At 41.0% G+C, this 131976-nt stretch overlaps 1 protein-coding gene across 1 annotated transcript; it reads right to left on the minus strand.

Moving 5' to 3' along the window:
- Window positions 1-66305: 66305 nt before the first annotated feature.
- On the minus strand, window positions 66306-119785 carry SLC28A2 (solute carrier family 28 member 2; the record flags this gene model as incomplete). Its single annotated transcript, XM_079700016.1, has 19 exons — window positions 119776-119785; window positions 113401-113485; window positions 112139-112230; window positions 111916-112004; window positions 94882-94973; window positions 93370-93553; window positions 91072-91213; window positions 90332-90445; window positions 89906-89983; window positions 89372-89452; window positions 88851-88931; window positions 87345-87470; window positions 87132-87262; window positions 86532-86700; window positions 86156-86353; window positions 85482-85563; window positions 83711-83809; window positions 83433-83544; window positions 66306-66423 (listed from the first exon to the last, which is right to left on the minus strand). Exons 3-19 carry the CDS (start codon window positions 112217-112219, stop codon window positions 66306-66308), a joined length of 1977 nt encoding a protein of 658 aa, XP_079556142.1. The 5' UTR covers window positions 112220-112230; window positions 113401-113485; window positions 119776-119785.
- Window positions 119786-131976: the final 12191 nt, after the last annotated feature.

Raw genomic sequence — 131976 nt, forward strand, 5'->3', positions numbered from 1 at the left:
CTTCGATTTTAAGACCTTCAACTGATTAGATGAGGCTTACTTACATCATGGAAGGTAAACTGCTTTATTCAAAGTCTACTGATTTAATGTTAATCATATCTAAAAATACCTTCACAGCAACATCTAGACCGGTGTTTGACCAAACAACTGGGCCAGGTTGACACACACAGTTAACCATCACAGAGGTAGTCAGGAAGGCGTGTTCTCCCTCCAGTTCTTCTTCAGCTGAGGAAGGAAACAGCTCTGAGTACTCAGGGATGTGGTGCACTGGGCAAAGTCACCTAAGCTTGTTCAAGACTAGCAGACACCAGCCTAAAGCTTAAGTTAAAGCCTCAGCGGAAGAAGTAAGAGGTTTTGGTAGTTGACAAAGCTGCTGAAGGTCCCAGAACTGTGACTAGGGCCCTTGGAAGACCAAATTCAAGAAGAGTTCAGGGTGAGTTTGAAAATTCTATTCTTCTTAAGGCTTAGATAAAATGAAGTAAGCAAGATAATACTAGAATAAGCAATAATCGATAACATTGAAATTAGTATGGGATAAAATTAATTATACCTAGGTATTTTTTGAAACTGCTTCCAACTGTGTATAATGCTTTACACTTAAGGAGAATTCTAGGAATTATTTATGTCTAGGTCCTTTATGAGAGTACTATTTCTTTTAAAAAATCAAAAGCACATCAGTCTTTGACCCTCTTAACCACTGTCTGTGAGAATGGCACCTAGTGGTGGCTTAATTAATACCTAAGTAGAAATAAAACAAATTCTGGAATGCTAGCTTTGCAAACCTAAGCCAAAACCTATCATGTGAGAGCAAAAGTCCAAACTGTTGCTTTAAAATATTCCTTCTAAACATCTAACTCTTGACTCTTCCTCCCTTATTGCTCTTCTTTGAATTTCAGCGAAGAACAACACGCATTCTTAAGAAACATCCTTTTATTATGCCTTCCATTACTAATCTTGTGTTCATCTACTTAGCAAGGGCATAGGGAATTGACACCATTTCTATTCTCCTGGTTCCTGATCATTTTAATAAATTCAGTATTCATGCTTTACATTGTATAGAAACAAATCTTCCACCAGGGCCTTCACTTTGGCCCTAATGAAATATACCCATTTCTAAAATTGTCTGTAATATTCCAGAGGTTTAATAGGAGGAAAAGGAAGTGGGGAGTTCCTATTGTACTCACTCAAGTTTTCTCACATGATCCCTACCGGGGCCCAGGTTGGCAAATCCACAAAGAACAAGCTCTTTCCTAAGAAAGAGAAAGTAGATGTGAGAAGTTCTGTTTCTCCTGCCTAAAGGCTTTCCATCATCCCAATTGTATGAAAAAAAACTTAAGAAAAACACAGATTAAGGGACGGAAAACTGTCAGAGATTAGAATAGTGACTCTATCCTTTATTGACAGGCTAGGGAAGCTGCCTTTACACTATGGATTTGAAAACTATTATATGATATTGTTGGGTCCAGTGATATGGCTAACTCTCTGGGAATGGGGTGGATTAACTAGGAAAGGAATGTATTATCAATTCTAAAGGGCTGGCTATTAAGTCTGTGGCTCTTCCTTTTTTCTTTCTCTTTGCCCTCTAGTTATTTACAGAACTTTTAGTGCTCATTAGCACCTTCAGCCTGGGCTGAAACATGGAAAATAATTAAAATTCAAATTATCATTTCCCATAGATCGGTCTTCATTTCTAGGCACCAACCCTGCGTTGGTTTCCATACTACATTGGAGGGGATTAAATTGTTCTCTTCCACATTTTATTGTTAACACAAGCTGGTATGGATGTGACTGTATACATCTGTGGGTAGGCTACGTATAGAAATGTACCGTTATTCATTTCCTGCCCATTCTTCTATTCCAGAGAGACATTTATTCTTATGCTGGAACAACTATTGACAGGTCATAAACTTATTCAGAGAAATTTAATCCATAGCATCTCAGCGGCTACAGGATAGGGCTGATGCTCCACTGGTAGCAGCTGCCAAGAGGGTCTGTGCCTCCCTGTTGTGTTAGAAATTATTTTTATGGTACATTTTCTGAAAACTGTTAAGATTTTATGGGCCTATAAACAACTCAGCCAGAGAAAACTGCTATGCCCTACACAAGGAAATTTGGGGGAAAAGCAGTAGAATTCAGGGCCAAGTGGCTGTCCATAGTGTCTGACAAGAAAGATTATTCTAGAAATAATGAGAGAGTAAACTCTGCCCAAAGATGAGTATGGTAAAATATCAGAGAGGCTGTGTTAAGAAAGAGTATTTTTATTATAGTGGGATATCAGTGTTCAGTGGAATGTAGAAGCTACTCATTTTCTTCCTCTACCATTTGTCTACTTTTTATCCTGGATTTGGACTCTTCCACTGCCAGACAGATCAGTTTCAATGTGGCAAAGCCTCTGGGGGCAGCCATTTCAGAGGCAGCAAGCAGATGAAGAGTCAGTTTGCAAGGTCAGTGTAACAGAGACTGCTTTCTTATCCTGAAATTCCTGGTTGATGGGAATGCTCTGCCACCCACTACTGGATGGCATCTAGGATGATTTCTGATTCTTCCAAGGAACTCAGTTTAGAGAATGAGTTAACACCCCCGTCTTTCCTTCACTCTCTAGAAGGCTTGCTGTAGACTAATAATTTCCTGTCATAGTTATAGAGCAAAGAGGCTTGGCTTTCATTACAATAGGGGCATAAAAATACTAATTTAGGAAAAAAGTGAATTCAGCTACTATGGTTGGATAAAAAGCCAATATGATGAGATTTGTTAAGTTCATAAATGACCTCAGGGCAGTAATCTGCAAATGGGAAACTGAGTCAACTCTGTGTGTTAATAGCAATGAAGCAGTTTCTCCTGTGCTGGTTCAAGTAGCCATCCCTACACTGGGGAACCTTAGGAAGAACCTGGCAAGTATTGGGTTGGCCAAAAAGTTTGTTTGGGTTTTTCCATAACCTCTTATGGAAAAACCCAAAAGAAATTTTTGGCCAACCCAATATACTCCATATAAAGTAAATTCCAGGGGCATTCACTGAAGCCAAAGCAAAACTAGTGTCCAGACCAGAAAAATGACCCATATTATACCAGTATTTAGTTCTGAGGATTAATGGAAGTAGGAAGGAGAATACATTTTTATTGTTTACTTTGCCATCTTGTTTGCAGACTGCCTTGGTTAATGTAGGTTACCTTGGGCATAGCAGCCACAGAAACTCTGAGTGCAGCGGGAAACAATTCTTGTGGGTATGGTAAGTAGCATATATCTTTTTCATTAGGTAATCTCAGATATTTTTATAAACACATCTCAGAGTCCCCAGAGCTCTGCTGGGTATAGAAGGTTTTTCAATAACTTTTTTTGTAGGAACTTTCCACAATGATAGAAACTCATCCCTGTCGTTCAGTTAACTTGAGGTTTTTCCTAATGGTTGACTACTTAATTCTCCGAATTCAGGTTCCCACAGTAAAATAACTTGCTCCTTCTACTTCTGGGATTGTTTCGTGAGCAGAGTAGCTGGTGTTCTTTCATCTGTGGCTGCCCACATCCAATTCTGATTATCGTTCTAGTTTGCATACAGCGGCACTTCTAATGTGTCCGTGTATTGCAGGCTATTGCTCTCCGAAATCCATGCCTTGATGACTGGTGACTTTGCTACCACTGCAAGGAGTGTGATGGATGTCTACATGTCTTTTGCTAAGCTTCTGGCAAAAGCCAGAGCACCAGACACTGAGGAATGTAAGCTTCTAATATAGCATATCAGGCATGTAATATGGTTATTCAACTGCCCCTTCTAGAGTACTGGATCCTGAACATGTATGTAGGCATTTCCTTACTGGTTTTAATGAGTGCTTTGGTTCTTTAGGAAAGACAAAGGTAAAAGAATGAGGACCCCAGGGGAATTTTCCACTCAATTCCTAGAACACAAGTACCCTAAATGCAGTATTCTTTGGTCTAGTCTAATTTATCCCTAGGAACACTGTCTGAATGTCAACAACTATTTTCAAGGTAGCCTAACTTTCCAGTAGTGTGCTCCAGAAGCCACTATCATAAGGAATCCCTTTGGTGTACTTGTCCTGCATCCAGTCATGAACGTGTGGGGAGACTGGGGATTTCTAGTTTGTCTACAAACTGTAGGGTGGCTAAGGGACCTCTTACCTTCAGGGTAGACCCAGAAGATAAGCCTTTGGGGAAGAGGTTTTGTTTAGTCTTGTGTCAGCTGTTAAGGAGAATTCCAATGGGAGAGGTCTGCTCATCTGAGCATTTCTTTTCCCTTTGAAGAATTCCAGGGCATTCCAGTTTGGCTCAGAATATGTGGCGAATTGAAGTAAAAGCAGACCTTTCTTGGAGTAGCTGTGAGCTACAATAGTTTCACATCATCGCCACCCAGGAATGATATGACAGAACTGTGTGGTTGTAGGAAATACTTCAAGAAAATATATTGAAATAATATCTTTTAAAGTTTATGAATTTCTTTCTCCTCTAGTATTTATTGAGCTCAATCTCAGCTTATACTCAGACATTCTGATTAATTATCTAGGATGGGACCAGGGATCCTGATGATCTGAATATGCAGCCTGCATTGAGAGCCACCAACTACCTAACCCCCTGATTCTACAGATGAGGAAATTGGGGGATTAATTAAAATGGCACCAATACAGCATATTTAAGTAAAAAATTTTTTCATCAATATGTAGTTAATAATTTTTAAAACCTGAAACTTTTTGACTAAGGGAGACAACTGTCTGGACAATTGTTTACCATTTCCACTTTTTTGGGGGGGTGGGGGAGGACTAAAGGTCTCCTTATCTCTGATATTAATTCCGTGAACATGGATTAACCTTTCTAACCTTTCTTTGAAAGAATTACCAGCCAAATATTTACCCACAGGAGCTGACACAAGCAAGTTTAAAAAGAAAAAAGAGGGACTTCCCTGCTGGTTCAGTGGTTAAGACTCTGTGCTCCCAATGCAGGGGGCACGGGTTCAATCCTTGGTTGGGTAACTATTCCACATGCTGCATGGCACGGCCTAAAAACAAAATAAACAAAGAAAAGAAAAAAGGAATAAAACTTGAAATAACATAGTTGACTCTCACTTTTTAACTTTCTCTAACAGAACTTTAGTATACAAATAGAAGAGCTATTTTAAATAGCTTACAAAATTAAAAACCAAACAAGGATTAAAATCTGAGAGGCAAACAGGTGCCATGGTGATTTTTTAAAATGGCTGTACCTTCTTTGACACCCCACCCCTCCAAGAGTGGGGTTTTGTTTCCTCCCCTTGACACACAATAGCTAGTGACTGCTTTAACCAATAGGGCAGGGCTCAGCAAACCTTTTCTGTAAAGGACCAGCTAGTAAATATTTTAGGCTTTGCAGACCATATGGTCTCTGTTGCAACTACTCAACTCTGCATCAGAGCATGAAAGCAGTCACAGAAGATACATAAATGAACGGACATGGCTATGTTCCAATAACACTTTCTTTACAGAGTCAGGTGGCAGGATGGATTAGGCCATCAGGCCACTGTTTGCTGACCCCTGCAACAGCATGTGGAAGAAGTGATGCTCTGTAACTGCTGAGGTGAGGTCATAAAAGGCCACAGAATTCCTGTCTGGGTCTCCTGGAACACTCATGCTCAGGAAGGTTCCTATTGGAACTTGGCCACCATCCTGGGAGAAGCCCACATGAGAGAGAGGCCCCACATAGGTGCTCTTCTCAACAGTCCCGGCCCAGCCCAGCCTTCATGTCATCCCAACCCAGGTGCCAGCATGGGAGTGAGGAAGCCTCCACGTGATTCCAGTTTCCAGCCTTTCAAATCACCCCTCAGCCTTTGAGTCTTCCCCGCTGAGGCCCTGGACATCGTGGAGCAGAGATAAAACATCCCCACCATGCCCTATCTGAATTCCATTAGGATAATAAAACTTTTGTTTTTGTGTTGCTAGGTTTGGAAGTGGTTTGGTGTGCAGCAATAAACAATTAGAACAGACATTGAATGAACAAAATGCAAGAGCACATGTGGAAGGCTAAAAATCTCAGGAAAGAGAGTTTCTGTATGTGTAGAACATTAAATGCTTGACATTGCTGTGGTTTCAGATACTTTGTAGGTAATACTAAAACAAAATTTATGATGCTAGTCTATACTAGAAAAGCTTTCAAACTTTAAGTAGTATGAACTATGCTAGCAGTCACATTTAAATTACAATGAACTAACTTCATCAGAACAAGCAAGAGAGAATGCAAGCATGACCAAGTCAGTCTTTTGTAACCTAATCTTGGAAGTGATATCCATCATTTTTGCCTTGTTCTATTTATTAGAAGCAAACCATTAGGTCCAGCCCACACACAGAGGCAAAATCATTGGGGGGCAGTTTAGAAGCGTGCCTACCCCAGAATGCAAGAGAAGTACATTTTGGGGGGAATGTTTGCATACCTAAAATAGTCTTTTTCTACTCTCATATTTAATTGATAGCTTGGGCATAGAATTCTAGGTTGGCAGAGTTAGGCTGGTTCTCCTCCCCAACCTTGCCTGACGGTGGGATGCCCTGAGGAGATAGGAAGGGGGAAGCAAGACTTGGGAGATGAGGATGCTTAACTCCTTCACAGACCCCACTGCACAAGGAAGAGTCAGAGCTGGTCTTTAGGTTCCCTGGAGGACCTGGCCAGATGCAGAGCAGGTGAAGAAGCATAGCAAAGCAGACTTAAGAATATAAAACTTAGGGGGCTTCCCTGGTGGCGCAGTGGTTGGGAGTCCGCCTGCCGATGCAGGGGAGACGGGTTCGTGCCCCGGTCCAGGAAGATCCTACATGCTGCAGAGCAGCTGGGCCCGTGAGCCATGGCCGCTGAGCCTGCGCATCCGGAGCCTGTGCTCTGCAATGGGAGAGGCCACGACAGTGAGAGGCCCGCGTACCACAAAAAAAAAAAAAAAAAAAAAAAGAATATAAAACTTAGAAGATAAAACATTATTGGTGATGTGGCAAACTCTTTGAGACCTCTATGATCTGTAGAAATAGTCATTATAGTACACTTTTTTTTATCTCACCAGTCATCTGAACAATTTGCCTAATAGACAGAAAACAAAAGAATTGAGTGAAGGTGAAATCATGACACTGAAACATAAAAACCAAAACCAAAATCAACAAAACTTCTGAACAGGAACAAAAATATAAGGATACAAAGTGATGTTCAGACCCCCGGTGCAGAAGAAGGAGGTGAAGAACCGGATGGAGACATCTTATCTTTAACTCTTGAAGAGAATGGAAACAATACCTAAAAACCTTTATTTGACATTTCCTTAAAATAACTTTTTTTTTTTAGATTTTAGTTGATTTACAATATTATATTAGTTTCAGGTGTACAATATAGTGGTTCAATACTTTAGAGTATACTCCATTTAAAGTTATAACATAATGGCTATACATCCCTGTGCTGTACAGTATGTCCTTGTTTACTATTTATTTTATACATAGTAATTTGTATTGAAATTTCAATTCTTATGTAAAACAAAACCTACCTCTGGATGGACATGAGGCTGATGAACTCCCATAAATTCTCTTGACTTCTGATAACTCTCAAGCACTTCAGAAGTGCAAGACAAATTCTGGTGAAGAGGTCCTGAGAAGGCACTTCGAGACAACACCAGTTAACATACTCTGTTGGCAAACAGCAGAATCCGCTGCTAGAGATCCGTGAGAGCCTCATTCAGGAAGAAACCCTCAGGGAAGTGAGGGACTCATGATCATGACGATGTGTGAACATAGCTGGGGAAGAACACCAGACCGTCCTGGTGAGGTTTGCTGATGAATTTCATACTCAAGAGAAGAATTTGTAGGCTTCCTTCCTCATCAAGTTGATACAGAAATTCTGGTTGTATAATTTCACACTGGGATAACTGAGAAGTAGGGACTAAATATGGAGCACTGTCATGGCCAGGCAGACGTTGCATCCAGTAGATGTTCTTCAAAAATGAAAGTTGTTGCTTTAAGACCCGTAGGGAAGTATCCCTAAGCTGTCTACACACTCTGTTCTTCCTGTGCCTTACATATGTGGCTGGCAAAATCAGTGCCTGTTAGGGGCGTACCTGTTGCATTGGGAACAACTGAGGAAGGTTGTTCTTTTATCCATCAATTACCATGACTCTTTTAGAACTTGACAATGTAATTTCTGTCTCTTCTCAGAATATAAAGAAAAGGGTAATGAATGACCTGAAGGAAATTGATCATTCTCAGTGGACAGACAAGAATGATGCTTTTGAAATTTAAATAGATCTCCTGCAAGCACTTACTTTATGTTTAGATGGAATAACCATCTAGCTGGCTGAGCATTTGTCCTCTGCAGTGTATCAACAGATTTTTATTTCATTTTTGTCACTGTTGTCCTTTAAAGTGTCCTATCTTAACCTCTTTAAAAGGTCCTATCTTTTTCAAGAGTCTTTGGAGAAAATCTCCAGGGGGCAAATCTTTGACGTTTTCTTTGTAGTCAGTAGAATGATTGCAGTGTTGCATTCACTAATGAGGTGATGGAAAATATTAAAACTTACCATGGATTTTGGTTTGAGGAAGCCATAAGTTTGATAACCAAACCTGATATTCAAATGAAACTCCTTGGGAAATTCCACAGAGTTCAGCAAGGTAACCTGGAATCTCAATTAACCTCTGAGACTTACTCTGAAGAATCCCTAAGTGTTCCAACAGTGGAGCACATTACTCGGGAACTTAAAGATACAGCTGACCCCTGAACAACACAGGTGTGAACTGCACAGGCCCACTTATACAGGATTTTTGCAATAATAAATGCCACAGTACTACGTGATCCACAGTTGGGCAAATCCATGGATAGGGAGGAACTGTGGTTAGGGAGAGCTGACTGTAAGTTACATGCAGATCGACTGCAGGCAATGTTGGTGCCCCTAACCCCCAAGTTGTTCAAGTATCAACTGTATATACTCAGAACAACACCCCAAAGCCTGTAAATCCTTATCTCTGGTACCATCGGCCACAGGACAGCTCAAATTCAACACATCAGAGGAACAGCATGCTGACGTGTACACAAGTGACTTAGCGAACCCTGACACACTCTCAGCCCAGCTCCACAATTGGAGAATCAAGCAGAAACACAGAAGGACAGAGGTAGAGCTTCCATCCACCCCTTATGAAGCTCTCCACCTGCCTGGCCTCAAGTTTTTTCCTAATGTTTATGCATTGCTGAAGGGCCTTTGCATTCTTCCTGTGATGGAGGTTGAGAATGAGCCCCATGAAAATGGAGGAAAGCATCTCAAAGCACACCTGAGGAACACTTGAACAGACCTAAGCTCAAGTAACTTGGTTTTGCTTAAAATGAATTTTTATATAAAACATGACCTGGATTTCACGGTAGACACATATATCAAACTATACAACTATGCTTCCTACAGATAATTCATAAACTATCAAAATACCTAAAAGAATGTTTAAAAATAGGTTTTCTCCTATATTTAATATTTGAAGGAAAAGCTGTAAGGTGCACGTAGGCACCTTAATCTTTGAATATTTTTGCCTACAGGGCTCTGACTGAATACATTAACCATTGACAATCTACCTGTTTAAACAACCACTGTTTTAACGCTCACACTTTGAAAATTTATCTGGTCTTCCAGAAGATAGTACTGAAAGCGCCACATTTCATTTCTGCATGATCTCTGGTACCGGCACTCTGGAATTGTTCAAAGTCATTTCAAACATAGCATTTGTTATCACTGTGGACCCAACTGTATTGAGTTATCAGTTCTTTGAAGGAATAAATTTTGGAGAGGTGTGGGAGGAAGGAATACATTTTATAAAATATTACAACGAATCTCACAACTGACCTTTGACTAGTTGAAGGTTTAAGTATATTGTTAAACATTTGTAATGTACAGTGAAGGGAATTACCAGGGAGAGAAAGAGAGAGAGAGAGAAACTGTGAGCTGGTTAAACAGTGTAGTTTTGTCTTTATCAAGTGAACCTAAAGGAACAAGTTACAACTGAGGTTCAAATGAAGAGCCTACCACTGTTGTTCCACATCTGGTTGCTGCTATTTATGTTACTTTGTGGAGCCTACACCTTCTTTTATTATAACCTTTTTATCAGGTATATGTTAAATACTTCTGCATCATGCTCAAGACAGAATTAGAGGCAATGGATACAACTGATTTACTGTTTTCTTCTGCTTTTTCTCTGACTACACTTACTTCATCTTGAGCTGCAAAACTTGCAAAAATAAATATTTTGTGGTTCATTTAGGAATAAAACAGTATATATGGCTATTGTCTTTAGTGAGGAAAGTAAATTTTATTTTAATCTAAATGAATTTTTATTTCATCTTATTTCAATGAAATAAGCTTATTTCAATATAAATAAAATATGGATTTGGCTTTTCAATAAATTTGTTTTAAAATTTCATTTTGAAAACATTGTGCCTAGATGAGTTTGCTGGTGAATTCTTCCAAACTTTTAATACGGAAAAAATTACACCAATTCTCTATAATTTCTTTCAGAAGACAGGAGCAGAGGAAATACTTCCTAACTGATTTTATGAGGCCAGAATTACCATGATATCAAAACTAGACAAAGACATTACAAGAAAAGGAAACAACAGACTGATCTCTCTCATGAACATAAATGCAAAAATATTTAGCAAAATATTAGCAAACCAAATCCAATAATGTATAAAAAGTATTATACACCATGACCAAGTGGGATTTACCCCAGGTATGCAAGATTGGTTTAACATTCAAAAATCAACTAATGTAATCCATCACATCAACAGGCTAGAGAAAATCACATGATCATATCAATAAATGCAGGAAAAACATTTGACAAAATCCAACACCCATTCCTAATAAAATCTATCAGAAAACTAGGAATAGAGGGAAATATCCTCAATTTCATAAAGAACATCTACAGAATACAGCTAAAATACTTAATGGTGAGAAGGTAACTGTCTGTGTAGAAAATATGAAAGAATCAACCAAAAAAATCCTGGAACTAATAAGCAATTATAGCAAGTTTGCAGGATACAAAGTTAATATACAAAAGCCAATCATTTTCTTATGTACCAGCAATGAAGAAGTGGAATCTAAAATGAAAAACACACTACCATTTACATTAGCACTTAAAAAAATCTAATACTGAGGTATAAATCTAACAAAATATATGCAAGGTCTATATGAGGAAAAATACAGAACTCTGATGAACAAAATCAGAGAAGAGCTAAATAAATGGAGAGATATTCCATGTTCACAGACAGGAAGACTCAATATTGTCAAGATATCAGTTCTTCCCAACTTGCTCTATAGATTCAACACAATCACAATAAAAATCCCAGAAAGTTATTTTTGTAGATGTTGACAAACTGATTCTAAAGTTTCTATGAAGAGGCCAAAGACGCAGAATAGCCAACACAACATTGAAAAGAAGAACAAAATTGGAAGACTGATACCACCAGACTTCAGGATTTACTATAAAGCTACAGTAATCAAAACAGAGTGGTATTGGAATAAGAATAAAGAAATAGATCAAGGTGGGCTTCCCTGGTGGCGCAGTGGTTGAGAGTCCGCCTGCCGATGCAGGGGACACGGGTTCGTGCCCCGGTCTGGGAAGATCCCACATGCCGCGGAGCGGCTGGGCCCGTGAGCCATGGCCGCTGGGCCTGTGCGTCCGGAGCCTGTGCTCCGCAACGGGAGAGGCCACAACAGTGAGAGGCCCACATAACGCAAAAAAAAAAAAAAAAAAAAAAAAAAAGAAATAGATCAAGGGAACAGAGTACAGAGCCCAGAAACTGACCCACATAAATACGGTCAACTGATCTTCAATGAAGGAGCAAAGGTAATATAATAGAGCAAAGACAGTCTTCTCAACAAATGGTACTGGAACAACTGGATATACACATGCAAAAAAAAAAAAAAAAAAGGAATCTAGACACAGGCCTTATACCTTTCACCAAAACTAAATCAAAATGGATCACAGGCCTAAATATAAAACTCCTAGAAGATAACATAGGCGAAAATCCTAGGTGAACTTAGATATAGGGGTAACTTTTTAGATACACCAAAGGCATGATCCATGAAAGAGGTAATTGATAACCTAGACTTCATTAAGATTAAAAACTTCTGCTCTGTGGAAGACAATGTCAAGAGAATGAGAAGACAAGCCACAGACAGACATATCTGCAAAAGACACATCTGATAAAGGACTATTGTCCAAAATATACAAAGAACTCTTAAAACGCAACAATAAGAAAACAAATAAGCCAACTGAAAAATGGGCCAAAGACCTTAACAGACACCTCATCAAAAAAGATGTACAGAAGGTAAATAAGCATATGAAAAGATGCCATCACATTATACGTCTTCAGGGATATGCAAATTAAAACAACAGTGAGATTGTCACAACTACCAGAATGGCCGAAATCCAGAACACTGACAACACTAAATCCTGGCAAATACGGAGAGCAACAGGAACTCTCATACATTGCAAAATGGTACAGCTGCTTTGGAAGACAGTTTGACAGTTACTTACAAAACTTAAAAGAAAAAATACTTTAAAAAATCAGCTTTATATTGGAGTATAATTGACATATAAAATTGTACCATACTTAAAGTATACACTGTGGTGATCTGATACACGTATACTTTGTGAAAGGATTCCCCATCTAGTGAATTAACACATCCTCTAACCGTATAATCCAGCAATCACACTCCCTGATACTTACTCAAAAGAGTTTAAACACTTATGTGTATATAAAAACATGCACACAGATGTTTATAGCAGCTTTATTCATAGCTGCCAAAAGTTGGAGCAACCAAATGTCCTTCAGCAGGCAAATCAATAAACTATGGTACATTTTAGTTATTTATTTTTGGCCACACCACATGGCATGTGGGATCTTTGTTCCCTGACCAGGGATTGAACCCACACCCCCTTCATTGGAAGCGTGGAGTCTTAACCACTGGGCTGCCAGGGAAGTCCCAATCTGTGGTACATTCAGACAATGGAATATTATTCAGTGTTAAAAAGAAATGAGCTATGAAAAGACACAGAGGAAACTTAAGTACATGTTACTAAGTAAAAGAAGCCAATCTGTAAAAGCTACATACTCTATGATTCCAACAACATGACATTCTGGAAAAGGCAAAACTATGGAGATAGTAAAAAGATCAGTGATTGCCAGGGGTTAGGGTGGAAGGAGGGACCAAGAGGTGGAGTACAAAAGACTTAGTGCAGTGACAATACTCCATATGCTATAATGCTGGATACACGTCATTATACATTTGTCAAACCCATAGAACGTACAACACTAAAAGGGAAAGCTAATGCACGCTGTGGACTCTGGGTGATTATTATACGTCAATGACGTTCAATGATTGTAACAAATGTACCACTCTGGTGGGGGGATGTTGATAGTGGAGGAGGCTGTGGGTGGGCAGGAAGGAAGAATATGGTAAATCTTGCCTTTTCTGCTCAATTTTGCTGTGAATCTGAAACTGCTCTAAAAAAATAAAGTCTATTTTTAAAAAATTTAACTAATTCACAGAGTGATTTTTTTTTAAATATTTATTTATTTATTTAGCTGAGCTGGGTCTTAGTTGCCTCACAATCTTCGTTGCCACGTGTGGGGTCTTTTAGTTGCAGCATGTGAACTCTTAGTTGCAGCACGTGGGATCTAGTTCCCTGACCAGGGATCAAACCCGGGCCCCCTGCATTGGGAGCACAGAGTCTTAGCCACTGGACCACCAGGGAAGTCCCTCACAGAGTGATTTTAACAGAGTTTATGTGATGAATAAAGAGCACTCCAAATATCTAAGCACATTTTTTTTCTCTTTTGTAAAACTTCTCAGTGGCCTCACCGAAGGCAGAGAAACTAGTTATGAGTCTATTAGAAATGATCATACCTTAAAAGCAGATTTCTTCAATCAGTATGTCTACAAAGACAAATCTAGAATCAACTATGGTACTCTTCAGGAAAATCTTGGGGGTGGGGGAGGGAAGAGCTATAGTTAATACACAATCTCTCTAACCTCTAGATGAGGGTTCTCAACAGGGGACCATGGACTTCTGTGACATCCATAGATCAAGGCAGTCCTTGAACTCTACGAAACTTTGTAACATTTTCATGTATGTGCATTTTCATGTTTTTTCAAAAATCAAATTCTAAAAGGATTCCATGACACAAAAAATGTTAAGAACTACTAGCTAAATTATGTTCTTTTTACCCACGTTTAATCTGCTTTTTAAAAAGTAGACCTGGGCCTCCCTGGTGGCGCAGTGGTTGAGAGTCCGCCTGCCGATGCAGGGGATACGGGTTCGTGCCCTGGTCCGGGAGGATCCCATATGCCGCGGAGCGGCTGGGCCCGTGAGCCATGGCTGCTGAGCCTGCGCATCCAGAGCCTGTGCTCCGCAACGGGAGAGGCCACAACAGTGAGAGGCCCGCGTACCGCAAAAATAAAATAAAATAAAATAAAAAAATAAAAAGTAGACCTAAGTAACTCTGGAGAATGAAAAAAACTACCACAACAGGAATATTGGGCACCCGAAATTGTGGAAAAACTGCTAGGTACAGCATGTTTAATTGGATAAACCTAAGAATCATGCGGGAAATCAAAAAATCTGGTCCTACTCAACTAGATGCTGACGACAGGAAAAAAACTCAAAACTTTTCTTTTTTTTTTCTCTTTATGCCTTTTGTCATCCTGTAAGGATCATGGGACCTTCCTTAGCAGAGGAATATCTCCTACATCAAATCAGAACTATTGGGACTTCCCTGGTGGCACAGTGGTTAGGAATCCGCCTGCCAATGCAGGGGACACGGGTTCGAGCCCTGGCCCGGGCAGATCCCATGTGCTGCAGAGCAACTAAGCCCGTGTGCCACAACTACTGAGCCTGCACTCTAGAGCCCACGAGCCACAACTACTGAGCCTGCGTGCCACAACTACTGAAGCCCGCATGCTGAGAGCCCGTGCTCCACAACAAGAGAAGCCACTGCAATGAGAAGCCTGCACACTGCAACAAAGAGTAGCCCCCGCTTGCTACAACTAGAGAAAGCCCGCGCACAGCAATGAAGACCCAACGCAGCCAAATGAATGAATGAATGAATTTTTTAAAAAATCAGAACCATTATCTGGTAATGTTGGTATTTGGATTAAATGAATACATTGGCTCAAGGTCTGGAAATATTAGGGATGGATAAGCCAGCAGCTGATGGGTGTGACAATATCATGCCATATTGATATGGCCTACTCATAATTCCATAAATGCCTCACTCTGAACCCTTCAGCATTAGAACATATAATTCTCCTTTGTGTTGAATGGGAAGACTATGCTTTTACCATGAAGTTCAAGTCATTTTTAGGATATCATCTTCCACACCACAACTCTTGCCTAATATCATTTCCTTTAAAGTGTGACTGAAGTATTTTTTGTACAGAGTTCACTAAAATCCTGATGCAGTTAACTTTTGTTAATTTATTAGCATAATCCATAGTAATTTATGCCTTTCTGTTATATAAAACCATATCTACCCTGAACGATTCATTTGTAATTTGACATGAATTATATTATTTTTCACTTTCCAAACATCTTGCTTAGGCCAATATTAAAGTAGCTTAAAGGCCCAAAGCATACAGCAAAATGGGAATATGACCCTGAAGAACTTTAAATACCAAGATGAAACTAAATTAGAATAATGGGCTGTGGGTTATAATACATTATTACATTATAATAATGTAATATTAGTAAATATAATCATAGTAAGCTTAGGAGAAGGAATTTTATTTATTGACCTTCATAGCCTCTACAGAACTTAGCACAGTGTCTAGAACAAAGTAGATTCCAGAAGAGTCTGATAAATAATCTCTTAAAAATTTATTTTCTTTGCTTGCCTGTATTTATGTTAATAGAAAAACTCTGAAATGTTGGGCCCCAAATTCAGTTGAAGTATTGCTAGTTTAGTCCTATATTTTCTTTTCCTTTTTTTTTTTTTTTTTTTTGCGGTACGCAGAGGCCACTGCTGTGGCCTCTCCCGCCGCGGAGTATAGGCTCAGGATGCGCAGGCTCAGCGGCCATGGCTCACAGGCCCAGCCTCTCCGCAGCATGTGGGATCTTCCCGGAACGGGGCACGAACCCGTGTCCCCTGCATCGGGAGGCAGACTCTAAACCACTGCGCCACCAGGGAAGCCCCCATGCCTTACTTTTTTAATGCCAATTGGTTATCTGGGTAGTGGGCCATTTTGTGGGTAATGGGTCATTTCGTGCTTTCCTGTATTTAAAAAAAAAAAACCCGGGGCTTCCCTGGTGGCGCAGTGGTTGAGAATCTGCCTGCTAATGCAGGGGACACGGGTTCGAGCCCTGGTCTGGGAGGATCCCACATGCCACGGAGCAACTAGGCCCGTGAGCCACAACTACTGAGCCTGCGCGTCTGGATCCTGTGCTCCGCAACAAGAGGCCGCGATAGTGAGAGGCCCGCGCACCGCGATGAAGAGTGGCCCCCGCTTGCCACAACTAGAGAAAGCCCTCGCACAGAAACGAAGATGCAACACAGCAAAAATAAATTAATTAATTAATAAAAACTCCTACCCCCAACATCTTCTTAAAAAAAAAAAAAAAACCCTATATTTAAATTTTTTTAGAAAATTAATGTTATGGGAAATTCTAGCCAAAGTCTCTAACACTATGATGTATATATTTTTTTCATTTTTCTTCTGGAAAGAAGATGAAGTTACCAAATTATAATCAGGAAGTAATTTTTACCAGGATTTGTGTGACCTTTCCAAGAAAGTAAATACATATATATCATCAATAGGAAAAAGTACATGCAGTTTTACAGAATGTCCATGAGAAGTCATACATCTTTCTTTGTTAATGCTTACTTGCTATTTAATGTTTCTATTAGAAAGTTGAGAGAGACTTGCCCCTTAGTACTTTGAATGAGGCTATAAAGTTGTGTGAATGTCAATGTTGAAACTGCCTCAAGTGAGGAATAAGAGTTAAGTACACACTGTCACCAAGCGCCCACAGTGTTTGCTTGATGGAGGTATTAAAGGGATCAGAACCCATTGCCCTCTTCCTTGAAGCTGTCACTCAATACCACCTGGGAAGTTGGGCTGTAGGTTGTCCAGCAAACGCTGTCCAGCTCTAGGACCACGCAAGCCATGTCAGCTTGCGTGGCCCTGGACTGCACAAATATTTGAGTTAGTCTCACCTTTGGCAGGAGACTAAATGCAATGCAAATAACACAAAAATTTTGCTTAGAAATGTCTTAGAGAATAAAGGAAAATTTTTTTAAATGTATGAATGTTTTTTGCTTTTTTGTATCCTAAAATTTCCATTTCATTTCATTTAAAAGCCTTGTCCAGAGACAGGAGATCATCTTTATTTTTGGCAAGGTTCTAAATGGCTAGGCAACTATCCTAACATAATTTATTTACTAATTAATCTTTTCCACATTGATTTGAAATAATGCCTGTATCATTTACAAAATTCCCATATACACATTCTATTTTTAGACTCCCAATACTATTCCACTGAAGTGTAGATTTCTTGGCGTAACATACCAAATTGTTTCAAGCATTATAGCTTCATGATTAAATATCCAATTGGGTCAGTGTATTAGTTATCTATTGCTGCATAACAAGTAACCCCTGAAATTCAGCATCATAAAACAACATTACCTCACACAATTGTAAGGAATCTGGGGGCAGCTTAGCTGCGTGGTTCTGCCTCAGAGTCTCACAAAGTGGCTATCCAGGTGTAGGATAGGGCTGAAGTCATCTCAAGGCTTGACTGGGCTGAAGGAGCCACTTCTAAGCTCACCCATATTGTTGTTGTTGACAGGGATTGGTTCCTCGCTTGATGCTGGCCAGAGGTTTTAGTTCCTTGCCACATAGGTCTTTCCACAGGGCTGCTCACAATATGGCAGCTTGCATCCTCCAGGGTGAGAGACCAGGGGATGGGGGGATGTCCAAGGCAGAAGCCTGTCTTTTATAACCTAATCTTGAAGCTGACATATCCTTACCTCTGTCACATGTTATGGGTCACACAGACCAATTAATTTGTAAATTAATAGTGCTCCAGATTTAACAAAGTATAGCATTCTCAGTTAAATATAATTTTCAGATAAACATCAAAATTTAGTATATCGCAATAAAGTGAGTCATGAATTTTTTGGTTTCCTAGTGCACGTGTAAGTTATGTTTACACTATAATGTAGTCTAGTAAGTGTGCAATAGCGTTATGTCTGAAAAAACAATGCACATACCTTAATTAAAAAATACTTTATCACTAAAATATGTTACCCACCATCTGAGCCTTCGGTGAGTTTTAAGTTTCTTTGCTGGTGAGGGTCCTGCCTCGGTGTTGATGGCTACTGACTGATCAGGGTACTGGTTGCTGAAGGCTGGGGTGGCTATGGCAGTTTCTTAGAATAAGACAACCACGAAGCTTGACATATCGACTCACTCGTCCTTTCACGAATTACTCCTCTGTAGCCTGCAATGCTGTTGGATAGCATTTTACCCACAGAACTGCTTTCAAAATTGGAGTCAATCCTCTTAAACCCTGGCACTGCTTTATCAACTAAGTTTATGTAATACAGTAAGTCCCCTACATACAAATGAGTTCTGTTCCGAGAGTGCGTTCGTAAGTCCAATTTGTTCGTTAAGTCCAACAAAGTTAGCCTAGATACCCAACTAACACAATTGGCTATACAGTACTGGACTGTAATAGGTTTATAATACTTTTCACGCAAATAATACATAAAAAACAAACACGAAAAATAAAGAAAACTTTTTTTTTTTTTTTTTTTTTTTTTTTTGCAGTATGCAGGCCTCTCACTGCTGTGGCCTCTCCCGTTGAACCCGTGTCCCCTACATCGGCAGGCAGACTCTCAACCACTGCGCCACCAGGGAAGCCCAAAGAAAACATTTTTAATCTTACAGTACAGTACCTTGAAAAGTACAGTAGTATAGTACAACAGCTGGCATACAGGGGCTGGCATCAAGTGAACAGGCGAGAAGAGTTACCGACTGGAGGAGGGAGAGGTGGTGGGATCACAAGCAATAGGAGATGGAGGGCAAGCTGTAATTTCACTCACGCCTGACACTGTCAGCACAGATTCTGGTTCCTTGCTAGATTCAATTCTATCTATCCTCTTGAAAAAACGATCCAGTGATGTCTGAGTAGTAGCTCTTTTTTTCTTGTCAGAAATGACACGGTAGCCCTGGATTGCATTCTGAACGGCTGCTGCAACCTTCATGTAGCATTCTACATTCGGGTCCTGTGCCTCAAAAACTAACAGTGCCTCCTCAAATAAAGAAAATCCCCTTGCCACTTCCTGCGTCATGAATCTCTTCGGTTCTTCAATTACTTCTTCTTCCTCTTGTCTCTCTTCGTCCTTTCTCTGGGCCTCCAATTCCATCAGATCTTCACTAGTATGCTCTTCGTGTTGCACAGCCAGGAGTTCAATGAAGTCGTCCTCTTGCAGATCTAGCTCCACCTTCTCTCTGAGGGTCACTAAGTTGCTGAAGAGCTCTTTGGACTCCTCATCCACCTTCTCAAATACACGAAAATCATGAACACAGGTTCTTCCAAACCCCATTCATGGTGACGGCCATAACCTCACACCAAGCAAAATCAATGGTTTTTATGGCCTTGCAGATGTTATAGTCCTTCCAAAATTGTTGCAAGGTTGTTTCTGATTCGTCACTTGCCTTTACTGCCTGACGAAAAGTATGATGTAAATAATATTTCCTGAAAGTCACTATAACTCCCTGGTCCACAGGTTGGATGAATGACATAGTATTCGATGGCAGATGCACTACTTTGACATTGGGATGAAAGTCATCCATGAATGGGGGTAGCCCAGAGCACTGTTGAGCAGCAAAAGAATGTTGAATGGGACATCTTTCTCCAAGCCATATTCCTCTACCCCTGGGATAAAGTGGTGGAAAAACCAGTGCTGGAAAATGGCCTGTGTAACCCAGGCTTTGGGGTTACTCTTCCACACAACAGGAAGAGAGCCCTTGACTATGTTTTTAAGGGCTCTTGGGTTCTCTGAATGATAAACTAAGAGAGGCTTCAGCAATGCCACCAAACAACAGAGTTAGCCTATCCTTTGCTGCTTTATAGCCTGGCAACCACTTTTCCTCCTTACTGATATAATTTTGGTCTGGCATCCTCTTCCAGTACAGCCCTGTCTCATCCACACTGAAAACCTGTGTCTTCATCAATAATTTCTCAAAGTGTTTCAGGAAATTCCTGGGCAGTTACCATACCAGCATTTGCTACTTCACCACATACTTTTTTTTTTATTATTGGAGTAAAATTGCTTTACAATGTTGTGTTAGTTTCTGCTGCATAATGAAGTGAATCAGCTATATGTATACACATATCCCATCCCTCTTGGACCTCCCTCCAATCCCCCCCTCCCATCCCACCCAGCTAGGTCATCACAGAACACCAAACTGAGCTCCCTGTGCTTTATAGCAGGTTCCCATGAGCTATCTATTTTACACACAGTAGTGTATTTATGTCAAACCTAATCTCCCAATTCATCCCACCCTCCCCTTCCCGCCCTGTGTCCACATGTCCTTTCTCTACATCTGCATCTCTATTCCTGCCCTAGAAATAGGTTCATGTGTACTATGTTTCTAGATCCCACATATATGCGGTAATATACGATATTTTTCTCTTTCTGACTTACTTCACTCTGTATGACAGATTCTAGGTCCATCCACATCTCTACAAATGACCCAATTTCGTTCCTTTTTATGGCTGAGTAATAGTCCATTGTATATACGTGCCACTTCTTCTCTATCCATTCATCTGTCGATGGGCATTTAGGTTGCTTCCATGACCTGGCTATTGTAAATAGTGCTGCAATGAACACTGGGGTGCATGTGTCTTTTTGAATTATGGTGTTCTCTGGGTATATGCCCAGTAGTGGAATTGCTGAGTCATATGGTAATTCTATTTTTAGTTTTTTAAGGAACGTCCATACTGTTCTCCATAGTGGCTGTATCAATTTACATTCCCACCAACAGTGCAAGAGGGTTCCCTTTTCTCCACACCCTCTCCAGCATTTACTGTTGGTAGATTTTTGATGATGGCCATTCTGACCAGTGTGAGGTGATGCCTCATTGTAGTTTTGATTTGCATTTCTCTAATAATTAGTGATGTTGAGCAGCTTTTCATGTGCTTCCTGGCCATCTGTATGTCTTCTTTGGAGAAATGTCTATTTAGTTCTTCTGCCCAGTTTTGGATTGGGTTGTTGGTTTTTTTTGATATTGAACTGCATGAGCTGATAATATATTTTGGAGATAAATCCTTTGTCCATTGATTTGTTTGCAAATATTTTCTCCCATTCTGAGCGTTGTCTTTTCATCTTGTTTATAGTTTCCTTTGCTGTGCAAAAGGTTTTAAGTTTCATTCGGTCCCATTTGTTTATTTTTGTTTTTATTTCCATTACTCTAGGGGGTGGTTCTAAAAGGATCTTGCTGTTATTTATGTCAAAGAGTGTTCTTCCTCTGTTTTCCTCTAAGAGTTTTATAGTGTCCGGTCTTACATTTACGTCTTTAACCCATTTTGAGTTTATTTTTGTGTATGGTGTTAGGGAGTGTTCTAATTTCATTCTTTTACATGTAGCTGTCCAGTTTTCCCAGCACCACTTACTGAAGAGGCTGTCTTTTCTCCATTGTATATCCTTGCCTCCTTTGTCATAGATTAGTTGACCATAGGTGCATGGGTTTATCTCTGGGCTTTCTATCCTGTTCCATTGATCTATATTTCTGTTTTTGTGCCAGTACCATGTTGTCTTGATTACTGTAGCTTTGTAGTATAGTCTGAAGTCCAGGAGCCTGATTCCTCCAGCTCCATTATTTTCCCTCAAGACCGCTTTGGCTGTTCGGGGTCTTTTGTGTCCCCATACAAATTTTATGATTTTTTGTTCTAGTTCTGTAAAAAAATGCCCTTGGCAATTTGATAGGGATTGCATTGAATCTGTAGATTGCTTTGGGTATGGAATATCTTTTTCCTTCTCCTCACTTTCAGTCTGTATGTGTCCCTAGGTCTGAAGTGGGTCTCTTGTAGACAGTATATATATGGGTCTTGTTTTTGTATCCATTCAGCCAGTCTGTGTCTTTTGGTTGGAGCATTCAATCCATTTACATTCAAGGTGATTATTGATATGTATGTTCCTATTACCATTTTCTTGTTTTGGGTTTGTTTTTGTGGGTCTTTTTTTTAATATTATCTATCTATCTATCTATATATTTATTTTATTTATCTGGCTGCATTGGGTCTTCAGTTGCAGCACGCAGGCTCTTCGTTGCAGTGTGCAGGCTTCTCTCTAGTTGTGGTGCACAGGCTCCAGAGCACGTTGGCTTAGTTGCTCTGCAGCATGTGGGATCTTAGTTTCCCAGCCAGGGCCCAAACCTGCATCCCCTGCATTGGAAGGCAGTTTCTTAACAACTGGACTACCAGGGAAGTCCCTGCCTTTTTCTTCTCTTGTGTTTCCTGCTTAGAGAAGTTCCTTTAGCATTTGCTACAAAGCTGGTTTGGTGGTGCTGAATTCTCTTAGCTTTTGCTTGTCTCTAAAGCTTTGACTTCTCCATCGAATCTGAATGAGATCCTTGCTGGGTAGAATAATCTTGGTTGTAGGTTTTTCCCTTTCATCACTTTAAATATATCCTGTCACTCCCTTCTGCCCTGCAGAGTTTGGACTCGGCCCTCCCACCACAGGAGCTCAGGCCCAACCCCCAGTCTGGGAGCCAAGATCCTGCAAGCTGCTTGGCTTGACCAAAACAAAAAGTGGGGGGGCAGAACAATAACAAAGAATAAAAAATAAAATAAAATTAGAAAAATAAAAAAATGTATTAGAAAAAATAAAAATATAAGTGAAACAACAGCAAGGTAAAACAGAACCACAACAGCAAAAAAAAAAAAAAAAAAAAGCCACAAAATGCCTTGGCCATGGGGGGCAGGGCTTTGGCGGGGAGCAGGGCTTTGGCATGGTGTGCGGCCAGAGGGGGCCTCAGAGCGCAGAATATCAGGACCTCAGCAGGCTCCCTGGGGCCCAAATAGGTGGGGGAAATGCTGGCCCATTCCCTCCTATCCCTCAGGGGTCTGTTTCCATTTCCACTGATCTCACTGTGGGTGGGCCCCTCTCGAGCATGGGAACCCCTCCCCTCCCCCAGCCGCCCCTCAGGGGCACAGGTCCTGTCCCGCCTCCACTTCTCCTCCCCAATTCTCCCCGCCCACATCCTACCCGGTCGCTCGGGGGTTCCTCCCGTCCCCTTAGGTGTCCAAGGTCCCCCACCAGCACCTGGTAGGTGCCCTACTTGTGAGGAGACGCAAACTCCATGTCCTCCTACTCCTCCATCTTGACCTCCCCAGTTTCTCGCCATTTACCTTTACATTGTGAAGGTTGGCTCTAGCCTTGAACCAATGAAACCTGCCACAGCTGGCATGAAAAGATGTGCCCTCTGATTATTTGCTGTGCTTCTTATTCAAGTCTTCATACAGGCTTTTAGCTTTCTCTTGAATCAGCATTAAGCTGAGCAGGACTCGAGGCTGATGCTGATCCTGCATCCACACACTGAGAAGCTTCTCCATCTCCTCCGTCACTTGTCCACACTTCTTGAATATTATTGTCAACATCATCGGCACAGCAGACTTCACATGTTCCATGATCTTGTCCTTGTTCTTTAGAATTGTGCTAATGGTGGAACGATTCATGTTATAATAATGAGTGACAGCTACCATCTTTTTGCCTCTCTCCACTCTCTCAATTATTTTCAGTTTGTTTACATCATTATCGCTTGATGCTTCTTAGCAGTACCAGCTACATCACCACTGCTTTTACGCTTGTTTCCGGACATCCTGGGCTTGAAATAAAGATACTGTACTACTGTACTCTATACAGTACTGTAAAGTACACAAAAGCACAACCACTTGTAGAGGATGCATGCACGTGACAATGTACGCCAGACACGTGAACTTACTTACATGATTGGACATGCAAATTCATGTTCGCATCTTTGAAAGTTCACAACTTGAAGGTTTGTACTTGGGGGACTTACTGTATTCTAAATCCTCTGTGGTCATTTCAACAATCTTCACAGCACCTTCACCAGGAGTAGATTTCATCTCAAGAAATCACTCTCTTTGTTCATCCATAAGAAACAACTCTTCATCCATTCAAGTTTTATCATGAGATGGCAGCAATTCAGTCACATCTTCAGGCTCCACTTCTAATTCTAGTTCTCTTGCTATTTCTTGCTACCACATCTACTGAAGCCTTTAACTCCTCAAAGTCATCCATGAGGGTTGGAATCAACTTCTTCCAAACTCCTATGGATACTGATATATTGACCTCTTCCCATGAATCATGAAAGTTCTTTTTTTTTTTTTTTTTCCTTTCAGGAGGAGGAAAGATTGATTTATTACTTGCAGCTAGTAAGGAGAACACCTAGGGATCTTTCCCAAAGCAGTGTCTCCACAAATGTTCTTAATGGCATCTAGAATGGTGAATCCTTTCCAGAAAGCTTTCTATTTAGTTTACCCAGATCCATCAGAGGAATCACTGTCTATGGCAGCTATAAACTTACAAAATATGTTTCTTAAATAATAAGACTCTAAACTGTTAATTACTCCTTGACCCATGGGCAGCAGAATGGATGTTATGCTAGCAGGCATGAAAACAACACAAGGGACTTCCCTCGTGGTCCAGTGGTTAAGACTAAGAGCTCCCAATACAGAGGGCATGGGTTTGATCCCTGGTCAGGGAACTAAGATCCCACATGCCACTCGGCGCAGCCAAAACAAAAAACAAAAAAAACACATGAATCTCGTTGTACATCTCCATCAGAGCTCTTGGGTGACTGGATCCATTGTCAATAAGAGTAATATTTTGAAATGAATCTTTTTTTCTGAGCAGTAGCTCTCAACAGTGGGCTCAAAATATTCAGTAAACCATGTGGTCAACTGATGTGATGTCATCCAGGCTTTGTTGTTCCATTTACACAGCACAGGCAGAGTAGATTTAGCACAATTCTTAAGGGCCCTAGGATTTTCAGAATGGTAAATGAGTATTGGCTTTAACTTAAAGTCACCAGCTGCGTTAGCCCCTAACAAGAGAAGCAGCTTGTCCTTTGAATATTTGAAGCCAGATATTGACTTCTCCTCTCTAGCTATGAAAGTCATAGAGGGCACCTTCTTCCAATATAAAGCTGTTTCATCTACACTGAACTCTGTTGCTTAGTGTAGCCACCTTCATTAATTATCTTAGCTAGATCTTCTGGATAACTTGCTGCAGCTTCTACAACAGCCCTTGCTGCTTCACCTTGCACTTTTATGTTATGGAGACAGCTTTCCTTAAACCTCATGAACCAACCTTGACTGGCTTCAAACTTTTCTTTTGTAGCTTCCTCACTCTCCTAGCCTTCACAGAATTGAACAGCGTTAGGGCCTTGCTCTGGATTAGGCTTTGGCTGAAGGGAATGTTGTGCTGGTTTGATCTTCTATCCAGACCAATAAAACTTTCTCCCTATCATCAGTTAGGCTGTTTTGCTTTCTTATCATTTGTGTATTCACTATAGTAACACTTTTAATTTCCTTCAAGAACTTTTCCTTTGCATTCATAACTTAGTTAACTGTTTGGTGCAAGAGGGCTAGCTTTCAAGTCTATCTGGGCTTTTGACTGCCTTCCTCACTAAGCTCAATCATTTCCAGCCTTTGATTTAAAGTGAGAGATGTGCAACTCTTCCTTTCACTTGAACACTCAGGCCATTGTAGGGTTATCAATTGGCCTAATTTCAATATTGTTGTGTCTCAAGGAATAGGGAGGCCCAAGGAGACAGAGAGAGAGATGGGGGAACAGCTGCTGAGTAGAGCAGTCAGAACACACACATTTATCACTAAGTTTGCCATCTTTTATAAGTGCAGCTTGTGGTGCCCCAAAACAATTATAATAGTAATATCAAAGATCACTGATCACAGATCACCGTAACAGGTATAATAAAAATGAAAAAGTTTGAAATACTATGAGAATTACCAAAATGTGACACAGAGACACAATATGAGCAAATACTCTTGGAAAAATGGCACCAACAGGACTGCTCAACACAGGGTTATCACAAACCTTTAATTTGTAAAAAACACAGTACCTCTGAACTACAATAAAGCAAAGCACAATAAAATACAGTATGCCTATGTAAGTATGCCCTGTGCAACATTTTAAAATTATGCATTGTTTGTCTGAAGTTCAAATTTAACTGAGAATTCTATATTTTATCTGGCAGCCCTACCCTGGTACAATATAGGAGGGGACTACACAAGGGTGTGAAAGACAAGAGGCAGACAGTGATCACTGGGGTCTGTCTTACAGCTTGGCTACCAGAGCTAAGTCTTCCCATACAACACTTTTTTTTTTTGGCTGATCAATTTCACCGTCACTCTTTCAGTGAAACTGAAAATCAAGTCACGTTCCAAAAAGAGAAATCAATTATAGTTTTTGTTGAGATTTCGTTAAATCTACAGATTAATGCAAGGGAAATGGATATATTTATAGTATGGAGTGTTCTCAGCAAGCCTTTTTATATCCTCTATTAAGTTTTATATTTTTCTTCATCTAGGTCATGCATACTTCCTGTTAGGAGTTTGCTGTTATTATAGGTCTGATTTGTGATTATAATTTTACCTATGATAGTTTTGAGCTGGTTTTGGTTGGAATATAAGACTATTATTGATTTTTATACATTTATTTTGTAATGGCTACCTTATTGAATGTCCCTATTATTTCTAGCAACTTTTAAGTTGATTTCCTTAGGTTTGCCAGCTACATTATAATGTCATCTGCAACTAATGATAATTTTGCCACCTCCTTTTCAATATTTAAACCTCTCATTTTGTTTTTTTGACTGATTATACTGTCTATCAAGCAGTTATCATTTTTATGAGAAAAACTTGAGCCTCAGAATAGTCTTCTGAATTGGGAGAAAATAATATATAGGAAAACTACTTTACACATTTTATTATTTAGATTGAGGTGTAACTGTAAGTATGATGTTTCCAGACTACCCTCCCCAAATCTGCTACACAAAAAGCTTCCCAAAATTTCACTTTGTTTAAATGTCCCACATCTGCGTTGCTTTGAAAGAACTTATAACGAAGTCTGCCTTCCAGAAACAGCGGAACTTTTTCCTTACCATTTCAGGCAGACATTCAAGGGGAATTTTCACAGGACTTTAGACATGTCACTTCCCCCAAAAGTGTATTACATAAAAAGCTTTGGATCAGGAAAACAAGAATCACACACATACAGATAAATAAGGACTCCTGAAAATCCAGAAAACAGTCTACAGCACAAAAACAACATAATCTAATGAGAGAGGGAGAAGAAAAGCCCAGAGAGAGAGACAGCTCACAGGAGAATGCTCTGCCAGGCATTGGCTCCCTCTCTTAAACAACAGCTGTTAATAAATCTCTTGAGCAGTGCGAGTGTCAGATTTTTAGCTGGGAAACAGGGGTAGCTATCTGGCTGGAAGGGAAGACTGGAGGACTTGTCTTAACTGAGTGCTGCTTCTCGGTAGTTAGCACACCATTTTTACTTCGAATGCATATTACACAACAATAAAAATAATGTGTTTTCTAAAGATGCTCTTATTTATAATTTACAAACTTTTTTCTTCTTACATATGAATTCTGATTCTGGAGGGCAGTTGTGGGTTTTATGCAAATCGGTGGGGGAAGCTAAAGCTCTCCTAAGCCACTCCTTCACACCCACAGGTCTACAAAGCACTGTTCTAAATTGTATGAAAGCATAAAGTTTAAAAAGATGCGATTCTACCCATATGGGAATAGAATCTAGAAAAGAGTGGATAGATGTATAACTGATTCACTTTGCCATACAGCAGAAACTAACACAACATTGTAAATCAACTACACTCCATAAAAATTAATTAAAAAATAAAAATATAAAAATAAAATACACAATTCTTACCCTCAGAAAAGCACAATCCAAAGGTGTAAAGAGTATGCAAGGAGGGAATCAAAGAAGGTGACTGAGGTAACTAACTGTTGACTATGGGCACAGTACAGAACTACTCAACCTCCAGGTTACAAATGATAACACAGATGCTCAGGGCTAAGTTGATTTTAAAATTCTGTCTTAACACTGTGTTGATGATAGCAAAATATTCCCATGGAGGGGGGTTATAGGAACAAGGAAGAAGGTGTGTCTTTTCCTAACACACCGGGTGATGTGGTCCTAAGCCATGATGAGTCTGGAGAGGCACCTCCTCCCATGTAACAGCTTTTTGGGAAACAGGTAATATGAGCTATTTCGAGTCCTAAGGAGAGATTAACTTGGGCCTGGAGGCTTGGAAAAAAATGCAGATGGAGTGGCTTCAATTCAATACATATTTATTGAGTACATTTGTATCAGGTACTACGTTGGGGACAAAATAAGACAAAGGTCTCTATCCTCAGAGTCAATGGAAGATGTTTTCATCTCTGACATCTCAGAATCACACTCAGGATCTTACCTGTAAATACGAACGCAAGGATCCACCAACACAACTGGTCTTGCATTTTCTAGAAGTTTCTTGTCTTTGAGATTGTGTGCCATTTCTGAACAGAGTACAAAAAAAAATGTAAAAGGTGCTCTGGCATGCTCTTTAACTCTCAAATGCAGACCTCAGGGAAAAAAACACTGCAAATTTCAGCTGATTTTGCTCTTGCTCCGTGGGAGACTGAGTTAAAGCAATTTTTAACTTAATGAACGCTAACTGTGAGCCAATTTAAAACAAATATGCCAGACCAAGCCATCCTGTTTGGGCAGTAGTCAAAGCAAACCTCATCTTAGCCTGGATCAGTGACATCTACCAGAACCTAATGCCTGGGGAGAAAGACTAACTTAATTAATATTCCTCACTGAATTCTTGATTCTAACCACCATCCCCTACTCCAAAACCTCTTTCTCTCCATGCTTTCTGCACCTGAGAAAATGGCAACCCATCCACCCAGCCACTTGCTCTATCTGGACATGTTAACACATCTGCTCTAGACAATGACCGAGTCCAGACCATGACCAAGTCCTGTCAACTCTACCCTCTAATACATCTATTTTTTTTTTTTTTGGCGTTACGCGGGCCTCTCGCTGTTGTGGCCTCTCCCATTGTGGAGCACAGGCTCCATATGTGCAGGCTCAGCAGCCATGGCTCACGGGCCCAGCCGCTCCGCGGCGGAGCGGCGTGTGGGATCTTCCCAGACCGGGGCACGAACCCATGTCCCCTGCATCGGCAGGCGGACTCTCAACCACTGCGCCACCAGGGAAGCCCCCTCCAATACATCTTGAATTTGCTTACTTCTCTCTCCCCTACCAGTACTGTAACCCAAGTCATGCATATCTCCCACCCGGACAACTGCATTAGCTTCCAAGCTGGTGTGCTTGCTTCTACCCTGACTCTATCAAATTCCTCAGATACATATGTGATTTAACTTGTTTATTGGATATTTCTCCCCTCAATGTAAGCTCCGTGAAGACAAAGATCCTTTCTGATTTTTTTTTTTTTACTGGGGTATTCCTGGTGCCTAGCACAGTACCTGGCATACGGTAGGCATCAATAAGACTTGAGAGAATAAATGAATGATAGAAGTCCTCCTGTCCACACAGACAAGTAAGGCTCAGAGTCCATTCTCTTAAGAGTCTTTTTTCCCTCAGAGCCACATGAGCCATTCCTCAAAGAGAACTGTCTTTTTACTTCCTTCCTTCATTGTACGGTGACCTTTTAGCAGAGTCTTTTAGGAAAAAATCAGAGCGAGCTCTGAAAGAATCCAGACAGAGCCTGCCTCTTTCTAATGCTTTGGAAAGAGATGACATTTTATGAAGAAAACAAAACAAAGCAAAACAAAACAATCTTAGACCTTTTGAGGCATTACTGCCATCTGGGGGCAATAATATTAACCTGCAGGCAACCAAGAACTTTTCCCTCTGCCTACTAATTGTCTCAATTTTTCTGAAATTTAACAATGATTTTAACCTTGGTATGAGTCTCCTTTTATCCATCATGCCTTCTATTCTGGAAATATGTCCTTCAGTTCTAGGGCATTTTCTTGAATTATTTCATTGATATTTTTCTCCCCATTTTCTCTTTTGGGAATTCTTATAATTTGGATGTTAGATCTCCTGAATTGGCTTTTAACTTTCTTATCCTTTTTCTCCCATGTTCCTCCTCTCTTTTTTTGTACTAATTTTTTAGAGGTGATATTTCTGGCTCCACCAAAATATCTCCAAAACAACCTTTGGCAAAACAAAGCTGAGGTACTTCCTGGTGGCACAGTGCTTAAGAATCCGCCTGCCAATGCAAGAGACACAGGTTTGAGCCGTGGTCCAGGAAGATCCCACATGTCATGGAGCAACTAAGCCCGTGCGCCACAACTACTGAGCCTGCACTCTAGAGCCCGCGAGCCATAACTACTGAGTCCACGTGCCACAACTATTGAAGCCCATGTGACTAGAGCCTGTGTTCCTCAACGAGAAGCCACCGCAATGAGAAGCCTGCGCACCGCAACGAAGAGTAGCCCCCGCTCGACGGAACTAGAGAAAGCCTGTGCACAGCAACGAAGACCCAACGCAGCCAAAAATAAAAAAATTAAAATAAAAATTTTTTTTTAAAAAGCTGAGTTTATTCTTACTGAAGGAAGGGACAGCACTAACTTGACGGAGTCTTAGCCTCTTGGAGCGGGGAGGGCAAAGCTTAGTTATTTCTGAGGTTTTGCAACCTGGTTTAGGGCAGGTCTTTCAATGCTAGGGCTTGACTAGGATTGGACAAGAATAATAGTTTAGTGTTGGTGGTCCCAGCAAGGAAGGATTTTGAGACGCAGATTCAAAGAGTCTAGGGGAGTAAACTGTTCCTTGATGCTATCTATTGGTAAGCTCAGCATTTAAATGGGTTTGGGGGAAGGACAGTCCCAGAATAAACAAAATTATTTACATCTGTCATTGCCTTGTGAAAAAGTTCCCTGTAATAATAAAGTTATACTTGAGATGAGTGGAATAGTAAGTCTTGTAAATGCAAACAATAAGCTGTGTGGGTACAGATGGTTTCAGTTCTCAGGGGTCTCCTCACCTTAGTTTCCTTCCTTTCTGTTGAATTTTTCACTTCTACTATAGTATCTTCAATTTATGAGTCTTTTTTCTTCTGAAAGCTCCTTTTTAAAGCCTTCTTTCTTTGGGGGGACAAGGATATCAACAAGGACAGAAAATAGAATTTTTTAAAAGAAGTTTCCCTGCCAGCTTCATTGCCTCAATGTCCTCTGAGTTCCTTTTGGTGTCTGTCTTTCATGCTGGGCCTTTCTTGGATTGTCTGAGGGTGAGCCTTGGCTGTCCATGAAGAGCAATGAGACCAACAGCAGGGATGAGGCAGGGTAGGAGGCCGGGCTGGTCAGTGCAGGATGATCGTATTAGGACTGCAGGGTTTTGCCCCTCTTGGGCTGGAAAGTTTTCCCACTGAGGAATTATCCAATTGCCTGTGGGTCAAGGAGGGCATGGAGCAAGCCTGGTTGCCAGCGTTCTCAGAGCTGAGTTACAGAAGGGGGCTGAGATATCACCATCCAATACTGAGGTTCACTTAATTCGAATTTTCATTACAGTATCTCTGTCCTCAGCTATGCCTCTTATTTTTTCGTCTCACTCACACTCCCCCTTTCAGAGACATCTAGTACCTCCACCACCTAATCTTTCCTGGGGGTCCTAAAAATTGGCTTGTTATGGCTTCCCCACTAATAGCTTAGTGAATTACTACTCTGCTAAGTCAGTTTCCACTCTTCCAAAATGTGGCTGCTGTCATCTGCTCACCCACGTTCTTTGTCTTGTGGGTTTATGCATTTTGAACTTATTCCTTTTAGAAGACTTTGGATAGGTAGCAGAGATAAATGAAGGTGTTCATTCAACCACATTTAACTAGGAGTCTGCATTACATTCCTAAGGTTCCCTCCAACACTAAATACTGTGATTTTAAGTGCATTTTTGTTAAAGCAAGAGTGAACATAGTTGGGAATGATACTGGAGCAAGTACAACTTAGGAATCTCATGTCCAAATGCATTAGGAGAAGAGAGGTAATTAGCTTCCCCCCTCCCCAATAATCAGTCTGGGAAGGCTTTATGGAAAAAGCAAAATTTGAGGAACTATTTATATGATAAGAAATACTCATTTTGACATAGAGTAGATGAAAAAATATTTTAATAACTAAACCTGAGGACTTATTTATTTATACATTTTAAAAAGCAGCAGGACTGAAATAAAAAAGAAGTTGAGGGAGCCTACAGCAAACTTATTCTTGATCCAGAATGCAACAGGGACCTACCATCAGGCTTTAGGTAGTGAAATGGTATCAGAAAAGCGTGAAAAGAAAGATAACGTAGGAAACTTTGGGATCAATTATAAGGATAAATTGAGGGAGGAAGAGACAGTACTAAAAAAAGAAGAAGAAGAAGAAGTTTTTTAAAGAAATGGAAAAGCCAATCTTCTAAAATTCATAGCGAAATGCAAAGGACCTTGATCAGCCAAAACAATACTGAGAAAGAAGAACAAAGCTGGAGGACTCCCTCTCCAATTTCCAAACTTACTATATGGCTATGGTAACCTAGAACAGTGTGTACTGGCATAAGGATAGACATACAGACCAATGGAATATAACAGAGTCCAGAAATAAACCCATACATCTATGACCAATTGATTTTCAAAAAGCATGCCAAGACTATTCGACAAGGAAAGAATAGTCTCTTCCATAAATGGTGCTGGGACAACTGGATACCCACACTCTTATTTCATATGATATATCAAAATTAACTCAAAATGGATCAACAGCCTAAATATAAGAGCTAAAACTATAAAACTCTTAGAAGGATACATATGGGTAAATCTTCAGACCCTGGATTCAGAATGGATTCTTAGATATGACACAAAAAGCACAAGCAACAAAAGAAAAATGGATAAATTAGACTTTATCAAGATTGAAAACTTTTGTTCATCAAAGGACATTACCAGGAAAATGAGAAAGACAACCCATAGAATAGGAGAAAATATTTGCAAATCACATGACTAATATAGAGTCTTGGGACTTCCCTGGTGGCACAGTGGTTAAGACTCCACACTCCCAACACAGGGGGCCCGGGTTCGATCCCTGGTCAGGGAACTAGATCCCACATGCATGCCACAAATAAGAGTTCTCATGCCACAACTAAGGAGCCCGCATGCTGCAACTAAGGAGTCCTTGAGCCTCGACTAAGGAGTCCACCTGCTGCAACTAAGACCCGGCACAAATAAATATTAAAAAAAAAAAGAGTCTAGTATTCAGAATGTATAAAGAACTCTTACAACTCAACAACAAAAAGATAAACAACCCGAAGTAAAAATGGGCAAATAACTTGAATAGACATGTTTTCAAACAAATTATACTGGGACTTCCCTGGTGATGCAGTGGTTAAGAATCTGCCTGCTAATGCAGGGGACACGGGTTCGAGCCCTGGTCCGGGAAGATCCCACATGCTGCGGAGCAACTAAGCCCGCGTGGCACAACTACTAAGCCTGCGCTCTAGAGCCTGCGAGCCACAACTACCGAGTCCGTGTACCACAGCTACTGAAGCCCGCACGCCTAGAGCCCATGCTCCTCAACAAAGACAAGCCACCCCAATGAGAAGCCCACACACCCCAACGAAGAGTAGCCCCTACTGGCTGCAACTAGAGAAAGCCCGCACGCAGCAATGAAGATCCAACGCAGCCAAAAATAAATAAATAAATTAATTAAAAAAAATTAACCAATGGCCAACAGGCACATGAAAAGGTGCTCAGTATCATTAATCATTAAGGAAATGCAAATCAAAACCACGAGATAACACTCTAAGTCCATTAGGATGACTATTTTTGAAAAGTGGAAAATAAGTGTTGGAAAGGATTGGAGAAATTGGAACCTTTGTGTGTTGCTGATGGAATTGTAAAATGGTGCACCTGCCGCAAAAAACAATTTGGTGGTTCCTCAAAAAGTTAAACATAGGATTACCATACGACCCAGCTATTCTACCCCTAGGTATACCGTATACAGAGGAATTGAAAACAGGGACTCAAGCAAGTACACGTACATGAATGTTCACAGCAGTATTATTCACAAAGCTGAACGGTGGAAACAGTCCAAATGTCCGTCAACAGATGAATGGATAAACAAGTTATGGTACACACATACTCACAATGGAATTTTATTCAGCCATAAAGAGAAATGAAGCACTGATACATGATACAATGTGGAGGAACCTTGAAAACACTATGCTTAGTTTAAGCCAGACAAAAAAGATCACATGATTTTACTTCTGTGAAATACCCAGAATAAGTAAATCCATAGAGATAGAAAACAGTCTGGAGTTGTCAGGAACTTGGAGGAAGAAAGAGTGAAGAATGACTGCTTAACGCGTATGGGGTTATCTTTTTGGGGTGGGTTAATGAAAATGTTTTGGAACTTGATAGAAGTGGTGACTAAATGATATTGTGAATGTTCTAAACGTCACTGATCTGTATACTTTAAACTGGTTAATTTTATTATGTGAATTTCACCTCAATAAAAAAAAAGGGGGGAGATGCTGAAAGACGCACCAAAAAGGCCTTAGGAGTAAGACAGAAAAAAGCACAGTGACACAAATACAAAGAAAATCAAAACAAGGAATTATAAAACTGAGAATTTCACCCTGGAAACAATGATGGATATGAACATTCTTAGCTCAAAAAAAGGGAGCAGAGTGTACATAATCACCAAAAAAGCAAATGCAAGGATTTTCTCATTGGCAGAGCTCTGGGAATGCTGGTGGAATAGGTGAGACGAGTGATTATCATAAGACTCACTAAGATACTGAAGGGCAAGAAACCTAGAGGGAACAGAGATAGAGAAGAACCCTGCATTTCTGAGAACAAGGGGATTTGACAGAGATATCTCAGAATGGTTTAAAAGTGGATACAGGGAAGATTAGAAAAGAAAAACTATTACCCTGAGGATCAGGACCTACAGTCAGGATATCATAATAAAAGATAGGAAGACACTGAATACCTAACAGAGACTATTCAAGCTTTAAAACCTACATCTATCTAAGTAATTTGTGAGGAAACCTTGATTATATTACAACTACACATTGTGTATATACTGTACAGTAATATACACATACTACAGTACATGTGCATTGGAGCTCTATGAGTTGAACTACAGTGGACAAACTGAAAGATGTGAGGATTCACAAAGCAGTAATCTAACATTTTAATTCTCCGAAAATAGTGTTGAAAGGTTAACCTAATGAGTGTATAAAGGTATGCATACAAAGGTTTATTGCAGCGCTGATTCTTTTAGCAAAAGAAAAAAATTGAATCAAGTGAATATCTACCAGAATGGAAAAGGATAATTTATGGTACCTCCATACAATGAGATATTATGAAGACATTTAAAAGGGTGAGGTAGATTTTTACATATTGGCTTAGAAAGAGGTCCAAAACATAACTAAGTGGGAAAAAAGCATAATGTAGAACAATATATGCACAAGAGTTTCCATTTTTTGTAAAACCAAAGCAAACAAAAAGTCCCAAGGAACAAGTTCTATAAATGCATATGTTTGTGTTAGCCTAGAATAAAGCCTAGAAGACCACACACACAACTGTCAACAGCAGTCACCTCAGGTGGTAATGACTGACAGACTGTGCTTAAGTTAACATGCCTGCAGAATAGTGCCTGGCACATAGTTAATGCTCATTACACGTTAACCACTATCATTTTCACTTTATATACTTTGACACTGAATTATTATAAAAATTACTTCTGTAATTTAAAAAAACAATGCTTGCAGAATGAGAAAAACATATGGAAAGATGCTTAATCTCATTAAGAATCAAGAAAATACAAATTAAAACAACAACATCATTTCTACCCATTAGATTGGCAAAAAATAAAACATTTATGATATCCATTTTGTTAGAAGTTTGACTGAAGCAGCATTATCATGCACAACTGGTGAAACATCAATTTTATTTATAAAGGTTTAAACATGTATATCCTTTGATCCAGCAATTCCACTTCTAGAAATTAATCCTAAAGATATAGTTGCCATATACACAAAGTGATGTGTATAAGAATGCTCACCCAGCAGTGAAAAACTGAAAATAACCCAAATATCTATCAAGGAATGAAATTAAGTCACATGGAATATTATGTAATCATTAAAAAGAATAAGATAGAGCTGTATATATCAAATGGAGAATTCTCTAAGATGTTAAGTGAAAAAAAGTAAGTTGTGAATCTGTGCCAGGTAGTTTACTGCTCCTTAGCTCCGAATCTACCCTTCTTTGCCTGTTTTGTGATCTGGACGTTGTAAGCATTTTTCCTTTGCCCTCTGATATGATTTTAACCTCTACCAGTAGAGGGCGCCGGAGGAACTCTGATGAGGAACGGGTAGGCTTCTCCGTGCCTGGGTGCTTGCCTACCATCAAGTTTCAACAGCACCCCTGTGGGTGTCTTCCCACTGAGTTCCCTCAGCATCCCTGTGAGCAGCTTCCCAGAATCGTAGTGGCTTCCTGGCGAGTTTCATCAGCCCTCCAACTCGGCATTCCAGCACATCCAGTTTCCTGCATGCCAGCCCTTCAGTGGGCAGCAACTCAGCAAACTTTGTCATCCAGGGACATAAACCATCACATACTCTCCCATATAGTCCAATTATCAGTCTTGGAGGAAAAGAGGGCCTCTTCCAAATTCTTTCCTTCCTTGAATGCTTTGCCTCAAACCTGGAGGTAGTGGCTTCTCCCTATATTGGCTATCGAATTCTTTTAGAGTTCTCTTCACCCCTTAGTAGTTAATTCCCTATTACTAGTTAATAATTCTCCATGTCAAACTTACTCTATTTGATGTATGGTTTCTGTCTCCTGACTGAGACCCTAGATGGATACAGTGTCTCATTTATGTTTTTAAAAACCTGTGTGTGTATGTGTATGCACATACCCACCCCCCCACAGCTATGTAAATGTACAGACGATATGGAATACACCAAATTATTAACAGTGATTATTTCAGGAAAATAAGTGGGATACAAGGATAGGGTAAAAAAAAAAAAAAAGGATTTTCTCATTTACTCTATATACATCTCGTTTTAATTTTTTACAATAAACATTAATTCAGGTATTATATAATTAAAACACATCTATAATATTTAAATATATAATATTAATATATTTTAATATATAATATTAATATATTTTAAAATATGGTATATATGGTAATTACGTATAAAATGCCAATTTCTGGGACTTAAATTATATAATTTAAAACAAATATATATATTTAATATATAGAGAGAAGGTATATATTTTTTATCTATATGGCATATATATGGACATATATATATATATATATATATATATATATATATATCATGTCAATTTCTGGGAATTAAAATGGTAGATGGCTGTTTCATGACTGATGTTTGCTCCTGAAAAAATAAGCTATTTAATTATAAAGAGAAAAAAGAATAAATTATAAAAAGGCAATGAATAGTATGAAAAGGACAAATTCTAGGTAATGAGGATTTGAGATTATTGCATGATATCAAGAGATGCCAGAAATCATGGCACTGCTCATTACGTCAAGAGTTGCACATGCAGAAAAAATGGTAACAGGAAGATGGACAACTCCAGCTTCATGATATTCAATTTAAATAGAAGTTAGTAGCTACAGTATAAGAGGACACTTATACATTTAAAGCCTGCCTAAGCCACTCCTAAAATCTGGGGGCCTTGAGTAGAAGGGAACCTAATAGATTAAACCCTTAAGTGCCAGCAATTGTCATTCCAATAATTTCCATCTTTATTTCTCAACTTTCACCCTTGCCTAATTGCCTATTCTACAGTAGCCATAGCAAAATCTACTGCTACAGTCAGAACTGTAAAGTCAGCATTCCCTAACTCCTAATTTAGCAAGGAAGCCTAAGATATAAAATTTTCTTGAAACTAAAGTGTTTTATGACCAAATGGAGGAACTGAACTTGCAGTAGCGAAGTAGATACATGCGCCATTTATATACAGTATAGATAACTGAACTTGTAATAAGTATAAAGAGCCTTAGACTTAAGACATGGAAACTTTGGTGTGGTTAAAAAAAAAAAAATCATGGCCCTGCCACTATCTAGTAATTCTTTTTTTTTTGTACTTAATCAGTTAGGCAGGCAGGTTTTAGAGTCAGATCTCCTGGGATCAAATCCCAGCTGTACCACATATTAGAAAGTTAATCACTCAGCCTGTTTCCTTATTTGTAAAAAGGGAACAATAGTGCCTACAGCCCAGGTTTTTGAAGAATCATATAAGACATACACAGCACCTGGTGCTTACTAAGGTCGCAATACATGTCACGTTCACCTTTCCGAGTCTCTTGTTATTTTTGTTTTTTTGGGTTTTTGTTTTTGTTTTGTTTTGTTTTTTTCCCAAACCTGCCTTACCAGTGTGTAAGTCTACACGATCAGGATGGGTTTCTTAGGCGGCGGCGGGCTGGGAGGATGTAGAGAAAACAGTCTAACATAAAAGTCAGCGAAAGAAAAGTTTTCAGAAAGGTGGCAGATAAATCAGTAGAAACTGTCTTCTGTCTTCGGGGAGTATACGTTAGAGAATGTGTCGGAGGAGTCAAAGTGTCAGGTATCCTGTAAAGGAAGAGGTAAGAAAAGATGCTCCTTTCTCAAAACTACAGGATGTGAGGGGTAATCCTGCAGTGACTTTGAGGTCGAATCTGTTGATCTGTTAGTCCAGTGCTTTGAGTAGAATGGCAGTCCCAGTCAAAGGAGCCTAGGAAAAGTCCCATTATCAGCCTCGTCTTAAAGGGCCAGACAGCACTTCTGCACTCACCGGGTAATTTGCATGCCGAGTGAGGCAGAAAGTGTGGCTAGGTTGGTGATCATATGACAGCTCTCTTCCAGGCTTTGCTTTACTGCCTCACTCGGAATGAACTCCTAGGGCATCCTGTAAGGTGGGTTATCCTACTCTTCCCATTCCCCTTTCAACGCCCCGTCTGCACTCTCCCTTCCCCGTCCATTTGGTCTCACCACGCCGCCCGGTCCCCATCCCTCCCTCACTCCCTCCCTCTCCCCATTTCTCCGGACCCTCCCAAACTCCCACCCTCTCTTTCTTTCCCATCGTTTCCTATTTCCCATTTTCTACAGTCGTAGCCCCCCCATCTTTCCTTTACCACCCCGTACGCGCTGCTTTCCCGCGCTCACCTTGCTCCTCCAGCCGACCGCGGCTTGCCGACCCACGCAGGATTGAAGGCAGAAATGCGAGCGCCCCAGAGGCCCCGCGCAACGCGCGTGGACGTCCCGATTCTCCCGCCCCCTGAAGGCGCAGCCCGAGAGCGATTGGTCCCCAGTGTGCGCCTCCCAGGACTGGCAGCTCTTTCCACCCAACCGACGTGTCCAGCCTGCCAAGGTCCGGACAAGCCTCGTTTTTCCTCTTCCAACCTTTCAGTCTGTTTTGTGGGGGATGGTTTTACCACGGTCTTGTTTCCTTGCGAGGAGAGCTGCACCCAGATTTCCTTTACATAGGAGACGAGTCAGAATTAGAAAGCCTGCCCTTCCTCTCCAAATTGTCTCCATGTTCATGTGTGTTGGCCCAACTTTTAAAGAAGTCCAACAAACTGATTCATAGCCATGGACTGAGCTCCATGATGATAATAGTAGCTAACACTCCAAACTTACTGTGCCACAGACACTATTATAGACGCTTTATAAGAATTAGCTAATTTCTCTGTAAGGTAGATGCATATTATCTCCATTTTACAAATGAGGAAACTAAGTTACAGGGAGGTTAAGTATCTTGCCCATGATCAGCTTAATAAGTGAACTAAAACTAGAACACAGGTGGTCGGATTTCCAGCTTTATTTCTCAACTTTCACCCTTGCCTATTCCACAGTAGCCATAGCAAAATCTACTGCTACAGTCAGAACTGTAAAGTCAGCATTCCCTAACTCCTAATTTAGCAGGGAAGCCTAAAATAGAAAATTTTCTTGAAACTAAAGTGTTTTATGACCAAATGGAGGAACTGAACTTGCGGTAGCCAAGTAGATACATGCGCCATTTATACACAGTATAGATAACTGAACTGTTATAAGTATAAAGAGCCTTAGACTTAAGACATGGAAACTTTGGTGTGGTTAAAAAAAAAAAATCATGGCCCTGCCACTATCTAGTAATTCTTTTTTTTGTACTTAATCAGTTAGGCAGGCAGGTTTTAGAGTCAGATCTCCTGGGATCAAATCCCAGCTGTACCACATATTAGAAAGTTAATCACTCAGCCTGTTTCCTTATTTGTAAAAGGGGAACAATAGTACCTACAGCCCAGGTTTTTGAAGAATACATATAAGACATGCACAGCACCTGGTGTTTACTAAGGTTGCAATACATGTCATATTCACCATGATTCCATTACTCATCATAACACATGTATACCACATTACATCATATAATTTATAGACTGACTACCAGGAACAAAAATGTTAAGAATTTATTTGATTGAATTTATTACCATATTATGGTAATATTTATTATTTCAAATCTAAGTTCAGGTAAGGTCCATGGTCAATTTCTAATATTGTTCAGTAAGTTTTCATTTTTAGGATATAGTGAACAGACTAAATTTAAGATTTTCTATTAAAGATCTTGGTAAGTTGATTGTAGAGCAGGAACTCAACTAACTTTGCCAACAAAAAGGTAATTTGAATAAGGAATAGTAAAGAGATTAACCAGTCTCATAGTGGCCTATTTAAACCCTAAACTCTTTTTCACTTAGGGACTGGAAAGTGATGGTCCCTTCAGGGAAGTGGTGACATGAAAAGGCAAAGGAATACATAGTGGTTCAGATTAATACAGAGCAATGAGACTGTATCAATATGTTATGCTAAGTAGCTGGAGGTGAGGACTTCAGCAGTGAATAAGTGAATAAAAAATGTATTCTCTTTCATACTTCAAATTATACCAGAAAGGAACTCTACAGGATGTGTTAGGAGACCTAGTTCCTTCCTTTCTTCTCCCATGCTTCATACTTAACTCTGCCCCTGTTGGGAAACTCACTTCCCAACCTTTGTTGCAACTTAGGTCATGCTTTACCAAGTAATTTCTTTGGTGGGCCTCCATCCTAAAAGTTGAGTTAGGTATCCTCAGGGCTCTCTACTTCTGAGGCAGAGAGGATAGAAATTCAGGCTTAATGTCTAGTATAACTGATTGGGTAAAAATTGTCCTTCCTTTCAGATTCTGGATGCTAATGGCCTTCATTATGGGGCTTTAGCAAACAGTCAATTCTGGCTCTGAAAGAAGAGAGTAAGAAACAACTCTTGTATTTTTTTCATTTTGGCATAATATATATGAGTGATGTGACTATGACTCGTGAACAAAAGTTGGTTATTTTTATAATATTCTTTACTACATTTGGCCTTAATGATGACACAGAGCCACAATAGGAACAAAAGAATTTAAAAAACAAAAAAAAGACCAGGTCCAGATTGTACACCTCAGAATTCTCACAATGGACCAAAAGGACTAAATTGGAGAACTAGATTGCCTTCCCTGATGTTAACCTACAGATTCAACAGGAGAGCATCTTGTAACTTTCCCTGCATGGAGCCAGGATTGAGAACATAATACCTCTATTGTGACTGTCACTTATTTGCTGTTGGTTCCAAATCTATGTCTCCAACTCTGATTTCCTATCCTGAACTTTAAACTCCAGCTGCCTTCTTCATCTCTACCTGGATGCCCGGGGTATCCCACAGCATCTCCAACCCAGAGTGTCCAAAATGAGGGAATTCCCTAGTGGTCCAGTGGTTAGGACTCTGTGCTTCTGGGGGTGCAGGGGGTGCAGATGGAACTAAGATCCCACATGCTGTATAGCGCGATCAAAAAAAAAAAAAAAACCACAAAACGGAATTAGCCTATCTCCTCCCTTACCCCCACCCCAGAACTATTTCAGTAAATGAATAGCAGCCCCCGCTTAGACTCAAGCCAGATTTAGAGAACATTCCAGATCCCTTCCTCTACTCATCTTCCCTTCTCACTCCTCTAATTAGTAGTAGCCAATCTCTTGTATCCACCCCGTGGGGGCATCGTAACTTCCTGGGCGAGGTGGCCAATTCTCTGGAGAAAGAGGCAGCTGTGAGCCATGAGCATCCACAGTCACTACCGGGGCTGGGGGCTCCAGCCCGGTGCAAGGAGATCTGGGCAGGACACCCCAGTGTCTACCACACCAGCCCTCATCACCACTTGAACTACTGCAGTAGCCTTCTCGTTAGAAACTCTACCTCTAGATTCAACCATCTCTTCTTATTCAGGATCCACATGGCAACCAAGAATGATCTTTCCAAAAAGAAACTGATCATGCAACTATTCAAAATTATAGAGAAAAAAGCTAAACTCCTTAACTTTTCACATCAACTCTTCATGATAAGACCTTACACCACCTTCCTAGCCTTATTTCCAAGAAATCTGTTCACCCACCTACACTTCATGATGATCTCACACATACACACGTGCAAGTTTCACACTGACCTCTGCTCTAGCAATATCAAATGCAAACCCTTCAAACTCTCTCATGTTGCCATGCTTTTACACTGCTGCTCAATCTGCCTACAATGTCTTTCTTACTCCCTGTTCCCACTTATCTACCTGAGAAATTCCTGTTCCTTCAACTGTAAGTGCAGCATCACCTATAAAGCCTTCCCTGGTTTCTTTAGACCTACTCAACACTCTCATGGTACCAAATGACAGCACATGGCACATTGCCATTGTAATTGTGTACTTAAGCACATGTCTCTCCAATTAAACACTAAGCTACTCATTTAGTCTCCTGGAACCAGCGTGGAGTTAATGCTCAATAAATGTCAGCTGTTGATCTTCCAGCTTTATCACCTGTGGAATAACAGGTTCCACTAGTTTACCACTCACCGTTTCATATGATCCTCTCTTACATGCCCCCAAAATGCCTTTTTGAAGCTCCACGACATATTCCCTTCCTTTAATATTGTAGAACTTGTTAAACAAGTCCATGTTCACTTGTGATTTTATTAACTTCAGCATTATTCCTCCTGAGTCTTCTGCAGTTCTAATTAATATGATAATTTATATTTGAGCTGAGTAAGCTTTAAAAGCTGAGCAAGATTTCTATAAATGAGGAATGAGACAGTGTCCTTCCAGACTTAGGAAATAGCAATGGATGTTGGTGGAAGAGTGAAAGCACCAGTGAGCCAGAGCACTAACCAGCAGTCTCAGGAGGACAGAGGGATGTGGTAGGAGAAGAGACAGGAGACCAGTGAATGTGGAACCTTGAAGGCCTCGCTGATTGAGATGGAGGGCACACCTGTGGAGTTAGAGTGTGTGTAAGTCCTGGCTCTACCACATCCCAGCTGGGTGATCTTAGGTAAGCATCTTAACCTCTCTGAGCACCATTTTCTTCATTTGTAAAATGAGAATGCTATGAAACTTAAAAAAAGAAAGAAAAAAAAAGACCCCTTAAAATGTGCTGACTGGATGCTAGTGGGGAGATGGCTGGCAGAACGGAAAGGGAAGAAAACCATTTCTAAGGAAGGGGGAGGCCCGGATGGGGTCTGGGAGGACTCCCGTCCCAGACCTTGGTGGCCCAGCATATGCAGATGGAAAAAGAAAGATGGAAGTGACTTCCTGGTCAGACTGAAACATCCCAGAACGACTCAGAAGGCACAGTAGACAGGCTCGGCTATTGCCCAAGCCAGTTAACTTCCTGGGAGAGGTTGCCCAAGTGGTCTGAGAAATAGGAAAATAGTAGGTCTTCCCAGGGTGAGAATTGGGCTGGGGGAGACCACCAAGTGGTTCTGACTCCACACCTGGCACAGAGTCGCTTGCCTGAGAGTTGACAACACATGCAGATAGAAGAGAAGCAACACCAGCTGCAAGAGCATTCACACCCGTGCTGAGATCAACACACTTGGTCTCAGTGGGTGGTGGGACTGGAGCAGAGGAATTTCTGGGCAGCTGCAGGGTTTATGCCCCCCAAAGTAATCGAGGAGCCCATGGGGCAACCCACCAACACCTGAAAAACAGGAGGCTCCTCAAAACAAGGCTGTTGAGGAATAACACTTATGTTCAATCTTTGTGTTTCCAAGTAGAGAGACATCAGCTAAATGAGGTTCCCTCCCTCACTCCTCCTTGGGTATTTGTGTTTGGGATGTGCTGGGAGGAGACTTGTATGAGTGGTGAGTTTGGGAGAAGGGACACAGCATATGAGGTTCAGCCTCTCACTTCCTCCTCTTTGGGACCCAGCCTAATCTTGGGATGCAGGTATTTTAGTCTGTATAGCAAAGAGACTGTTCCTGCAGAGTGAGGCCTGAGGTTGTCCTTGGCCATTTGTCCTGGGTGGAAAAGGGCTGTACGTTCTTCAACTTAGCTTTCGTCAGTCAAAAAAGAAAAAGAAAAAAAGCTGACACTCTCTTTTAATTAATTTAAAGATTTTTTTTGAAATTGATAAATTACTAACTTTATTTTATTTATCAAAAATAAATTTAGGGCTTCCCTGGTGGCACAGTGGTTGGGAGTCCACCTGCCGATGCAGGGGACACGGGTTCGTGCCCTGGTCCGGGAAGATCCCACATGCCGCGGAGCGGCTGGGCCCGTGAGCCATGGCCGCTGAGCCTGCGCGTCCGGAGCCTGTGCTCCGCAACGGGAGAGGCCACAACAGTGAGAGGCCCGCGTACCGCAAAAAAAAAAAAAAATTTAATTTATTTTCAAACTTTCAGAAAAATTGCAAGTACAGTACAAAGAATATCCACATCCCCCTCACCCAGTGGGTGTTACATTTGATCACATTTGCTCCTTCTGCATGTGTATTGTATGTATATATATAATTGTTTTCTCAGCCTTTTGAGAACAAGTTACATCCATGATACCCCACCACCCCTAAATACTTCAGTGTGTATTTTCCCAAATTAAGGACCCTTTGCTACTCAACTACCATAAAACCCTCCCAGTTAGGAAATCAACATTGATACAACACCATCATTTAGTTCACAGACTCCCACCCCCATCCTGTCCCAACTCACATTTCCCCAACTCTCTCAACAATGCCTCTTCCTCCTTTCTGGCAACTAACCCTCAAAGGAACACACGCTGCCATTGGGGTCATGTCACTTCCGTCTCCTCTGGCCAGAACCTGTCCTCCCTTTTTCCCTGCCTTTCACACCCTCAACAGTTTTACCTCATGTCTGTGACACTTTTAAGGAATACAGACCTTACACTCTGGAGAAATGATCCTAAATCTAAGTTTGGTGTTTCCTCTTGACCACGCTGGAGTTGTGCTTTCTTGTCAGGGGTTCCTCAGAAATGATGCTGGACACTTTCTAGGGTAGAGATGGGGCCTGTGTTGTCAATCCTTCCCACCGCTGGTGATGTTAACCTTAGTCACCTGGTGGTGTTGACGTCTGCAGTTTTCTCTCCTGTAAGGTCCCCATTCACCTTTGTAAACGTTGATTAGTACTTCCTGGAGATGTGCTGCCAAATTAATGCCATCAACCTCCAGTTACAGCCCTAGCCTTCACTGGCAACTTTACCTCAATAAACCACTACTATGAACGTTGCCAAATGGTGATTTTCTACTTCCAGCATTCCTGCTACGTTTAGTACTTGATATTCTACTGTAAAGAAGGTCTTTCCCTCCTCCCTATTTATTTACTCTTTCATTTATTTATTTATTTATATTAGTATGGACTCATGAATTCCTATTCATTTATTCATTCATTATCGTAAGTTACTATCATTATTTTCATGCTTAAATTGATCCAGGTTTGGCCAACAGGAGTTCCATCAAGGGGCTTCTAAGATCTTTTGACATGTCCCCATCATTCTGTAAATATTTTCTTGTTTTCTGGAACAAGATATTCCAGGATCACCTTGTATGTTCCCTGCCCCAGCCCTGGAATCAGCCATTTTTCCAAGGAGTTCTAGCATTTTAGAGAAGGGTGGTATTTGGAAACCAAGATCTGGCTACGTTAGATGTGCTCACTGCTTCCAGAGTGTCATTGCTTCCAGACTTTTTTCAGTGGACAGAGCTAGGAGGTCTATGTACATAAGTAGGCATGTATGTAGACACATATCCATGAATTTATACCATGACTTCTAAAACCACTACAACACCTCTGGGTTCTTTTGAACTTTGCCTCTTTCCATGTTTCCCTTCTCCAATGGTGAGAAACCTGGCTCTCTAATCCCAAATATATTTAATTATTTGCTCAATGAATTTTCTTATTTGCTGAGTGTAAGCAGCCTCCCAGCCCTGCTGTTTGTCTCCTCACCTCGCTCTTGGGCACCAGTGGGCACAACACCAACATGCTCTGCACAGGGCCTTCCTTTTCCCTTCAGTGTGTGTGTCCCGGGGTGCAGGTGGGCAGCTGCTGCACCACCTCATGCAGCTCACCCCTGCCCCCAGCTCACTGCCTTCGTGCCCAGGAGGAAAGAAAATGAACGGGAAGACAAGACTGGGGCGGGGAGGGGGGGACAGGGAATGGGATTTAAAAAGAATGGCAGATGTTCTCTCATTTAAAAAATATCCAGCTAACCAACTCCTTTGTCTTTCAGTTGATCCTGAACTTGGGCAGGTAAGGAAGGTGTTTTTTTGTTTGTTTGTTTTTACTGCCAGTTTTCCTTCACTGCATGCAGAACTTCAACAATAGAATTTTATTTCCTGGGAGGCAAAGATTTATTTCTTTTATATTTGGCTATCCCCCCCAGAGAGACCTGTTACATTTTCACAAACTGTTTGAAATTCAAACAGTGTAAAATTTCTTTGTTCTGCTGCTGGCTGTAGTTCACTTCCTCATCTTGGAAAGCACTATCTATCCTTATCAAACTACTAGCCAGATGGTGTCCTAATGACCTGGGAGAGCCCTTGGGGAAATATCTTGAAGTGAGAAAACTGTTGAAATTACTTTGCTGTGGCATCATACTCCTCTGAGGGATATTCTTTTGAGCCCAGATTGTATCAAAGAGTTTGGTGTTCTACCTCCTGAGAAGAGTATAAAGGAGGAGGGCATTTAAAAATCAGCCCAGGGGGCTTCCCTGGTGGCGCAGTGGTTGAGAGTCCGCCTGCCGATGCAGGGGACACGGGTTCGTGCCCCAGTTCGGGAAGATCCCACATGCTGCGGAGTGGCTGGGCCCGTGAGCCATGGCCGCTGAGCCTGCGCGTCCGGAGCCTGTGCTCCGCAAAGGGAGAGGCCACAACAGTGAGAGGCCCGCGTACCACACACACACAAAAAAGAAAAAATCAGCCCAGGGACTTCCCTTGTGGTGCAGTGGTTAAGAATCCGCCTGCCAATGCAGGGGACACGGGTTTGAGCCCTGGTCCAGGAAGATCCCACATGCTGTGGAGCAACTAAGTCCGTGTGCCACAACTACTGAGCCTGCGCTCTAGAGCCCGTGAGCCACAACTACTGAGCCCACGTGCCACAGCTACTGAGCCCACATGCCACAACTACTGAGCCCATGTGCTACAGCTACTGAAGCCTGGGCACCTAGGGCCCGAGCTCCGCAACAAGAGAAGCCACTGTGATGAGAAGCCTGTGCACCCCAACCTGGGTAGCCCCCGCTCGCTGCAACTGGAGAAAGCCCGTGCGCAGCAACAAAGACCCAGCACAGCCAAAAATAAATAAATTAATTAAAAAAAAATCAGTCCATAGTGCTGCCTCTTTAGCCATACATTTTTTAAAGTGCTTGAGCTGAAGTGCCACCCCTTACAGAAAGGATTGGGTTGGTCCAAAGGCCAAATGGGAGTTGGGAAACAAGAGAAGGCAGGGGAGAGGCGTAGAGGGTGGGCGTGGGCAAACAGCAGATGGTCTGGGACTGAATCTGGAGGCGAGGCTGGGCGCAACTGGAGGTAATGAGTACTGAGGTCACCAGCCAAGGCTGTGAGTGAGGAGGAAGCCTAAGTCACAGGGCCATTATGCCCTGTAAAAGGACCCCCAGATCTCTACACACACAGCATTCAGTCTCTGTTTACTGCTTGCAAGCCAGTCCTTGCAAGCTAGCAGTGGAGTACAGTGTCAGAGGTCCACAGAGGCCAGAGGTGCTCCTGGTGCTGGGCCTCTCAACAGCACCCCCCACCCCGATCTGCCTCACATCCTCTCTGCCAGAACAGCGCTGCCCTTGCCTCTCCAAGTCAGCGGGTGACGGTGGAGGCAGCCAGGGAGTCTTAGATGAGTCATCCTCCCTCGTGAAGGAGGGTGGCTCTCAGCCCTCACTGGCTTTTTTTTTTTTTTTTTTTTTGGCTGCGTTGGGTCTTTGTTGCTGCGCGCGGGCTTTCTCTAGTTGCGGTTAGCGGGGGCTACTCTTCGTTGCGGTGCACGGGCTTCTCATTGCAGTGGCTTCTCTTATTGCGGAGCTCGGGCTCTAGGTGCCCAGGCTTCAGTAGCTGTAGCACGCGGTCTCAGCAGTTGTGGCACGAAGGCTCAATAGTTGTGGTTTGCCGGCTCTAGAGCACAGGCTCAGTAGTTGTGGCACACGGGCTTAGTTGCCCCACGGCATGTGGGATCTTCCCGGACCAGGGCTCGAACCCATATCCCCTGTATTAGCAGGCAGATTCTTAACCACTGCACCACCAGGGAAGTCCTCACTGGCTCTTTTTAATCCGAGCCCATCATTATTGCTAGAAGAAATGCCTCCAGATTTTTAGTTTATAGATGATTCCAACCTTAGTTTTCAGTAGTGATAAATTATTTCCTCCCGTCTCCCTGCTCTATTGATTATTTCAGTGGACTTGGGGGAGGCAGATGCTAGGCTTCCATACTCTACCATCCTGCTCGGAAGAGTCATACATAAGGAGCAGGCAGAAGAGACTTAGAAGGAGCCATCGGAGAAGTAGGAGGAGAACCAGAAGAGGTCAATACCACAGAGGTCACAGGAAGATGAATGGTCAGCAGTTCCAAATACAGGAGTAAAGAATAGACCAAATTTGGCAATCAGGAGGTGACTGGAGAGGGCTGAAAGCACTGTTTCAAAGGAGTTACTGGGGTGTCAACTGAGCTTCATATGTAGAAATGGAAAACAACAAGTGTGAGAACCTTTAAAATACGTCGGGGGCTTCCCTGGTGGCGCAGTGGTTGAGAGTCCGCCTGCCAATGCAGGGGACACGGGTTCGTGCCCCGGTCTGGGAGGATCCCACATGCCGTGGAGCGGCTGGGCCCGTGAGCCATGGCCGCTGAGCCTGCGTGTCCAGAGCCTGTGCTCCGCAACGGGAGAGGCCACAACAGTGAGAGGCCTGCGTACTGCAAAAAAAAAAAAAGACGTTCAGCAATAAACAGACAAGGAGAGTGACAGGATACAGGTTGAGAGGGAGTAAGGTGAGGAGAGAAGGTTTTGTGGGGTAGAGGAACCTTGGCGCAGGGGAGGTGAGTGGCTCCCTGTCCCCAGGTCCCCCCTGCTGCACAGCTTGCTTCATTCCCACTGCTGGGCTCAGAGTATGACGTGGGAAGGCAAGTGTGCCCGGGAGAGATCACCCTGACATCCACTCCAGCCTCTGTAACTTCCAAATGTGACCTAGACCACACTGCTTCTTGCAAATCATGGCCAGCAGTACAACTGAGGACCTGAAGAGCTGACTAAGTTCTGCTCTTACAGAAATCCTAGCAACAGCAACAATGAACTAACACGCTGAATACATACATAGACCCCATGATTCCAGGTTTTACATAGCTCGTCTGATCCTCACAATCACTCCCTCATGTGTCAATATTAGGGCTCATATTTTGTAATGAGAAATCTGAGGTTCGGGAGGTTAAATTAGTTGCCAAAGTCATAGGGTTGGTAAGTAAGAAAGCAGAGGTTCAAAATCAGATCTTTCTGATTCTCCTTGGGCACCTGAGGCCAAAATACAAGCCATGATCAACATGAGACCTGAGGACAGACCACAGGTAGCCTAGGTTCATGGAGAGTATTGAGTTATAGGACCAAAGAGAGAAAAGTTAGGACCAAGTGGGTTTGCCTGATAAAATACAGGATGCCCAGTTAAATTTGAATTTCAGATGAACAGCAAAAAATTTACTAGCATAAGTACATCCCAAATATTGCATGTGACATACTTTTACCAAAAAAAATTGGTTGTTTATCTACAATTCAAAATTAACTGGGCTCCATGTATTTTTATTTGCTAAATCTGGCAACCATATGGCCAGATTATGGAAGGTTTTCATATATACTAAGGAACTGAGACTTTATTCCATAGCTAATAAGGATCCATGGAAGATTTTGGCACAAAGGAGTGACACTGGTGAAGTGGTATCTGAGACCAGCCAGAAGACAATGGCAATTGTCCAGGTAGGGAATTCTGAAGTATAAGACAAGGATGCTAGAAGAAGGAAAGAAAAAGGGCAGGATCTTGTGGCTGGTTAAAAATAGGCAGATAAAGAATGAGGAGAAATCCAGTATGACAGGTTTTCAGCCTGGCTGGCTGGAAGAATGACAGAGCTACTAATGAAAAGACAGGTCTGGGGGAGTAATTGCTTTGGAAAGAAAAATAGACTTTGAGATGACACTTGTATTTCTAAGTGAATTTTAAAACAGGAAAAATAAGTTACCTCTTCTTCAGCACCTCCTCCCAGGTTCTGCACAGATGGGATGTTACTCATCCTCACAGCCACCCTGCCTGTACGTATTATTACCGCAGTTTTCTAATGAGCAAAATCGACGTCACCAGTAGGTGGCAGAGCCAGGTTTTAAAGTCCCAGGCTACCTGACTAAAGTCTGGTCTTATTTCCTCTACTCCACACTGCCTGGGATTAGAGAAATAGAAGCAGAACTTCAGAGTCGTTGTGTCTTGAGTTCTCTTGCTCCATCTACCTTGTTTAGAGACTTGGCTATCTAATGCCTCTATTGATGCATGAGGCTTACCAAAGTGGTCCTGTAAACTGCCAACTTCTGAATACATTCGGAGGTCAGTTAAGACACCCGTCTATAGAATGATGGAATTAATGAAATGTTACAGGTTTAAACACAGTTTAGGTGGGGATTCACTCTTGGTTTATTTTCCTACAACCTTCATTTTCCACTCCCAGTGCCCTCTGTGAGAATGTCCTTCCTCTAGATGCAGTAGCCACTGAAGGTAATTACTTAGACTTGTGATGATGGTCTTCTGGAGCCTTTGGGGTGCCAAGGCTATACAGAGGCAGAGGGGGAAAGGAAAGAAAGAATGACATGTTCTCCAGCTCTATGGCTACATTTCCCCCCGAGCTTTGGAATATAGTGAATAATCCCAGAGTCTCTTAAAGTTTTTCATGAATATGGAGCTTTTTCTCTTTCTAAAACTAAACCTTTCTAAAGAAGCTCAAAACTAGATCATTGGTTCTAGCTGATAACATACACTCCATCTATTGCCTCGTTATCTCATTTTTCTCTTACTCTCCATCCCTGCCACACCTGCCCCAAACTCCTACCAAAACAGTGAAAGTTCTCATGCATATCAGTTGATGCATGAGGCTTACCAAAGTGGTCCTGTAAACTGCCAATTTCTGAATACATTCAGAGGTCAGTTAAGACACCCGTCTATAGAATGATGGAATTAATGAAATGTTACAGGTTTAAACACAGTTTAGGTGGGGATTCACTCCTGAGTTATTTTCCTACAACCTTCATTTTCCAAGAGAAAATGACATCAGAGATTATCTTGATCTTTTATTCTACCTAGAACTAAAGTCTTTTCAAATTTGGCTCTGCATGACGTTTGTCAAGTTCCTTCCTATATTATTCTGATCCTCACATATTCTCAGGTCCTATAATTCTTTTAGAATGTAGGCGAATTCCTTCTGGAGCAGGACCTGTACTTCCCTGGTTAGGGTGTGCAGAGCTCTGACACTGGTTATCAGACTGGAAGCAAATAAGGGCAATGGAGGAAAACAAGAGTCATCTTGCAATGAATCTATTAATATTTCATTCATGTACAGTCTCCAGGTAAAGGGAGACTGTTTTCTTCAGTCAAGAGGAAATGGACTGCTTCTTCAGGCCCAGAAGATTTAGGGACAATTGGGAGGTCAAGGTTCTGAGGATCCATCCACCCAAATATTTCTTGTCCAGGTCTTAAGGTCTCACATTTTTGCTATCTGGAAAAGTCTTTGATCTGTTGAAGCTATGCATTCAATCTCTTTTGCAGCTCTGCCACTCTGGATCTTGAACTGAATTTTCTACAGTGCTTCACTTGCTCTGCAAGAGATCAGAGTCTCCTTTATGGCTGCCAGAGAAGTCCTCTGGCTTCCACAGTGTTCCTACATCGGCAATTAGCTGCTTCAAACTATTGTTTTCTTTTTGCAAGGCTTCCAGTGCTGTCAAAAGCAGCCAGTCTCAGGAGTTTGGGGTTGGTAGATGCAAACTATTACATTTAGAATGGATAAACAACAAGGTCCTACTGTATAGCACAGGGAACTATATCCAATCTCCTGGGATAAACCATAGTGGAAAAGAGTATATATATATATATAAAAAGAATGTCTCTATGTGTATAACTGAGTCACTTTGCTGTACAGCAGAGACTGGCACAACGTGGTAAATCAACTATACTTCAAAAAAAAAGGAGCCAATCTCTTCCCCAATCCTTATCATTATCGTTTCTCCCATACCAGTCAAGTACAGCATCCACTTGGTTTCCCAGTGCTTTATCTTCCACCTGCACCTCATCCCATTTAGCTACAGATGAAAGATTTAGTAACTGTGATGCCATGCTACTTCATAGCAGGAATTATTATCCTACTTACTATCAGGAAAACCATTCCTATTGCCTTCAGATAGGCGGGCTATTCAACTCCAAAATCTCATTTTGACGGTCTGTTCTTAAAGACCACTCCTGGTACCAGTGCTTTTTTTTTTTTTTTTTTTTTTTTTTTTGTGGTACGTGGGCCTCTCACTGTTGTGGCCTCTCCCGTTGAGGAGCACAGGCTCTGGACGCACAGGCTCAGTGGCCATGGCTCACGGGCCCAGCCGCTCCGCGGCATGTGGGATCTTCCTGGACCGGGGCACGAACCCGTGTCCCCTGCATCGGCAGGCGGACTCTCAACCACTGTGCCACCAGGGAAGCCGTACCAGTGCTTTTTAATAGAGTCTAAGAAAACAAAACTTGAAGCAGAAGATAATGTACTAATGCTTTGTTGATGGGTGAAATTCCAGGGAAGAAAGTGTGAGAGAAAAAGGAAGTGAGGTAGGGAAAAAGTAAAAACAAACATAATGGATGTGCTACCAAGATGGCCATAGCTTAATTGCAAACAAAGCTGGCTGCTTGATCATCCAGGGCATCTCCAGGAAGTACTTATGAAGCTACTACTTCTCAGAACCGCCCTTCACACAGGAGAAAGAGTGAGCAATGCTGGCTTCTTTCTGTCTCCTGTCTCTCATGGGTTAAGTTTTATCTACCCCCAGACATAACTCTGCTACACTTCTGGATTGTTTTACCCAGCCCTACCCCTCCCCACCCAGGTAGCTTCTTGGGAAGCTAAAGCCTCAGCAGTTCATTCTGGCCAATTTTCAGGTGCTTCAGTTCTTCCTCCCAGTCAGTACTACCTGTGGAGGACCCTCAGTTGTGGGGGCCAGATAGCACCAGGGGCTATAACTTCACGACTATAGGATACCTCATAGTGTTTTTGTGAGGACTCGGTCAAGTAATACCCAGTGCCTGGCATTTAGTATGCACTCAGCAAATGTTAGCTATTATTATTAATAGTAATTAAGTGAAAATTTTGTGTGTGATTGTTATGTGATATGACTGTTATGAGCATCCTCCTCCCCCCTCCCCCACCAAGCCTTTGTTAGGCACCACTGGACCCAATCATCACTCTGATACAGAGCCAGACTCGTCTGAGTGGTTCAGCAATGCCATAGGCAGTGGTCCACAACAGCGGGGGATAGCCAAGCAGCCAAACGGATTTGCAACAAATTCACAAGAGTGGTGGCCACTGGCCAGGCAGCATACAGCTGTGCGATGGAGCTGAGTATCTTCCCTTTATAAAATATGACTAGTGATACTGCCTTTCATTGTTTAGCCACCTTAAAAAATTCTTTTAAACATTTAACTTGTCTCTGAAATCCACTAAGGAAGTAAATTGGTATTGTTTTTTGTTCTATAAATCATAGCCATGTAGCTGAAGGATAATTTGCCCTTTCACAGAGTCATAGATTTGCTTCTGAAACCATGAACACAGGAGCCAAATACCTGAGGGATAATATTTTCTTTGGGAAATTTCCTACATCATCCTCTGAGTTTGGTTAATCACAAATAAGTATCCTTCACTTAATGAATAATTCAAACCTTAGTCTTGTCACCATGGAAAAGAGGGCTCCCTCCTCCATTTTTTTCTGTATGAGACACTCAGTGCCACAGACATAATGTGTACTTCCCTTGAGGGAACAACAGCTCTTGACAAGTGGAAATATGGTTTCAGCAAAGAAATTGCTGCTCTATGTGTTAAAAATGGCTTCAATATTCTGTTTTGATTCTTGCTTAAAATATACAGAAAGGATTTTTATAGTCAAGGTAAATCTATGTGATAAATGTGATAGACATGAGCCTTGAAACTGAAAAGTGCATTTGGGGTTTTCAAAAAATATGCTTTTCTTTTCTGGATATAAGAGTTGAGTTTTTAAAAATAAAAACTGGTAAAAGTTATTATCTAATGAAAAATGTAAGCTGTTAACAGGGGTGGTTTCTAATAAATTTCCTAAATCATGCTTTTCTTGTTGATGACAAGTGTTTGTCATGAGTATCTGGTATTTGTTTGAAACCCTTTGATGACCTAGTCGCCCCTGTTTCCAGATCTACATCACCTCCATTCCCTGAGAAAAGATTTGGCTCCATCAAGTCTGATCTTTGGTCTTGTGACTTAAACGTGGCATGGGGTTCTTGTTGGAGTGCCTCAGGCCACCCTCAGCAACTACCAGCCAGACCTAACCCAGCCCTTTGCCCCATCTTTCTGAGACTACCTTTGGCCCCAGGGGAGGAGTTGGGACATGCACAGGACATGAAGCCAGGTGCCATCGAAGTTGCAGAGAAATATAAGAAATATTTGGTAGAGTTATGCAGAAAGTATTGAACTTTAAGTTGAAAGATATGAAAAAGAAAGCAAGCCAAAGAATCAAGGAGAGAACATTCCTTAAGCATTTCTGTGTTCCAAGAACTTTAGAGTTAAAAAATTTAACCTCCACAACAACCCTTTAATGAAGCCATTATTATCTTCATTAGTATAACTGTGAGAATAGAGGCTCTCGGAGGTTAGGTACTTTTTCAAAGTCACTGAGGTGTAGATTCCTTAGGGAAAGTCGGTAGATCTCTGTGGTGATTGTGTACATGGATGGGTAGCATGAGATAGTGGTAAGAAAGAGACTGGATGAACTACTACTCAGCTATAAAAAAAAAAAAAGAATGAAATTTTGCCATGTGCAACAATATGGCTGGACCTGGAGGGTATCATGCTTAGTGAAATAAGTCAGACACAGAAAGACAAATACTGTATATTATCACTTACATATGGAATCTAAAAAATAAAACAAACTAGTGAATATAACAAGAAGAAAAAGACTCACAGATACAGAGAATAAACTTGTGGGGAGAGAGAGGGGGAGAGGCAAGATAGGGATAGGGGATTAGGAGGTACAAACTATTATGTATAAAGTGAATAAGCTACAAGGATGTATTGTACAGCACAAGGAATATAGCCAATATTTTATAATAACTATAAATGGAGTATAAAGTATAAAAATTTTGAATCATTATGTTGTACACTTGAAACTAATATAATATTGTAAATCAACTATATCTCAATTTTTAAAAAAGGAGAAGAAAAAATAAAAGAAAGAGATTGGAAAGCTAGATTTCACCCATATAGTGAAAAGCCTTATTAAACTATATCCTTTTCACTATACCATGCTGGCTTAGGTCCTTGCTAGCTTTGTAACCAAGGGCAGGTGTACTTAAACTCTCTGTGCATGAATTGCCTTGTTTTTAAAACAGAGGGGAGAAAAGTGATGACATCATACATACCACAAATGGTTTTGTTAGTTTCAATGAACTCATGTAAAAAAAAAGAAATTCATACATAGAAAAATGCCATACAAACTCAACTCATTTCTCATCATTTCAAGTTGCAAAATTTTACAATCCAGCTGGGAGGACATGACATAAACATAACTTACAGAGAATAACCACAGCAGTGTAACTCAAGGTTTAGCTGTCTTGATATCTCAAAAGTCCTCCTGCCTACTGGAGAATTCCCCATCCTTTACAATTTAATGGAAATGGTCTTGAGTCCCCATCCTATATAAAATGAGAAAAACCAGCATTGTTTCCAATGTTTCTGAGGTTTCTTGGACACCTTACCTTTCTCCTTATAATTTATGGCTCTATTTTACTCCTGTTGACTGGAGTTCCCATACCATACTATCTGTACTGGATACCATCTGGATTCTTGAATTCATCAAAATACCACTGGCACCAGATCATATAGAGAGCAGACTTTTACTGAGGATTTGAGGGCAAAGTTGGTGGGGTTAAATATTAAGTATCCCTATTCTTAAATGCTCTTTACCCATTTCTGCCTGAAAAGTCCTCACTGGCCATCTATTCACAAACTAGCCCAGCATCATTTTGTTCTACTTTTTCTTTCTTTTGCCTTCCCATTTTCTACCTGCTACCCATACCCTCCCCAAACCTATTATATATATGTAGCAATAATAACTAATACTGATTATAAAAGCTTACTTTGTACTAGGCCATATGTTCTATCATATAGCAGACATTTTCTCTCACTTTGCTTTGCTCCCAGGTGTCTAGGCCAAAACCCTTGGAGTTTCCTCTTTTTTGTTTCTCAACAATATTAAATGCATTTTTTGCTTGCAGGTTTCTTTTGTTTTGCTGGGCACAGTGCTAGCTCCTAGAGCTTTGGTAATAAATAAAACAGACTTGGTTTCTGCCCTCATGGAGCTCCATATTCAAAGACCTGATAAAAGTAACTTGTGAAATAAAGACAATTCTGTCTGAGGTACTTGCCAGTTTTTATAACAATCATTTTTCTACTTACTGCAATAGAAGACAACAATAAGACAAACTGCAAAATAAGACAAAAATACAAAAGATGCCACACAGCAGGACATGATTGGCACACAAGTCGTTCAGAAATAATAAATACTTTAGAAGCTGATGAGATCACTTGGGTTAAACTGGTCGGCCTTGAGGCACTGGTTTAGAGAAGGAAAGAAGGCAGGGAGGGCTGGGATAGAATGAGAACAGACAGAGTGGTTAAGAGGCTTTTGGAGTTAGACACTCCCTGGGCTCAAATCATGGTTCTGTCACTTACTATGTGACCCTAGGGAGCAACTTAATCTCTCTAAGACTATCTTTCCTCCTTTGGAAAACTGGGATAATAATAGTACCTTTCTGGGGCTTCCCTGGTGGCGCAGTGGTTGAGAGTCTGCCTGCTAATGCAGGGGACACAGGTTCAAGCCCTGGTCTGGGAGGATCCCACATGCCACGGAGCAACTAGGCCCGTGAGCCACAACTACTGAGCCTGCGCGTCTGGAGCCTGTGCTCCGCAACAAGAGAGGCCGCGATAGTGAGAGGCCCGCGCACCGCGATGAAGAGTGGTCCCCGCTTGCCACAACTAGAGAAAGCCCTCGCACAGAAACTAAGACCCAACACAGCAAAAATAAATAAATTAATTAATTTAAAAAATAAATAAATAATAGTACCTTTCTTAAAGGATTGTTGTACAGATTAAATTGGGGCAGGGGACACGCACATCTCATTAAGCAACGCAAGGAACTTGATAATTGCCAAGCAAATGTTCATGTATGAAGGAACAAATGCTCTCTATTTAAGATCCTTACACCTTGGGACTTCCCTGGTGGTCCAGTAGTTAAGACTCCATGCTCCTAATGCAGGGGGACCGGGTTGGATCACTAGTCGGGGAATTAAGACCCTGCATGCCGCACAACACAGCCCAAAGGGAAAAAACAAAATCCGTACACTTTAACTACTTGTGAAAAGAATAGCTTTGGCACACCTTACCATTTACATAATGTACTTTTTTCATATATATTATTAATTCAAATTTTCTAGCAACTTAAAAGGTAGATATTATTATCATCACCTTCATTATTATAATTATCAACAGAAGTGGAAATTGAGCTTTCGAATTATTCAGAACTTTCACGTGGCTTGAAAGGGACTCAGGACAGGACTTTGAATCCAGATCTTCCGGCTCCTAATCTTTCTTTTTTTTTTTTTTTGCGGTACGCGGGCCTCTCGCTGTTGTGGCCTCTCCCTTTGCGGAGCACAGGCTCCGGACGCGCAGGCCCAGCAGCCATGGCTCACGGGCCCAGCCGCTCCGCGGCATGTGGGATCTTCCCAGACCGGGGCACGAACCCGTGTCCCCTGCATCGGCAGGTGGACTCTCAACCACTGCGCCACCAGGGAAGCCCTCCTAATCTTTTTATTCCTATCTTGAAAGTCAATTATTCCCACAGATGGGATAACCTTTTAAATGTCTGACAACCAATAGCTTAGCCAAAGAATTTCACCAAGAGTAATTCAGGTATCTAAGGGACAGTCAGCAGTGGGAGTCAAACACAAACTGTTCACATGTACCGGTCTAGAAAGATGTCCACACACATAAGCAAAAATTGCAGGTTGTGGAATAATATACACAAAAGAGGCTTTATGGTGTAATGTTTGCAAGAACAGACTCTACCCATTCAGTGATCCAGTCGGCCACTCTCCTTTCTTCATTTCCACAGTCTCCCTTCCGTTAGGGGAAACACTGACTGAAACCGCCCGCCCTGGCCAGGTAAAGACAGTAACAATCTGCATGAGTTATTTTACGACAGGAGATCCTGGTAAGAACCACGGAACTAACAAGCCACCACCAACCAGAAGAATACGGGAAAGGTCAAAAGGAGAGAGGAGACGCCAGTCCACAGGTCCTACCAACCTCCCAGAATCCTCGCCGGAATCCATCATGGCTGAGCGGTTGTGCGCCACCAGGAAGGACCCTGAGTCAGAATGATTGGCCAGAGACAACCCGGAAACGAATCCCATCACCATAAAACCCGAGACTGCGAGCCACGTGGCAGAGCAGTCCTTCCTGGGTTCCCTTACCCTCCTGCTCTCCACCTGGGTGCCCCTTCCCAATAAAGTCTCTCGCTTTGTCAACACGTGTGTCTCCTCCGACAATTCATTTCCGAGTGTTAGACAAGAGCCCACTCTCGGGCCCTGGAAGGGGTCCTCCTTCCTGCAACATTTCCCACTACGGCTCCCACATCCCAACACAGCCCCCTTCCTAGTCCTCCAGTCTTTTCTCTTGGCCGCTCTTCCTCAGGCTCCTCTCTTCTCTCTGCCTAAGACTCCTTTATCAGGGATGGAAACAGGGAGACTTGTTTGTGGCAGTCAAGTGCATGTGCCATGGAGTCTCCAAGAACTGGGAATCTGCATGTTTGCCCCGCCCACAGGACGGAGCCCAAGGGCCATTGGTCCCCGTCTTGCGCTTCCCCTCCGGGTTGACCGGGCACTTCGAACTCAACCGAGGCCCGCCCAGCCCACTTCCACCCTGGTCTCTGCTGTGCTCACCTGCGAGTGCCTCTTGGCCCCACGAGGCAGCATTGTGTTTGCCCATATCACGCTCAGCTTTTCCTGTTCGTTCCTCCCGCTTGTGAGGCTGTTCTGCTGGTGATGGTGTTGTCACGCTTCCGACTGTTACAGGGCGGCCCTCTAAGTGTGAGAATTTAGACCAGATTTGCTTGAAATAGGAGACAGAGTTAGAAAGCCAGTCAATCCCCCTGAAAGGAGATAAGAAGATTCCTCCGCCCCATACCCTTCCTCGTGTGAACTAAATTTCATACATAACTCAATAAATTGATGGTTGTGAACTCAGCTCCTTAAATGGTAATAATAGTATCTAACCCTTACATTGGGCTTACAGTGAGCGGACACTCTTGATCCCTTTACAACCTCACAACCGTTAACTATAAGGTAGGTCCCATTAACCCCATTTTACAGACAAGGATGCCAAGGCACAGAGACTTAAGGAACTTGCCCATGATCCTCTGGGATAAGTGGCAGAGCTCAAAGCAGAACCCAAGTAATCTGGCCTACTGTCCAGTACCACCAACCACTGCATTCAGCTGCCTCTCAGAAAGAAACTAGGCTAGGGTGAAAAATCGGTGTACAGGACAAGAAGCATGCTTCTTTATTGAGGCTTTGTTTTCTTTTACCTCAAGTTTGGAAAATAAGGGAGAGAAGTTGGGACAGGAGACTGGAAGGAAGACCAAGAGGTTCTTTTTTAAATAAAGTTATTTATTTATTTATTTATTTATTTTTATACAGCAGGTTCTTATTAATTACCCATAAGATAACTATATGGATAGTCAATCCCGATCTCCTAATTCATCACACCACCACCCCCTCGCCACTTAAAGTTATATATTTATTTAATAAACTTTAATAAAGTTTAATAAACTTTATTTAAAGGTATTTATTTATTAAAGTATGAAGATATTTATTTATTTATCTTTGGCTGCGTTGGGTCCTCATTGCTGTGCACAGCTTTCTCTAGTTGTGGCAAGCAGGGGCTACTCTTCTCTGTGGTGCGTGGGCTTCTCATTGCAGTGGCTTCTCTTGTTGCAGAGCACGGGCTCTAGGTGCACAGGCTTCAGTAGTTGTGGCACATGGGCTGCAGTAGTTGTGGCTCACGGGCTCTAGAGCGCAGGCTCAGCAGTTGTGGCACACGGGCTTGGTTGCTCTGCGGCATGTGGGATTTTCCCGGACCAGGGATCAAACCCATGTCCCCTGCATTGGCAGGCAGATTCTTAACCACTGCAGCACCAGGGAAGCCCAGACCAAGAGGGTCTGAGCTCAGATAATTGTGAAATGGAAGAAGGTTGATTAGCTAAGGGAACATACAAATAGTCTATATATATAAAATTATATATATATTTATTTATATATATAAATTTTACACATATATAAAATTTACTGAGGTGAAATTCACATAACATAAAACTAACCATTTGAAAGTGAACAAATCAGTGACATTTAGTACATTCACAATGTTGTGTAACCACCATTTCTATCTAGTTCCAAAACATTTCCATCATCCCACAGTAAAACTGCATACTCATTAAGTAGTAATTCCCTATTCCCCCTCCACCCCACCCTTGGCAACCACCAATCTGTATTCTGTCTCTATGGATTTATCTATGCTGAATATTTCATATAAAGGGAATCATACAAAATAGAATCATACAATAATAAGCCTTTGTGTCTGGCTTTTTGACTTAGCATAATGTTTTCTAGGTTCTTCTGTGTAGGATATATCAGTACTTCATGCTTTTTATGGCTGAATAGAATTCCACTGTATGTACATAACACAGTTTGTTTATCCATTCAGCCGTTGATGAACATTTGGACTGTTTCCACCTTCTGACTATCGTGAATAGTGCTCCCATGGTCATGCGTGTACATGTACTTGTTGGCGTACCTGTTTTCAGTTCTTTTGGGTATACCAAGGAATAGAACTGTGGGGCCAGGGGGTAATTTTAACTTTTTGAGGAACTCCTACATCCTTTTGAAACTCTTCCTTAAGGCTATAATATTATTAATACTACAAATAATATTAGATATAAGAAATATGTTAAATATTTTCAATCAGAGTATCTCAGCCTTAGCACCGCTGACATTTGGGGCAGAGAATTCTTTGTTGTGGAGGCTAACTCATGCACTGTAGAATGTTTAGCAGCAGTTCTGGCCTCTACTCCGTCGAAGATGTCAGTAGCATTCCCCCAGTTGTGACAACTAATTATATCTCAAGACATTGCCAAATGTCCTCTGGGAGGAAAAACTGTCCCCCCTCCCTGCCGAAAATCACTTTTTTAAAAGAGTCATTGTAAACTTGAAGCAAATATGGCACTAAAGCAGAATACTAAAATGAAGTAAGGGCCTCTAAGAAACAGATATTCCTTATAAGTTTGCATATAGGAAAAACCGTTTACTGTGTAATGATGTTAAAGAGTTTTCAGGTTTATGAACGTGTGGCAACCAGAAAAATCTTATCATTAAATATTCATGGAAGGGCTTCCCTGGTGGTGCAGTGGTTGAGAATCCGCCTGCCGATGCAGGGGACATGGGTTCGTGCCCTGGTCCGGGACGATCCCACACGCCGTGGAGCGGCTGAGCCCGTGAGCCATGGCCGCTGAGCCTGTGCGTCCAGAGCCTGTGCTCCGCAACGGGAGAGGTCACAACAGTGAGAGGCCCGCGTACCACAAAAAAAAAAAAAAAAAAAAAAAAAATTCATGGAACTTTCATATGTACCTTTAGTACCATAAACCCAGCTCATCCACAGAACTCCAAGAAATACAGCTTTTCACCTCAGTACACATTACATACCAAATCACATTTATAGCACACCCACATCACATAATTTTTTTAAAATTTTGTCAATTATATATTTTATCCAAGTGTTTAAATTGTCCAGATGCCCATTGTGATACATTGTTTTGATACAGAAAGAAAAACGAAATGAAATCCAGTAAGCTATAAGTAAAGGGCATTAAACTGCAACTTTCATTCTCAAATGGATACCTCTAACAGCATCCTTCCCAAAGTATTCAGATAACATCCAAGGTCTACTTCAGGGCAACTCCAGCCAACATAAAGTGAAGCATTTGTCAATTATATGTTAATTATATATTACAATAACTTTTATAGTAATGATTCCACATACAGAGTCATGAAACACTTTTTTCCCTTTGTATTTATTTATTTATTTATTTTTAAACATCTTTATTGGAGTATAATTGCTTTACAGTGGTGTGTTAGTTTCTGCTTTATAACAAAGTGAATCAGTTATACATATACATATGTCCCCATACCTCTTCCCTCTTGCATCTCCCTCCCTCCCACCCTCCCTATCCCACCCCTCTAGGTGGTCACAAAGCACAGAGCTGATCTCCCTGTGCTATGCGGCTGCTTCCCACTAGCTATCAATTTTACGTTTGGTAGTGTATATATGTCCATGCCACTCTCTCACTTTGTCACAGCTTACCCTTCCCCCTCCCCGTATCCTCAAGTCCATTCTCTAGTAGGGCTGCATCTGTATTCCCGTCTTGCCCCTAGGTTCTTCATGATCATTTCTTTTTTTTTTTTTAGATTCCATATATATGTGTTAGCATATGGTATTTGTTTTTCTCTTTCTGACTTACTTCACTCTGTATGACAGTCTCTAGGTCCATCCACCTCACTACAAATAACTCAGTTTCATTCCTTTTTATGGCTGAGTAATATTCCATTGTATATATGTGCCACATCTTCTTTATCCATTCATCTGTTCATGGACACTTAGGTTGCTTCCATGTCCTGGCTATTGTAAATAGAGCTGCAATGAACATTTTGGCACATGACTCTTTTTGAATTATGGTTTTCTCAGGGTATATGCCCAGTAGTGGGATTGCTGGGTCATATGGTAGTTCTATTTGTAGTTTTTTTAAGGAACGTCCATACTGTTCTCCATAGTGGCTGTATCAATTTACATTCCCACCAACAGTGCAAGAAGTTTCCCTTTTCTCCACATCCTCTCCAGCATTTACTGTTTGTGGATATTTTGATGATGGCCATTCTGACCGGTGTGTGATGATATCTCATTGTAGTTTTTTTTTTTTAATTAGTTTCTGCTTTATAACAAAGTGAATCAGTCATACATATACATCTGTTCCCACATCCCTTCCCTCATGCATCTCCCTCCCTCCCACCCTCCCCATCCCACCCCTCCAGGCGGTCACAAAGCACCGAGCTGATCTCCCTGTGCTCTGCGGCTGCTTCCCACTATCTATCTACCTTACGTTTGGTAGTGTATATATGTCCATGCCTCTCTTTCGCTTTGTCACAGCTTACCCTTCCCCCTCCCCATATCCTCAAGTCCATTCTCAAGTAGGTCTGTGTCTTTATTCCCGTTTTACCCCTAGGTTCTTCATGACATTTTTTTTTAAAATTCCATATATATGTGTTAGCATACGGTATTTCTCTTTCTCTTTCTGACTTACTTCACTCTGTATGACAGACTCTAGGTCTATCCACCTCATTACAAATAGCTCAGTTTCGTTTCTTTTTATGGCTGAGTAATATTCCATTGTATATATGTGCCACATCTTCTTTATCCATTCATCCGATGATGGACACTTAGGTTGTTTCCAGCTCCGGGCTATTGTGAATAGAGCTGCAATGAACATTTTGGTACATGACTCTTTTTGAATTATGGTTTTCTCAGGGTATATGCCTAGCAGTGGGATTGCTGGGTCATATGGTAGTTCTATTTTTAGTTTTTTAAGGAACCTCCATACTGTTCTCCATAGTGGCTGTATCAATTTACTTTCCCACCAGCAGTGCAAGAGTGTTCCCTTTTCTCCACACCCTCTCCAGCATTTATTGTTTCTAGATTTCTTGATGATGGCCATTCTGACTGGTGTGAGATGATATCTCATTGTAGTTTTGATTTGCATTTCTCTAATGATTAATGATGTTGAGCATTCTTTCATGTTTCTGTTGGCAATCTGTATATCTTCTTTGGAGAAATGTCTATTTAGGTCTTCTGCCCATTTTTGGATTGGGTTGTTTGTTTTTTTCATATTGAGCTGCATGAGCTGTTTATAAATTTTGGAGATTAATCCTTTGTCAGTTGCTTCATTTGCAAATATTTTCTCCCATTCTGAGGGTTGTCTTTTCATCTTGTTTATGGTTTCCTTTGTTGTGCAAAAGCTTTGAAGTTTCATTAGGTCTCATTTGTTTTTGTTTTTATTTCCATTTCTCTAGGAGGTGGGTCAAAAAGCACCTTACTGTGATTTATGTCATAGAGTGTTCTGCCTATGTTTTCCTCTAAGAGTCTGATGGTGTCTGGCCTTATATTTAGGTCTTTAATCCATTTTGAGTTTATTTTTGTGTACGGTGTTAGGGAGTGTTCTAATTTCATTCTTTTACATGTAGCTGTCCAGTTTTCTCAGCACCACTTATTGAAGAGGCTGTCTTTTCTCCACTGTATCTTCTTGCCTCCTTTATCAAAGATAAGGTGACCATATGTGTGTGGGTTTATCTCTGGGCTTTCTATCCTGTTCCATTGATCTATATTTCTGTTTCTGTGCCAGTACCATACTGTCTTGATAAATGTAGCTTTGTAGTATAGTCTGAAGTCAGGGAGCCTGATTCCTACAGCTCCGTTTTTCTTTCTCAAGATTGCTTTGGCTATTCGGGGTCTTTTGTGTTTCCATACAAATTGTGAAATTTTTTGTTCTAGTTCTGTGAAAAATGCCAGTGGTAGTTTGATAGGGATTGCATTGAATCTGTAGATTGCTTTGGGTAGTAGAGTCATTTTCACAATGTTGATTCTTCCAATCCAAGAACATGGTATATCTCTCCATCTATTTGTATCATCTTTAATTTCTTTCATCAGTGTCTTATGATTTTCTGCATACAGGTCTTTTGTCTCCTTAGGTAGGTTTATTCCTAGATATTTTATTTTTTTTGTTGCAGTGGTAAATGGGAGTGTTTTCTTAATTTCACTTTCAGATTTTTCATCATTAGTGTATAGGAATGCAAGAGATTTCTGTGCATTAATTTTGTATCCCGCTACTTTACCAAATTCATTGATTAGCTCTAGTAGTTTTCTGGAAGCATCTTTAGGACAGAGTCATGAAACACTTTTTATATCTTCCAAGAACTTCCACACGCTGCTTTGATTATTATAATCTTGAAGTGAACAGGGCAAACATCATTCTTCCCAGTTTGTGATAAGAAAACTGGTACAAGATTTTGAATAACTTGACTGCATACGTCTTCTTTCAGTAAGGGGCAGAGAGGCATGACACTCATCAAACTCCAAGGCAGACTGTGCCTGCCTCCTATATTTGTTTTACCAGAACATATATAGAAGAGTTCTGTCACACATCACATAATTTTTAAGATGGCAACTAGAAGCAAGGTTTGAAAGACATTTTTTGACATCGTAATATTTATTATTTCAACTCTAAGCTCAGACAGAGCCCATAAGGAATTTCTTATTTGGTTCAGCCAAATAATGGAAAAACGAGTGCTAATTTTCATTACTGACATACAGTGAACCAAAGTGAATATTTTACATTTACTATTAAAGATCAAGGTGAGTTAGCTGTAGAATGAGAACTCTGAGTACGAAAATAACTTTGCCATCAAAAAGCCATCCAGATCAGGACTGTTATGGGAATGGACCAGCTTTAGGCACAGACAGCATTGGTGTAGAGGTCACAGCATTTAGCAAGGGTTATGGCACTGAACTCTTTATCTTCCCAGGGACCAGGAAAAGAAGGAGGGTTGGTGCCATTCAGAGAGGTACTGAAATGAAAAGCCAGAGAGATACATAGTGGGTCAGATAAAAACAATGCAACAAGATGTATCAATAAGTTCTACCAAGCAGGTGAAAACAAAAACAGAAACTTATTAATGAATCCAATCACAATGACCAAATATTGGGCTGGCTGAAATGTTCATTCGTTTTTTTTCCATGAGATGGCTCTAGTAGCACTTAGTTGTCTTTAACTTCATTTGAAGCAATTGTATTAGATTGTATTGTGACAGCTGTCATATCAGCACGCAATTAAAAAAAAGAACTTATCAAAATTGGTGAATTTTTGTGTAGCCATTTTAATATTGAAGATGGAAGAAAAAAGCAACATTTCAGCATATTATGCTTTATTATTTCAAGAAAGGTAAATGCAAATGAAATGCAAAAAAAAAAAAAAAACGATTTGTGCAGTGTATGGAGAAGGTGCTGTGACTGATCAAACGTGTCAAAGGTGGTTTGCGAAGTTCCATGCTGGAGATTTCTCGCTGGCCGGTGCGCCACGGTTGGGTAGACCAGTTGAAGTTGATAGTGATGAAATCGAGATATTGAGAACAATCAACGTTACACCACGCGGTAGATAGCTGACATACTCAAAATATCCAAATCAAGCGTTGAAAATCATTTGCCCCAGCTTGGTTATGTTAATTGCTTTGATGTTTGGGTTCCACATAAGTTAAGTGAAAAAAACCTTCTTTACCATATTTCTGCATGCGATTCTCTAATTAAATGTAACAAAAACGTTCTGTTTTTAAAACAAATTGTGACGGGTGATGAAAAGTGGATACTGTACAGTAACGTGGAATGGAAGAGATTGTGGGGCAAGCGAAATGAACCACCACCAACCACATCAAAGGCTGGTCTTCATCCAAAGAAGGTGATGTTGTATATATGGTGGGATTGGAAGGAAGTCCTCTATTATGAGCTCCTTCCGGAAAACCAAACAATTAATTGCAACAAGTACTGCTCCCAATTAGACCAATTGAAAGCAGCACTCGAAGAAAAGCGTCCAGAATTAGTCAGCAGAAAATGCATAATCTTCCATTAGGGTACGGCAAGACCACATGTTTCTTTGATGACCAGGCAAAAACTGTTACAGCTTGGCTGGGAAGTTCTGATTCATCTGCCGTATTCACCAGACAACTGCACCTTTGGATTTCCATTCATTTCAGTCTTTACAAAATTCTCTTAATGGAAAAAATTTCAATTCCCTGGAAGACTATAAAAGGCACCTGGGACCGTTCTTTGCTCAAAAAGATAAAAAGTTTTGGGAAGACAGAATTATGAAGATGCCTGAAAAATGGCAGAAGGCAGTGGAACAAAACAGTGAATATGTTGTTCAAATAAAGTTCTTGGTAAAAATGGAAAATGTGTCTTTTATTTTTACTTCAAAACTGAAGGAACTTTTTGGCCAACCAATAAATAGGACAGAATTAAGCGTATTTTCTCATTCATGCCCAAGATAGTACTAGCAAGAAATCCTATACAATGTGTCTGCTTCTCTGTCCAGTTCATAACCATAGTCTTTCGGGGAATTTCCTGTCCAAACATCACTGAAGCAACATTTATGCCTTGTAATGATTTAGAATTGGATTTATTCTAAATAGTGAGATGGTACTCCAAAGCCACTTTCCTCTTGAGAAAGGAAAACAGCTCAGGCTTGGTGTGTATGTATATATGTATGTGTGTTTCAGTTTTTTTTTTTTTTTTTTTTTTTTTTTTTTTTTTTTTTTTTTTTTTTTTTTTTTTTTTTTTTTTTTTTTTTTGCTTTATCACAAATTTAATCAGTTATATGTATACATATGTTCCCATATCCCCTCCCTTTTGCGTCTCCCTCCCACCCTCCCTATCCCACCCCTCCAGGCGGTCACAAAGCACCGAGCTGATCTCCCTGTGCTATGCGGCTGCTTCCCACTAGCTATCTACCTTACGTTTGGTAGTGTATATATGTCCATGCCGCTCTTTCACTTTGTCACAGCTTACCCTTCCCCCTCCCCATATCCTCAAGTCCATTCTCTAGTAGGTCTGTGTCTTTATTCCTGTCTTACCCCTATGTTCTTCATGACCTTTTTTTTTCTTAAATTCCATATATATGTGTCAGCATACAGTATTTGTCTTTCTCTTTCTGACTTACTTCACTCTGTATGACAGACTCTAGGTCCATCCACCTCATTACAAATAGTTCAATTTCATTTCTTTTTATGGCTGAGTAATATTCCATTGTATGTATGTGCCACATCTTCTTTACCCATTCATCCGATGATGGACACTTAGGTTGTTTCCATCTCCGGGCTATTGTAAATAGGGCTGCTATGAACATTTTGGTACATGTCTCTTTTTGAATTATGGTTTTCTCAGGGTATATGCCCAGTAGTGGGATTGCAGGGTCATATGGTAGTTCTATTTGTAGTTTTTTAAGGAACCTCCATACCGTTCTCCATAGTGGCTGTACCAATTCACATTCCCACCAGCAGTGCAAGAGTGTTCCCTTTTTTTCACACCCTCTCCAGCATTTATTGTTTCTAGATTTTTTGATGATGGCCATTCTGACTGGCGTGAGATGATATCTCATTGTAGTTTTGATTTGCATTTCTCTAATTAGTAAAGATGTTGAGCATCCTTTCATGTGTTTGTTGGCAGTCTGTATATCTTCTGTGGAGAAATGTCTATTTAGGTCTTCTGCCCATTTTTGGATTGGGTTGTTTGTTTTTTTGTTATTGAGCTGCATGAGCTGCTTATAAATTTTGGAGATTAATCCTTTGTCAGTTGCTTCATTTGCAAATATTTTCTCCCATTCTGAGGGTTGTCTTTTGGTCTTGTTTATGGTTTCCTTTGCTGTGCAAAAGCTTTTAAGTTTCATTAGGTCCCATGTGTTTATTTTTGTCTTTATTTCCATTTCTCTAGGAGGTGGGTCAAAAAGGATCTTGCTGTGATTTATGTCATAGAGTGTTCTGCCTATGTTTTCCTCTAAGAGTTTGATAGTGTCTGGCCTTACATTTAGGTCTTTAATCCATTTTGAGCTTATTTTTGTGTATGGTGTTAGGGAGTGATCGAATCTCATACTTTTACATGTCCCTGTCCAGTTTTCCCAACACCACTTATTGAAGAGACTGTCCTTTCTCCACTGTACATTCCTGCCTCCTTTATCAAAGATAAGGTGACCATATGTCCGTGGGTTTATCTCTGGGCTTTCTATCCTGTTCCATTGATCTATCTTTCTGTTTCTGTGCCAGTACCATACTGTCTTGATTACTGCAGCTTTGTAGTATAGTCTGAAGTCAGGGAGCCTGATTCCTCCAGCTCCATTTTTCGTTCTCAAGATTGCTTTGGCTATTCGGGGTCTTTTGTGTTTCCATACAAATTGTGAAATTTTTTGTTCTAGTTCTGTGAAAAATGCCAGTGGTATTTTGATAGGGATTGCATTGAATCTGTAGATTGCTTTGGGTAGTAGAGTCATTTTCACAATGTTGATTCTTCCAATCCAAGAACATGGTACATCTCTCCATCTATTTGTATCATCTTTAATTTCTTTCATCAGTGTCTTATAATTTTCTGCATACAGGTCTTTTGTCTCCTTAGGTAGGTTTATTCCTAGATATTTTATTCTTTTTGTTGCAATGGTAAATGGGAGTGTTTCCTTGATTTCACTTTCAGATTTTTCATCATTAGTATATAGGAATGCCAGAGATTTCTGTGCATTAATTTTGTATCCTGCAACTTTACCAAATTCATTGATGAGCTCTAGTAGTTTTCTGGTAGCATCTTTAGGATTCTCTATGTATAGTATCATGTCATCTGCAAACAGTGACAGCTTTACTTCTTCTTTTCCAATTTGGATTCCTTTTATTTGCTTTTCTTCTCTGATTGCTGTGGCTAAAACTTCCAAAACTATGTTGAATAAGAGTGGTGAGAGTGGGCAACCTTGTCTTGTTCCTGATCTTAGTGGAAATGGTTTCAGTTTTTCACCATTGAGGACGATGCTGGCTGTGGGTTTGTCATATATGGCCTTTATTATGTTGAGGAAAGTTCCCTCTATGCCTACTTTCTGCAGGGTTTTTATCATGAATGGGTGTTGAATTTTGTCGAAAGCTTTCTCTGCATCTATTGAGATGATCATATGGTTTTTCTCCTTCAATTTGTTAATATGGTGTATCACGTTGATTGATTTGCGTATATTGAAGAATCCTTGCATTCCTGGGATAAACCCCACTTGATCATGGTGTATGATCCTTTTAATGTGCTGTTGGATTCTGTTTGCTAGTATTTTGTTGAGGATTTTTGCATCTATGTTCATCAGTGATATTGGCCTGTAGTTTTCTTTCTTTGTGACATCCTTGTCTGGTTTTGGTATCAAGGTGATGGTGGCCTCGTAGAATGAGTTTGGGAGTGTTCCTCCCTCTGCTATATTTTGGAAGAGTTTGAGAAGGATAGGCGTTAGCTCTTCTCTAAATGCTTGATAGAATTCGCCTGTGAAGCCATCTGGTCCTGGGCTTTTGTTTGTTGGAAGATTTTTTATCACAGTTTCAATTTCAGTGCTTGTGATTGGTCTGTTCATATGTTCTATTTCTTCCTGATTCAGTCTTGGCAGGTTGTGCATTTCTAAGAATTTGTCCATTTCTTCCAGGTTGTCCATTTTATTGGCATAGAGTTGCTTATAGTAATCTCTCACGATCTTTTGTATTTCTGCAGTGTCAGTTGTTACTTCTCCTTTTTCATTTCTAATTCTATTGATTTGAGTCTTCTCCCTTTTTTTCTTGATGAGTCTGGCTAATGGTTTATCAATTTTGTTTATCTTCTCAAAGAACCAGCTTTTAGTTTTATTGATCTTTGCTATTGTTTCCTTCATTTCTTTTTCATTTATTTCTGATCTGATTTTTATGATTTCTTTCCTTCTGCTAACTTTGGGATGTTTTTGTTCTTCTTTCTCTAATTGCTTTAGGTGCAAGGTTAGGTTGTTTAGTCGAGATATTTCCTGTTTCTTAAGGTGGGATTGTATTGCTATAAACTTCCCTCTTAGAACTGCTTTTGCTGCATCCCATAGGTTTTGGGTCGTCGTGTCTCCATTGTCATTAGTTTCTAGGTATTTTTTTATTTCCTCTTTGATTTCTTCAGTGATCACTTCGTTATTAAGTAATGTATTGTTTAGCCTCCATGTGTTTGTATTTTTTATAGCTCTTTTCCTGTAATTGATATCTAGTCTCATAGCATTGTGGTCAGAAAAGATACTTGATACAATTTCAATTTTCTTAAATTTACCAAGGCTTGATTTGTGACCCAAGATATGATCTATCCTGGAGAATGTTCCATGAGCACTTGAGAAAAATGTGTATTCTGTTGTTTTTGGATGGAATGTCCTATAAATATCAATTAAGTCCATCTTGTTTAATGTATCATTTAAAGCTTGTGTTTCCTTATTTATTTTCATTTTGGATGATCTGTCCATTGGTGAAAGTGGGGTGTTAAAGTCCCCTACTATGATTGTGTTACTGTCGATTTCTCCTTTTATGGCTGTTAGTGTTTGCCTTATGTATTGAGGTGCTCCTATGTTGGGTGCATAAATATTTACAATTGTTATATCTTCTTCTTGGATCGATCCCTTGATCATTATGTAGTGTCCTTCTTTGTCTCTTCTAGTAGTCTTTATTTTAAAGTCTATTTTGTCTGATATGAGAATTGCTACTCCAGCTTTCTTTTGGTTTCCATTTGCATGGAATATCTTTTTCCATCCCCTTACTTTCAGTCTGTATGTGTCTCTAGGTCTGAAGTGGGTCTCTTGTAGACAGCATATATATGGGTCTTGTTTTTGTATCCATTCAGCCAATCTGTGTCTTTTGGTGGGAGCGTTTAGTCCATTTACATTTAAGGTAATTATCGATATGTATGTTCCTATTCCCATTTTCTTAATTGTTTTGGGTTCGTTATTGTAGGTCTTTTCCTTCTGTTGTGTTTCTTGCCTAGAGAAGTTCCTTTAGCATTTGTTGTAAAGCTGGTTTGGTGGTGCTGAACTCTCTCAGCTTTTGCTTGTCTGTAAACGTTTTAATTTCTCCATCAAATCTGAATGAGATCCTTGCTGGGTAGAGTAATCTTGGTTGCAGGTTTCTCTCCTTCATCACTTTAATTATGTCCTGCCACTCCCTTCTGGCTTGTAGAGTTTCTGCTGAGAGATCAGCTGTTATCCTGATGGGGATTCCCTTGTGTGTTATTTGTTGTTTTTGCCTTGCTGCTTTTAATATGATTTCTTTGTGTTTAATTTTTGACAGTTTGATTAATATGTGTCTTGGCGTATTTCTCCTTGGATTTATTCTGTATGGGACTCTCTGTGCTTCTTGGACTTGATTAACTATTTCCTTTCCCATATTAGGGAAGTTTTCAACTATAATCTCTTCAAATATTTTCTCAGTCCCTTTCTTTTTCTCTTCTTCTTCTGGAACCCCTATAATTCGAATGTTGGTGCGTTTAATGTTGTCCCAGAGGTCTCTGAGACTGTCCTCTGTTCTTTTCATTCTTTTCTCTTTATTTTGCTCTGCATTAGTTATTTCCACTATTTTATCTTCCACCTCACTTATCCGTTCTTCTGCCTCAGTTATTCTGCTATTGATCCCATCTAGAGTATTTTTCATTTCATTTATTGTGTTTTTAATCGATGCTTGATTCATCTTTAGTTCTACTAGGTCCTTGTTAACTGTTTCTTGCATTTTGTCTATTCTATTTCCAAGATTTTGGATCATCTTTACTATCATTATTCTGAATTCTTTTTCAGATAGACTGCCTATTACCTCTTCATTTGTTAGGTCTGGTGGGTTTTTATCTTGCTCCTTCTCCTGCTGTGTGTTTTTCTGTCTTCTCATTTTGCTTATGTTACTGTGTTTGGGGTCTCCTTTTTGCCGGCTGCAGGTTCGTAGTTCCTGTTGTTTTTGGTGTCTGTCCCCAGTGGCTAAGGTTGGTTTAGTGGGTTGTGTAGGTTTCCTGGTCGAGGGGACTAGTGCCTGTGTTCTGGTGGATGAGGCTGGATCTTGTCTTTCTGGTGGGCAGGTCCACGTCTGGTGGTGTGTTTTGGGGTGTCTGCAGACTTTTTATGATTTTAGGCCACCTCTCTGCTAATGGGTGGCGTTGTGTTCCTGTCTTGCTAGTTGTTTGGCATAGGGTGTCCAGCACTGTAGCTTGCTGGTCGTTGAGTGAAGCTGGGTGCTGGTGTTGAGATGGAGATCTCTGGAAGATTTTCGCCGTTTGATATTATGTGGAGCTGGGAGGTCTCTTGTGGACCAGTGTCCTGAAGTTGGCTCTCCCACCTCAGAGGCACAGTACTGACTCCTGGCTCCTCAATTTGGGATGATTTGTTGTCTATTCATGTATTCCACAGATGCAGGGTACATCAAGTTGATTGTGGAGCTTTAATCCGCTGCTTCTGAGGCTGCTGGGAGAGGTTTCCCTTTCTCTTCTTTGTTCTCACAGCTCCCGGGTCTCAGCTTTGGATTTGGCCCCGCCTCTGCGTGTAGGTCGCCGGAGGGCGTCTGTTCTTCGCTCAGACAGGAAAGGGTTAAAGGAGCAGCCTCTTCGGGAACTCTGGCTCACTCAGGCCGGGCGGGAGGGAGGGGCACGGAGTGCGGGGCGAGCCTGCAGCGGCAGAGGTCGGCGTGACGTTGCACCAGCCCGAGGCGCGCCGTGCGTTCTCCCAGGGAAGCCGCCCCTGGATCCCGGGACCCCGGCAGTGGCGGGCTGCTCAGGCTCCCGGAAGGGCGGTGTGGACAGTGACCTGCGCTCGCACACGGGCTTCTTGGCGGCGGCAGCAGCAGCCCCAGCGTCCCACGCCCGTCACTGGGCTCCGCGCTTTCAGTCGCGACTCGCGCCCGTCTGTGGAGCCCCTTTAAGCAGCGCTCTTAATCCCCTCTCCTCGCGCAGCAGGAAACCAAGAGGGAAGAACAAGTCTCTTGCCTCTTCGGCAGCTCCAGAGTTTTCCCGGACTCCCTCCCGGCTAGCTGTGGCACATTAGCCCCCTTCAGGCTGAGTTCTCGCCGCCAGCCCCAGTCCTCTCCCTGCGCTCTGACCGAAGCCCAAGCCTCAGCTTCCAGCGCCGCCCGCCCCGGCGGGCGAGCAGACAAGCCTCTCGGGCTGGTGAGTGCCGCTCGGCACCGATCCTCTGTGCGGGAATCTCTCCGCTTTGCCCTACCCAGGTATGTGGGGAGTTTCTTGCCTTTTGGGAGGTCTGGGGTCTTCTGCCAGCGTTCAGTAGGTGTTCTGTAGGAGTTGTTCCACGTGTAGCTGTATTTCTGGTGTATCCGTGAGGAGGAAGGTGATCTCCGCGTCTTACTCTTCCGCCATCTTACCCGGAACTCTCGTGTTTCAGTTTTATGGAGGTATAATTGACAAATAAAATTGTAATATATAGAGAGTGTACAATGTGATGATTTGACATATGCATATACTGTGAAAGGATTCCCAACATGGAGTTAACACATCCATCACCTCACATATTTACTTTTTTTTTTTTTTTTGGTGAGAACACTTAAGTTCTATTCTCTTAGCAAATCTCAATTATATAATACAGTATTATCAACTATAGCCACCATGTTATACATTAGATCCTCAAACCTATTGATCTTATATCTGAAAGTTTGTACTATTATACCAGCTTCTCCCTATTCCCCTATGCCCCAGCCCTAGGCAACCACCATTCTATGAGTTCTTTTGTTGTTGTTGTTGTTGTTGTTGTTGTTGTTTGGATTCTGCATATAAGTGAGACCATGCAGTATTTGCCTTTGTCTGGCTTATTTCACTTAGTGTAATTGTTCATCCACATTGTTGCAAATAGCAGGATTTCCTTCTTTTGTAAGGATGACTAACATTTCATTGTATACATACACAACATTTTCTTTATCCATTCATCTGCTAGTGGACACATAGGTTGTTTGAATACCATGGATACTGTTAATAATGCTGCAGTGAACATGGGAGTACAGATAGTGACTTTGTTTCCTTTGGATATATACCCAGAAGTAAGATTGCTGGATCATATGGTAGTAGTTCTACTTTTAATTTCTTCAGGAACCTCCATAGTGACTGTACCATTTTCCATTTCCACTAAGAGTGTATAAAGGTTTTCTTTTCTGCACATCGTTGCCAGCATTTGCTATAACTTGTCTTTTTTATGACAGCCATCCTAACAGGTATAAGGTGATATCTCATTGAGGTTTTTATTTGTATTTCCTTGCTAGTTAGTGATATTGAGCACCTTTTCATGTACCTGTGGCCATTTGGTTGAGTTCTTTGGAAAAATGTCTATTCAAACCCTCTGCTCATTTTTAAATTGGATTACTTGGATTTTTTGCTGTTGAGCTGTATAAGTTCTTTGTATATTTTGGATATTAATTCCTTACTGGATATATGGTTTGCAAATATTTTCTCCCATTCTGTAGGTTGACTTTTCATTTTGTTGATGGTTTCTTTTGCTGTGCAGAAGCTTTTTAGTTTGATGAAGTCCCAATTGGTTTCTTTTTGCTTTTTAAAATTTTTATTATTTTTTGGCTGTTTGTTCTTCGTTGCTGTGTGCAGGCTTTCTCTAGCTGCAGCAAGCAGGGGCTACTCTTTGTTGTGGCACATGGGCTTCTCACTGCAGTGGCTTCTCCTGCCACGGAGCACAGGCTCTAGGCGCGTGGGCTTCAGTAGTTGCAACGTGTGGGCTCAGTAGTTGTGGCTCGAGGGCTCTAGAGTGCAGGCTCAGTAGTTGTGGCTCACAGGCTTAGTTGCTCCACAGCATGTGGGATTTTCCTGGACCAGGGATCGAACCCATGTCCCCTGCATTGGCAGGAGGATTCTTAACCACTGTGCCACCAGAGAAGTCCCCCAATTGTTTATTTTTGGTTTTGTTGCCTTCGCTTTTGGTTTCAAGTCCAAAAAATTGTTGCCAAGACCAATGTCAAGGAGCTTACTCCCTACATTTTCTTCAAGGATTTTCAAGGTTTCAGGTCTTATGTTAAAGTCTTTAATCCGTTTTGAGTTGATTTTTGTTTATGGTGTAAGACAGGAGTCCAGTTTCATTCTCCTACAGGTGGATATACAGTTTTGCTAACACCATTTATTGAAAAGACTACCCTTTCCCCCATTGTATATTCTTGGCTCCTTTGTTGAAAACATGGGTTTATTTCTGGGCTCTCTATTCTGTTTGATTGATCTGTGTGCTTATTTTGAAGTCAGTACCATACTGTTTTGATTACTACAGCTTTGTAATATAGTTTAAAATCAAGACGTGTGATGCCTTTAGCTTTGTTCTTCTTTCTCAAGATTGCTTTGGCTATTCGGGATCTTTTGTGGTTCCATATGAATTTTAGAATTGTTTTTTCTATTTCTATGAAAAATGCCATTGGAATTTTAATAGGGATTGCATTGAATCTGTAGATCACCTTAGGTAGTATGAACACTTTAATAATATTCATTCTTCTAATCCATAAACATGGAGTATATTTCCATTTATTTATCCCTTCCATTTTTCATCAATTTTTTAATAGTTTTCAGTGTACAGATCTTTCCTCTCCTTGATTACATTTATTCCTAAGTATTCTATTCTTTTTGTTTTTTTCCTTGTGGTACGTGGGCCTCTCACTGTTGTGGCCTCTCCCATTGCGGAGCACAGGCTCTGGACATGCAGGCTCAGCGGCCATGGCTCATGGGCCCAGCCGCTCCGCGGCATGTGGGATCCTCCCGGACCGGGGCACGAACTCGCGTCCCCTGCATCGGCAGGCGAACTCTCAACCACTGCGCCACCAGGGAAGCCCCTATTCTTTTTGATGCTATTGTAAATGGGATTGTTTCATTAATTTCTCTTTCCAATAGTTCATTGTTATTGTATAGAAACACAAATGATTTTTGTATGTTTATTTTGTATCCTGCAACTTACTGAATTTGTTTATCAGTGCTAACAGTTTCTTGGTGGAGTCTTTAGGATTTTCTATGTATAAGATTATGTCATCTGCAGACAGAGACAGTTTTACTTCTTTTCTGATTTGGGTGCCTTTTATTTCTTTTTCTTGACTAATTGCTCTGGCTATGATTTCTGATACTATGTTGATTAAAAGTGGTGAGTGTGGTAATTCTTGTCTTATTCCTGATCTTAGAGGAAAAGTGTTCAGCTTTTCATGATTCAGTATGATGTTAGCTGTGGGCTTGTCATATATGGCCTTTATTATGTTGAGATACATTCCTTCTACATCCAATTTGTTGAGAGTTTTATCATGTAAGGATGTTGAATTTTGTCAAATGCTTTTTCTGCATCTATTGAAATGATTATATGGTTTTTATCTTTCATTTTGTTACAGTGGTATATCACATTTATTGATTTGTGTATGTTGAGCCATCCTTGCATCCCAGGAATAAATCTCACTTGATCATGGTGTATGACCTTTTAAATGTACTGTTGAATTTGGTTTGCTAATTTTTGTTGAGGATTTTTGCATCTATGTTCATCAGCAATACTGGCCTGTAAGTTTTTCTTATAGTGTCCCTGTCTGGCTTTGGCAACAGGTAATTCTGGCCTCATAAAATGAATTTGGAAGTGTTCATTCCTTTTACGTTTTTTTGAAAAATTTGAGAAGATTGGTATTAATTATTCTTTAACTGTTTGGAAGAATTCACCAGTGAACCTGTCTAGTCCTGGGCTTTTTTTGTTGGGAGGTTTTTGATTACTGATTCAATCTCCTTACTAGTAATCATTCTGTTCAGATTTTCTATTTTTTCATGATTCAGTCTCAGTCAGTTGTATATTTCTAGGAATTTATCCATTTCTTCTATGTTATCTAATTTGTTGGGATATAATTTTCCATAGTAGTTTCTCAAAATCCTTAGTATTTCTGTGTTATTAATTGTAATACCTCCTTTTTCATTTCTGACTTTGAGTCTTCTCTCTCTTTTTCTTAGCTTAGCTAAACATGTGCCTATTTTGTCTGTCTTTTAAGACAAATGGCTCTTAGTTTCATTGAACTTTTCTGTTGTCTGTTTTTGTCTCTTATTTCACTAGTTTCTACTCTGACCTTTGTTATTTCCCTTCTTCTATAACTTTGGACTTTGTTTTTCTTTTTCTTGAGGTGTTAAATTAGGTTGTTTGAGATCTTTTTTTCTTAACATAGATGTTTATCACTATAAACTCCCCTCTTTGAACTGCTTTTGCTGCATCTCATAGGTTTTGGTATATTGTGTTTCCATTTTCATTTGTCTCAAGATATTTTTTCAAGTTTTTTCCCCCAGTTTTATTGAGATATTATTGACATATAACATTGTATAAGGTGTGCAATATAATGATTTGATATAGGTATATATTGTGAGATGATTACCACAATAAGTTTAGTTAACATCCATCAACTCACACAGTTACAGATTTTTCCTTGTGGTGAGTAAAGATATTTTATTTCTCTTCTGATTTCATTTTTGACCCATTGTTCAGGAGCATGTTGTTTAATGTCCACGTATATGTGAATTTACCAGGTTTTTTCTTGTTACTCATTTCTAGTTTCATACTATTGTGGTCAGAAAAGACATTTGATATAATTTCAGTCTTCTTAAATATATTAAGACTTGCTCTGTAGCCTAACATATAATCTATCAGATAATTTCCAAGTGTACTTGAGAAGAATGTGTATTCTGCTGTTGTTGGATGGACTGTTCCGTAAATGTTGTCAGGTCCATCTGGTCTAACATGTAGTTTAAGTCCAATGTTTCCTTGTTGATTTTCTGCCTGGATGATCTATCTGTTGTTGAAAGTGGAATGCTGAAGTCCTCTACTATTATTTTATTGTTGTCTCTTCAGATCTGTTAATATTTGCTTTATATATTTAGGTGCTCCATGTTGGGTGCATAAAAATTTACAGTTGTTACATCCTCTTGATGAATTGACCCCTTTATCACTATATAATGACCTTCTTTGTTTCTCATTACTGTTTTGGCTTAAAGTCTATTTTGTCTGATATAAGTATAGCTACCTCTGCTTGTCTGAAAAACTCTCTCTCCTTCAATTCTGAAGGACAACTTTACCAGGTAAAGCATTACCAAGCATTGGTTGGTAGTTTTTTTCTTTTTAATATATCATCCCACTTTTTTTCTGTACTGTAAGGCTTCTGCAGAAAAATCTGCTGATAGTCTTATGGGAGTTCCCTTGTACATAACAAGTTGCTTTTCTCTTGCTGCCTTTATCTATGCTTTCTTTGTCTTAGTTTTGACAGTTCAATTATAATGTGTCTCAGTGTGGGTCTCTTTAGTGTCCCAAAGAGGAGAATTGCAGCCAGCGCCTAGATGCAGGCTGATTAGAAGCTGGACCCTCAGGCACCAGCTGGAAAGTATGCAGTCAAACCCCTTCCAGGGAAAGAGTGGGAGATGGACATTTTTGACTGCTTCCTCTACACTGAGCCCTGTGAGGCAGGCGGGGGGTGGTGGGGAGGTAGGCACAGTACAGTCTTAAAAATTGGGGCACTAGATGTTCAGTCTAAACCCTTCACTGCTTAGGGATAAGCTTAGAGTTGGGAGTTCCCTTCCATTATATGGTGCTGTGCCAGGGTGGGTTTTATGATGAGACTGTTTCTCAGCCTTTCCTACCCAATTCAATGTGGGTATTTTCTCAGTTGTAGGAGTCATTCAGCTAGTTTCTGGATTTTGCTTAGAGGGAATTACTCCATGTGTAGCTGTACATTTGGTGCATCCATAGGAAGAGGGAAATTTAAGCCTCCTTTGTTGTTATCTTGGTCTGCAGTCACTCCAAATATATTTAGCATGAATGAATTGGACAAAAACATTATCTCTTTCAGATTTTAGACACTAATGATGCTTAGTATGTGACTTTAGGCAAAAAGTCAGTTTACTTTTTGAAGGCAGAAATGACCAGGAAAGAGTATTCTACTAATTTTTTAGTGAAGTTCAGTGATGTAAAGACAACTCATCATTAAACACAAATCAGCAATTTTCACTTCATTCATTTACTTTAGACTATGCTTACAATGATATCCACTGAACTTCCCCAAGAACATAGGAGTCATAACTATGCCAGACCAATGGTCTATCCAGTTTATAATTCATCTTTAATAGTACAGCAAAAGGATTATTTTTTCAGAGGATGTTGGTTGCTTTCTCTGGTGAAAACCTCCAAACACAGGATGGTAATGTCTGTTAACTTGCCATAGTAACCTGTTAAGGAGCTGGTACCCAAACATCTACCTATATACTGAACAGATCATTTACTTAATGACAACTTCCAAATCTATCTCCAGTTCTTTTTTCTCTCCTGAACTTCAGACCCAAGTTGGTTTGTGAGTTGCTTAACATGATGGCCCCACAGGGAGCTCCAAGTCAACATATCCACCTGAATTAAGCCATAATCTCTCCCCTTTACTCTCATTCATGGAACTAGTCCTCTTCCTGTCAGTGAATGAATGGCATCCCTCAGACCCACTTGCCCAAGCTGGAAAGAGTACAGTCATCCTTATCCTGCCCTTCACTTCAATAACCAATCCTATTGATTCTCCTTGTTCTAGTGCATCTTCATCCTCACAATTACTTAGTATCAGCTCTCATCATCTCTTACTTGGGAGTATTATAGCAATGTGTTTATTGATCTCCCTGACATCCAAATGGCTACCAGCATGATCTTTTGAAAAAACATACCAGTGTTAAGAATTCTATAAATGAAAGTCTAAATTCCTTATCATTTCATACAAGGCCTTATAAGATCTTTCAGCCTCATCTCTCAGAACTCTCTTCATTCACCCATATATCACTACTAATACACACATCTTTTGCTTTTGAAGAACCAAACATTCTAGTTCCTCAAATCTTTCATTTTGTGTGTCCTGTAACTAGTTCTTTCAGCTTAATGATATACTCTCTTTTTTTCAACTGACTTCTTTCAGTATTTTTTCTTTATCTTTGATCTTCTATAATTTCAAAATATGCTTAAGTATAGTTTTCTTGGCATTTATGCTGCTTGGTGTTCTCTGAGCTTCCTGGATCTGTGGTTTGGTATCTGACATTAATTTGGAGAAATTCTCAGTCATAATTGTTTCAAATATTTCTTCTGTTCTTCTCTTGGTATTCACATTATGTGTATGTTACACCTTTTGTATTTGTCCCACAATCCTTGGATGCTGCATTCTGTGGTGGGGGGGGGGTTTCAGTCTTTTTTCTCTTTCCTTTTCAGTTTTGAAGACTTCTATTAATATATCTTCAAGCTAGGAGTTCTTTCCTCAGATGTGTTTAGTCTACTAGTAAGCCACCAAAGACATTCTTCATTTCTGTTACAGTGTTTTTTGATCCGTAGCATTTCTTTTTGGTTCTTTCTTGGGATTACTATATCTCTGTACTTACATTGCCCATCTGTTCTTGCTTGCTGTCTACTTTATCCATTAGAGCCCTTAGCACATAAATCATAGTTGTTTGAAATTCCCACTCTGATAAATCGAAATCTCTGCCATGTCTGGTTTTGATGCTTGCTCTATCTCCTCAAATTGTGTTTTTTGCCTTTTAGCAGGCCTTGTACTTTCTTCTTGATAACTGGACATGATGTACCCAAAAAACGAACTGCTGTAAATAGGCCTTAGTAATGTGGTGGTGAGGTGTGGGGGAAGGGAAGCATTCTGTAGTCCTATGATTAGGTCTCAGGGTTTTAGCGAGCCTGTGCCTCTGTACTGTGAACTTCACAAGTGTTTCTCAGTTTTTCCTCCCCCTTGAAGTGGGAGAGGATGGCTAGAGTGGGCTTTAGTTGGGTATTTCCCTTCTTCCAGGTCAGGTAGGCTCTGATAATACCCCAGCTGGTTAGGCTCTGATAATACCCCAGCTGGTTAGGCTCTGGTTAACTAGTTTCTCCTGAGGGCAGGCCTTGTTTAAAAAAACAGAGTGCTGGGCTTCCCTGGTGGCGCAGTGGTTGAGAGTCCGCCTGCCGATGCAGGGGACGCGGGTCCGTGCCCCGGTCGGGGAAGATCCCGCATGCCGCAGAGCGGCTGGGCCTGTGAGCCATGGCCGCTGAGCCTGCACGTCCGGAGCCTGTGCTCCGCAACGGGAGAGGCCATGACAGTGAGAGGCCCGCGTGTACCACAAAAAACAGAGTGCTCTGGTGTATTTCCAAATGGCTCCTTTTCCCCTCCCCCTGCCAGAAGAATGAGGGGGTTTTTGTCTGATATTTACTGTGAGAACTTGGTCTAGCTCCCGGAGGTAAAACTCCCCAAAGTGTAGGGTTGCCCCCTATAACTGGGTACCCCCAGAATTTTTAACATCCAGACCTGTCCTCACTGAGGCTCCAGCAATTAGTTTCAGGTTTTCCTGCCCCAGCACAGGATTCTGTGGCAGTTTCCGCTCATGAGTCTGCTCCAGTAAGCCATGTGTTTGCCTGTCTGTCTCTCCAATCTTTAGGTCAGCAGTTTGCCCTGTGTCTCTTACAGATCCAAGAAGAGTTATTGATTTTTCAGACTGTTCAGTTTTTTTTTCTTGTTGTTAGGATGGAGTGGTGACTTCTGAGCTCCTTACATACAGAACCAGAAAACTATTCTAATAATATCCCAGAAATTGGTAAACAAGTTCATTTTTACACTATCCGAATGCATCATGATTTTATCAATTCAACTTTATCCTCTTTCAGTCTTCATTTCTGTCTGAAGAAGGCTATAAGTTTTTAGCCACTTAGGACCATTGCCAAGCCTTCACCTACAACTTATCTATGTTCCAATCACAATAAATACAACACTTCTGATCAGGGAAACCACCCTCCCTTACTTCCCCTCACCCTCCACTTCTCAGTGCCCCATCAATACAGGTAAAATCTGTCACTTGTCCATGCTAGAGCTAATAGTGAGTATGCATCTAATAAGAGAAAAAAACAGAGATCTAGACCACCACAAATACCTGTCTCCCTTCTTATACACTCTATTCAGCATCCATGTGATTACCCTCAAGACCTTACTTCTCCCCACTCCCAGAAGATTCCTGAGTGGAGGACAGCATAAAGGAGGAAGGGGCAGGGATCCCAGTGCTCACTCACCTCCGAAAAAGCTTTCTGCAGCACACATAGGTCTCATAGGTTCGATTGGTGAAACTTGTGTTTAGGAAGGAGACACAGTCCGTTTCAGCTCCCCTGGGGACATAGAGGATTCCTGGGTAAAGGAGACAGAGATGTTAAGGGGAAGCTTTTACACATGTTCCTTAAGGCTCTTAATTCTTTGGGTATAAACTGAGAACACTGTAGATTTGGTGCCTTTTCTATGCATATGTGAGATGGAGAGTTAAAACAATATTCTGAGACTAAGCTGAGACACTTACCTGCCACACAGGCGCTGATAAGGGATACACAGGCCCCTGTGAAGAGGGCACTGACCACAACCTTGGACAAGTCACTCTTCCGGTGGGGTACCATTGATGCTGCAAACAACACAACAAAATAATTCAATCTCTTCCCCAAGAGGCAATTAGGCATACCCCACAAAACCCCATTAGAAGAATGCTGAGGATCAAAATGCAGCAGATGAATAGCATTCTTACCACCAACCACCAGAGGCTGGACAGTGGTACCCTAAGAAGTGTGTATATTCATTAGTCCTAAGGGGTCACTAACTTAGACATTCCCCAGGTCAAGGATTGTGTGTCTGACCCTAACTATTTAGTGGTTCTGTGAACATTCCCAAGATATATCTGAATTAAGCAAAGCCCTGGGTTGCTCCAAACAGGTGCAAATGCCTTGGGTGTTCACTAGTTGAAATCTGCATTCTTAACCTGGACAGAATTAGACGGACTATTGTGAGCCAGAGAAATAAGGAGGGCAACATTCACCTAAGCCTTAGTCACATGATGCATATCCCACTACTGGATGACAAGCTCACAATCAGATTGTAATCAGGCATCAGAATTAGAATACAGGGACTTCCCTGGGGGTGCAGTGGTTAAGAATCCGCCTGCCAATGCAGGGGACACAGGTTCGAGCCCTGGTCCGGGAAGATCCCACATGCCACGGAGCAACTAAGCCTGTGCACCACAACTACTGAACCTGTGCTCTAGAGCCCGCGAGCCACAACTACTGAAGCCTGCGCACCTAGAGCCCATGCTCAGCAACAAAGAGAAGCCACCAAAAGGAGAAGACCACACACCACAACGAAGAGTAGCCCCCACTCACTGCAACTAGAGAAAGCCCGTGCGTGGCAACATAGACCCAACACAGCCAAAAATAAATAAATAAATATTTTTAAAAAAAGAATTAGAATACAGACAAGTGTTTAACAGAAGGGAAAAAGATAAACTGAAGGAAATTGTTTTACCTTTAAATTGTTCGATCAGCTACCAAGTAAATCAACTTAATGATTCTAGCCCAGAATATGAGTGCCATAATAAATGGACACACTGAGCTGTATTTTTCTTACACTTTATTTCTCACTTGGATCTTCCAAACTCTTGGAATCCCCTGCCTTCAAGGACAATTCCACTTTCCTCATATTATTTCCTCCAGCCATCACCATTCAGCAAGATTTTCAGCAATCTAATTGTATCTATGTATGCTTCACATACTCACTCCTCCCACACCTGGTGACTTGTAGCTTTTACTCCAACACTTCACACCACTTGCTCTAATTATCTATCTGCCTTATGTGTCTGCTGCTTTTATTTGTCCTTTGATTCCTTGTGCAATGCCTAATTCTGTGAAGTCAACTGGTGAGCAGCATAATTTCAGAAAGTACCTTCACTACTGAATAAAAAACAAAAATACCTTTACTTATATATGCACTATGTCCATTTAATGGCAAAATAAAAATGATATCATTATAGTCTTCCTCATAGGGAAAATAAAAATAAAGTTGGTCTTTTGGGCCTCCATTTGAAAGGGAAAAAAATGACAGAAGTTGAGATTGCAAACCCAGCCTGGGCTTCATGCATAGCCAGGTAGCATGATTACCTTAACTCCAAATTAACTTCCACCTGAGAGGCCCATTTCACATCAGCTTCTCTATCTGGTCTCAACTCATACTGAAGCACCAGGACTGCCCACTATAGATGCTGGGAACTGGCTGGCATATTGGGTAGCTGGGAAAATGAATTAACTCACTCAAGCCTCCCAGTGTGATTCCTATGGAACTAAGATTGGCAAATCCACAGAGTGAAAATGTTGTAATGATTTCGGCTCTCACCTAGGGAAAACAAAAATAAATAAGTAAATTCAGTCCTATGTGCGCAGTCGTATAATCATGATAGACGTTCCAGAGTACTTAGAACCCCCAATCTTGTGTGTGCTACTCTAAGGAATATGGAAAGGATGCTCAGAAAATAATCGTTTCATGAGTTATTATAGGGATAATGATATGGAACCACCATGTCCTTTTTACCCAATGCTCTTCTTGTTGAAGCCTATGAATTAGGAGAAGGTCTAGGAATGAGGATGATTGAGAGAAAAGAGATAGAGGGAGAGAAAAAAGGAGCTCAGTTTATAGCAATTTAAACTTATAAATGAAGAAGGAGATCTTAGACTATCAGAAATAGTATCCTCCTTGGACTGCCCCAACTGTAAAGGCTCAGTAATTACATTCTAGAGAGAAGCTGGGTCAGAGTGTAGGGGACTAGCACACAGACCTCAGGGCAGCTCAGGCACCGAAGCTAAGCGTACTGTTACTCTTGCTTTGTGGTCAGGCCTGGGACCCTGGAAAGGGATCTGTGGGTGTTAAACTTTAGTGTAACACTTTTTGTGTGCCTGAACTGTTTATGCTTTTCTAGATTGTCACTTACAGAAATCCACTGTTTCTCGCCTCCAATCCACTCTTCCACTCCAGAGAGACGTTTGTTTTTGTACTGAGACAGTTGCTGATAGGCCACAAACTCATTTGTGAAGAACTTGATCCCCACCATCTCAGCCACCATCGGACAGTCTGCCCACTCGACACCCATCATGAAAACCACGGGCCTTAGGATATAGGAACAGATGACCTGGGTGAGAGAAAGAGACAGTCAGGAGACAAAGACTTCTCTGGAGCCTTGACTCAGTCTCCTCCACCCTTCTCCTCTCCAAGCTCCCTCAGTGCACTGTGGGTCAGGAGGACATGCACAATTCAAGGACTACTTAAACACACCCTAGAGGGACAGCCCAATAAATGGAATCCTTTACCTGAAAAGTGAGTCCCTGTATGTCTACAAGTTCCCCTAGCCAGGAGAGGGCAGCATTGATGAAGGCCAACACGGCCAAAAAAGCAATCAGGTTGGCTGCTACGTTAGCAGCAAGGCCTATGGCATCTGTGGCTCCATTGCTGGCAGCTTCCAGAACATTCTTCTCCTTCCTGTGGTTATTGGGCATAGGGGAAGAATACGGTGTCTAGAGTAATCTCGGCTCCTCAGAGAAGAGCTGTCCCAGTGTCCCAGCAGTGCAGGAGTGCAACAGGAGAGTGCAAGAACAGCTTGAGAGGTGATGGGGGTTCCTAGTGACCCTTTTTGTGGAAATTACACTGAAGCAGTATTAGATTTAATCACCATGAAATGGTACTGACACAAAGGACAGAGGATAATGGCATGCAGAAGAGAGAGGCAGGTGGGAGGGTTAAACAAAAGAAAAAAATCAACATGATTAGCTAAAGGCAGAGGTAGACAAGAGGGGATATGGAATCATATTATTTCTTCTCCAGGAGACTTGAAGCCTCTGCCACCATAGCACCACTCTTGACTCTGCACCTGACCTCACCATCTCCCAAATTATATGCCTCATTGGACTCACCCATGGGGCAGTTTTACCCCCTCCTTATTCTTGAACTTGGACTCCTCCACTTCTGGATATACCAGCTTTGACAAAGCAAGAGCAGAAGGGGCAGCCATCACAGAGGCAGAAATCAAGGATGACGCGTCAATCTGTAAGGCCAGACTTAGGAATGAGCATCTACAGAACCCAGACTTGGGCTCACCCAGGAGTGATCAAACAGACTATGCTTACCCCAAAGGATATGAAGGCTCCCAAGACAGTGCCTGAGATGGTGGCAAACCCTCCAGTCATCACTGCATGGAGTTCTGAAAGCGTCATGTCTGCAAGGTATGGACGGATGAGCAGAGGTGCCTCTGTCTATAAAAAAGGAGAAGAGAGTCAGATTCAGAAAGGTGCAGCTCCCTATCACAGAGTGCCCGCCCCAGCTCCGGGCATACATCCTTCCAGTGTGGGTGCTCTTCCAAAACTAAGCTCTGCTCTTAGGCTCTCCCAGTGTCTGGCTCACCCCCTCTGGTACCTAATCATATCCTGGCTAGCACTCTTCTCATGTGTTTTCATATCAGTTTGTCTCATCTATTTAAAATTTAGAATGCTACAGAAGAAAAACAGTATATTTCTTTTTTATGTTCTCAATGTCTAAAACTATATACTCGGGAATTCCCTGGTGGTCCAGTGGTTGGGACTCCGCACTTTCACTGCCAAGGTCCGGGATTCGATCCTTGGTTGGGGAACTAGGATCCCACAAGCCACGTGGAGTGGCCCAAACAAACAAATGAACAAAAACTATACACTTAGTGAATGACTTTAGTATAGTGTACTTACTGAGTACATATTAATTGCTTAAAAGGTACTCATTAAATGAATTGCAAATAGATGACTGAAGCCCAATGTTGATGAAAGAATCAACAGAAATAATGTTTGTGAAAATGGTATGAAATTATGAAGACCCAACTATGTAAAATATATCTAGCATTGACCTAAGAAATACTTATTATTTAATGAGTGACAACTATGTGCCTAGTGCTATATGATATGCTAGGGACATTCCTATGAATAAGGCAAAGTTCCTACTCTTAGGACTTTATAGTGTAGCAGAGGAAACTAAGCTGATTATGGAGAATTTCAGCAAAATGCAGCATGCTATGGTAGAAGTGTACAGAAGTATTCTGAGAACATTTCAAATACCATTAATCAGCCTAGGGCCTTAAGAGAGAAAGACCTCAATACTAATTCCTTGTCAGTTTGACAAGCCATTGTCCCTAACACTGAGCTGATCAGTCAGTAGCATATATTGAACACCTACTCCATACAGACAAATGTATCAAACAAGTATTATGGGGACAAGCTTTGGTGTTAGCCCTGAGCAAGGCAAGCTATTGTCTCCTTAGAGACCCTGGAAAACAAAGGTCACAGGAAGAAACCAGAATATGGAGGAAACATCTTTCATAGCCCCTGAAGGGGGATGACTTGGACCAGGCCATTTCCCTAAATTCCTGTGTAAGAAGTTGGATCTGTGGTTAAGTATGTCCCCATTACATACACCCAAATAAGTATTATTAGGTATGAAAAGTAAAAGCAATGAGCTGAGTTCCAAGTTTTCTTTCATCAGAGTGACTGGCTGCCCATACAGTCTTCATCTATTTGACTTTTCAAAAGGAAAGCATACATTTCTCAAACTGTTTTCTGCCATACTCTCTGTTCCCCAGAGAAAAGATCAGAAGGCCTCAGGGTGCTTACCATACCCACAAAGATGTTTCCTGCCACAGCCAGGGTCTCTGTAGCAGTGGTGCCCATGGTGATTTGCAAAAACCAGGCAATCTAAAGGAATGCAAAGATCCAAACCATTAACATTAGCAGAAATCTTGGGGTGTATCCATCAAAACTCCTCCTCCATTATGTTGGTAAGGAAACTAAGGCCTAGAGAAGAAGAGGGACAAGGCTGAGACCAGAAACCAAGTTACAAACAGAGCCTGGACCAGAACTCAGGACTCTTGGCTTCCAGAAAAAGTAGATTAAAACTCAGTATGAAATGGCAGTTCAGCCCATTTCTTCTCCCTCCTCTGCCCCTCAGTCTGCCTAGGGCCTGGTCCTGACCACTTGATATTAGGCACACTTGAAAGGGTTTGCTTTTCACATTGGTTCTAATGTTCTAGATCTGACATATGATCATTTTTTCCCAAAGTAAGTGCCATCTTCATGTCTCTTGACAGATCACAAGACAAAGGCCCACCTCCTGACTGTGCAGGAGAATGACTCACCTTCTGAACTACCCACTGCACAAAGCCCAGGTAGTAAAAAGTGGACATCACACATCCAAAGAAAAGGATGATCGGTAAGGCCTATAATGAGAATGATGGGGCAACCAGTGAGATACTACACTGAATGTACAACTGTGTGCCATAAGAAGACTGTGTTTCAGGTCTCTAAGTTAAGTTATTAGCATCCCAAGCATAGCTGATACAGTATAGATACTCTAGATGTTTAAACACAAGCTAGTCTAGGAATAAATTTTAAATATATTGCAAATCTATTATGCCGTCAATACTAAGCCACAAGGAGATGTTTTCTGAGCCTTCTTCTCCCACCCCTATTTCATTCCAATTTCAGTATGACAATGATCAAAGGGCAAGAGGTTAATGCTGCTTCCTATATGGATAAGATCAAATCCTCTTCTTAGGGTCAAATTGCTATATAGACTGGCTCATCTCTTGGACACGCATCTTCATCATCTCGCTTTATCCCCCTCACCCTCACTGCCACTGACCCTCATTCTTGCTCATGAAACATATGACCTGAAAAGCGAAGATATCCTTGACCAGCATATCCCCAAAAACAAAACTGGAGCCAGCCACAGTATAGTTGAGAAAAATCTGCAAGAAAAAAAAGAGAGACAGAACAAGAGTGAAGCCAGAAAGGACACAGGGAAGATAGGATCAGCCTCATGTATGATGAGGACCTACTGCTGCTACTGAGGTTGGTCTCCCTTTGACAGCATGGGAAGCAGCCTCAGTCACTGTGAGCTACTCATTGAACGACAGGGGACTCAGCAGTTCCATTCTCTTTATTTGTATGCTTAGTTGTACCCCAGTATACTCTCTCCTTTCCCACCAGATCACCCACCACCATCACTAACAAGACACAGCCTGATCTCCTCATGCTTTCCCCCAGTCTCCTTTCCCTAGGGTTCTAAAAGAGCTCTCATATTCAATTTCTCATACCTGAATCTGGTTTCCCAGCCATTGAAATGCATTAAATCCAGGATCAGTTCTGATGACCAAGATCCCAAAGACAAACTGAAGACCTAGGCCCCAAAGCACTGCCCTCCAGGACACCTGGGAGCAATAAGAATGTTATTCTAATGTGAGCTCTAAACCCGATTTGTTCATTACCTGGCTGGGGTTTTAAACATGGGTACGTGTACTCTGGAACCAACCTAGCATGTTAACAGTAAATCTGGGGTAAGATGGAATAGGGAGCAGGGGGAAATAGGGCAGTAGTATATAAAGAGCCACATACGTCTGTGGTTTTCAAAACTATGTCTACAGGTTAGACCTCACACACAGACACACGCACACATATATAAAAGCATCATAAACCACTACTTTAATATTACTATGTGCAATGCAAGCCCATTCTCTATCGTATTCTATTTTCTTTCTTTCCTTCTTTATTTTTTGTTTTGTTTGTTTTTTCTTTAACACTGGCCTGGATCCACAAAATTGATATCAAGGCTCACTAACGGATCACAACCTACAGTTTGAAAATAAATGGTCTAGGGCCTGTGAGAACTTTAAACTTCACTTAGGAGCAAAATTGTCAAAGGGGCCAATTCCAGAGATTGTCAAGAACTTAGTTCTATGCCTTTGTAATCAATACTTGGCTCATGCACTTTGTAATTAGTAACACATGGTCCTTGGCTAGGTATTACTACGCCCACCCTGCAATACCCAAAACTCACTGCACTGTGGTGTTTGGAGCAGGCAAAGAGGATGAGGGTGAACATGCAGATTCCTGCGAAGGAGATCAGCTGCTCTGGCCTTTGGGCTGTGTCTAGAGCCAGCCACAGGATAAGGCCAACCAAGGAGACTCCCACGAACACACTGGAGAGGGAATTTCAAGACCACGTCATCAAATCAGTGAGTGAATAAGAAATCATTAACTTTACCTCTAAAAAATAGAAATTCACCACAAGGATAAATGAAACAACTCAATAGATTAGACACAGAGACATATCTTTAGAATCATTCATCTGGTGGTTTCCCAGTTAACACCTCTCCCCTCCCCTCAACTCTTTTACTCACAGAATGAAGCTGAAAGAGTCCAATCTGAGGACATAAATCTCATGACCTCTTTTTCTTCAAGTTATCATATCAGTAAGATGTGATATAAAGACTTATTCTTTAAGAATGTTCTAATGCATAACCAAAATATTTTAAAAAGAAGGGGGAAAAGTCCTCCCATGGATCTCCACCCACTTTCCAACCACTCCAAGGGCAAGAGTAAAGGCTAAGCCACATATCAACTACTTAATGCCCTGTGGTCCCTTGATGTACCAAACATGCTTGATCAATACATAAACTAGTCTCATGCCTGAGTGTTGGAGTCATTTCAGTTCAAGGGAAAAGAAGTAGAAGGTGAATCACATATGAAAAGAAAAGAAAACAAAAAGAGCACATTGTCCATTGAGATGCCATAGGAACAACGATGACGATGACAGAAGGGATTACAGGTCAGGGTTGAATTTTGGAGCTGTTCTCACTGTGAACTCAAAGTGAATTAAATCTGGCTTCCATGGATAACTAATAAGAATGTGCTGTATAAAAAATTTAAAAATAAAATTTAAAAAATAAAGTAACATAAAAAAAAAATAAATCTGGCTTCCAGAATCCATCCTGTTAATGAAGAAAGTCCTTTCACTCCAGTGTCAAATAAATCAATGATCCAAAATTTAGGCTGTTGTCTAGTGTGTTTCTCCAAATGATCACTGTTGCAAACATCCTGAACAGCTATTTTCTGTGCATCCATTGGACAAAAGGCATAAAAGTGGAACATATAGAGAGTCTGAAAGTTATCCTCTCACCCCAGGCGTGTGATCAAAGGACACTTGCATGCCACAGTTAGTTAGATGAGGTGCGGCTGCTGTAGCATCCAGCTCAGTATACGCTGAACAGTGAGTTTGCTCTTTAAACTCTAGGGAATTATAAGACACCAGTGGGTGCAGGAAGTCTGGAGGACTAGAGGGAAAAAAAGCACAAAAAGTATCCAGGAACTAAGGGAGAAACACATGACCACCAAATCAATTTGATAGTTTAATGCTGCTATAAGCCTCTTTGCCTTGATTTCTTCATTGAAGAGAAGTATGGTTTTTCTCATTTCTGATACCAGCTCTGACAATAAACAGACTGAAACTCTTCTCTGAAATGGAACCCCTCCTGCCCCCTAGCAATATTGAGGCGTGAGGCTATAAGAAACTGGACTAAGTTCAGTGTTCAGAGGCCCGTTGCTATTTGCTCACTGAGCCTTGGTTTTTTTGGGTTTTTTTTAACATCTTTATTGGAGTATAATTGCTTTACAGTGGTGTGTTAGTTTCTGCTTTATAACAAAGTGAATCAGTTATACATATACATATATCCCTATATCTCTTCCCTCTTACATCTCTCTCCCTCCCACCCTCCCTATCCCACCCCTCTAGGTGGTCACAGAGCACAGAGCTGATCTCCCTGTGCTATGCGGCTGCTTCCCACTAGTTATCTATTTTACATTTGGTAGTGTATATAGGTCCATGCCACTCTCTCACTTTGTCCCAGCTTACCCTTCTCCCTCCCCGTTTCCTCAAGTCCATTTTCTAGTAGGTCTGCATCTTTATTCCCGTCTTGCCCCTAGGTTCTTCATGACCACTATTTTTATTTTTTAGATTCCAGCTCTATTTACAATAGCCAGGACATGGAAGCAACCTAAGTGTCCATCGACAGATGAATGGATAAAGAAGATGTGGCACATATATACAATGGAATATTACTCAGTCATAAAAAGAAACGAAATTGAGTTATTTGTAGTGAGGTGGATGGACCTAGAGTCTGTCATACAGAGTGAAGTAAGTCAGAAAGAGAAAAACAAATACCGTATGAGCCTTGGTTTTGTAAAGTATAGGGGAGGGTCTGAGAGACAGCTCAGGAACCGTCAAAGGAGGAAAAGGGTAATGGATTGGGGTTTAAGACAAGTTGTGGGATGAGGGATATTGAGATTCTTATCTTACCATTTCAGCCAAAGCTTCAGGCAGGAGTTTTCAAGGGGCTTCAGACATCTCATTAATTTTTCACCAAAGAACCTTTTCAGAAAGTGGTTAACCAGGATTAAAAGCACCAAACAGGTGAGGATGAACAAGGCCAGTGCCCTATGGAAATTCAGGATGCAAGCTGCCAGGAAGTAGGCAGCATAAACTAAAAAGAGAAAGTACAGAGTAAGGATCAGCAAGGCAGAGCCCCTTAGGATCAAGTGAAGATTTAGTCATGAATGTCTGGGACTAAAGGCAGGTAAAACCCTCCAGCGACCTTACCACCCAGCCCTGTCAGACTGAGATGCAATTCTCAAGGCCAGGATAGATGGCTAATTGTTTTCTTGGGGTATCCCAAGGAGAAACCAACTTAGTTTGAATGCTGCATATTTTCACTTGTCCCTGATAAAATCTCATTCCCTTCATTTTATCTGATATTCTCTTTCTATCCCTGGAAGTGGATTTGATCAGCACCCACTTTAAGCACCCACCTTTATATTCTTAAAAAGTCATCTTTGGGCTTCCCTGGTGGCTCAGTGGTTGAAAGTCCGCCTGCCGATGCAGGGGACACGGGTTCGTGCCCCGGTCCAGGAGGATCCCGCATGCCGCGGAGTGGCTAGGCCCGTGAGCCATGGCTGCTGAGCCTGTGTGTCCGGAGCCTGGGCTCCGCAACAGGAGAGGCCACAACAGTGAGAGGCCTGCATACCGCAAAAAATTATTTAAAAAAAAAAAGTCATCTTTTCTCAAAACTTTACAACCCCAGTCATTTTAACCTTTCCTCTTCAGCAGAGCCATGTAAACAAGGCTACTACTAGGAGGTACAGCCATATGGTTCTCATTCCATGGCCCCTTGACTCACCCCAAAATATAATTTTTGTTCTCACTACCCCAGCTGCCTCTAATATTCACATCAAAGTTCCATACGTCACTGACGATATATTTTAAATAAAGGTTTGCTATCTATTTTTTTTTTTTTTTTGGTCATGCCCCGTGGCTTGCAGGATCTTAGTTCCCCAATCAGGGGTCGAATCTGGGCCCCAACATTGAAAGCACTGAGTCCTAACCACTGGACCGCCAGGGAGTTCCCAAGAGGTTTGCTATCTTTTAAAAATATTTTATATCATTGATCTTACCAGTAAACCAGCAAATAAGTAATATACTACAGGCTTCTTTCACAGACATCAAGAACCATGCCCCTCATCTAATCAAGATACTAAAAAAGAGACAAGCCCAGATTCTCTGACATATTTAAGTCTATCAAATAGTACATTTTGAAAAATAGCTTATTCTCAGAAGTGCAACTTATTTACTTATTCCTAGAAGTGTAACTCTATAAATTACAGCTCATCTACAAGTAATTAAGATCTATACATCATATAGCCCTTTAGATCAACTTGTGAATAAATTTGCTTTCCATCTAGTAATAGTCTTGACACAAGGTCACATTTCTAAAACAATTGTGTCTCTCACTTCCGTGGATCCTCATTACCTTACCCAAACACAACAGGCTCAGCAGGATCTTCTTGAACAAGGTAGCATGTGTCTTACAGAAACTTCTTGCCCTGGTGAAAGGCTGTAGGTTCCTCCTGATGAGAATCCAAAAATTAAGATCCGAAAATTATTCTATCCCATTTATATCAATTCCCAGAATTTAGATTGCCTGGCCTGAGGAAGAGTTTTCTCTTAATGAAATTCATCCTGGGAAAGTTTGGTAGTGTTGTAGCGATGCCAAAAAGGCCAGGTCAACCTTGCCAATGGGCAGCAGGTCAGAACACTCCTACCCAACCTGGACTAGCAATATCCTCAGTAATTTCCTACCACAGAAGGGAACACTGGTCACACCAGGGAGAGACTACTGGGACCTACTCCTTCCTGTGCCCTAGGGACGAGGGATTGCTCAGCTTCCAGATTCAGAAAAGGGCCTATTCTTCTGAGAGAAAATAAAAATCACATAAACCCATAACGCTGAACAGTCAATCAGATATGCATTGACAGACTGGATGGAAAACACTACCACCCTCAAGAATCCCTGGGTGAGAGGGCCTGAGAGAAGGTGCCCAGCAAGTAGAACTTTTCAAGTTTAATTTATCAAATTAATTTTTTAATTTATATAGTGCTTAATTTATATAGTGCTTAATTTATAGTGTTTAATTTATGTAGTGCTTTCTATGTGCTGAACTCTTTCTAAGAAGTTTAAAAGTACTAACTCATTGACTCCTAATAAGAGCTCTTGAGGTGGCAACTATTATCATTCCCATTTTACAGATGTGGAAACTGGAAAACAGAGAAGTACCTTTCCCAAGGTCATGGAAGTTGTAAGGAGCATAGACAGAATGTAAACTCAGGCAGTCTGGCTTCAGAATCTGAGCTCTTAACCATCTTCCTTTGCTGCATCTTACCCAGGCCCCAGGCTCACCTGTCTCTGCCCCTTTTAAATGTCCTCAGCACACTGAAGTCATATGAACAAAAAGCTCTAATTTTCAAACTCTTAGAAGCTCCAAAGAAGATGAGCCCAGCAAGAAGGTCCAAGCTGGCCATCATGCTGAGGCAGGACAGCTTAGCCAGGGCTGGGACCAACCACTAGCTCCAAATGCCCTGGGGACTTAGCTCACAGATTTCCATGGCTCTTTCTCCATTGCTACCTCTTCCATCTAACACACTCCCTCCTCTTCTTTATACAAAGCCTTCCTTTTCACTTCTCTCTCCTTCTCCTTATTTCTTCTTTCTTCAGGGAGTCCAACCCTGTGTGAGTTGAGTAGAGTGTGTATTATCAGATATAGGTGATCTGAGAAAGGAGAAAACATTCTTTATCACCACCTGACTTATCAATTCAAGAGGACGCTTTAGGATCTCAAGAACTCTGCTACCTTTCCATGCTTAATAGAGAAAGTAGTGAGTAAAAACCATTGCTTAGAGGTGTCAGTGTACCTGAAGGATGTCAATATCTTTGGAATATCATTTGCAAAGTATATCAAGGAACTAATGTAATTTCAATCCTAGACTTCCCATGTGTGCCAGATATCTTTGGTTTGCTCCTCCAGATCCACTCTCCATCTTGCTCTGTGCCCTGGGATTCTAACCCATGTGGACTGCATCAGTGGGATTACATAACCCTCTGGATTATCTAGTTGGGTTCTACCAAGAGGATCCAAAAGGAGATCAGAGTGTATGAAAAGACTGAGGTCAGCATACTGAAGTCTTCTTTATCTGACTCTCCTTCTGGGTTCTCTTATATCTTGTCCCTTGCCTAGGAATAGTAACTGTTCATTGCTTCTAGCCTCAGGTTCTTGCACTATTGTTTCTTGTGATTCCACTACATCTTGCACACATCCCTGAAATGGTCTCTCTGTAAATAAACCCCCTCTGTAAAAAAACCCTTCTCTAATTATCCTAATTTAAGTATTCCATCTGTTCCTGTTAGGACCCAAACTGACCTATTAGGTGAAGCTGATTTAAAATCATACCTAATCAAATGCCAGTTCAGCAAAGCCATTGCAAAATTAGAGGGGACACTCACGAGACCAGGATAAATATAAACCACATACCTAGAAAAGATTCCTGCCATTACCTCATGACCACATTCAAACATTCCCTGGGAACTAAAGATCAGTGGGTACTATCAGAAGTCAGTGAAGAACACTCATTTCTGCAAAACCCACGAACAACCTGATCCTAGCATATCAATTTACAACTGGACCTCTGCTTTAAAAAATTAAAATAAAAAAAATCATACAGGACATTCCAAGGAAAAGAGAATATATGTTCTCAGACCCTTTTAAACCAACTGAGAAGCAGTGCACAGAGGTATGCGCACGGGTGTTCATGGTCCTGGCATCCTGCTTGGCCTAGGATCTTGCTAATACAACCAAGCTCTTTACATAATGGTTCAGTTTGAGAGTTAGTAACTGTGTTATACTCAGAAGCTGAATTGAGAAAAAAAAATCTGTCTGGTAGATGGTGACACTTGATATCTTGTCCATAACTTGCTGTGATGTCTGTACCCACTCATAAATTCTCCAGGTATGTATGTGGAAGGTTTTCCAGATATGGACTAATAATAACGCTCTCACTTACATGCTTACTGCCTGCAGCCTCTAGTGACAGCATGGGAAAGAGTAGGGTAAGGATGATAGGTTGTGCTAGCTGAACACAGCATTAGTGGTCACTATAGGTCAGGCCTAGCAGCAAGGGTGTTCATGCATTTTCTCAGTGACCCTTTCCACAAGTTGTGTAAACTCCCCCAACTAAGGGAGACAAAGCTATGGAAATTCCCAGGGTCTGGGGTACTATCTTTTAGCAGTTAGAATGGAAGGCATAGGTAGCTTTCAAAAAATCCATCTCCTGTGACTGTTGACAGTGGGGCCCTGGGTGAATCCTTGCTCGCCCTGGCTTGAAGTAAGAATTAGAAGAAAGAAAACGAGTCAACCCAGTACAAAATGACAGTCTGAGTAAAGGGCAAGGGCCTTCAGGAGAAGTGACCAGAATCTTTTCAAGGTGTCCAAAGTTTTCAGTTGATGATAGCATAAGAAGAACTGGTCAGTGGGTACTGTACTGGGTACCACTTTGCCAGATTCAAAGGTGTGTATAAAACTGGTTTAAAACTGCATGGGCAGGGCTTCCCTGGTGGCGCAGTGGTTAAGAGTCCGCCTGCCGATGCAGGGGACACGGGTTCGTGCCCCGGTCCGGGAAGATCCCACATGCCGCGGAGCGGCTGGGCCCGTGAGCCATGGCTGCTGAGCCTGCGCGTCCGGAGCCTGTGCTCCGCAACGGGAGAGGCCACAACAATGAGAGGCCCGCGTACCGCAAAAAAAAAAAAAAAAAAAAAAAAAAAAACTGCATGGGCAAGGGTTGCTGGATAGTGTAGAGGAGGAGCTCAAGAACAGTTACAAAAAGTGTCCAAGGGAGAATGGTGACTGAGAAGCAAAAAGCTTATTAATAAACCAAAGTGGAAAGCCAAAAAGGAGTTGGAAAACCAGGGAAGGCAAGAGAAAAGTCTATCAGATGGAGGCCAGCAAACCTACATTGGAGTCAGAGGCTCTGTGCACCAGGGGATGACCAGTTCTGAGAACCATCAGCCCAGGCAGAGTGAGAAGGGAACCTAAACCAGAACACAGCCGGGTGCTTAACTGCTGAGTTGTGATGGATGTGTTGCCTTGGAAAAGAACCCTCTCTCCACACAGGAGCCAAATCTCTGCTTGATGTGCAATAAAAAGTCAGATCTTCTTCACACTAAAAGTAGAGATTCAAAGATCCACAAAAACAAGAGGGACCTAGTTAGTGGGTTTTCCAACCGGCCCTTCTACCCAGCCTCAACTTCTTCCTTCCAGAACTCTTATCCCTCCAGGTTAGAGGTAGCAGGGATTCTGAAAAACAGTAGAGTCTCTCCAGGTTAGGCTCTCTCTCATTAGGGAGAGTCATGACTCTTTCCCTAATGGCCTTTGCAGGCCAGTCCTTTAGTTCCATTTCTAGCAAAACTTTCTCTAGTTTCTAGTATATGATTAATGCTCATCATGTAGTTCCTATGCTGATACAATTTGTCCCTATTTACATCTTCTTTTAACGATTTCAATAGGAATTTGAGGACAAAGGAGCTCTGGCTCATTTAGCTGTTGAATTCAGGCTGAGGCCCTAAAGAGAGAAAAAAAAACAAAAACAAAAACTGGAGGGGTTGTGGGGAGGAGTTCCCAGCAAGGATGGGCTTGCCTAAAGTTCTTCACTCAAGATGTGCATTGACATGCAACTTAGTCCAGCCCAAGATGCCCTTCCAGACCTCCCTCCCAGTAACTTGTGCAGTTCACACCCACCCACCTATCTTGCCATCCCCATCCATCCCTGCCAGGCTTACTATCATCCTCCCAGGAAGTTAGAACAGTTACTCTGGTAGGGCAGCCAGAAGAAACAATAGACTTAGTAGGAGCAGTTGGAGAGCTAGGAGGAAAAGCGAAAAAGAGAAATGATCTTTAAGAAGGAGAGGGCTTCTCTGGTGGCGCAGTGGTTAAGAATCCGCCTGCCAATGCAGGGGACACGGGTTCGAGGAAGATCCCACATGCCGCGGAGCAACTAAGCCGGTGTGCCACAACTACTGAAGCCTGCGTGCCTAGATCCCATGCTCTACAGCAAGAGAAGCCACCACAATGAGAAGACCGCGCACCGCAACGAAGAGTAGCCCCCGCTCGCCATAACTAGAGAAAGCCTGTGTGCAGCAACGGAGACCCAATGCAGCCAAAAATAAATTAATTTTTTTTTAAAAAAATAGTTTTTTTTAAAAAAAGGAGGAGAGGTCAACAACATTCAGTGATGTGTAAGATCAGGTAGCATAGCAAATGAGAAGATGGCTGTGAACAGGTGACTGGTTCTGTTTGAAAGAGCCATTTACAGGAGAGTGACTGGATGAAAATGGAATTGCAGGGGATTGAGTGAGTGTGAGTATATATGGACTACTTTTTCAAAAAATTGCCTCTAAAGGAAAGAAAAACCAGATACTATTTAGTAAGCACTTTTTACCAGGTAGTGCAAGACCTCATCAATCATCCTCCCCTAAAACCACAAGGTTAATATTATATTCACAGGCAAGGAAAGTGAGCCTGCTGGCAAAGTTAGGATTTAAACTCCAGATCTTTCCATTACTCCATGTGGCTTCTAATTAGACATGAAAGACTGGAATTCCAGAGGGAACATTCCAGAATTCCAAAGTTATAATTGCGAAGAGAGTAGAGGAGAAGGAGCAGGTAACCGTGCCTGTGAATGTCAAAGAAGCTTTCACAAAGAAGAGGACAGATGAACTGATCCTAAAGGTAAAGGGGAAGGCGCTTGCCAAGGGGATGTGTTTCAGGGAGTTAGAAGAGAGGGCTGGGCTACCTCTAGAGGAGGAAAAGCATACTTGAGTGAGCCAAGCATTTTGAAAGAACAGTATGGAGCTTCCCTGGTGGCGCAGTGGTTGAGAGTCTGCCTGCTAATGCAGGGGACACGGGTTCGAGCCTGGTCTGGGAGGATCCCACATGCCGTGGAGCAACTGGGCCTGTGAGCCACAACTGCTGAGCCTGTGCGTCTGGAGCCTGTGCTCCGCAACAAGAGAGGCCACGATAGTGAGAGGCCCGCGCACCGCGATGAAGAGTGGCCCCCGCTTGCCGCAACTAGAGAAAGCCCTTGCACAGAAACGAAGACCCAACATAGCAAAAATAAATAAATTAATTAATAAACTCCTACCCCCAACATCTTCTTTAAAAAAAAAGAAAGAAAGAACAGTATGATTTACTGTCGCTGAGAAGCAGGGAGCATGTGGATGGATGGTGAGAAGAAAGCATGCAAAGAAGACAGAAGCCAGGTCATTTAGACTATATAGACTATATATCATGCTTAGGAATTTCAGTTTTATCTTGTAGAAAGCAGAGGCCCATTGAAGAATTTAAGCAAGGTAATAACGTAAGTATATATGTATTTTTTAGAAAGATCACTCTGGAGGCGGGTGGTGAGGGATGGGCTAGGGGCCAGTATGGAAGTAACTGAAGGTGCAGGGGAGGACTGATAGGAGGTGAATGGCATAGGTATTTGTTTGTTTGTTTTTTAATTTTCAATTTAATCACAGTATGACACTAATTCCTTAATATCAGTTATCTAGCCAGAGTTCAGATTTCCCTGATTTTCTCATAAGTGTTCTTTGTTAGTTTTGTTCTTACAGTGTGGGTTTTGAATCTGGATCTTTTTAAGGTCCATATGTTGCAGTTGGACGAAGCTTTTTTCAAGTGTCTTTCCATCTGAATGTTCTGCCATGTTTTTTTTTTTTTTTTTTTTCGGTACGTGGGCCTCTCACTGTTGTGGCCTCTCCCATTGCGGAGCACAGGCTCCGGATGCGCAGGCTCAGCGGCCACGGCTCACAGGCCCAGCCGCTCCGCAGCATGTGGGATCTTCCCGGACCGGGGCACGAACCCGTGTCCCCTGCATCGGCAGGCGGACTTTCAACCACTGCGCCACCAGGGAAGCCCCTGCCATCTTTTAGTTGTTGAGGAAAGTAGGTTGTTTGTTCTGTAGGTTTCCCCCAGGCTGCATTTTGATGATTGCATCCCTGCAGTACAATTGAACCTGTTACTCCTTCCCCTGTATTTCCTATAAATTGTAGGTAGAGTTAGAGACCTGATCAGATTCCATTTTCAGGGGGGGAGGTAGGTGTGCAGGACTGTGTCAGAGACGTTGCGTGCTTTTATCAGGAGGCACAGGTTGTCTCTATTTTTGAGATGTCAGCATTGACGACTGTTGCCAGGATCTCTTAATTCATTAGGAAATTCATGTTTTTATTATAAACATTTTATTCGAAATTATATGAACCTTGCTGAATTTTCCTCAAGAAATTGTTTTCCAGAATGATCTCCATTAGGCCACTTTAATTCATTAATCAGTTTTTCATTAAGGCATTGAATTATTTTAAATTATTTTCCATTTCCACTTTAGAAGATTTAAAAAACCTCTTCTTTTAAAACTTTGTAACAAAGGCATAGGTGTTTGAGAAAGAGGATCAACATCAAGGGGAAGGAAACTGGGATGACAAATGAGGGTCCTTCCGTGAGTGACTCAGTCAGGGTGATAACATGAACCAAAATAGAAAAGACAGGAGGAGGAACAGACCTGAGGAGGAAATGTGAGTTTATTTATCTTTGTGTGCCTAGAGCCCAGCCTGACTAGGACCTGACTGAGTAGAAAAGTATCAAACCTATGCTGACAGAAATTTGGTTTTAATGTTTAATTTGAAGTGTATATGTCACACCTAGATGAAGGTGTTTGGTAAGTGGTTAGATATATAGGTCAGAAGCTTAGAACAAAGATTCAGGCTTCAGATGTGGCTTTAGGAATCAAGACATTAAGTGTAGGAGTGAGAAGAGAAGACAAATGACAGGCTCTGGAAAACAACAGACAAGAAAGAACATCCAGAGAGGTAGAAGAATGAGGAGCGGATAGTGCCATTAAAATCAATAAGTGAGTTTCCAGAAAGAAAGGGTCAGAAGTCATGCTGCAGATGCCCAGTGAAAGTGTGTGTACATTGGACTTGGTAAGTAGGTTTTCATTGCTCCCTTGAGTAAAAGATTTTCAGCAGAGCAGTGATGGTGAAAACTAGATTGTACTGGGCTGAAAATTGAATGCGAAGGTGAGAAAAATGGAAATAGCAAGGAAATCCCACGTTTCCAAGAAACTTGGCCATGAAGGAAAAAGATATCACAAGTTTGAGATAAGGTTGATTTTTGAGGAAAGAAACTTGAGTATATTTATAGATTGAGGGAAGGAATAATTGAAGAGGTAGGGGAAAGAGGCCCTGTTGAAGGGGATGGAGAAGGGTGGCATTAAGAAGATGGATAAAGAGGTTGGCCTCAAACTCAGGGAGAGGAGGCCTTCTGATAAGGAGGGGAAAAGATAAGGATTCATGCAGGTGCAGGTATATTTAAGTTGGAACATATGGGAAGATAACTTAATGTTTAAACAAAAATAATAATATTGTAGTACGGGGTTTATAACATATGTGAAAGTAAAACATATAAACATAAACAAGAGTAATATAAAGGCTGGAAGAGGACATACAGAAGTATACTATTATAAGGTTCTTATACTATATGCCAAGTATACTATTATAAGTTTCTTATACTATATGCCAAGGGGTGTAATATCACTTGAAGGTAGACTTGGTAAGTTGAAAATATACACTACAGGGGACTTGCCTGGTGCTCCAGTGGTTAAGACTCCATGGTTCCACTGCAGGGGGCACCAGTTCCATCCCTGGTGAGGGAACTAAGATCCCACATGCCGCATAGGAAAGAAAGAAAGAAGGAAGGAAGGAAGGAAAGAGAGAGAGAGAGAAAGAAAGAAAAAATATATACTACAAACTCTAAACCAACCACTAATATAGCAAAACAAAGAGTTATACCTAATAAGCCAATAAAGGAGGTAAAATGGAATCATTTAAAAATATTCAGGGAGTTCCCTGGTGGTCCAGTGGTTAGGACTCCATGCTTTTACTGCCAAGAGCCCGGGTTCAATTCCTGGTTGGGGAACTGAGATCCTGCAAGCTGTGCAGCACAGCCAAAAAAAATTTTTTTTCAATTAATCTGAAAGAAGGCATAAAAAGAGGAAAGGGTATTAAAGAGGAAAGACATAAAAAAAACAACAATGGAAGACATCTGTGTTTATGGATCAGAAAAATTAATATTGTTAAAATGTCCATACAACCCGAAGCCATCTATAGATTCAATACAATCCCCATCAAAACTCCATTGGCATTCTTCACAGAAATAGAAAAAACAATCCGAAAATTTGTATGGAACCTCAAAAGACCTCAAATAGCTGAGGCAATCCTGAAGAAAAAGAACAAATCCAGAGGTATCAAATGTCCTGATTTCAAACTATACTACAAAGCTATAGTAATAAAAACAGTATGGTACAGGCATAAAAAGACACATAGACCAATGGAATAGAATAGACAGCCCAGACTTAAAATCCCACATATACAGTCAGGTAATATTTGACAAGGGAGCCAAGAACACCCAATGGGGAAAAGATAGTCTCTTTAAACAAATGGTGTTGGGAAAACTGGATAAACACATAAAGAGCAATGAAACTGGACCCCTATTTTATACCAATCACAAAAATTAACTCAAAATGAATCAAAAACTTAAACATAAGACCTGTTACCATAAAACTCCTAGAAGAAAACACAGGGAGGAAGCTCCTTGACATTGGTCTTGGCAATACTCTTATGGATAAGAAACTGAAAGCAGAAACAACAAAAGCAAAAGTCAACAGGTGGGACTATATCACACCTAAAAGTGGGACTTCCCTGGTGGCACAGTGGTTAAGAATCTGCCTGCCAATGCAGGGGACACAGGTTCCAGCCCTGGTCTGGGAAGATCCCACATGCCACAGAGCAACTAAGCCCGTGTGCCACAACTACTGAGCCTGCGCTCTAGAGCCCACGAGCCACAACTACTGAGCCCACGTGCCACAACTACTGAAGCCTGTGCACCTAGAGCTTGTGCTCTGCAACAAGAGAAGCCACTGCAGTGAGAAGCCCATGTACCGCAACGAAGAGTAGTCCCCACTCACCACAACTAGAGAAAGCCTGCGTGCAGCAACAAAGACACAATACAGCCAAAAATAAAATTAATTAATTAATTAATTTTAAAAAAAACTTAAAAGCTTCTGTACAACAAAAGAAACAATTAATGAAATAAAAGGCAACCTATGTAATGGTAGAAAATTTTTGCAAACCATATACTGGATAAGGGGTTAATATCCAAAATATATAAAGAACTCATACAACTAAATAACAACAATGACAACAAAAGATACAATTTAAAAATGGACAGAGGAACTGAAAAGACATTTCTTCCAAAGAAGATATCCAAATGGCCAATGAGTACATGAAAAGATGCTCAACATCATTAATCATTAGGGAAATAAAAACCCAAACTACAATGAGATATCAACTCACACCTGTTTGAATGGCTATCATCAAGAGACAAGAGATAACAAGCGTAGGCCAGGATGTGGAGAAAAGGAAATACTTATACACTGTTGGTGGGAATATAAATTGGTTCAACCACTATAGAAAACAATATGGTGTTTCCTCAAAAAATTAAAAATAGATCTACCATATGACCCAGCATTTCCACTTCTGGTATATGCCCAAAGGAAAAGAAAACAGGGTATCAAAGAGATATATGCACTCCCATGTTTACTGCAGCATTATTCACAATAGCCAAGATATGGAAACAATCTAAGTGCCCATCAATGGATGAATATGTAAAGAAGATGTGGTATATATATATGCAATGGAATATTATTCAGCCATGAGAAAAAAGGACATCCTGCTATTTTCAACAACATGGATGGACCTTGAGAATATCAGGCTAAATGAGGTAAGTCAGAGAAAGAAAGACAAGTACTGTATAATCTCACTTATATGTGGAATCTATAAAAAAGCCAAACTCGGGAATTCCTTGGTGGTCCAGTGGTTAGGATTCGGCACTTTCACTGCCGGGGCTCTGGTTCAATCCCTGGTTGGGGAACTAAGATCCTGCAAGCCTTGTGGCATGGCCAAAAAAAATAAAATAAAATAAATTAAAAATAAAAAAGCCAAACATTAAAAAACAGAAAGTAAATGGTTGTTACCAAGGAATGGGGTGGTGAGGGGATAGGACAGATGGTGTTAAGGGTACAAACTTTCAACAAGTAGTAAATAAGCCCTAGAGAACTGACACACAGTATAGTGAATATAGATAACAGTATTGTATTATAATCATCAAACTTGCTAAGAGACTAGAACTTGATTCCAACTACTAAAAAGAAATGATCATTATGTAACATGATAAAGGTGCTAGCTATTGCTACAGTGGCAATCATATTACAAATATAGGTATATCAAATTAACATGTTGTACACCTTATCTTTGTACAATGTTATATGTCAAACATATTTCAATTTTAAAAATTACATTTAGTTGCAATCCAGAGATGAGAGGAAGGATCTGGGTAAATAGCTGAGCTAAATTCTCATTGATTGTGAATTGGGCCTTTACTTTTTATTTTGTCTAGTTTTGTTTTGTGGAGCCAAGAGTGACAAATGAAATTATAAATGCTTCCCAAATCCTAAATTTTATCATTAAGAAAACTTTCATAAAATCAGTGGCATGGGGTGACTTTAATTGATGAGAGGAATGTAATATTGGGTAACTAGTGAAAAGACAATCTATTCTTAGTGGATGACTGGGAAAATTAACAGTGGAAGAAATAAATCTGATATGTTGAGAAAAGAAAAGAGCAGTGGAGCCAAATAAAAACAAATAAATAGCTGGGACGTCCCTGGCAGTCCAGTGGTTAAGACTCCATGCTTCCACTGCAGGGGGCGTGGGTTCGATCCCTGGTCAGGGAACTAAGATCTACATGCCACACGGTGCAGCAAAACAAAATGAAACACACACACACACACACACACACACACACACACAAATAAATAGCAAGATGGTAGATTTAAATCATTAAATGTAAATGGCCTAAAAATGCCAATTAAAAAGCAGAGACTGGCAGGTTAGCTTTAAAAAGCAAGAGGGAGGGCTTCCCTGGTGGCGCAGTAGTTGGGAGTCCACCTGCTGATGCAGGGAACATGGGTTCGTGCCCCGGTCTGGGAAGATCCCACATACTGCGGAGCGGCTGGGCCCGTGAGCCATGGCCGCTGAGCCTGCGTGTCTGGAGCCTGTGCTCTGTGACGGGAGAGGCCACAACAGTGAGAGGCCCGTGTACCGCAAAAAAAAAAAAAAAAAGCAAGAGGGAGACTGCTTTTTTTCTGAGAGAATGGGAAAAAAAAGAGGACAAAGACAAAGAAAATTATAAGTAATGAATGGGGGTCTTAGTAACAAAAATACTTAGTCTTCTTAGAAAGGAATGATATTGGATTATATACAGTGGAGATTGTATAGCTATTATATAGCAGTGGAGATGGGGATGGGTAAGAAAAAATGGGGTTGAGAATTTGAAAAGAATAGAAGTTTTAAAACAACTACTAAAGGTAAATAAGCAGGTGAGTCCACATGTAACAAAGTGAAGTGCCAAACCACTGAAGATGGCTCAGGCAGTCCAGTTTGGTGCCAAAGTTCCACTTAATTGTTTTAAGTTGTGATGACTTTACTGGGCTCCACATGAAGACTAGGCCTGTCTGAACAGAATTTATAGCTGAAATTCAGCAAGCTTTAAACCAATATTAATTTGGTACATGATCATTATCCTTTTTTTCCTGGTAATTGGCTTGAATGAAAAACCATAAATGTAAAATTTTAATGATCCAACTCTTCATTTCTGGAATCAAAAACCAGAAGAGCTAGTATTTAGAAGACAAGCTAGGAAAAAGTACATGACTCTTTTCCTCTAGGGCAGAAGAGCCCTTCTCAGGTCTACTGGCCCTTCCGTCAGCCAGACCTAAACTTAGGACAGGATGCTTCCCTGCTAAGCCAGCCCCAGGACCCTAGCATCACTGTGGGGGTGGGGGTGGGGGGCATAAGGGCATATGGCTGAGGGTCTGTGGGACTGAGGGGGAGAGGGATGCTCTTATGAAGCCTAGTTTCCTTTGCTTTCAGCAGGTATACCCTCTGTTTTACAGAAATTCAGCCTCTCTTGCCCTAGATCCTTTAGCACATCTCTGATCCAATAGCTTCTGAGCCTCCTTTCTAAAATCTTAGGGAAAACTGGCCTTCCCACTTACCAAAGCAAATCCTCCAACTCTTGATCTCAATTCCACCTCCTCGCAACTCCTAAGGGCTTATCTGACAATTATTTATCTCACTATCTCCATCCTCTTCTATTGTCCATTCCTTTTCTTTCTTTGACTCTCCTGGCTCCTTCTTTCAGCCATCAGATGTGCTCAAGTTCACTAGTTCTTTAAAACAAACACCCCTCACCACCACCAAACATTTTTGAATTCTAACAACAGAAAGAACCTTCTTTAAAATGTTTATGTTTTGCTAAATTGCTTTATAGAAATGGCTAAATTCAGAAAGAGTAATGAAAAGAATGAGAAGTTAAAATAGTTTACACTGAAGGATCAGATTAAGGATATCCTTATCCAAGAACAGAAGAAAGGATAAAGACAGGGGTCTGAGTATGTGTCCTGAGAATGGCTGGCCTTAATCAGTCATCAAATCTTGTCAATTCTACTTCGAAAGTGTATCTATTGAACTCTGAATATTTTTGAATTTTTGAGTATATACTGCGGGTAAAGCATTGTACCAGGTGCTATAGGAGATAAAAGGATGAAATAGACATGGATCCTGCCCTCAATGTATTTACAGTCCAGTTTAGGGGATGCAATATACATATAAATCTGTAACACAGTGTCAAAACTTTTAAGTGTTATTAGAGAAGATCAAATAGAAATGTTATGGGAGTTTTGAGGAAGAAGGGGCCTCTTTGGACTGGGGCCAGTGAGGTTGAGGAGGAGGAAGACCATCTGTGATAATATCATGGACATGATTGCTCGTGAGTTGGGCCTTAAAAGATATGTTGTATCTGGGCAGAAAGATGTAAAATGAAAAGACATTTCACTCAGAGGGAATGATGGAAAACATGACACAGAGGTAGGAAATGAAAAGTTATATTTAAGGAACAATTGAGGGTTAATTCTAATGCATAGAGGAGCATTAGGAAGGGAATTGTAAGAGTTAATTTTGGAAAGTCAAGTTAGGTACAAATCACGGTTGAAGAGCAGGAGGAGTGGGGAAGACATGAATGCCAACCAGTGGGGAATGATAGAGGTTTTTGAACAAGGCAGTTCAGAGTCATGCTTTAGGCAGTTCTGGTAGAATCTATATAAGATAGGTGTGTAGCAAGTGGGAAGGACTGGAAACAAGAATCTGTATGGGTGCTATTTGAATAGTTCAGCAGAAACGAAATGAGTTTCAAAATCCAAATTCTACTATAGGTGGTAAAAGAAGGAAAGCAAACCACACACAGAAATACGGAAAGTAAACTAAACGGGGAAAATGTATAGCTTTACTAGGATTCAAAGAAATGCAAGTTATAACTTTTTTTTTTTTTTTTTTTTTTTTTGCGGTATGCAGGCCTCTCACTGTTGTGGCCTCTCCCGTTGCGGAGCACAGGCTCCGGACGCGCAGGCTCAGCGGCCATGGCTCACGGGCCCAGCTGCTCCGCGGCATGTGGGATCTTCCCAGACCGGGGCACGAACCTGTGCCCCCTGTATCGGCAGGCGGACTCTCAACCACTGCGCCACCAGGGAAGCCCATAGAAATGCAAGTTATAACTTTAAAGCATGATTTAACATCTATGTAACAAATTTTTCATCTGAGAAAATATAAAGTTGATGAGATTTGAGGGAACTGGACACAATTATACATCAGAGCAGTTTAAGACACCAACAGCAATCTGACAAAATGTAGGAAGGTCCACAGACTTCCTTAGTGGTCCAGTGGTTAAGACTCCACCCTTCCACTACAGGGGACACGGGTTCCATCCCTGGTTGGGGAACTAAGATCCCTCATGCTGTGCAATGCAGCCAGAAAAAAATAAAATAGAATAAGAATTCAAGCCCAACATTGTAAATCAACTACACTTCAATTTTTTTTAATGAAATTTTAAAAAAAGTTAAGCCCAGTATTAGAAGACTCAAGAGCTGATCAACAGCTTCATGGAACCTACTCCCTAACTTGGGCAGGGTACTTTAAGGTGGATCTATACTCTGTCTTTTCTATGCCCAGCACAGTCACTGGGCTAAATATAAACCAATTATCAAAAAATCTTCTAAAGGCTCCACAGAAGTTAGAAGGTTTAAGTTTAATAGAGAAAGACAAAGCCCTGTGTTTAAATAGGCTTTAATCTATAGGTAGCCTGACCACTGTCTCAACAACCACCGGGCACACTAGGACACGTCACTGGACGCTGAGCCGCAGCATGGCAGGTGCAAAGCAGGAGGCCCTGATGCTACTGGAAGAGGCAGAGGCTGACTAATATGCCATAACTATGACACCAAGCTTCTGGTTTTTAACAAGACAGGTCATAAATCTCAGGACACCTCCTAATTATTTTGCTACATTTTACTGTTACCTAAGCTCTTAAGGTTCTCTCTTCTGTGTGTATGGTGGAAATCTTATGTAATGATATGCCATTGCCCATCTCTTCCCAACTCCTCATTCAATGACATCCCATTGGTAGCTTGAAATAAGCCATGTTGAGAGTACTTATACTACAGGCAAATGTTACAAATCAAAGGCTGATTTATTATTTTGTCTAGATCAAGAAGCGGCAAACTATGGTCTGTGGGCCAGTCCATCCTTGTTTTTATAAATAAAGTTTTAAGAACACAGCCATGCCCATTTGTTTAGTATCATCTGTGGCTGCTTTCCCACTAAAATGGTACAGTTGAGTAGCTGTGGCAGAGACCGTATGGCCTGAAAAGCCTAAAATATTTACTATCAGGCCCTTTACAGAAAAAGTTTGCCAACCCAAGGTCTTACTCACTAAGGTGAGAAAAAATATGAACCAATATTCATGGCAAAACTACTCTTGGAGAGCCAATTCTTAAACATATACCAGCACATCACTGGGTAGAGTTCATATATAGACCTAAGCAGTCTAATTCTAGAATTCACATTAACCACTATATTGCTAAACAAAGTATGAAATATTATGTAAGCATGAAAATTTATAGAAAGCTTACTGTCAATTCATAGAAATGTGATATATAAAATAGGTGGAAAAACAAAAATACAAAGTAGTAATGTCCACATTTATATATATCAATTTGTATATAGATGTGAAATTCTGGAGAAGAAAATAGAATTTAAAAAGTTAAGCTTGTTTTCTCTATGAAGTCACTTAGTTAATTCCTAAAAATAAAGAGAAGAAAATACATAGCCAGGACTTCCCTGGTGGCGCAGTGGTTAAGAATCTGCCTACCCATGCAGGCGACATGGGTTCGAGCCCTGGTCCGGGAATATCCTACATGCCACGGAGCAACTAAGCCCGTGTGCCACAACTACTGAAGCCCGCATGCCACAACTACTGAGGCCCACACACCTAGAGCCCATGCTCCACAACAAGAAAAGCCACCACTATGAGAAGCCTGCACACCACAATGAAGAGTAGCCCCCACTCGCTGCAACTAGAGAAAGCCCATGTGCAGCAATGAAGACACCACACAGCCAAAAAAGAAAAAAAAAAACACATATCCATATATCCATATATTCCCTTTAGAAACTATCCAATATCCTCTTCTAAGCTTCTCAACGTATGACTTCTGCACTTTTTTATAAATACCCAGACTCTTCCACACCGTGGAACACAGCTTCCATCTGACCTATTTTACCCCAACAACTTCTATAGACATTACTTCTGCAACTATGACCATGACCAAGTTCAGAGATTTTTCTCCTTCCTTGTCTCCTGATACACAGAATATTGTGGATTAATTGTACCTTCATTCTTAACACTTTCTGCTCTTTTGACTTTCAAGACTGTAGTTTTTACCTTTCTCTGTTATCTCTTTTGGGGGGTCCTTCTCCATCTTTTTAAATTTCTGATTTCTCTTTCTCCTCATCCCCAAATCTGAGTATTCCAAAAGAGCTATTTAAAAAAAATTATATGAGTAAGTTAATATCTAAGCCTCAATTTTCTAATTGAAAAAGGGGACTAAAATTAGTACCCACCTGTTGGCATGAAAATTAAATGAATTAATTTCATAAAGCATTCTGCACAATAGTAAGTACTCAATAAATGTTAGTTGTTGTTTTTCACATTTTTGTTCTTTTTGTTGCCGGTCCAACCAACACTGATATCACTGAACTCATTACTTATGGCACAGGTTTATGTAACAATTAATTACGTAAAAATGTATATGTGCACCTGGTAACAGCAGGTGGCTGTGAGTCTTATTTCGACAACAAGATCATAAGCTCCTGAGAACAGGGCAAGTTTGACCTCTTCTGAGTCCACCAACCATACTAGCCAACCCTAGGCCTTAACTGAATCAATGCCAGAACACCTGTACCTCTGTTGAGTGGGGGGTTCCAATCCATCCCCAAGGCTGTGTCCTTGCTCTTCAGTCTTCCTGGTTCCCTCAGGATTTATTCCTTCTTCCTGTAAGCACAGGTAGAGTTGAGGTCAGTCATAAGGCCCTGCCAGGGGTGATAGGGATTGCGAGCAACCAAAGACCCTACATGAGGCCATGTATCAGCCCACAGAGATGTGCAGAAACTAAACTGGTGAGTTACCGTGAGCTCCAGCCCTGGGTTCTCTATGCCAGTCTCCACTGTGGACAGAGGAATGCCCTCTCTTCCATTTGTTTTCTCCATCTCCTGTTCTCCTGAAAAACAAATTCAGAGCCAAGGCTGAAAGATTAGTTGTTCTATAATATGGGGCCGGATAGAACTTTTAGGGCCAGTTACCCACAGGAAAACAAAACTAAAAATATTTAGAGATTTAGTTGATTTCTTTAAGAACTGAGAATTGAGAAATTGGAAACATAATTCTAAAATAATAAACAATGAAATATAGACTTCTACTTCCTATTGTGAATAGCAAAGGAAGGGGAAATAAGATAGGAAAAGAGAAATGAAGGGCAAGGGAACTGAAATGAATCAGTGGCTCACCCAGGGCTCCAGGACCCGGACTAAAAAGGACCCTCCTCAGTCCCCTTAAGAAAGGGTTAGGGCTTCCCTGGTGGCGCAGTGGTTGAGAGTCCGCCTGCCGATGCAGGGGACACGGGTTCGTGCCCCGGTCCGGGAGGATCCCACATGCCGCGGAGCGGCTGGGCTCGTGAGCCATGGCCGCTGAGCCTGCGGGTCTGGAGCCTGTGCTCAGCGGCGGGAGAGGCCACAGCAGTGAGAGGCCCGCGTACCACAAAAAAAAAAAAAAAAAAAAGAAAGGGTTAGAGGGCAACTACTCCTGTTAGCCTCCAGGTGGCCCCACTGAGCTGTGCTGAGTAAGAAGAAAACAAGGAGACAGAGGGCTGGGAAGACCACAGCCCCCAACATATTACTGAGAAACCAAGATTAACAGACTTTCCAGTTCCTGACTATAACGTAGCATGAGAATTGTTTTTGGAGCATCTAAGAGAGTACCTCATGAGATAAATAAAAGAAACCTACACGTAGAATAATCAGTATGAATGTTAATTATCCCCAGGAAAGAAAGTTTTAAAACAAAATGAGAGAATAAAGAAACAAACACTTGAGCCTCACTATAAGCAACCTTAATAGACAAACATTCAAAGTTATAATATAGGTTCATCTGAGATTTTTTTTTACTTTGTAGAAATTTTCCTTCAATTTTATGGAATTGTTTTTTGTTTTTTACTGTGATCTCTTCAACCACTTAAATATAATTTTATTGAACATACATAAACAAACAACTTTTGTTTTTTAAATCAGGACTTTCCTGTATAGGCACAGAACTACTTGAATTTGGTCTAAATATGATCAATTAAGAAATCTGGCAAATCAGCTTCCTGCCCTCCTCCAAGACCATTACTTACTCGTTTGTAGGATTCCTTCTGGTGCCTCAGTGAAGGACAGAAAGAAAAATTCAGCTCCACGAGACCTTGACTCTAAAGGGATGGGCTGGAAATGAGAGAGAAGGATTTCCTGATTGGCCCATTTTGCCCTGGGCCCTCCTTTGCTGTTCCTGCCCTTCTCTGTAGAGGAGGAGTGCAACTCTCAAGTTAAATATTTATATGTTCTAAAGACTATTTTGCAGGGTCAGGTCTAAGAATTCTGCAGGAATTCCTAACAGGCACATCAGCAGGAGCATTGCCCAGCACAGAACTAGGCACGGGGTAGTATGGAGAAGAAAAATAAGAGAAGGATCTCTGTACTCAGAAAACTTAGCATCATTTTGTACAGGAAAGACACTTGCTAGAAAACAACAGAATGAAGGACTGTACATGATTCAATTCTAAATGACCGCTAGGAAGTCTTTTACTAATCCATTTAACAAATATTTGTTAAGTATTCACCATCACCCAGGCACAGTTTTGGGTGCTGAGGACACAAAGGTGAATGGGATATTGCCCCTGCCATGAAGGAATTACAAATCAGTGAGGAAAGACATATGTCAAGAAAGGCTTTACAGAGTTGGTAACATTGGCCCTGAGTCTGGAAAGTTTTGAAAGGTAAGTAGGGAATCACTGATGGAGAAGGGGAAAGATATACCACCAGAGGGAGAAACTGAAACAAAGGCACAGAGGTGAAGACTTCCCTGACACACTAAGGAGGCTGTAAAAAATAGCTAAAGATGCAGACCTACTAGAGAATGGACTTGAGGACATGGGGAGGGGGAAGGGCAAGCTGGGACAAAGTGAGAGAGTGGCATGTACATGTATACACCATTAAATGTAAAATAGATAGCTAGTGGGAAGCAGCCGCATAGCACAGGGAGATCAGCTCAGTGCTTTGTGACCACCTAGAGGGGTGGGATAAGGAGGGCGGGAGGGAGATGCAAGAGGGGAGAGATATGGGGATATATGTATATGTATAGCTGATTCACTTTGTTATAAAGCAGAAATTAACACATCATTGTAAAGCAATTATACTCCAATAAAGATGTTTAAAAAATAGCTAAAGAACAGAGGCAAATTTTTGAGAAACTAATGAAGGAGGGACAAAATAAAGTAAGAAATTAGTTAAGGAATGGAGGGGGAAAATGTGAATGAGACGGTGGTAGTTTATCAAGAAATAAGTCTGGAGATGCAGTCAAGTCCAGATGGAGATGGGCTCTGTAAGCCAGACTAAAAGTTTGGGCTTATTTGGAACCAACTGCAGAGGCAAGAGGAGAATGGTTTGGAAGGATGCACACTGGGGACAGGGAGACCAGTCAGGAGACAAAAGCAATAGTCCAGGTCAGACATGGTGAGGCTCTAACCAAAGCAGTAGATGGAGAGAAGGAAACAAATCTACAGGATGTGGTGACTAATCGGGCATAAGGGAGTAAATGAAAGGGGGAACTTAATTCTTGAAAATTGTTCAAAATGATCTATTTTCTTCCTGCTCCTGCCTGCCAGTAATACTGAGCTGTATGTTGTTCCCTAAACACTTGATGTTCCCTTGTGCCTGTGTGACTGTTTGTGGATGCTGTTCCTTCTGCCTCCAACACCCTGCTCCTATTTACTTACCTGGCAAATTCCTACACCACCTTCAAGTCTCTGTTGCAAGGCTACTCTCTTCAATGAAGCTTTCCATGATTCCCTCCAGATGAGACTTAAGATCCCCTTTCCCCACACCCCTACTGCAACACGCTCTTGCAGAAGACTACAGAGCATTTAGTGCTCTAAATGTTTACTTGTCTCCCAGTAGACCATGATCTCATCAAGCACAGGCTCTTTATCTTGTTCACCACTGTATCCCCAGGCTCAAGGCCTGCCACAATATTAGGCAATCAATAAAGATTTGTAAAATAAGTGAAACGAGCAAACACAGATTTCTGGCTTAGATTATTGGGTATGTAGATGATGATAACAATCACCAACATCGGAAAACATATCTCTATTTCCCTAGCTCCATGCACGCACGCACGCACACACACACACGCACACACAAACATAAAAGCCCTACCAGAGTAAATGTGTGTTATATTCTGCAACCTAGAGCAACTCATTTTGCCTCTCTGGGCCCCTTCTGTTATTCCTGCCCCGCCTAACTGCCCAATGCCATTTGACAAGATGATTAGGAAAATTAAGTAATTTAATACAGAAAAAGAATTTGAAAAACAGTAGATAAACTTGCAGTTGTAGACTACTATTGTACATTCTTATAGAAACTCAGGAAAATTAAAGATATTTTCAAGCTGACATCTGATTACAATCTCAGTATGACTGTGAAGTCTCTCTGACTCATCCTAGCTCACACTTTATCTCTGTTTTCATTTTCACCTTAGAAAATCGCCAGTTCTGGGGTCAAGCCCAGGTATAGTTATAGGCACAGAGCCTAGCATTCAGTCCAGGTGAAATGATGCCAGTGATTACATCTGTCTTCTCTTGCCCTTCCTATTCCCTCTTTCTTTTTCCTCTAGAAGGTGCGAAAAATCCATGTTCATCTTCTAAATGCAGGCTACAGCACTCATCTCACTTTTCCAGCAGATCCAAGTTTCCTTTAAATGCAGGTACAATTGATAACACCCAACTGCGGAGAGGAAGAGAATTAATCCAGCTGATACCTCCCCTTGAGTAACTGCTGGCTCACAGGCTTGGGCTTCATTGTTTAAATGTTTTCTTTTTCTCTTATCATTTACAGTTTGATAAACTCTCAAAGTACAGATTAGGAAGAATGAAATGATTTACCCAGAGTCAACAGCTAGTTAGTGGCTAAGCCAAACCAATATCCTGGGATCCTCACTCCTGGTTCTGTTCTATTTCTGGGCTGTAGGGTGAAACATAAGAGATGCTTCTGTCTCTGCAGCCTTTTACAGTTTTTCAAAAGATTTTCCTGTACTTTCACTGCTCATCCTCATAATATTCCTGTAAGCAAGTCAACTACTAATCCTATTTTAGGTACAGAGAAAATTATATTCAAAGAAAACGAGCAATTTGTCTAAAGTCATACAGCTGGTTAGGGCAGAGTCAGGACTGGAGGCTAGCTATGGTCATTTCCATGGAAGCTTGGCCTTAGAGCTCTCCTAAAGTCTAGGGGTTGCTCCTGGAAAACCAGGTGGTCTGCCACAAACCCATCTGGTAAATAAGTAGGGTATAAATAATAAATGATTTTATCCTTCCTGCTTTGACCTCTCCTTGATTACTAGTACAAGCAAGGGGAACTAGAGAGCATATAGAAACTTCCAATTTTGGTCTTAATGAAGTAACTTACACTTAACTAACCCTCCTGCTGAGAACAACTAAAAAGGCTAGACAAATATATAAGTCAACAGGTGAAAGCACTGCAGAGCAATCAATGGAAGCAGGACTTGAAGGTTTTTGATTCTTGAGAGAAGGGAAGCATACCAGTTGAGTTCCACATTCATCCTAGCTCTTTTTCTAAAGGCATTTTATTTTTCAAATCACAATGCAGAGAAATAATGCTCAAGCAGTCTTTTTGAAGGAAAAAAATCATAAAAAGAAAAGAATAATGAAGAAGGAGCCTAAAAACCTGCAACCAAATTTCAAAGTCATTGGCCAACTCAAAAATTTAAGATGCTCAAGACAAGACACCAAGAAACTCAGTGAAAAACAGTATTTGGAGTGCTTAAAGATCTGAGCAGATGGACTTCCCTGGTGGCACAGTGGTTAAGAATCCGCCTGCCAATGCAGGGGACACGAGTTTGAGCCCTGGTCAGGGAAGATCCCACATGCCGCGGAGCAGCTAAGCCCATGTGCCACCACTACTGAGCCTGCGCTCTAGAACCAGTGAGCCACAACTACTGAGCCTGCATGCCACAACTACTGAAGCCCGCGTGCCTAGAGCCCGTGCTCCACAACAAGAGAAGCCACTGCAATGAGAAGCCCACGCACTGCAACGAAGAGCAGCCCCCACTCGCTGCAACTAGAGAAAGCCCACATGCAGCAACGAAGACCAAACACAGCCAAAAATAAAAAATAAAATAAAATAAAAAGAACTAACTAAAATGGTTTAACGAACTGGATAAAACAGAAGACAGGGTGAGTGAACTCAAAGAGTGGTCAACAGAAAATATCTGAACAGCACAGAGAGAAAAATTTAGGGGAAAAAAGCAGAATAAAACTTCTATCTTCCATTTAGGATGTAGAAAGCTGGAAAAGTCTTGCTCCCATCTTCATAACAACAATTTTAAAAATTCAGATAATCTGAAAATTTACAATTTTCTTTAACCCATCAGTGACCTGAGGTTGCAGGGCAACCAATTATCCCCAAATCTAAGGAAAGACAAGTTGACTGAAAAAAAAAAAATACACAACCTAAAAGTTGAAAGTTATGTTTTATTTGGTGGGCCTACTGAGGGCTTAAGTCCAGGATACAGCAGCCTCTCAGATAACTCTGAGGGACTGTTGCAAAGAGGTAAGGGAGGTGCCAGGATATAGAGGAGTTTTTGCAAAAAAACAAACATAAACAAAGAGGTGGTCAGAACATCAAAAGATTAGTGCTAATTAGAGAAAACCAGGCACTGCAAATTAATGAATTTAGCCTTTTTCTGTGAATAGGAAGAGACAAGAGTCTGGGTTTATTGAAATTATTCCTTTGATATGAACCTTAACAATCTAGGGTCAGTAACCTGTTTTTTTCCACATCCTGAATTCCCTCCAGGTGAGCCATCAGGAGCAGCTGCAGTGGTTGATGGCTTGATGGCCTCAACATCCTTTATTTACTATAATAAAATGGCTGGCGACATTCTTTGTCCACAGCACCCCCTCTTGGACATAAATTTGACCAACATTTGGTAGGCATTTCATGACCAATTTTGCCCCACTACCCTAGGAAGGCTCATTGCTGGATCAGGTGAGGATTCTGTTGATAGGCCACTCAATGTGCTGGGGTTTTTTTTGGATTAGGCCCTGTTGATAATCTGAAATTCTCTGGCTCTCTTTTCTTACTAGTCTCTTATAATCCAGGAAGTATTTTCCCTTGTTGCTTCTTCCCATATCTAGAGTTGCTCTATTATAATTATTCTATGTAGAGATAAATATATGATCAACTGCCTCAAGATGTTTAGCCAGTATATTTCAGAAAAAAGTCATAACATTATAAACCATATTTATCAGTTCATTCAGCCCCAGGTAATTAATTCCTATTGATCTGGATGAAGTCATCATGTTTTTCATTAGAGTTTTGTAATTACTTACCTAGTTCAGTGGTATTGTAAGCAGATAGGGGAGAGGGTCCCCGGAGAAAGAGAACCAGGTATGGCTTTCCTGACATAAGAGAAGCCATTGTGGGCCTAAGTCAATTTGTGGTCTAAGCCTGGCCATAGTGCTTGCCCTTAAACATGTCTCAGTAATTAATGATCTTAAGGGAAATGAGAGAATACAGGAACAAAGGAAAAACAGTCAAGAAACAATAGTTCAGGGATAAAATAGATCCTGGTCCCTTCTCAAGGGATGTACATAACAATTTGATACATATCTTTGAGTTCTGCAGGAACTAAGGACCCCACCCAGGTAGAGGATGGAATGATGATGTTGACCTTTTCTGACTTCAATCAACTGAAGCTTGGACTCTGTTGACCTTTGCCCCAGTTCTATGCTGAACTCTCCTCTGCTCAAGCCCCTTCATGAATATGCATACACCACCCAAGCCCCACCCAAGGCATGTACCCTTAGCTTAAAACTTCCCCAATTTTGCTGTTTGGGGAGACAGTGCTTTGGGAAAGATCCCTGGCGTTCTCTCAACTTGCTGCAAGTAATAAATCCTTCCTTCTCCCAGTCTTTGGCTTGGTTGTATCTTTTGGCTCAAGAGGCAAACACAGTTTTTTGCGTAACAGTATGATCTAAAAGTTATCAGAGGGACTTCCCTGGTGGCGCAGTGGTTAAGAATCCGCCTGCCAATGCAGGGGATACGGGTTCGAAGATCTCACATGCCGCGGAGCAACTAAGCCAGTGCGTCACAACTACTGAGCCTACTAAGCCCGTGCGCCACAACTACTGAACCTGCGCACCACAACTACTGAAGCCCTCGTGCTCTAGGGCCTGCGTGTCGCAACTACTGAGCCCATGTGCTGGAACAACTGAAGCCCACGCGTCTAGAGCCCCATGCTCCGCAACAAGAGAAGGCACCATGAGAAGCCTGCTCACTGCAACGAAGAGTAGCCCCCACTTGCTGCAACTAGAGAAAGCCCGCGTGCAGCAATGAAGACCCAACACAGCCAAAAAAAAAAAAAAATGTTCAGAAACTATTTTAGGTGGACACACCCAAAACATAATTATTCCTAGAGTGCACATGAAAATTCTTACCTCATTTATCTTTATTTTATAACTTATGAAAATATCATCATACCAAGTTAATTTTTTTCTTTTTTCTTTTCTTTTTTTTGCTGATAAACTCTGCAATAGAAATAACATGAACTTACTGACCTTCAGTATACCTAGGTACAATAAAAGTAAGACACGTCTATGTTGATTAAATCAACAAGCTTAAGCTAGCTTTAATACCAGATATTAATTTAATATTAATATTTCCTAGATTACATGAACCTGAAAGTCATTCTGGCCTGCTTCCTTTATATTTAGAAACATTTAACTTGTAAGCACTTACTTTTATGTCAGTTAGATAGAACTCTTTTATAAATTTAGTTTTGATAATATTTTCTGGAGGTAGAGACATCTCATATGTATAATGTACATACAGACATACAAACAGTCAAAACTAGAGATCTCATAGCTTCACTTTAACAGTTATGAATCAGGTATTACAATATAAATTTACTAGTTTGTAAGTAACAGTTGGAATAAGTTAAACTTGTTTACTCAGATGACTAAGGCTTTAACTATTTGTGGAAAAGACTTTTAAGATTTGTATTTGTCCTTGATAAACCATTAAGGAGGCTATGAATCAGATTTGGGCTGAGGGAGCCTTTCCAGTGGTTTGAGTTTAAAAAGGCCTTATTTCCCTTTTTTGTTCTCCCTTGGTTTCAGGTTCTACCTGATTGAGTGAATTAGGCTCAGTCTCAGTCACTGTGGACTGTATTTACATTTCTGATTTGTAGAGATTTGCAAGACAAAAACAGTTACTTTTAATTCTCAAAAAAACTGGTCTGCCACCTAAATGATATTAAAAGATTGACTTGCCCAGCTATATTTTCTTTAATTTGCCTTTTTGTATCAGTGAGATGATCTCCAACTAAACTGAAAATTAAGAGTTCTGGGAATTCCCTGTTTAGAATCCCAGTCTATTCAACCGACTGCCAAATGTTTCTGAAGAGTTGTTTTATCAAGCCGGCTTTCTCTAACTTAACTGCAAACAAAATAAAGAGCTCCATCTTAGTCATTTTCAGGGTGAGATTTCCTTTAATTCCCAATTAAGTAAGTACTTGTAAGTATAAGTTTTGTACATACATAAACCTGGTTGGGATGTTAGTTGAAGGCTGACAATCTGTCGCTCCTTTTTCTTTTGGTTTGAAAGCTTTGTTCCCCATTCCAAAGTTGGTCTGTTGAGAAAAAATCACTAGTGAAGATCCTGCTGTGGGCCAACGTACTGTTTGTGAGCTTAACTCCTCTAGGTTTCACTCCAGAGTCCTTTCAGCTTGCCATTTCAGTAAACAAAGGACGTTGAGGCCATCAAGACATCAGCCTTGGTGGCGCAGTGGTTGAGAGTCCGCCTGCCGATGCAGGGGACATGGGTTCGTGCCCCGGTCTGGGAAGATCCCACATGCCGCAGAGCGGCTGGGCCCGTGAGCCATGGCCGCTGAGCCTGCGCATCCGGAGCCTGTGCTCCGCAACGGGAGAGGCCACAACAGTGAGAGGCCCGAGTACCGCAAAAAAAAAAAAAAAGACAGCCTCTGCAGCCACCCCAGTGGTGCACCCTGAGGGGATTCAGGATGGGAAAGAACAGGATACTGGCTCTAGATAGTTGACGTGCATATCAAAGGAATAATTTCAATAAGCCCAGACTCTTGCATCTTCCCATACATAGAAAAGCGCTAAATTCAAAGTCTGGCTTTCTTTAATTAGCAGTAATCTTTTGATGTTCTGACTACCTGTTTTTTCTTTTTTTTTTTTCTCTTTCAAAAACTCCTATACATCCTGACTCTTCCCTTATCTCTTCGGAACAATCCCTCAAAGCTACCTGAGAAGCTGTATTATCCTGGGCTTATATCCTCAGTAAGTCTACCGAATAAAACATAATTTTCAACTTTTGGGTTGTGCATTTTTTTTTCAGTCAACACATGTCAATACTTATATAAATAGTTTAAACATACCAAAAAATACGGAGATTGTCAGATAGGATTTAAAAAAAAAAAAAAGCAAGACCCAACTATATGCTGTCTATAGGAACCCATTTTAAATATAAAAACACAGAATAAAAGTAAAAGGATGGGCTTCCCTGGTGGCGCAGTGGTTAAGAGTCCGCCTGCCGATGGAGGGGACACGCGTTCGTGCCCCGGTCCGGGAAGATCCCACATGCCGCGGAGCGGCTGAACCCGTGAGCCATGGCCGCTCTGAGCCTGCGCGTGCGGAGCCTGCGCTCCGCAACAGGAGAGGCCAGGACAGTGAGAGGCCCGCATACCGCAAAAAAAAAAAAAAAAAAGTAAAAGGATGGGAAAAGACATATCATGTTAACATCAAAAAAAAAGGCTGGAGTGTCTATATTAATATTAGAAAGGTAGACTTCAGAACAAAGAATATTGCCAGAGATAAAGAGGAACATTACATTAATGGAAAGCAGTCAGTTCACCAAGACTATATCACAATCCTAAATGTGTATGTGAAACCACACAACTCAGATTGGGGCTTGAACACACTGTCTTTTAATTGAGGTCACACACCTGGTCTCAGGACTTAACGAAGCTCAGGTTCTTTATGTCTCATCACAGAAAGAATTCAGTGAGAGACAAAGTGGTAGGTAAGAAGTGGATTTATTTAGAGAGATACACATTCCATAGACAGAATACAGTCCCTCTCAAAAGGCAAGAATGGCTTTAGGAGGAACACACTCCACAGGCAGAGTGTGGGTCATCTCAGAAGGCAAGAGGCCCCAAAATATGGGGTGGTTAGGTTTTATGGGCTGGGTAATTTCATAGGCAAATGAGTGGGAGGATTATTCCAACTATTTTGGGGAAGGGGCGGATATTTCCAGGAATTGAGCCACCACCCACTTTTCAGCCTTTTATGGTCAGCCTTGGAACTGTCATGGTGCTGGTGGGTATGTCATTTAGCATGTTAATATATTACAATGAGTGTATAATGAGGCTCAAGGTCCACTGGAAGTTGAATCTTCCACCATCTTGGACCTAGTTGGTTCTAACCAGTTTATGTCACATCTTCAACAGCTATGTCATTCTTTTAAAGGTTGTGCCCTGCCCCCTTCCCTCCTGTTTCATATGGACTAAATAATGTAGCTTCAAAGGATACAAGGCAAAAATGGATAAAACTGAAAGGAGAAATAGACAAGTACAAAACTATGGCTGGAGATTTAATACTCTTCTCTCAATAATTAATAGCATAAATATAAAAAAATATGAGAAAACAGAAGATCTAAACAACATCATCAATTTACTTGACCTGACATATTTAAACATTTCACCTGACAAGTGCAGAATATACATTGACTTTAGGAGTATACAGAATATTCTCCAAGGCAGACCATATTCTAGGGGAAAAAAAAAACTTGGAATATTTAAAATAATTGAAATCATATAAAATATGTTCTAAGGCAATTAAGGAGTTAAACTAGGAATGTTTAACAAAAAGATACCTTGAAAGTCCCCAAATATTTGGAAATTAGACAAGATAGTTGTAAATAACCCATGACTCAAAGAAGAAGTCACAAGGAAAATTAGAAACATTTTAATTGATCAAAATTTTAAAATATCAAAATCCAGGACTTCCCTGGTGGGGCAGTGATTAAGACTCCATGCTCCTGATGCAGGGGGCCTCGGTTCGATCCCTAGTCAGAGAACGAGATCCCACATTCATGCCACAACTAAGAGTTCGCATGATGAAACTAAGGAATGCTCATGCCACAACTAAGGAGCCCACTTGCCACAACTAAGACCCAGCACAACCAAATATATAAATAAATAATTTAAAAAACAAACAAATAAATAAATAAATAAAAATCTATGGGGGGGACTTCCCTGGCAGTCCAGTGATTAAGACTTCGCCTTCCAATGCAGGGGGTGCAGGTTTGATCCCTTGTCAGGGAGCTAGGATCCCACATGCCTCACAGCCAAAAAACCAAAACATAAAAGAGAAGCAATATTGTAACAAATTCAATAAACACTTTAAAAATAGTCCACATCAAAAAAAATATTAAATCAAAATCTATGGGATGCAACTGAAGCAGTACTTATATTAGAAAACAAACCCATAACAAGGTCTAAAATCAATTATCTAAAACATCACCTTAAGAAACTGGAAATAGAGGAGTAAATCAAACCCAACACAGACTGAAGGAAATAATTAAGAGCAGAAAACAAGGAAAGTGAGACCAGGAGAAAAAAAATATAAAGAAGATCAATGAAATGAAAAACTTGATTCTTTGAAAAGATCAATTAAATTGATAAGCATCTAGCTAGAATGGTGAAGGAAAAAAAGAGAAGAAACAAGTTACAAATATCAGGAGTAAGAGGGGACACCACTATAGTTCCTACATACATTAAAAAGATAACAAGGTAATAATAAAAACAATTCTATGCTCACAAATTCAAAAATTTAAATGAAATAAATTCCATGAGACTCAAAACTGCCAAAGCTCACTTCAGAAGAAATAGATTATCAGCATAGTCTTATATCTATTAAAGAATGTACACTTAAAAACCTTCCAACACAGAAAACTTAGGCCCAGATGTCTTCAAATATTAAAATTCTACCAAATATCTAAGTGAGAAATAAAATATTGCCTGCCATATCTGTAAACAAAGGAATGCACAGTCATCAGCGATTGCAGCCACCTCCAATGATGAGCTGGTAAGCCCTGAGGGAACTCAGGATAACATACAGGATACTGGCCCCAGATAGCTGAGGTGCATATCAAAGGAGTGATTTCAGAGAGCCAGGACTCTTGCATATTCCCATAGAAAAGCGCTAAATTCCTTAACTTGAGATATCTGGTTTTCTTTAATTAACAATAATCTATTGACTTCCGACTACCTGCCCTTTGTTGCAAAACTCCTACATATCCTAGCTCCCCCCTCACCCTCTGAGCAGTTTCTCAGAGTTAATTGAGATCCTCCCTCCTGGGCTTGAAGTCCTAAGAATGTCCATGGAATAAAACATAACTCTCAACTTTTAGGTTGTGCATTTTTTTTCAGAGGACATAAGGAAGAAATAATACCAGTTTTCATAAACTCTTCCAGACTGTAAAAGAGGAGGGAACACTGATGACTCATTTAGGAGGCCAGCAATACCCTGATACAAAAACCAGATGGTAACATAAAAAAAACCTACAGATCAACATTCCACATGAACCTAACATGAAAAAAATCCTCAACAAAACACTAGTAAATCAAATCCAGCAATACATAAAAAGAATAATGTATAATAACAAAGTGGAATTTATCCCAGGAATGAAAGGCTATTCAACATTTGAAAATCAATCTAATTTACCACATCAACAGACTAAAAATGAAAAGCCACATTATTACCCCTGTAGAGGCAGAAAAAGGATTTAACAAAGTTCTATATTTGTTTATGATAAAAACTTATAGCAAACTAGGAATAGAGGCAACTTTTTCAATCTGATAAAGAAGGTAAACAAAAAACCCTACAACTAGCATCATTTTTGATCATAAAAAACAAAATAAACGTTTTCTCCCTAAGATCAGGAACAAGAATGCTCTCACCACTCCCATTTAACAAGGAGGTCTAGAGAGTACAATAAGACAAGAAAAGACCTAAAAGACATATGGATTGGAAAGAAGAAAGAAAATTATCTCTATTCACAGACAATATGCTTTTCTACATAGAAAATCTCAAAATATCTACAAACAAAACAAAAACAAGCAGAACTTATAAGCGAGTTTAATTAGGCTATACGATACAAGATCAATAAATAAAATCTACTGTATTTCTACATTCCAGCAATGAACAATTGGAAACTGAATTTTAAAAAGAGTACCATTTACAAGAGCACCAAAAAACATGAAATACTTAGGTTTATTTTATTTTATTTTACTTTATTTTTATTTATTTATATTTTTATTGGAGTAAAATTGCTTTACAATGTTGTGTTAGTTTCTGCTGTACAATGAAGTGAATCAGCTATATGTATACCTATATCCCCTCCCTCGTGGACCTCCCTCCCACCCCCACCTCCATCCTATATGCTGAAAACTATAAAACCCTGGTGAACGAAATCAAAGAAAACAAATAATTGTAGACATATTCCATGAATTAAAAGACTCAATACTGTTCAAATGTCAATTCTTCCCAAAGAATTTAAATAAAAATTGACAAACTGATTTTAAAAGTTATATGGAGAGTCAAAGGAACTAGCATAGTCAACACAATTTTGAAAAAGAACAACAAGATGGGAAGATTCATAGTACTTGTTTTCAAGGTTGTTATGGACTGACTGTGTCCCTCCAAAATTCATATGTTGAAACCATAAGCTCCAATATGATGGTATTTGGAAATGGGGCCTTGGTGAAGTAGTTAGGGTTAGATTAGGTCATGAGAGTGCTGTCTTCATGATGGGATTAGTGGTCTTATAAAATGAGGAAAAAAGAGAAGTATCTCTTTCTGTGTAAGCACAAAGGCCATGTGAGGATGCAGTAAGAACATGGCTGATTGCACGCCAGGTAGAAAACTCTCACCAGGACCTGATCATGCTAGCATCCTGATCTCAAACTTCTAGCCTCCAGAACTATGAGAATATAAATTTCTTGTTTAAGCCACCCAGTCTATGGCATTTTGTTATGGCAGCCTGAGCAGATTAAGGCAAAGGCTTATTATAAATAGACAGTAATTAAGACAGTGTGGTATCAGAGAAAGCACTGACACATACTTCAATGGAATAAAGAGTCCAGAAATAGACCCACAAATATATGGTGAATTGATTTTCCACAATGTTGTAAAGGCAACGCAATGTAAAAAGGATAATGTTTTCAACAAATGGCACCAGGACAATTAGGTAATCCATATGCAAAAAATAAAAATTAATGTGAATTCATAACTTGTGCCCTATTTTAAAAGCAACTCAAAATGGATCATAGACTGAAATCCAAAATCAGAAACTATAAAGCTTCTAGGAAAAAAAAACAAGAGCAAACCTTTGTGATCTTGGATTAGGCAAAAAATTTTTACATATAATGTCAAAAGCACAATCCATAAAAGAAAAATTAATAAGGTGGATTTCATCAAAATTAAGAACCTCTGTTCTTCAAAAGGCACTATAAAGAGAATGAAAAGATACACCACAAATAGGTAGAAAACATTTGCAAATTACGTATCTGATAATGAACTTATATCCAGCATATATTTAAAAGTCTCAAAACTGAATATTAAGAAAAAAACAGGGCTTCCCTGGTGGCGCAGTGGTTGAGTCCGCCTGCCGATGCAGGGGACACGGGTTCGTGCCCCGGTCAGGGAAGATCCCACGTTCCGCGGAGCGGCTGGGCCTGTGAGCCATGGCCGCTGAGCCTGCGCGTCCAGAGCCTGTGCTTCGCAACGGGAGAGGCCACAACAGTGAGAGGCCCGCGTACCGCAAAAAAAAAAAGAAAGAAGAAAACAACCAAACAACGTGATAAATGGGCAAAAGACTTAGGTATTTCACCAAAGAAAATATCAGATGGCAAAAAAGCATATGGAAAGATGCTATGTCATTAGTCATCAGGAAAAGGCAAATAAAAACCACAATGAGATACCACTATACACACATTAGAATGGCTAAAACCAAAAAAAAAAAAAAAAAAAGAGAGAGAGAGAGAGAGGAAAAGGAAAAGAAAGAAAGTAAAGAAAAAAATGGGGCTTCCCTGGTGTCGCAGTGGTTAAGAATCCGCCTGCCAATAAAGGGGACACGGGTTTGAGCCCTGGTCCGGGATGACCCCACATGCTGCAGAGCAACTAAGCCCGTGTGCCACAACTACTGAGCCTGCGGTCTAGAACCCACAAGCCACAACTACTGAAGCCTGTGCCCCTAGAGCCTGTGCTCTGCAACAAGAGAAGCCACTGCAATGAGAAGCCCGCATACCGCAACAAAGAGTAGCCCTGGCTCACCACAATTAGAGAAAGCCCGTGCGCAGCTACGAAGACACAATGCAGCTAAAAATAAAATAAATAAAATAAATAAATTTTTTTAAAAAGAAAAAAATGACAATACCAAGTACTGATGAGTTTGCAGAGCAACTGGAATTCTCATACATTGCTGGTGGGAATGATCTCTACAAGAGTATGCAAAAACAAAATACAAAAATCAACTATATTTCTATGTACCAAAAAAATGAATTTTAATGAAAGATACTTTACCATACAATTTTTAAAACAGTGTATCTTCAAATACTTTTCTGTCTCCACCATCTATTCTCTCTTTCTAGGACTCCACTTAGATATATATCAGGCCCTTGAAGATATTCCACAGATCTCTAACACAGTGTTCTCTCTCTCTCTCTCCTCTATGTTCCATTTCAGATAGTTTCTATTGCTATGTCTTCAAGTTCACTAATCTTTTCATCCTCAGTGTGTAAACTGCTATTAATCCCATCCAGGGTACTTTTCATTTCAGATAGTGTATTTTTTTTATCTCTAGAAGCTTAATTTCAAACATATCTTTTTTATAATTTCTATTTTTTTAATATCTTCTATTTCTCTCCTCATTAAGCTCATTACTTTCTCCACCTTCTTGAACATATTTTAATACATATGGGATGTATTAAAATACTTGTTTTAATGATTTTGTCCTCTAAATCTATCATGGGTCATTTCTGTGTTTTTTCTATGGATTGATTTTCCCCCTTGTTATGAGCCTTATTTTTATGCTTTATTACATAAAGTAAATTAAAATTGTTTTAAAGTAAGATGGTACTTTAAAGTCAGATGACAGTTAATATGAGTTTAACATAGTGGGGTGCTGATTTTCTGTATTCCTTTAAATATTTTTGGACTTCATTCTAGGATGTAGCTAAGTTATTACTTGGAAGCAGCTTGAATCTAGCAAGTCTTGTTTTTTTCTGGGTTGTTATATAGGTCCAAAACAGCCTTTAAAGGGACTTCTCTGGCAGTTAAGACTCTGCATGTCCACTGCAGGGCGTGTGGGTTCGATTCCTGGTCAGGGAACTAAGATCCCACATGGAACTAAGATCCCACATGCCGTGTGGCCAAAACAAAAATAAAACAGCCTTTAACCTAGGACTCATTTGGCTCTACTATGAGGCAGTCCTTTTCTGAGAACTTTACTCAGTGCCCTAAGAATTAGGAGGTCTTTCCACTTGGGTTAATAGTTTCCCAGTGGTTCTACGTGAGCTCTGAGGATTTTTCTGCCTGCTCTTTTCCAGTTCATCTTTCTCAGGCCTTATTGGTTTCCTCACATGCATGTCCTTATCAGCTTTCTATTACTCTCTCCTCCTCAGTACTCTGCCCTGTGAATTCCAGCCACCTTGAACTGAACTCTGAACTCCACGAGATCACTGGGCCCTTTCGCACTTCTCTGAGCTACGGCCTGGATACTCTCTCCAGGCACTAAGTTGAGACAATCATAGGGTTCATTTTATCACCCTTCTTTCAAGGATCACCATCCTGTGCTTCCTGTTGTCCAACAACTGAAAATCATTGTTCCACATATTTGGTCAGGACTTTTTAGTTGTTTAGAATGAGAGAGTAAGTCTGGTCCCTGTTACTCCATCTTGGCCAGAAGTGGAACTCTCTAAGTAATATCTGAGTGCCTACTAATTGTGCTGGATGCAGCCTTAGATGCTGAGCATACAGTAGTGACCCACACAGACAAGGGGGTCCTGTCCTCTGGGAAGAGGCACTTTAACAAAGGCCTGTGAAAACAAGTATTGGGTTCTATAGCAGGAATGGATACAATTAAAAGGTCTTCACTTCTACCTTCCAGGACTTCCAGATCTAAAGCTGTAGCTGCAAACAATAGCAGATTACACTGGAGGGCTGAGCAGAGGGGTAGAGGTGGAGCAGACATCTATATAAAAAACTGTTGCCTGTCATTTTGTAAATAGAATGGTAGTTGGCTGAAATGAAATAGCATTAGTTTAAGAGCTAACATGGGTAACTATAGTGCCCATTCAATAGAATCCTAAATTGAGTTAGTTCACGTGAAGTACTTACTTAGCTCAATGCTCGGTGGGGACTGCTTTTCTCCTCACTTCAACTCAATTTGGCAAATAATTATGGAAAAAAACACAGCTCAGAGTAGTGTTTGGTGGCTTTTCTCCCACTCCTATGCAACTTCTATTATTATTCCTACAGTCTTCTGTCCCCAGATGCAGAATTCTCTCCAGAAAAATCTCTCTTATGCAAGACCAGCTACATAATTTATGGGGCCCAGTGTGCAATGAAAATGTGGCACTCCTTGTTCAAAAATATTACGAATATCCAGATGTTGACAGCAGAGTATTAAACCAAGCACAGGACCCTTCTCAGAGTGGGCCTTGTGTGACTGCCTAGGTCACACACCCATGAAACCATTCCTGCTCCTGTCTCACCTGCAGACAAATTCCAGTCTCCTCTGTGACGCCCTCAACCATCTGTTAGACAGACAGAAAGGCTCTGCAGCAGCCCAGTAACACAGTTAGCACAAACAAGCAAACCAATCAAAACACTCATCACTCCCAGCTCAAATGCACAGTGCTTCTCCTAGTGTTGTGACACAGCAGGCATTTAATAAACACTGTTGGATAATAAATAATAAAGATGGAAGAAATCATGCCCTAAAAAAAGGAGCTAGAAAAGCTTTGATCACCATGATTTTTCCGGCACCCATGCAATCTTCCCACGTGGGTTATCCCTTCTTGAGCTCTAAGGATAGGTCTGCCAGGGTTCATACTGTGCTAATGTCATTTAGCAACCTTTGGAGAAAATGCAGAAAAAAAATTTGTTTAAAATGAAGAAATTGGGGCTTCCCTGGTGACGCAGTGGTTGAGAGTCCGTCTGCCAATGCAGGGGACATGGGTTCGTGCCCCGATCCGGGAAGATCCCACATGCCGCGGAGCGGCTAGGCCCATGAGCCATGGCCGCTGAGCCTGCGCGTCCGGAGCCTGTGCTCCGCAAAGGGAGAGGCCACAACAGTGAGAGGCCCGCATACCGCAAAAAAAAAAAAAAAAAAAGGAAGAAATTATATTTAGAGGAAAGGCAGAGAACCAACAAAGTGAAAATTTCAACTTTCTAATCATTGGCTGAGCTAATGTTAAGTGGATATACTATTATCTTGTTACCAGCTAATGAAGAGAACAGATTTGGAAATTATCCTACTTCCAAGAGGGTGATTGAAGAAATCAAAGTTCCAAGGAGAAGAACTTCTAGGCCCTCCCATTCCTCCCTTGCTCAATTCCATCTGGCCTTGGTGCCAGCCAGGGTCATAAAATAGCTGCTGTCTGGGGGGGTGGAGCAGGTTATCTTGTAGAATCTTATAGATTTTTAGAGCAAAATGGACCTTTAAGATCTTCCTATTAACCACAACTGAACTGACTGTGGGTAATGCCAGTCATCAAGTTGCAAGCAGCTGCCTGGTGAGCATGGTATAAGGACCCTGTGCTCTGCTGGTGGTGCACTCAGGCCCTCAGTGAACCCGACAGCCTATTACACACCTTCCACTTCATGGAGATGACAGCCAGTCCCTCTCTCTAATGGTGACCTTGAGAAGTCTCCCCTCATTCTCCTGTCTTCCCAAAAACCTCTCCACTTAGATGATCCACTGATGTCTCAGCACTAATTGTTCTAAACACAAAATTACAGTTACAAAATTATAGTTATCTTCTCAGATGCCATCTCCTACCAAATCCCCTCTGTTACCCACTAGGTAAAGCATTCCTTTTACTTACTTTTCTCCTTCTGTGCCCCCAGTGGTAATTTCCTCACTTGGCCCTGTGTAGAAGTAGTCACGTGTTAGAGCCAGGTATAGAGCTTGAGTTAGAGCTAGGGCCTTTGTCCCCTCTCACCAGAGAGAAGACCTTGTGAAGGAGAAAACAAGACATGGAGTAGGGTGCAAAGGAAAGCATTTAAAGATGCTTTCTTTAAATGCTGGTTTCTCATGTTGGTTTCTCACTCCTGACCCTCCCCCTAGATGCTCTAACTATATCCCATTGGTAAAAGTCTATCCTTGTTTGGAAAACAAGTAATAAGAAAGTAATCCTTGGCCAAACTATTAACCACTTCAGGGTCTGTCTCTTTGGGTTTTTGTGTGTGTTTTTTGGTTTTTGGCTTTTGTGTGTGTGTGTGGGGGGGGGTTGTTTGTTTTGTTTTGTTTTACTTTTAAGGCAGGATTAGAAAGATTTGGAGTCAGAAGTTCCATGAGCAAAGTGACCTCATGCCTTTGGGGAAAGT

This window comes from Hyperoodon ampullatus (genome assembly GCF_949752795.1).
Source record: "Hyperoodon ampullatus genome assembly, chromosome: 3".
Taxonomy (NCBI): Eukaryota; Metazoa; Chordata; class Mammalia; order Artiodactyla; family Ziphiidae; genus Hyperoodon; species Hyperoodon ampullatus.